At 39.7% G+C, this 127,840-nt stretch overlaps 10 protein-coding genes and 2 non-coding genes across 14 annotated transcripts; 10 read left to right on the forward strand and 2 right to left on the reverse strand.

Annotated features, from left to right (window-relative positions):
* The first annotated feature begins 492 nt into the window (after window positions 1–492).
* On the forward strand, window positions 493–2,185 carry tomm22 (translocase of outer mitochondrial membrane 22 homolog (yeast)). The gene is made up of 5 exons (XM_074663282.1): window positions 493–616; window positions 720–838; window positions 1,094–1,212; window positions 1,416–1,533; window positions 1,738–2,185. Exons 2-5 carry the CDS (start codon window positions 749–751, stop codon window positions 1,810–1,812), a joined length of 402 nt encoding a protein of 133 aa, XP_074519383.1. The 5' UTR covers window positions 493–616; window positions 720–748; the 3' UTR covers window positions 1,813–2,185.
* A 1,748-nt stretch (window positions 2,186–3,933) lies between these two features.
* Window positions 3,934–7,518, forward strand: dmc1 (DNA meiotic recombinase 1). Its single transcript, XM_074663558.1, has 13 exons — window positions 3,934–3,990; window positions 4,160–4,204; window positions 4,284–4,430; window positions 4,546–4,628; window positions 4,731–4,783; window positions 4,866–4,907; window positions 6,190–6,262; window positions 6,402–6,493; window positions 6,584–6,657; window positions 6,758–6,872; window positions 6,985–7,045; window positions 7,134–7,250; window positions 7,449–7,518. The coding sequence occupies exons 1-13, from the start codon at window positions 3,934–3,936 to the stop codon at window positions 7,516–7,518; spliced, it is 1,029 nt and encodes a 342-aa protein (XP_074519659.1).
* Window positions 7,519–10,068: 2,550 nt separating this feature from the next.
* On the forward strand, window positions 10,069–26,135 carry gspt1 (G1 to S phase transition 1). Its single transcript, XM_074663533.1, has 14 exons — window positions 10,069–10,526; window positions 10,812–10,856; window positions 15,122–15,391; window positions 15,485–15,518; window positions 15,703–15,780; window positions 15,925–16,105; window positions 16,210–16,364; window positions 16,547–16,687; window positions 19,464–19,557; window positions 22,768–22,848; window positions 22,966–23,139; window positions 24,901–24,990; window positions 25,093–25,261; window positions 25,446–26,135. The coding sequence occupies exons 1-14, from the start codon at window positions 10,331–10,333 to the stop codon at window positions 25,496–25,498; spliced, it is 1,761 nt and encodes a 586-aa protein (XP_074519634.1). The 5' UTR covers window positions 10,069–10,330; the 3' UTR covers window positions 25,499–26,135.
* A 286-nt stretch (window positions 26,136–26,421) lies between these two features.
* Window positions 26,422–29,511, forward strand: rsl1d1 (ribosomal L1 domain containing 1). Its single transcript, XM_074663326.1, has 9 exons — window positions 26,422–26,519; window positions 26,770–26,909; window positions 27,471–27,609; window positions 27,726–27,874; window positions 28,001–28,102; window positions 28,503–28,596; window positions 28,781–28,912; window positions 29,003–29,152; window positions 29,246–29,511. Exons 1-9 carry the CDS (start codon window positions 26,433–26,435, stop codon window positions 29,381–29,383), a joined length of 1,131 nt encoding a protein of 376 aa, XP_074519427.1. The 5' UTR covers window positions 26,422–26,432; the 3' UTR covers window positions 29,384–29,511.
* Window positions 27,143–27,274, forward strand: LOC141785679 (small nucleolar RNA SNORA55). Its single transcript, XR_012597553.1, has one exon. It is a non-coding gene; the product is annotated as a small nucleolar RNA SNORA55 (small nucleolar RNA).
* On the forward strand, window positions 28,275–28,406 carry LOC141785680 (small nucleolar RNA SNORA55). Its single transcript, XR_012597554.1, has one exon. It is a non-coding gene; the product is annotated as a small nucleolar RNA SNORA55 (small nucleolar RNA).
* A 2,166-nt stretch (window positions 29,512–31,677) lies between the features above and the next one.
* Window positions 31,678–32,596, forward strand: LOC141785521 (transmembrane protein 238-like). Its single transcript, XM_074663870.1, has one exon. It carries the CDS (start codon window positions 31,796–31,798, stop codon window positions 32,252–32,254), a length of 459 nt encoding a protein of 152 aa, XP_074519971.1. The 5' UTR covers window positions 31,678–31,795; the 3' UTR covers window positions 32,255–32,596.
* A 3,067-nt stretch (window positions 32,597–35,663) lies between these two features.
* Window positions 35,664–44,427, forward strand: get4 (guided entry of tail-anchored proteins factor 4). Its single transcript, XM_074663974.1, has 9 exons — window positions 35,664–35,893; window positions 36,935–37,013; window positions 37,158–37,239; window positions 37,475–37,624; window positions 39,104–39,242; window positions 39,672–39,812; window positions 39,903–39,978; window positions 42,117–42,189; window positions 42,380–44,427. The coding sequence occupies exons 1-9, from the start codon at window positions 35,754–35,756 to the stop codon at window positions 42,466–42,468; spliced, it is 969 nt and encodes a 322-aa protein (XP_074520075.1). The 5' UTR covers window positions 35,664–35,753; the 3' UTR covers window positions 42,469–44,427.
* A 2,203-nt stretch (window positions 44,428–46,630) lies between these two features.
* On the reverse strand, window positions 46,631–57,624 carry vps35l (VPS35 endosomal protein sorting factor like). Its single transcript, XM_074663902.1, has 30 exons — window positions 57,555–57,624; window positions 56,769–56,868; window positions 56,495–56,677; window positions 56,250–56,369; window positions 56,134–56,158; window positions 55,747–55,826; window positions 55,027–55,155; window positions 54,826–54,910; window positions 54,672–54,728; window positions 54,452–54,548; window positions 54,301–54,348; window positions 54,053–54,146; window positions 53,645–53,845; window positions 53,508–53,554; window positions 52,656–52,767; window positions 52,411–52,527; window positions 52,279–52,332; window positions 52,122–52,202; window positions 51,973–52,035; window positions 51,804–51,889; window positions 51,644–51,724; window positions 51,451–51,514; window positions 49,282–49,380; window positions 49,114–49,191; window positions 48,915–49,029; window positions 48,664–48,803; window positions 48,289–48,454; window positions 48,031–48,149; window positions 47,718–47,867; window positions 46,631–47,617 (listed from the first exon to the last, which is right to left on the reverse strand). The coding sequence occupies exons 1-30, from the start codon at window positions 57,569–57,571 to the stop codon at window positions 47,519–47,521; spliced, it is 2,907 nt and encodes a 968-aa protein (XP_074520003.1). The 5' UTR covers window positions 57,572–57,624; the 3' UTR covers window positions 46,631–47,518.
* A 425-nt stretch (window positions 57,625–58,049) lies between these two features.
* zdhhc16b (zDHHC palmitoyltransferase 16b) lies at window positions 58,050–69,262 on the forward strand. 3 transcript variants are annotated; one of them, XM_074662597.1, is made up of 11 exons: window positions 58,074–58,178; window positions 60,945–61,069; window positions 62,719–63,011; window positions 63,087–63,281; window positions 65,710–65,798; window positions 65,885–65,913; window positions 66,026–66,159; window positions 66,545–66,630; window positions 66,714–66,837; window positions 66,967–67,037; window positions 67,824–69,262. In XM_074662597.1, exons 3-11 carry the CDS (start codon window positions 62,751–62,753, stop codon window positions 67,924–67,926), a joined length of 1,092 nt encoding a protein of 363 aa, XP_074518698.1. In that variant the 5' UTR covers window positions 58,074–58,178; window positions 60,945–61,069; window positions 62,719–62,750; the 3' UTR covers window positions 67,927–69,262. The 3 variants fall into 3 exon arrangements, with proteins under 3 accessions (XP_074518696.1, XP_074518697.1, XP_074518698.1); XM_074662595.1 differs by lacking the exon at window positions 60,945–61,069 and having other exon boundaries at window positions 58,050–58,178; XM_074662596.1 differs by lacking the exon at window positions 60,945–61,069 and having other exon boundaries at window positions 58,061–58,178; window positions 62,723–63,011.
* A 113-nt stretch (window positions 69,263–69,375) lies between these two features.
* On the reverse strand, window positions 69,376–85,038 carry mms19 (MMS19 homolog, cytosolic iron-sulfur assembly component). Its single transcript, XM_074662593.1, has 31 exons — window positions 84,944–85,038; window positions 84,432–84,480; window positions 84,092–84,192; window positions 83,802–83,887; window positions 83,562–83,636; window positions 82,435–82,504; window positions 81,306–81,434; window positions 81,117–81,178; window positions 80,514–80,600; window positions 80,333–80,407; window positions 80,046–80,123; window positions 79,166–79,304; window positions 77,024–77,178; window positions 76,837–76,915; window positions 76,419–76,544; window positions 76,262–76,343; window positions 76,053–76,150; window positions 75,770–75,931; window positions 75,346–75,501; window positions 73,984–74,083; window positions 73,579–73,681; window positions 73,376–73,453; window positions 73,131–73,257; window positions 72,936–73,042; window positions 72,793–72,849; window positions 72,384–72,570; window positions 71,592–71,674; window positions 71,309–71,473; window positions 71,126–71,185; window positions 70,573–70,673; window positions 69,376–70,441 (listed from the first exon to the last, which is right to left on the reverse strand). Exons 1-31 carry the CDS (start codon window positions 85,029–85,031, stop codon window positions 70,411–70,413), a joined length of 3,096 nt encoding a protein of 1,031 aa, XP_074518694.1. The 5' UTR covers window positions 85,032–85,038; the 3' UTR covers window positions 69,376–70,410.
* Window positions 85,039–85,510: 472 nt separating this feature from the next.
* ubtd1b (ubiquitin domain containing 1b) lies at window positions 85,511–102,772 on the forward strand. The gene is made up of 4 exons (XM_074662598.1): window positions 85,511–86,312; window positions 99,156–99,383; window positions 101,428–101,585; window positions 101,687–102,772. Exons 1-4 carry the CDS (start codon window positions 86,231–86,233, stop codon window positions 101,957–101,959), a joined length of 741 nt encoding a protein of 246 aa, XP_074518699.1. The 5' UTR covers window positions 85,511–86,230; the 3' UTR covers window positions 101,960–102,772.
* The last annotated feature ends 25,068 nt before the right edge of the window (window positions 102,773–127,840 follow it).

Consider the following 127,840-nt stretch of genomic DNA (forward strand, 5'->3'; position numbering starts at 1 on the left):
ATAAAAAGGAATAAATATTAAGAGACTGCAGTCTCTTAATATTTATTCCTTTTTATTTAGCCATGGCTACTGACTCCACTGTTTAATATTTCTGTAGCCTATGTCATTACAATGGTGTACCACAGTGCTTCTAAGGAAAGAAAAACACCTAGAGGAAGCGCATGTGTCACAAAAAATACTTCAGGAAATGACCTATAAAAAAATTAATTAGATGCCAAAATATTTAGATAATATTATGCTTTATTGCTTTTTGGCTTAATGAATGCGACAAAATACTATAGACTGAAACAATTCAATCACGTTATTGATCCTTTTTTTTCAATTAGTACCAAGTTTTGAGATAAAACTTAAGTATCTCCAGTTATAATAAAGAGATTACGAACACTCGTATTGTATCAAATACAAATGTGGGAGACCAAACACTAGGTGGAGCTCCTTAATACAAAAAGCTAGTAAATTACTTTTTGACGCCGCATGCTGCTGTTTGACAGCCGCCACGGCAGAGGGTGCTGTGGTCTTTGGCAGAGTTCAAAATGACCTCTGCCCTTGTAATCCGTCACTTCCCTGACAAGCCTCACGCTTTCCCTCTGTGACCTCAGACTGTCGTTGAATCAATGTACGCTATCTAGCATTAGACATAAAGGTGCTCATCTAGAATTCCTTTATACACATTCTGCTGCTAATTTTCTTAACCACCTCCTTTTTGTCCACGCGCACAGCACAGAGACAAGAGGTTTAGCGAGGAGACATGGCTACAATCGAAGAGCTGTCCCCTGCTGCGGGCCCGGTGTCCACCCAGCCTCCTGCAGACGAGATTGACGACGATGAAGATGAAGATGTAAGTTGCCAGGTTTAGTGGAGAACCCTCGAACCAGCTTGAAAAACAAACTTCAAACCAATTGTCACGCTTTGTTTCCATATGTCAGCTGTAAGGCTAATCAAGGCTGGCTAACACTGCTAGCATAAGGCTAACTAAGCAGCGAGCTCGACAGCTGCCTGTTGTGACTCCTCCATCTGTCACCCTATACCTCTTGATTGAATATTCCCAGGTTTGTTGTTCAAATGTCAGGAGTTGTGTTTTGTCTCTTTTTAGCTTGACGAGACGCTGTTGGAGAGATTGTGGGGCCTGACAGAAATGTTTCCTGACACGGTTCGCACAGCTGCAGAGGTATCAGCACAATGCTCTGTGTCAATGGCGAAGAAATTTTACAGGTATGTGCCCTTAAGTTTGCTCACTGATATAAAGTATTGTAGTAACATGTGTCATTGTACAATAACACAACAAATTGGTTTTGATAGGGGTTAAATTGCAACCTGGCCTTTCCCAGAGCTAGACTGAAGATTTTATGACTGCACATTGTAAATTAGTGAAAGATTCTTAGCCAGAAACTAACCAGGTTGTTTACTTGTTCCAGTTTTTCCCGCTCCGCTCTCTGGGTGGGTACTACCTCCTTCATGATCTTAGTGCTACCTGTCGTGTTTGAAACAGAAAGACTACAGCTGGAGCAACAGCAGCTACAACAACAGAGACAGGTGAGTGTCCATCTGAAAGAGAAGTCATATAAGATGCATCCTGACAAACTGTCATATTGATAATGTAAGTTTTGACTTTTTGTTGTGGGTAAGAAGGGCGGATTAACCTCACTTTAGGATGAAGTCAGTATGAACACTATGGTATCATCCACGAAAAACATGTTCGTCCATCCATCCATCAATCAATAATTCTTTCCTCTCCAGATTTTGTTGGGGCCCAACACTGGAATGTCTGGGGGAATGCCAGGCATGATGCCTCCTGCTCCTGGCAAGATGTGAGAGACCGTAGGGAGCCAGCATGAACCCACAATCCAGTGCTCCAGATACAGCATGACTGGCCACAAAGAGAGACAGAGAGACCTTGGAGAAGAACGTTGAACTGCAGTTAAATGGGAAAAAGAAGAAACAGCCATATGTCAGTGACAAAAAAAAAGTTTGCCCTCTGCTGCACATTGGATTAACTTTGGGATTGGAAAAGGATGATGTGGTGATACTTCTCCCTCACTGTCTCTCTTTACTCAAACATCATGCAAAGACTTTTTCCCTGGAGCAATGCTTCTATTTTCTTTTCTTTTTTAAAAAATATATCAACATAATTAATGTGTTCCTTAGAGGATAGCAGGTACAGGAGGGTAAGATGAATGGGGAAAAATTAAGGTTACAAATTTATCTGTTAGAGGTCTGGTAAAGTATGTTGGTTTTGTCTTTCATTTGTTTGATGGTAATGCATTTTATACAGATTATTATATGAAAGAATGCCTGAAAGACAGGTTTAATGCATTGTAGAGGATACCATAGATAGAATTTGATCAAGTTGGAAAGGCTGATTAGGTCTCATCATCTGAATGACAGCCTTTGTAGTGCATTGTGCAATTCTGTCTTTCATACCATAACAGTCCCTCATTGTACTGTAGACAAATACTTGCAATGCCTCTTACTTCATGCAACACTTACCAGTTCTATTATATTTCACTGCTTTTACACAATGGACTAGTCATTTAGAGGTTATTTTTCTACCTTTCCATCGGTAGCATTGGGAATGCAATACGGCTTTATTGTTTAAAAAAGACACATCATATGTTTTAGGGAAAATTATGGCTGTGGTGGATGATTAAGTTCTGATGCTAAATGACATGTCCAGTCTTAAGAGAATGTTACTGTGACCACATAAAATCTTTTGTCCATGTTAAGTAAGCAAAACCATGTCTCTGTTCTGTGTCCAACATAACTGCTGCAATTAAAACACCATGTCAGTTACACAGCTAAGTGTTTACTTCCTCTGTTGTCTGTGATCTTCCATAAATTAACTGCAGTAAATGACACAAAAAGATAACATTGCTATAAAACATGAACAAGTAGACGTAAAACACACCTTGACATTTTTGTATCTCTTTGTAGCAATCACAACATTTGACTTGTCATAGCACAGGTGTCATAAAATGGTTAAGTATTGTGATTTCCCCGGTGAAAGGACCACTATATGTAAATGTCGCTGTACCAAGATTAATGTTAGTGCTCGAATCTACTTTATTTGTATCTCTGCAGGGACAAAAAGGTAATTTTCATTACTTTAACACACAACTATGTGAAGTGCACATGGCTTTGCAGGACCTCACCGTTAAATTTAAGCCATATTATCTACAGAGCACTTATTGATACAACATTGCAGTGAAGTCCTACTAAATACCCTTCTTATGCTAATGACCCCTGCTGCAATTAGTGATCTTACCCCTTGTTTTGTAGTCCAAGGGGTTGAAGAGAAAACGTTGGCGCCCCCTATCGATAAAGTGACATCTCTGATTCAAATAAGTTGTCTGCTGAGAGAAATTTCATCCAACCCTTTGTTTTTTAACAAATGAATCACTTAACATGCATATTTAATGTGGGAATGAAAGGAAGTGGACTGATCTTTTCACCTTTTGAATAGCAACTTAGATAGGCATCAATAATTACAATACATGAAATGTAAAGTACTGCATAAACATGTATTGTGTTCGACACTCCATGAGCCTTTTAACCGTAAACTGTCGGTATGATAAATGCTGACTGCACTTGAACGCATCAAAATTGACGAATTCCCGCCACTCCTAGCGCGCGAGCTAATTGCTCAAACTCAAACTAAACTGCGTAGTTTTAATTAAATTGGCTTTATTCATTCATTTTCAGTTGAGCTTAAGACAGCCTTATTGTTTAGCTTCAGTTTTTTAATAAGTAGTCTTATTCAGGTTGATATTGTCCGCCTGGAACAGCACAATATAGTAATGTGAATACACTAGCTTAATAGATAACTTGCATCTAGCCAGCTGAGCTAATTTTGACTCTACTAAACCTTTTCCCTGTTGTGAAATACAACCTGTAAGTTTATATTATTGTTAAAGTTTTTCCAACATCTCACTGAAAATGAAAGCATTAGAGGACCAGGTTGTTGAAGAAAGTGCTGGTTTTCAGGATGATGAGGTAAGATACACTTTACTGTACCTCTTAATAACATCCAAATGATTAAACAATGGCAATAAATAAGCTAACATTGCAATTAAAATAATGATTTAGGGATTAAGTATCAAATTGTTACTCAATTGCCTTATCTAGTTGGTTTTATTTTATGTTTTTTTTTTAAACCTAACAGGAGTCCTTCTTCCAAGACATTGACCTCCTACAGAAACACGGGATTGTGAGTAAACTGCTCTGCTCTAACATGTACCAAGTGTCCATCAGATCAATTTGAGCATCTCTCTAACCTGTGATCACAGAATGTGGCAGACATCAAAAAACTCAAGTCAGTGGGGATCTGCACTGTTAAGGGGATCCAGATGACTACTCGCAAGGCACTGTGCAACATCAAGGGCTTGTCTGAGGCAAAAGTGGAAAAAATCAAGGAGGCTGCTGGAAAAATGCTGGTAAATGGCATTTTGTGTTCTTAAAAAGATGTAACAGGGTTTGTTTGTTTTTCTTGTGATTTAAATCCTTTTGCTAAAAGTACAATTTAACAACAACTTTTCTTGCCACTTACAGAATGTTGGATTTCAGACTGCCTTTGAGTACAGCGCAAGGAGGAAGCAGGTTTTCCACATCACAACTGGGAGCCAAGAGTTTGAGTTAAGATCCATACCATATGATCTTAACAGATGATTCCATAGATTAGCAGCTTGGTGAAGAATCTGTTAAACTATTGAATTTGTTTGTGAATTGTTTTGCAGTAAACTTTTGGGTGGAGGCATAGAAAGTATGGCCATCACAGAGGCCTTTGGAGGTGAGATGTTTTACCTTTGTCAAGTTTAATCTAACTACCTCTTTGAGATACTACCTAACAGTGTTTTAACTTCATCCAACAGAGTTCCGCACTGGGAAAACGCAGCTGTCACACACACTCTGCGGTGAGTGAGTTACCTTTCAACTAGGCCTGTCACGATAATCAATAAATCAAATAACCGAACGATAAATAAAAACGTCCTCGGTAAGTTTGCCAGCCTCGATAAACTGACATGTGCATGCATGTTTGTTTTCCTCCTCTCTTTCGACCAAAGAGGCTGAATGAGAAGATGGCTCACTATGTCTATCTTTCCTAACATCAGAGCGCATAGGTTCTATAGCGGATTTAGCAGATTTATAGCGGAGTGAGCATCTGTAAAAAATGTGATCTTTGGGGTGAAGACAGGGCTGCTCGCGTTTACACACGGAGAGAGCTGAAGCGAGCGTCCTGAGGGGTAAGGAGGAAACACGCTAATATGAGTGATGGCACGAAAGAAACGGTTCTACGCCTGCCACAGTCCCAGTGTGGGAATATTTTGTTTTTTATCAGAATGAAAAAAGTGTAAGCTCATGAACACCAACGAGCTGATATGTCGCATTTGTTTGAAAATAGTGGCGACGAAGAAGAAGAAGGGGAGGTGCAGCAGAGCCTGTTGTTTGACAATCCGCTCTTACTGAGGCTTTTGGTCGGCAAAGTAAATAGAAATAAAAGCGCCAAATGGTGGGCGCTCAAAGACAGCTACATTGCCAAAAAAATGCAGCCCTTCAATACGGTTGAAAGCCAGAAATGTTAAAAATGTTTGACAGACAGTACGGATTGACTGGGAAAAAGTGCATGTTACGAACAGTTCAGGAACTGTATAAACTCCCTTTTATTTAGGCTATAGTTTTTATTATGGTTTTTTTTTTTTTTTTGAGTTTAGTTTTTTCTTTAGAGACAGGGTCTATGTTTTATTGTTTTTGATTAGTATTAATTATTTTCATTGACATGTATTTTTTTTCTAAAAGAGAGTCCATTTTATTTTCATTGTATTTTTTTTTCTCTTTCTTGTTTGTTAAATTTATTATATTTTTTGTTTAATTTATTTTATTTAAAAGATCCTGACCTTTTTATTACAGTTAAATACTCTTAAGAAATTAAAGTTTCTTGCTTTTGATATGGTGTACTCACTTTATTATCCCATTTATCATAATTACATCAATGAAAAAATGGAAAAAAAATCAAAATAATATCGACAATAATTGTTGTTTATCGGCAATAATATTTTGGAAAATTATCGCCTAGCAAAATTTGTTATCGTGACAGGCCTACTTTCAACACGACTGCTCTGATATGACTAACAATGAAATGCCATTCAAGTGTGCTTCTACAGTAGGTTCTTAAGTGATTTGATGCTGTTTGTGCAGTGACTGCTCAGCTGCCAGGAGAGGACGGCTACTCAGGAGGGAAAATCATCTTCATTGACACAGAGAACACTTTGTATCCTCACAATGTTAGGAGGAATCCAGTTTTGAATCTTGTTATGCAAGATAATTTTTAGTGGATGTACAGAGACTGTTTTCTATTTCAGCGGTTTTATCTTGTTAATGCTTCCTTGACTCACACATGCTTGTTCCAGCCGTCCAGACAGACTGAGAGACATCGCCGACAGGTTTAACGTGGACCACGATGCTGTGCTCGATAACGTGCTGTATGCCCGGGCTTACACCAGTATGAACAGCTGCATGAGAATCTGAAAAATGACTCACTAGAGGTCAAAATATCGTGTTATGATGAGGTTCTAATTTGCTGATCCTTTAGGTGAACATCAGATGGAGCTTTTGGACTTTGTAGCAGCTAAATTCCACGAGGAAGGAGGAGTGTTTAAGCTGCTGGTGAATAAAAGTAACTTTGTTGTTTTAGCTGTTGGAGAGCAAAGTGGTGGTAGTTTTCCTAACCTATCAGCTTCTCTCGTATCCTCCTTCATGTTACTAGATTATCGACTCCATCATGGCTCTGTTCAGAGTGGACTTCTCTGGTCGAGGCGAGCTGGCTGAGCGTCAGCAGAAACTGGCTCAGATGCTCTCCAGGCTGCAGAAGATCTCAGAAGGTCTGAACTGGAGTTATATAAACTTGAAGGCCACAAACATCCATTTATCTGCTCTTATGTGAACACATAATGTACGATAATAATGTAGGGACTTCTGTGTGTGACTTCTCAGAGTACAATGTAGCTGTGTTTCTCACCAACCAAATGACAGCAGATCCTGGAGCAGGAATGACGTAAGAGCTTTAAAATTCTCACGTTCTAATGTAGGAAAAAGAACTACCAAATATCTACAGTTTTGTGTTATTTCTGCTCTGTTTTAAGGTTTCAAGCAGATCCTAAGAAGCCGATTGGTGGTCATATTCTTGCCCATGCCTCCACTACTCGGATCAGCTTGAGGAAGGGCCGAGGAGAGATGAGAATAGCGAAGATATTTGACAGGTACCATTCATGAGAAGACCAGCTGAGTATGACAGTTTTAGTTTTGCTTCCTGTTGCTGGGCTGTACCATCAAACAAGCACCAATCAAGTTGTGCATACCATCATTTTCAGTTCCCAAATAAATTGAGAGTACTAACTACCATGTTACTAAGAGTCCCTCAGGTGACCAGGCTTTCTCTCATTTCTGTCACCCTGTAGTCCTGACATGCCGGAGAACGAGGCCACTTTTGCCATCTCTGCTGGAGGCGTCACTGATGCCAAAGAGTGAAGGATAAAGGAAGAGTTACGAATGCTTTCACAGTTCATAGTTCCTGACTATTTAAGATAATTTAAAACTAAATTATTTATTGACGTTTGTAACTTGATCTCTTTAAGTTTGAGAGTACTAAATGTTTTCATGTATCTATCGTTCCCATTCATCCATTAGTTGTAGTTTTGTGGTGGTTTTCAGTGTTTCTGAAAAAAAAAAAAAACGAATAAAAAATCGCCTAATAATATTAGCTTGTTACCTGTTATTTATAGTATCTGCCTGTGATATGGAAATTCATCAAAGTATCCACAGGTTCATTTAAAATTTCTGAATTTATCCATCCAAATAACTCTTAAGATTGAGATTTATTCACACAAATTCTAAGTATTGGATTCTTACAAGACAAAATCTAATGTTTAGTGTGGACTTGAAATGCAGAAAATGTAACATGCTCATGAACAATCTTAGATTTTGAATATTTTTCTCATAACCACTTAAATTAATGAAAATTACACCTTTATTCAGGTGCTTAAAAACTAATAAAAGGTAATCCCATCAAGACCAAAGACTACAAAATCATTTTCAATGCAGACTCCGGGAATGGCTGTATTTACTGTCTTTATTTACTAAAAAAAAAAATCACCTCAGAACTTTTGTAAACAACATTTCACTCCCCACCCAGGAAAAACGAAACACGTTTTCTGGACCGTACAGTCGTGGGTTTATGAAGCTGAAGTTAGTGTCACGTTCGTCGCGTACGATTCTGATGTTGGTGCTGGGAATTAAGTAATAAGTGCATTTTAATTAATGGATTGGGAATGTTACTGTTCTGACATTGTGTTTAAGGAGGTTGTAGAGTCTGTTGGATAATCTGGGCCAGATTTAAAAAGCATTGTGTCATTATTTGGTGGAGCAGATCACATTAAAAGAAGCAGACAAACTCCGTAATCCTTTATTAAACCAACTTCAACAGAATCAGAAAAAAATGCATAATAAGGCCTGGAATTCATACAGTTGAGTGGGTTGGCACAGGAAGTTGTAAACAAAAGGTGAAATAAGACTGACCTAAAGAAAGCCAAAATGCAGTGTTACTGTAGGCAGCTAAGAAGAGAAGAGTTCAGGTAAATCTACAGGATTTCAAAATTTCAGAACACTGGGGCCAAGTTGTGCTGAAGTTACTGACATCTCTAATGTGAAATTGGTTAATACTACATGACACTACAGGGCCATTAGCCAAGTTTTTTTTATTATTCTGGTTCCAATGTAGTGTAAAAGGTATATATATATATATATATACTGAACACCTCAAAAACAAAGGAAATGATTGTGGATTTCCGAAAGTCTGGGCTCTGCCATCAGCCAGTTAACATCCATGGGGTGGACGTGGAGGTGGTGTTAACCTACAAATATCTTGGTGTACATCTGGACAACAAGTTGGACTGGTCCCTTAATACAGATGCACTCTTTAAGAAGGGGCAGAGCCGTCTCTTTTTCTTAAGGAAGCTCAGATCAATTGATGTCTGTGGAAAGCTGCTGCAGATGTTTTATCAGTCCGTGGTAGCCAGTGCTTTGTTTTATGGTGCAGTCTGCTGGGGAAACAGTTTAAAGCAGAAGGACAAGAGGCGACTGGAAAAACTGGTGAAGAGAGCTAGCTCTGTGGTTGGATCCAGTTTGGACTCACTGGAGGCTGTGGTGGAAAGGTATACACAGAAGAAAGTGGAGGCCATCATCCGTCACTCTGATCACCCACTTCACAACATCATAGTCCAGAGGATCAGCAGCAGGGGACGCCTTACCTCTGTGCGCTGCAGGACCGAGAGGTTCCGAAGATCATTCCTCCCTGCAGCCATCAGAGTGTACAATTCTTTGCTTGGAAGAGTGCCCAAACAACTTGAATTTCCCTCCGGGGATTAATAAAGTCTGACTTATCTTATCTTATATATATATATATATATATATATATATATATATATATATATATATATATATATATATATATATATATATACAAGAGTCCTTTCTTGAATTGTTTAGAATTAAAATTTTACAATATAAAATAATGTGTGAAAGAGAGTCCTTGGACTCTAGTCCAGATTTACTTGTCTATGGTTTTGTGTCTATTCTTTTACAGCTGAGCAGATTTTAATTTAATTTTATTATTATTTTTTTATTCCAATAACGTACAAAAGGAGTGCTGGATGGAGCATTTTATAAAAAAAAGAATAATAAATAAATCCTCTATGAATATAAAAGAACAATACAACAAATAGGTTGAATTAAGGGTAAATAAAATACATTTGAAAAACAAATAAAATAAAATAAAGCAAGAGAAGGTGCCAGTGAAATCGGTGGTGAATTCTTTACAGTAATTGTTTACTTTTTGTGTTTTTGGTCCTTTCATTACTTTGATTGATTTTAAATACATTTTATGTTCATTTAGAAAATAAAAAAGTAGGGGGAGATCTCGAGTCCTGTTTTATGATTAAAAATATGGAAAGGCATACCTTTTTCATAACCTTCACCGTAGCAACCGAATCGGAAGCTATGAATGAGACGCTAACTTCACCATCGTCTGTGGTGTGGGCACGCCGTGCGTTGGCTCGTTGCTGGCCTCTGGCGGTCTTAGCAGGACGTACAACGGCTGTACGACACTTCTCGTCGGCTACGGGATCCATATGCTTCTGAAAGCAAGGCTTAACAAAGCAATGGGAACTTCGTCAAACGTGCTGCCAAGAGCCTAAAACCCACCAGCAACTAAACGATTTAGTGGAACCTTAGATATTTCCCAGCCTACCAGTTGTGGACAGCGTGTCAACTGTGAAAAGGAGCGATGGACTCGACAGACACAGCCCCGGATTCGTGGGAGCTAGAGGAGGATGCCGAGGCCCCGGCTGCCGCGGCGGGGCTCCCTACCGCGTTTGCCGCCCTTAATGTCAACGCCAAGCCGTTTGTCCCCAACGTCAACGCCCCGGTGTTTGTACCGAGCTTCCTCCAAGCCGACACCGTGGAAATGCCGGCTTCAGATGGTAAGTGAAAGCCAGGCAGCTGGCCAGAAGTTAGCTTCACTTGCTAGCATGCTTGCTAATCCAGCTAAGTTAGCCTTCCTGGCTTCAACTCGCTGAGTCCAGCCAGAGCCACAGTTATCTCGTTTCACTAACTAATCAACAAGTCGGCTTTTGTGTGATAATGTGTTTTGCGAGTGTAATAGCTGATTAGTGCTGCATTTAGCGTCAGTTTGACACAAACCGTGACCTTTCTTATCTAATAAATATTTATGAAAGTTTGACATGCGTTGTTTTCTCTCCTCAAAGGTGCCCCTGATGCAGTAGCCAGCATGGAGGTGGCAGAAACAGCCGGTATGCATCCGCTCTGTAGTCCAGTCACCGCATGGAAATGTTGTTTAATGACTAATCTGGATGTCGTACAAATCCTCCCACCAGACAGATGTGGTCACAGAACAAAGAGTAAACATTCAACTCTTAAGTTCGAGTTTCATGCAGATTCAGAAAGCAGTGATGCTCTCGTTTGGAGCCTTGTAGGTTCACTTACTGAGCCATATTTGGAATGCTGGCATCGGCAAACCCATGTGCACTGGCCTACGTAAAATATGATGCAACTACACTTGTCCACGCCTGAAATAGACATCACTGTGGCACACATTGATGTGTGTCAGGGCCTCAGTTTGCTTTGTGTCAGAGCTATTTGAAGTATTTGGTCAGCTTTGACTGACTGGCTGTTTGATTTCAGATTATTTCATCTCCCAGTTTAATTGGGGTGAAGTTAACCTTCAGTAACTGATAGTGGATTTTTATTTATTTAGATTGGGTGAAAAATGCATACAGGTTTAGCAGAGAGGGGGTAACAGTTGAACAGATTAACAGATGCAGTATGAGATAAGCAATGTCTGAAAGGTGAGATAACTGTTTCTTTAACCACAGACATGCCTGTACTTATACTTATCTCTTTAAATGGTCAAGAAATTATGTTTACAGCTTGATGTCACAGTTGACACAGCCTTTCTGGTTTGCCAGTAGCAGTATCCTGATGGTAACTTTTAAGCAACTACTGTTGAAAAGAGTATAAGCATTGTGAATGTCTACTGAGCTGTGTAATTCATAGTTACAGAAGTGGGAAGCTTAGTTTTGTGTTGCCATGGGAAGGCACTTTTTTTTCTGCAGGGTACACCAGGTTTCAGTGTAATCTTGTTAGAGGTTTTTGTTTGAACTGCACTTGCTGTCTTTGCAGAACACTGCATTGATTGTGTTTCTAACAAGGGAACAGGACTAATTAATGATAATTAATGATGAACTACAGACCACACACAGATTATCTGTGAGGGCGAATGAATTTTAAGAGCCGGAGCTTTCCCCAGAGTTCTTTATGTAACACTTTACGCTCATGGATGTAAGAAATGGTTTTAATGGTAGTTTGTACACCTGGTTATATAAATGCAAGAACAAATCTCCTGTTGTCACACAGTTGATTTAGATATTATTTGAATGCGAGATAAAGTATTACAAGTAGGGATGTTCTGATTGCTAGCATCGAATCAGGGCTGATTTTTGGCATTTTTAATTTACTGGTGATTGGCATTCAAGCCAATCTTCTCACCTGATCATTCACATTAGCCATTGATGCCGTTGAGCAAAAATTACTGCAGAGCGCTAATGCGTCAGTATAACCAAGCACTCTGACTTCACCAAACCTCGTAAGGTTGATGAGAGTAGGGATAGGAATTGAAAACCGCTTCCTGATGAGAGTCGATAAGAAATGTTTCAATCCATTGATATCGTTAGCCTTTGTGCTTGACGATTCCCTTATCAATTCTTAACATTGTGCTTGAGCTGCCGGGCCTTACGTCGACTAGTCTGCTGCAGCTATTTTAGCTTAGCAGTTAGATAACGTTTCCCAAGAAAACTCTGATTCAGGATTTTTCGCTTGAAGTTTTACTGAAGAACTGACTTCATAGAGAAATATACATTACTCTCTCTCAGGAGATTCATATTCAGTACATTCAAAATGGTAAAAATCACCTTATTTACCAAAATAACAAAATAGCGCAAGCTTGACGCTAATGTATATGGGAAACTGCATTGATATGCTAGCAGTTAGCATACATCAGTATAACTTCAGCTTCAGAATAAAATTTCAACTTTCATCACAGAAACATATCACATCAACTCTTCGTAAAAAATACGGAGAATTTCAAATGTCAAAAGCTAACAGGCTAACGAAAGGGTCATGGCTGACTTCATAAATACGGAAAGCTTCCAAACAACTTAAACAATTGCTATAACCACTTTGAGACACTAGATGGCCCCCTTGAGTTATTAATATATTAAAACACAGTATATTAACATCACACCTTGTGCAATTTTTACCTGTGTCTGTGTAATTATGCCCAGAAATATCCAGACTCAGGGACCAATTAAACTTTATTCACTTACAGTATAAACTCAATTAAATTTTGTTGACACAGAAAACCTATAAAGCTACTTTTTGTACCAAGAAAATTCAAAACAGGAATTGATAAGGGAATCAATAAAAAGTCAGATTGATTAGCAGAATCATTAAGGGCATCTGTATTGACAAAATCTTATCAATTCCCATCCCTAGATGAGTGAATAGTAAATCATGGCGTATGCTGATTCCCTAACTGTCGATTTTCAGATTCATGTCTTTTGAAGTTGCAATTTGATTTGTGGCAAGAGAAACATTTCACTGAAAGATGAAAAGCATGATAGTCAAATTAGTGTAATATCTACATTTGTGGTGCTGCACTCTTGCAGAAGAGTTGCATTCAGGGCAGCCTGGGATTTTAGTGTGTTGTATTATATGCACACAAGTTCAGGAGAGTTTGTAAAATGAGATGACTTTAACACCAATACTAGTTGGACTGAGTTAAATTGAAATAATACGCTGTTTTGACTATTATTATATTGCAGCTTATTATTGTTAAAACACAAATCAAAAAGCTGTGTAGCTTCATTTTCTTACCTCTTTTGAAAAAGTTAATCACAGCAAATCCAAGTATCTGATCAGGACCCTGTATCAGCAGATACTTAAAGGATAAGTCTGGTTAATACAGTTTTTACATTGTTTATAGAATGAAGTAGAACAAAATACTCACCCAGAAGGCTTTCCTGATCCAAGCAGTCCTTCGGGAGATATTTAGATCCAAAATCGTGCAGCGGACGTCCATAAAATGGGATCCATCGGGGCATAGACAGCACCGCTCCTAAAACTGCATTTACCGTCCAAAAACTCATGTTTTTCACCAATATTCCATCATGGTCCGCTCTGGGTTATTGCTCTGCTGCAGTCTGTGTCACTCCAGACAGCGCTGTGTGGCTGTAATGACCTCTGATCTGACGAAGACTTTGTTTACGTTTGCCTCCAAAGAAAGGAGTCAGCTCTCCAGAAAGTACTGCGCATGCAGGGAGGGGCAAACGTAAACAAAGTCGTCGTCAGATCAGAGGTCATTACAGCCACACAGCGCTGTCTGGAGTGACACAGACTGCAGCAGAGGACTAACCTGGAGCGGACCATGATGGAATATTGGTGAAAAACATGAGTTTTTGGACGATTAATGCAGTTTTAGGAGCGGCGCTGTCTATGCCCCGATGGATCCCATTATACGGACGTCCGCTGCACGATTTTGGATCTAAATATCTCCCGAAGCACTGCTTGGATCAGGAAAGCCTTCTGGGTGAATATTTTGTTCTACTTCATTCTATAAACAATATAAAAGCTCCATAAACCGAACTTATCCTTTGAAAATGAAAAATAGGGCTGAGGGGCAAAAAAAATGTTGATTTGAGACATCCCTGATTGCAAGTGTGGCATAAAAAAAATCAATACAGTGGGACTATTTCAGAAATAAGCCTCTGTTACCTTTATCAAAATAACATAAGTTTGTTGAAACATTACCAAAAAAATGCCACACAGTGAAATGAAAATGTATGGAATGAATATTTAACAATTAGACAGAAAGTTCTGTTTTTAACTCAAAAAGGTCAGTACTGGTGTTGGAGCATCTTTAAAAGACAAAAGTCGACCTTTGGATTTAAGATTTCTTGGGCAGCTGTCAGGACAACAAAATGATTCATTTCCCCTTTGAAGTTTTCTGATTTTGAGATCATAAATTTATCTTGTAAATGTGTAAATAATACGGCTGTGATGATGTGTTTCCCTCCCGATTCTTTTATAATTTTTGGGATGCCATTGGTTTTGAATTGCGGTTCTTCGATAGTTCTGATTTTTGTGATTTTTAGTTTGCTTCCTTAACCAGACCATGTGAAGCAGTTAAATGATGTTGATGATGTCTACAGACTATATCAGGAGCCATAATATCCCCTCAAAAATGCAAAAATATACCTGTGAGTCAGTTTTTAAGATTTATTTAGGGGATCTAAAATCTTTATTTTCTTCCTACTCAGCTTATAAACTAAGACTAGAATGAAGGAAAAAAATTGAACAAAAAAATCAAGATACTACGATAGATCGTTTTTTTTCTCCCACCCCTTTTAAATAATGGTAAAGATTGGTAGATAAAAATACACAGTTGCTTACCCTGAATGGACATTTACCCGTGTAACTGAGACAATGTGTGCGATTGCAGCTCCCGTAGAGAACGGAGGCACAGAGGCAGACATGACCACAGAGGAGGAGACGTGGGAGCAGAAGGAGGAGCCAGGGGGAGGCGGTGGAGGCGGAGGAGAAGGGAACCTGGAGTCAGGTGGAGCTTGCCAGGAGGGGGGTGCTGCAAGGAAGGAGGACGAGGAGATGATGGAGGAGGAAGAGGAGGAGATTCCCATTCCTAAAGTGGTGCCGGCACAACCTGATGCCCCCAAGAAAGAACACGTGAACGTGGTCTTCATCGGTCACGTTGGTAGGTTTCATTCACGTTAGAGAGTGTGTGGTTTTATCAAAGGCTGAGTTAAGTGTGTGATTCACTTCTGAATGTTTATGCTCGTCTTTGTAGATGCTGGAAAATCAACTATTGGAGGACAGATCATGTGAGTCATCAACTTTGAATCCTCTGTGTGTAACTGATGACAGGGCTTAAAGGCTGCTCATGAAATTCTAAGATCACGACAACACAAATTACTTTTAATTCGCATAAATGGGCCGTTGTAGATGTTAATTGAGATTCATTTAAATATCCCTGGTTTTGCTTTTTCTTTGTTTTTGCCTATCTAGGTATCTAACTGGAATGGTGGACAAGAGGACCCTGGAGAAGTATGAAAGAGAAGCAAAGGAAAAGAACAGGGAGACATGGTGAGATTCTGTCAGCAACAATCTAATAATTTGTAAATGTTTTTATAATAACAGGCTTGTTTGCGAATCATGTGCAGGACTGTTAGAGAGCTTTCATCAGGCTTTTATAAAACATAAATTAATAAACACACATGACTGCATCAGGTACCTGTCGTGGGCTCTGGACACAAACCAGGAGGAGAGAGACAAAGGAAAAACAGTGGAGGTCGGCAGAGCTTACTTTGAGACTGAGAAGAAACACTTCACCATCCTGGACGCCCCCGGACACAAGAGCTTTGTCCCAAACATGATTGGTGGAGCGTCACAAGCCGACCTGGCAGTGCTGGTGAGTTGGACAGCGACACATGACGCCTGTTGAGTTGACATGAATTAAACTTCAAGCACACTGACGCTCATCTTATTCTGCTCCCTCTCGTTGTGTTTCATCAGGTGATCTCAGCAAGAAAGGGTGAGTTTGAAACCGGCTTCGAGAAAGGTGGACAGACAAGGGAGCATGCAATGCTGGCTAAAACAGCCGGAGTCAAGCATCTCATTGTCCTGATCAACAAGATGGATGATCCCACTGTCAACTGGAGCCTAGAGAGGTAAATGTGACTTTTAAAAAACAGATAGAATGTGTTTCTGTTATCTCTTAAAGCTATAATAAAACTTTCCCTAACAAAGACGGGACACATAGCCACTGAATGAGCTTCACTGATTATGACCTTCTATTTTAGTCCTCCAGCATCCTTACTTCACCTTCTTTAATCCATGAAATCTAATGTAGGTATGAAGAGTGTAAGGAAAAGCTGGTGCCCTTCCTGAAGAAAGTGGGCTTCAACCCTAAGAAGGACATCCACTTTATGCCTTGCTCTGGACTTACTGGTGCCAACCTCAAGGACCCTGTACCTGAGTGCCCCTGGTACACGTAAGTTGGCTTTGCTGGATGGGTTTCCATGACACCACTTTGTTATAGGTTTTCAGGTCTACTTGGCAAATTATGCACACATTTATCATGCTCTGAGAGATTTTTACACAATTAAACTTTTTAATAACCATGAGTCACAAAAGTATTTAAATTGAGCTAAAGATCTCCTCAGCCACCACCCTGTGGACGAGGTGGTCAAGTATATCCACACGTTTTTATGGCCACTGATTGTTGTTCAAAATGTCAAACAGCCAAATCACACCAGATCCGTCTCCAGCACTGGATCTGACTGTGTGTTGACTCAAACTGGCTCACCTTCCTTTGGTTCCAGGAGTGTGTCAGATCCACCAGGTCAAAGCCCTCAGGATCAGATGTGCAAGACTTCTATTTTTAGTGGAGCAACAAAGCAATTTGCACATAGCTTAACAAGAAGTCGGGCACTGAAACAACATAAATACACCTGGCTGACTTTCAAAATAAAATACACCAGATTGTAATTCACTTAACAACTACTTCAGACTGTCATACTCAACAGAACCAGGCCCAATAAAGACAACATGAACTGGACAGCAGCAGGGCCCTGTTCTACGAAGCAGGATTACTGCCTAGCGAGGTAGCTTTGAGGATAGGTTCCGGATTCCCCGTTCAACGACACAGGATCACTCCTCAGTGAGGCGGGTCTCCATGGCAACATACGCTGAATGGCTAACCTGCTCCAGGGCAGGTTAGGTTCCAGATTGAACTCGTGGACTATAAAAACCCCGCTCACTGACCAATGAGCCCTCACGAAAAAATGGCTTGTCCGTTCTTAGAGGATCCCGTGGACATTGGAGCGCGCATTGTCCGAGGAGCACTCCTCGCGAGAGTTTTCAGGGACCGCACCGACCCACTCTCTTTTTCGGATGACCATCTTTATGAAAGTTACCGGTTTTCCAGGGAGGGGTTGGTAGTACATGACACTTTCTACAGTTAGTTAAAGGGAATGAAGAACTCTCATTGCCGTAATAAGATCTTCAATGCCAACACTTCTGTTCCATGACAATATTTTATTGCCCGTCTTAAAATTGTGACAGGAATTCATGTAGGGCTCATGTGGGCTACATATCACACAAAAAATGTAAACACGATAGGAATGAACAAATGAATAAAAAAAATGAATAAGAAATAAATTAGGTATGTTGCATGTTACAGTAAAAGTACATGGTGAACAGTGCTATTTCAGGATGATAATGGCACAAAAGATTATTTTTGCACTTCACTTACGCATATAGACTGTCAGCAATTTTCTGCCAGCACTCTTCCGTGCTTTAGCGGTGCTGCTTTTAACGTTAATTACATGTTTCACCTCGTCATACTTCCTCATGATCACCTCCTGCTCCTCCTGTGTGAAGTATGCGCTCCTTCTCTCTCCGACCTGCTCTGACGCTCCAGACTGCTCCATGTTCGCGATTTGCCAGATGCAGCGGGCTCCGCCTTATATGTGTGCACGCGCTCATTGCCAAGCTGGATCCACTTATGAGGTTGATAACCAGCGTTGTCAAACCGTGTAGTGAGACCGCCGGCTACCGCGCTCAGTTCAGCGAGGTAGCTCCAAGGCTATCTCGCTAGGCTGAACTTGCTTTGTATAACAGGGCCCTGGTGTGACAGACGACAGATCTTATGTTTTTTGCCTGGTTATGTGAAATCTTGCGAGGTGAAGTACGATCCTCTGAAGCCAGGAGGAGGAGCCAGTAATATTACTTTTAGGATACCTACTGTTTAAAACCTTTCTAGGTTCAATGCCCACCTTGTTTCCACTTCGGCCTCCAGCGACAATATGCTTCAAAACTCTGCATCAGAAACAGATGGGTGACATCACAGAGACTAAGTCTATTAAACAGTCTATGGTATTCACAGAGCCAGTTTTCGTTCCTTTCTGGTGGCTTCAGGGAAAGCAAATCTATCATTGTTTAGTTCAGAAATAATGTCATCCCAGCTAAAAGTCTTGACCATAATCAACGGTTTGAATAAGAATCAGAGCAAGAAGAAATGCTAACTTCAGTCAATTTAAAAATTGAGATCTGGCTCTGTTTTTAATTTGACTGTACTCATATTGCTGTCTTCAAGTCACCTGGCTTCTCACTGCGCTTTTACACTACACGTCAGATTCATCCATCCACACATGCTTTAAGAGAATGGGATTGGAAAAAAACAGCCTTCTGGTTGCAAAACGACAACTCAACCTGAGCCACAGCTGCCCTGCAAATTACTGTCACTACTTTACGATAATGCTAATTTTCTTTTACAATTTGGCTCAGATCTCATCAAAAATGATCCAAGAAGTGGGTCTGATTCATCGTAGTGCCCTTCTAGGTATTTGCTTTTTTTCGCATCTGAGACCCGTTGCCACTCAGTGAGGTGTTTTTTTTTTTTTTTTGTTAGATAAATCTTCAAACACCACATGTGTCTTTCTTCTCGATATATTCAGAAAGAATAAAGAAATGATGACCGTGGAAGGAGAAGCTCATGATGATGTCTTCATGTTGTACACGCCTGAGACTTTACTGAGAGGACAGCATGTAGTGACTTTGTTATGTTGTGTATTTGATTTGTGGATTTTACGTTGATTTGAAAGATTTTAAAGCATCTAGTATTAACTCAAAGTGAATGAGGCCTCCCTAGTTGGCTTTTCTCTTCTCTGTTATGGAGTTATTCAAGACATTAGAGGTATCTTCCAGGATGTTGATAAAACACTTGTGATGATGTGATTAAAATGGATCTTTCTGGTTGTTTTCAGGGGCTTGCCATTTATTCCCCATCTGGACAGTTTGCCAAACTTCACCAGATCCAGCGACGGACCCGTCAGACTACCTATCGTAGATAAGTACAAGGTGAGCAGCTGGAGGCCGTTGATTCATCTCTTTTCTGCTGAGAGAGAACAGAACCCAGTGGCAGAACGTCTACTTCGCTCCTCAGTTCTTGGCAGATGAGTGGGCGAAATATGTCTTTTGGTTTTTTTATGCTCGCTACGCCAAAAACTGTTTTCCTCCTGCTTCAGTTTGTCATTCTCCCTTCTCTTTGGTGATTTTCCAAAAGCACAGCAGCACGCTTAGACACACTGCAGCCTCTGAATAATCACTCCTCTTTAAGATAATTCAGCATCTTGGCACTCGCTGCTGTTGAGCTGTTGGAGGCAGTTCAACCCATAATGTAAGTGTTGGTGGAATCAACTTATTTTGGAGCTCAATCGGTGTCTTTGCAGAAATCTTCAGCTCTCTCCTTTCTTCACACGCTGTCTTCCTCCTCATCCTCTTATCTTTAAGTTGTTTAAATACCTCTTTCTCCTGTGATTGCGTAAGAGCTTTGTGTAGTGGTTCTGTGATTAAGTAGTCCCAACTGGTGTTCTCCAGATGTAAGGGGATTATGGGTCATTGAACTGGGTGCTGCATGCTAATGGCTCAGCCAAGACTGCAGATCTGAACCGCACTGTGCAGTACACACTGTAAATGTCAACACAATAACCACCCTTTTATTTTTACACTCACTGTCATGCATAGGTACTTCATTTAATTTCATGCCAGCAGAGAGAAATTATCTGAATCTCCACAAAATAATAAGGATACTCTGATAATTTCTGTGTTGTAACAATGCATTTTTGGAATAGATCTCATACTGTTCGACAGATCAGTCGGAGATGAAATACTGATTCTTTTTTTTTTTTTTTTTTTTTACTTTTTATTTTCAAGTCTTTTTCATTTTACAACAACAGAAAATGGCAAACAAATTAGAACAATACATAAGAAAACAAATAAAAAGAAAAGTGAGTGTGGGGGGATACTGTCATCTCATTTGTCCTCACAGGGGTCTCTGTCAGACTGTAGTACTTCATTTTGTCTCTTTTTTTCTCTTGTATTGAAATACTGATTCTTGGTGCAGACACCTACCAACCACTGTAGCAGCGTCCATGCCCGTAGATGCTGCCAGTTAGGCACCTGGAGGTACCAGAAAAGTGATTCTATTATTAGGGGAACATTTCATGTCCATGGGATATACTTATCAATTTTACGAAGTATTTATTTTAAGCAATGACCAATATTACAGTGGGTCATTTGGGTGATATTTCACTTTTATTTAATACAGGAAGTGAACAGAATCCATAATTTATTTAGCTAAAAAGGCAAATCATGTTTTGGAATTTGCAATTTTTGTGCTGTCTGATTTCTCAAAATTCAAGTTTACTCTTCAAAATTAACACTAGAATAATACATGTTTGGGTTTAGTATTTTCAGTATCATTTGTTTAAAATAATCATTTAAATATGACAAAGCTGTTTTAAAAACTATTTTCATAATTTATACGGAAAAAATAATTAATTTTGTGTGTGCCTGAGAACTCTGCGTCAACCGTGTTACCCATTGAAAAAAGGCCTAAAGATCAGCAAAGGTTTGCTCCAAAGTCACATGATTTAAATCAATTGAAGTCACATCCTTGTTAGTGGGAACCTCGAAGAAAGTGTTGCATATTTTAGCTCCTCTTAATCAATATTTTATCAGAATGATTGTCTGTACATGGGGCGCATTAATTGTTCATCAACTGTGTTACCAACATTTTCTGCTGTTCTCACTATAAATTTGGAAAAAAGAAAACTGAAGAAATGGCACAGAAATACGAGATGATTGAGGTCAGACGCTGCCATGTTCAAGGTCTGCAGTTAGCACAAGGGGAAAAAAATGTCAACCGTGTTACCCATCAAAAAATGTAGTGTTGTAGAGACATGTTTGGCCCGTTAACCATGCTACATTTAATTCTTTGAAATTTTGGCTTAACTGTTGATATAGGGACTTTTCTAGGGAGCAAAGTCTTGCATAGAAATGTTGAATAACTCTAAATTCAGTATAATTAAGTACATTCCAGGTGTATCATTTGCAATCAAATAGAATAGGAAACAAAAAATCCCATATTTTCTTTCACTTTTTATAAACCTGAAATGTTCCCCTTAATTGTAGAATCACTTGGAATCTCAAAACAAGAATCAGTAAAAACAGCAGAATAAGCTGTTTGGCATAGGCAGAATATGTTTGGCAAAATTTTCAGTATGTGGCAACCCACACACAGTGTTTCCCAACCCACAAATGCATGATCCTTACAAATGTAGCATCATAGAAAAAGGAAATAAACAGACTCCCAGTGGTATACAATTTATTGCGAAGAAGTATTGATACAACAAAGCAACATATACTAATTTCTTTACATTTTGTGCTAAGTAGCCTTTTAAATAAGCTCTACTTTTGAGAAATAAGCTGCCATTGGATAAAAATTAGGGTTAACACAGGCTTAAATGCTTCTTAGAATTTTCATTGACCATGAGAGCACATTTAATGCTTCTTAAAACACTTTGACATTAACTGTAGTTTGACTCCTCACATCACTGATGGAATAGTACATGACTAAAGCAGTATGCTTAAGCTTTATTCCCAAAGCTAGAAGAAGAAGTTGGAGTATGAACCTCCCTTTCTCTCCCTGTCTGCTAGCGCTAGCAGCCAGGGTGTTACACAGAAGCCTCAGTCTTCGCCAAAAGGTCACTGCTCACATTGATGGGTATTCATTCATTTATCATTGTGGTCACCTTTCACATGAGAGCCCTTTCCCCCTCCAGTTTAACACCTTTGCCAGAGTTAGCTTAGCTTAACTGCTGTAGATCAAATTTACAGTTTATATTTACGCTGGGGTCACCAGAGAGGCGTCCGTTTTCTCTTTGAAATTGGAGTATTTGCTAAAATAACAGACTATTCCTTGAAACTCTGTAGCTTCATATTTAAAAACACACAATGTAGTGTGTTTGAAGCACAAAGGGCTGATTTACAACACTGAAGCTTCAGACAACATCATGTAAAAACTTACTCTGTGTTCACAAGCTGCTTCTATGACTAAATCTCTTGACTAAAAAAACATCAATGGAGGTAGGACGGAGATTCACAGAGAAAAGATTGATGAACAATTAATATGATGATAAATCCCTGATCAACCTGTTGATCTTTTCCTATATGAAGGTCGTGAGTTGCATGCTTCAAATGTCACTGATGATGTGTTTGTGCCTGCAGGACATGGGGACGGTTATTCTTGGGAAGCTGGAGTCTGGATGCATCAGTAAAGCCCAGCAGCTGGTCATGATGCCAAACAGGGTGAGGACGGCTGAACCCTGGAACATCAGAGCCTCATTGTTGTGTGAAATGTACTGTTTAGAAAATCGCTGTGTTGAAACAGAAACGTGGTTTAATAGCTTTCTTCTTGTGTTACAGCACACAGTGGAGGTATTGAGCCTACTGAGCGATGATGTGGAGACAGACGATGCCGGTCCTGGGGAGAATCTGAAGTTGAGGCTGAAGGGCATCGAGGAGGAAGAAATCCTCCCTGGTTTTATCCTTTGCAGTCCTGACAACCTCTGCCACTCTGGTCGCACCTTTGACGCACAGGTAACGACAAGATACTGTGCGTCAAAGGCACAGACAGTGGATAATGATCCGTGGTATTTGGTGCTTTTTTTTTTTGCTTTAAAACGGTATACACTGCGAGATGAATGGACTGGTTTTGGCTGTGATAACCCCCTTTCCAACAAAAGCCAGCAAAGACTCCATCATCAGATAGTTCTGAATAATATCTTGCTTGATACTCTGTCGTGTGAGGTGTATTAAGAATGACTTTCCTTCCCCTGATCTGCTTGGATTGTTCTCAGCGCTCAGCCAATTGTCTCGCAGAACAGATCCCTTGCCAATCTGGAAGCAAGCTGACTTAAAAGAGGAAGCACAACTGATGCATTGATGGCAACAATAGTAAATACAAAGCATCAAATTAAAGACAGACTCAAAAATATAGAATCCATGTGTTAATCTGTGGCAACAAGCCAGGGTTCTCCAACTCCTACCCTGGAGGGCCCTGGAGGGCCGAGAGGCTGCAGGTTTTCTTTCCAACCAAAAACTCCACCTGCTGATTTCACTGATTACCTCACCTTCAAGTAGAGAGCAGGGACAAATCAGTGAAATCAGCTGGTGGAGATTTGGGTTGGAAAGAAAACCTGCAGCCTCTCGGCCCTCCAGGGTAGGAGTTGGAGATCCCTGAAATAAGCGGACAAGGAGAGGAGTTGTACAGAACTTGTTGTACCAGCAGGCCTGTGGTTTGCCGTGTTTGTTTACTCCAAAGTCCACTTTGACCACAAGAGATTTTGCAACATTTCCCGTTTTGAGATTTGGAAGTTGGGGAGTGATCATGCTAACAGCACACTACACACAACAAAATTAAGATCCAAAGATCTTTTAAGTTTGTGCCAGGATTTCTAAGGACTGTCGTGTGCAGAAAGATCTTCAGTAATGTCAGTTCTCTGTCTGTATTTTCATATTGAAGTATTACAGCAGGGGTCTCAAACCCGTGCCATAGAGGGCCAAGAGGCTGTAGGTTTTCTTTCCACCCAAAAACTCCACCTGCTGATTTCACTGATTAGTTCCTGCTCTCTTCATGAAAGTGGGGTAATCAGTGAAATCAGCTGGTGGAGTTTTTGGGTGGAAAGAAAACCTACAGCCTCTTGGCCAGGCATGGGCAAACTACAGCCCGGAGGCCACATGCGGCCCGTGAAACGTTTTAATCCGTGTTTTTCTGTAATTCCGTTTTTCCGTTTTGGTTTTAAAACAAAAAAACAAGTCCATTTTTTTTCGTTTTTGTGATTTTGTTTTGAAACAGAGTAACGAAAGAACGAACCATACACGGATTAAAAATCCCATGATAATTCAATTCTCTCATATTCTAATTTTAATTTCTTAACAAAATCAAGACAGCGAAAAAAAGACTGTTACTTGTTTTCTGATTTTTGATTTGAAAACGAGAAATTGAATAACAAGTCGTTATCCGTTTTCCGATTTTGGATTTTAAAACTGATATGGAATAAACGAATGATACCCTGATAGTTGCCAAAACACTCCATCCATCTGCTCCTGGTCCGACCCCTTTGTCAAAAGAACACATTGTGGCCCACGAATCCAAAAGTTTGCCCACCCCTGCTCTTTGCCCTCTATGGCACGAGTCTGAGATACCTGTATTCCAGGTAAGAATGTTATGTGAAGCTGCAATCCAAATACCAGCTCCCACCCCATTAACCTAGGCTGTGCTTTTTTTTATACTGTGATTAAATATAATTTCACATTAACTTACTTGACATGCTGATTGTATCTGCTTCTTTTCCTCAGATCGTCATTATTGAGCACAAATCAATCATTTGTCCTGGTTACAATGCAGTCCTTCATATCCACACCTGCATCGAAGAAGTGCAGATCACAGTAAGTTACTCCTGAGACAACTCAAGTTCGTTTTTTTTATATATTCTTTAAGCTCTGTTAGCAGTTTTGATTTGACATCACTTTCCTGCATCCTGTCTCTAGGCCTTAATCTGTCTGGTGGACAAGAAGACAGGGGACAAAAGTAAAACAAGACCACGCTTTGTGAAGCAGGATCAGGTGTGCATCGCCAGGCTTCGGGCAGCAGGAGTCATATGCTTAGAGACCTTCAAGGATTTCCCACAGATGGGACGATTTACGCTGCGAGACGAAGGTGGGAACACTGATGTGTTTGTAAAGTGTGCTTTTTATGTTTTTAAGGGCAGCTAATCAATCTGCATAGATTCCTAACAGCAACAGCTGCAGCAGAGATTCAAAACATTTCACTTCTTGGCCTTTGTGCATCTGTAGTAATCACAATTTTCTTCCTTACTCTCATTTTTGCGCTCTTTCATCAGGCAAAACCATTGCCATTGGCAAAGTGCTGAAGCTGGTGCCAGAAAAGGACTAAATGCAACTGTGGCAGCATGCATGGAGTTCTTCCAGACGTTACCAGAGGAGAAGCGCTGCTAGAGCCGACCCCAACAGCTACTCTCTCTTTACACACAACTATGCTGAGGAGAAGATCAACAAAGACGAGAATAAAATTGCATCAAATGAAGGAATCAAGACTGAATCAGTTTTTATGATGAACAACATGTAATGAGAGACCAAGTCCAGTGTGTCAGCTTTCTCATATTGAGAGCTCAGCTATGCCACTAATGTAGCTACATGTCCCCCTTCTGTACTCCCATGGCTAACTGCACTGTCGGCTGGCCACGCCATTTGTTTTCTGAATGGAGATGGATGCAGTGTTGAGAGATTTGGGGGAGGGAAAGAAAAATGTCATGCTAAAGACCAGTTTAAGCCTGTAATACTGATTTGCAATGTTCATCTCCCTTTTTAAGAGTGGGATTAAGAATCCAGTGAACATTTTATTTGGTTTTAAGGATTGCTGTACCAAAATTTTTAGTTTGGTCTCTCGCCACAAGAGCTGGTTGAATTGGATTGAGCTCACATACTTCTCTGATAAACCATGGTAAACACACTCACAAACAGACACACACAGCTGTTACGTAATATAAATGAAAATAAATGATCAAGCTGCAACAGAGAGGTGTGTTTGTTTCTCTTTCATAAGCACAGATGAATCTTAATCAGCCATAACAAACAATATTATGGTAGGTGTACTGATAAATGGGTTATTGAGAGATACGTTTCTAGTGGTTCTTTGTGATGTTTTGGCTGAAGTCCAGTCCAAAAAAAACTCTCACTCAAATATTACAAAGAGGAATTTGATATTAATCTTTTAACTTTATTTCAGCTAACCGTTATCTCTGGACTGTTCCTAGCGTCTCGTACAAATAAAGTTTCTTTTGTATCGTGTGCGTGTGACGCAGCTCACTATGTATACTGCGCATGCGTCGCTTCTGGAAACACGTGAAGCAGGCAGCATGGCGGAGAAAACGGAACTTGCATTAGACCGGGCACAGGTAAAACAATCTATTTGGTGCAAATTAGTGTAACTACTTATGCTTGAATGCCTTTAATTTATCATTAACATGACTTTTGTTATTTCAAACATTATTAAGAGTAGAAGGTCAGCGTTAAGTGGATAGTTTGCTCTGTTTAGCATCGATGCTATTTCAAAGTTGACTACAGTGCACGAGGGTTTGCATATTTGAAGATTTCAATCGCTGGTTCTACAAAACTCGTATAACTCTGGATTAATGTGTTTGACAGGTCAAGAAGGCGGTTCAAGCCCTCCAAGCTTTCTTGAAAACCAAATCCACCCCTGACTCCCTGTTCCTGGATGACACCCAGCCGATCAGCCTGCTCTTCACTCTATGGAAGGTCCCTAAAGTGGCACAGACCATCCGCATGTGAGTACATCGGGCGTAAGCATTGATCTGATTTGTGGCATAATCTGTAATATTTTCCTGAAGGTTATTTACTTGCTTTATTAAACTGACTTAATTGATTGTATTAGTCTTCACACCCAGACCCTTACCCCATGGCCAGCACTTGTACAGCTTTTAGGAAACATGTCAGCAATGTTGCTTCAAAAAGGCAGCAAACTAACCATTAGGATATTTTGTGTGTTGTGACATACATAGCACCTCTAAGCAACCCTGTCGATTCTGTTAAGTGTTTGATTTGGGCAACAGTTGGTGCTATAAAGATTCAATGTAAATCCAGATGGACCTCCTCTATCTATGGAGCCCGTCTCTACAACTTTGATACACTAATACTAACACACTTACATTTTGGTTTTACTGATGTTTGCAGCTTACAGATTCATGTGGTAATTTTGTTGTTGTAACATATTTGGTCCATATTGTAGCACGGCACGTGTCGCCCACTCTGGCATGATGGTAGATGAAGTGACTCCTAAAGGTTATTATTTAACTGACTTAATTGATGGTATTTGTCCTCACCCCCAGACCCTTACCCCATGGCCAGCGGACTGACACAGACGAGGTTTGTCTCTTCACAAGAGATGAGCCCAACATGACATCAGAGCAGACACAAAGATTTTATAAGAAACTTCTGGAGGTGAAGGAAGTTAAAAACGTCACAGAGGTAACTCAACACAATTAATTTGTGTGGCTGATGAACTTATAAAGCACTGAATCGCAGCTCAGTGGAAATAGAGATCCCAATTAATCCATTTATGTTTAACCCTGTTTCTGTTGCAGATAATTCCATACAAGGTCTTGAAGACTGAGTACAAACCATATGAGGCTAAACGTCGTCTGCTGGGGAACTTTGACATGTTCATTTCAGACGACCGCATCCGTCGTTTGCTGCCATCACACATTGGGAAGCATTTCTATGAGAGAAAGAAGTAAGAACCTGCCTTGAGCATCATCATCATCAATCAGTTTGCAACAAAGACGAGACGAGATCAGTTTGGCTAACCTAGCTACAGTCAAGTAGGATAACACAGATGTCACCATCTCTTCTTCATCAGGGAGCCCCTGTGTGTCAACCTGCAGAGCAAGCATCTGGCCAGAGACATCCAGAGAGTGATTCAGGGCACCAATTTAAAGGTTAACAACAAGGGCTGCTGCTGGTGAGATCAACTCTCCTGTCCCCTGTGTTCCAAATAACAAAACCTGTTACGGTCTCATTCAGCTGTCTGTAAACAAACACTTTTACAGCTTTTAGGAAACATGTCAGCAATGTTGCTTCAAAAAGGCAGCAAACTAACCATTAGGATGTTTTTGTGTGTTGTGACATGCATAGCACCTCTAAGCAACCCTGTCGATTCTGTTAAGTGTTTGATTTGGGCAACAGTTGGTGCTATAAAGATTCAATGTAAATCCAGATGGACCTCCTCTACCTGTGGAGCCTGTCTCTACAACCTTGATACACAAATACTAACACACTTACATTTTGGTTTCACTGATGTTTGCAGCTTTCAGATTCATGTGGAATTTTCGTCTTTGTAACATATTTGGTCCATATTGTAGCACAGCACGTGTCGCCCACTCTGGCATGACGGTAGATGAAGTGACAGAAAACATTGAGGCTACTGTCCAAACAGTTGTGGCTAAAATGCGTATGGTGAGTGCAGATTACTTGAAATCTTTACTCTTAGACAGTTAATGTTGTTAGTTCTGCCCTTTGCTATCAGCTTTCTTTGTCCTTTTAAGGCTTGAAAGTCTATTTTAACTTGTTTTAATTCAGACTGTCAAGAAAATGTAGTTAACTGTGCCCCATGTGTATTCTGTTTGCATTTCAACTACAGAAAGGACCAGTCATAAAGCTTATCCATTTAAAGAGTCAGTCATCAGTGGCTCTGCCCATCTACACCTCAGATCTGAGCCACTATGAAATGCTGCACTCGAAAGCGAAAAGTCCCAAGACCCCCAAGAAAAAGGTGAGGACAGATGCACATCTTGCCTGAGTTACAGGCAAACACGGGCAAAAAAAGTGATCTAGCAATTTATTTTAATTTTTTTTATTCCAGGGAGCAAAAAAACAGAAAAAGAACAAAACAGAAGACAAACAGCAAACAGATGTGACCACAGAGGGTGAGAAAAAGGTGGAGGAAGAGGACGAGGAAGAAATCCCACAGCTGGTACCCATAGCTACTCCCAGCAAGAAGCCCAAACTCGAGGTCAGTTATACTCCAAGCAGCTCGAAATACACATTGAAACTGATTAAAATATTGATGTCATTTTTAAATTAAAAATGTGTATATCTCTTGCAGACACCATCAAAAAAGAAGCAGAAGCAGCTGGAGAAAGCACCCAAATCTGCTGCTGCAAAGAAAGGAAAGAAATCACCGAGCAAAGTGACAGGTGGAAAGGCAGGAAAGACAAAAAGAAAAGTGCCTAAAGTGAAATGATGCGAATGACACCCTCTAAATGGACAATTTACACTTCACACAGTTCAGACTGTTCAAAGAATGCTTCATATACCCAGTCTGGTTTTGTCTCCTTTTTGTGTAAGAATTAAAAAAATCATAAAACCTTTTATTTCAACATTTTTTGTCTCTTATTGTCTTTCTGTTTTCTGTAAAACACATTCCTTTAAGTTAGAGACTGTTCGTAGATGAGATTGTGCTGTATCTTTGTATGAGTAACGTTAGCTGATGATGAACATGCAGGATCTTGAAGGTTGTCAGACTTCAGGGGTTGCAGACTTTTCATATCCTCACTGTCATACTTAGCTCTTAGTATGTATCAGATCAGAAAGATGCTTGAAATTGTCACTTGGTATGTGGCGTTGTATACGCCCTTTGTGTAACTTTTTGGATGGAAGGTGAACATTTTAGAAAAAAAATGTTGCTTAACCTTGAGCTTTAACCTTTTAAACCCCCAGTTTCTGGAGCCATGTCCACACGTAGCCGGGTATTTTCAAAAACGAGTACCCCATAATGGGCAGTGTTTTCCTGACGTAAAACCCATGCCAGCCAATCAGAATGAGCCCCTGTCATTGAACTGTGACGTTTGAGAACCGAAATCTCCGTTTACCGGCGTCTACACGAAACCACGAAACTGTAGTTTTCCAAAATCTTCACTTTGGCCGGAGTTTTCAGAAAACAGCGTTTTTCGTGACGTAAAGCTGCGGTTTCGCGTGGACGACAGGCGTAAAAGTATAAAAATATATGCTGTTTCCCAAATACCCGGCTACGTGTGGAAATGGCCTAAGATTATAAATTCTAGACAGACATTTCTCAAATATATGGATACACTTAGTTATTAGCAGTATAGGAATCACACTGGATATCTGGAAAATCTATAAATGAATGTTTAAATACATAAGTCAATGATTTATAATTGGTTTAGCATTGTCAAGCATTTTTTTAGACTTTCCTGCCAATAAAATTTAACATCTTTTCAAAAACCATGACCACATTGCTGAACAAAATATTAATAGAATGTGTTTTCATGCACCTTTAGTGTTCTGTTACCACCTGAACTACTCTAACCTTGAGAGCTGCTTGCTGTCAGAGCTGAGCATGTGTATCAAATGACAAGCCTTTTGTCAACGAGATAATGCCAAGGCTAGTACTCCACAGCTTAAGCTACTTCCATACAATAATGCTACATGGTCAGAGCTACATTCCCTATGAGGCTTTGCTCCTGAATGATACATTCTGCCTATTTTATGAAGAATGTAATAATAAATGACACACAGGAAACATGAACAGTCCTACATATTGATACAGTGTGTTCTGGAGGAATGAGATGAGCACAAAGTGGCCAGCCAATCAGAGGTGATGTTTTCAACAGGTGGGCTGGGTCTGTGTATTCATCTTACCTCTGTGTGTGGTGGGTTATATAGAATTACAGTGTGATCACAGGTTACCAAGCAGGAAGATGGATCATCACATACATTCTTTTATTTTTATGCTCAAACTCCTTCGAACTTCTGCTGTGAGTCGGTTAAATTAATGTGAAGAGGGAGGAGAGGAGCAGACAGGACAAGGGGAGAAAGCTGCGTATCTATAGATGTTCAGTACCTGACATTTTATTATTAATGAGGTAAAGACTCAGAAGGGAGACACGAAGGGATTACAGGTGTTTTTCTGTGGAGCCACTATGGGATCAGCTGGGGAATCCTCACCTGTAGAGGACTCTGGGAGTCAGAACCCGTGTAAGGACTGTCTCACAGAGATCCGTGGTCTGACCTACCTCCACAAGCCGATCATTGTGATGGTGATGGGATCTGCGATGTGTTCTGCAGGTGGGTTCCTCTTCCTGCTGCAGTCGTCGGGGGTGACTGAATCATCCCGCTCGGTGGCCTCAGCCTGCCTGTCTATAGGGCTGCTGTTTGTGGTGATGGGGCTGGTGTGGATCCCAGTTCTGAAGGAAAAGCAGAGGAGGAAACGGTACAGCCAGGGTATTTAAATAGAGGATGGAAATGATTCATTAGATTTATTCTTACATCAAATCAAACCAAAGGTACAACACATAGCCTCCACATACATCCACTTTTGAGCAAGCACTTGGCAACAATGGCTGATACACTGTTCCTTTGACATCTGATGGATTTTAAAGGCCTAAAAACAGGATAGAGAAACAAAAGTGAGAAATGGGAATAACGGACCAGGAGGTTTACACTTAAAGTTCCTTTTCTGGCACATCCAGTCACACAGCTGGGCGGTGTCTCATTGATTACAACTCTGTACTTTGACCCATGCCACTGCTGGTCGTTTCATGTGTTTCACTCTGTCAGTGAGGAGTACTCCTAACTTCTGCAGCTGCCAGCACATTGACTCGTTTCCTCATCTGGATTCACTTTGGGAATAGACATGTCAACATCTGTGCAGGTAGAGACAGTGAGGGAGATAAGCTATGGAGGAGTTGGTCGCTGTAAGTGTTCATTCTGGTTCGCAGTGGCCCACGACATACTTGGCGTCCTCATCATGATGGTGGGGGTGTTTGGAGGGCTGGTGATCCATGACTTGTTCATCTATGCGGGGGCTATCATCATCTTCCTCAGCCTGATCTGGTGGGTGTTCTGGTACTCGGGTAACATTGACGTGCCACCTGAGGACCTGGAGGACGACGTGGGGATGATGAAGTTGAAGAACAAGGGACTCAGCAAGGTGGTGAGGCGTGTGTCCGGGCGTCTCTCAAACAGGATCAGGAATTCTTTCCGAAAAAGTGGCAGCAACAGACCAGGAGGAGAAGTTTCCCTCTCTACTGTTTATGACAGCACCATCGCCTCTTCCTCAAAAGAAATCTACAGAGAGACCCTGTCAATATGAGCTCACACAACAACACAGACTGCATGCTTGAACAAAAGACACTGAACTTTGAGCTTCATATCTGCTCCCTCCACTAGAACATTTATTCATTTGGAATGGATTCTGTGTTAGCTTTGCTAACACGCTCCAGAAATGATTAGCCGACACTACGGACTGTTTGAGATAAGATCAACTAGATGTTATCTTCATGATAACATGTAAACTTTGCTCATAATAACTCAGTGTTTCACGTGTTTAAACCACAGTATCAAAAGAATTCATGTCTCCACTGCTCATGTTCGGTAGAGTGAAAGAAAATGTAGAGTATGAGTGGAAAATGACAGAGTTGTTAATAAGATTTCATCTGAATAGCATGTAACAAGCTAATTTATAGCCGACTGAGGCTTAATTTTTATTTATTTATTTTTAAATTTGTTTTATTTTAACTGAACAATGTCTAAACTTTCCAAGAAATATAAAGGAAAACATTAAACTAATTCTAATGTAGTTTGTTGTGTGTTTCAGTATATGTTGTAAATTGTGCTAGTGATGTTGAAGTAGAAATAAAACCTAATCTATACATAGAAATGTCTGCCTGTTTGGTAATTTGAACTTTTTGGTTTTAAATTAAAACAAAACAAAAAGTTGTTTTTCAAGAATGAAATCATGACTGTGTGTTTATGCATTTTGACCACATTTGTGTTATGCATTATGATTGGCTGATGGATATTTGTATTGTCACTAATAATGCTCCAATGTGACATTTTCAGATAGCATTCTCACAACATTTACTTATTGATGTCCTAAGAGTTTTACTTCCTCTACTAAAGATTTAACACATTTCTTTGTCTTCAGGGTAGGAAAGGGTATAAGTATTTTGAGAGTTTAATGTACTGCAATGCATTGCAAGCAGCAGTCTTTGCATCTTGGCTCATGTTGAGATGCAGAACAGCTGCAGAGTTTGTTGTTTCTGTGCCGTTTTTAGATGATGAAGAAAAAATGAAATCCCTATGAGTTTCTTTGTTAAGCTCTTATAGTTATTATATAATAATCTAAATCCAGGCCTCCATGTCTGATACCATTCACTAATGGATGAACATGACCACATCAAAACTCACCTCTAGAATTTTATTTACAAAGACAAGAGAAATACAAAGAGTCACTAATGGGTTTCTGCTCTTGAGGAATTCTGGTCACTCATTTTCGAAAACTTTTCCTGATTGTTTGAACAAAAAAGTTGCTCCATGCCCATTTAAAGCACTTCTTGGCACTACCCAGGTCACTCTTACCCTGTCGGAGTCTGAGGCTGACTGATTTGCTTTTGTCACTTTGCTTGCTAGGCGTCTAATTTCACTGAGATGGAAGAGTGCAAGCCCTCCCACATTTACACACTGGGTTTGTGATGTTCTTTATTTCTTGAAATTAGAAAAACTAAAGCACTCACTTAGAGGCTCCTCAAAGAATTTTTATGAGATTTTGAGCCCCTTTCTGAATTAAATTAAAGAAAAGATTTGGTTGTCTGCTGTCCTATAATCAGTGTGAATTATTATTTTATATTCATGTCTATCCATCCACCATACTATATCCTATGAATTATTATGCATCGGAAGACCCTGCTTGTATTTATTATTATTACAGTGCTGATATTACTATTGTTATTATTTTCATTTTATTTGGTCTGCTCATGTTTTTTTCTTCCATGTTGTTGAAGCTTATTTTTTGTTTATTTAAGTTTTGATTTTCCTTTTGTTATTTTTATTATCATCCTTTCTTTTCCCTTTACGTTATATATTTTGCTGTACAGAGTTTTTTTTTTTTTTTTTTTACTTTTTCTGTATACCTGTTATTTAAAAAGCTTCTACTAGACAAAGTTATTTTTAAAAAAGAGTCACTGAGGGGCGCCCTGATAGAGATCTTCATCATGTCTCAGTACCTAAATTCTTGGTATTCTATGAGCTGGGATATAAATAGTGTTTGACATAAGTACGATAAAAGATTACTACTTCAGATACAAATCTTAGGAAAGGAATATTTCACATGATCGGTTCCAAGTCATGTTATATGTATATGTATATATATTGAGACTAATTCATATGGTGCAAAACAGTGCTGCAGCAATGACAACAAAACAGACATGGTATATACTGACCTTTGCACAATGAATAACTTTGGCCACTCATCAAAAATGTGCTTTTGGAGGCACCCTCTAGGGTTCACTCTGCACCAATTTGCATCTCTCAAGTCTTCATCAGAGCTGTAGGGAAATTCTTACAGTTGGTAATTTTGAATATGTGATTAAATTAGGGGATAGATGCTGCTTGTGCTAAAAAATAAACAACTCAAGGAAATATGTGTGTATGAAATTTAACTTGAATTTTCCTTTAGGTTTGAAATCAATTGGCCTTTAGTAAAATATGTACATATCATTTTGGTAATTTTGGTGAGGTCATTTTTAACATGATTTGCTTTATTTCGAATTGGGTGTGAAACTGCACCATCTAGTGGTCTACAGAGTGACACATTTGACATTTCTCATGTGAAAGCTGGTGAAATATCCTTTGGCAAGTGTGTCAAGTTAATAGCTTGCAGAAACTGAAGCCACACCTGAAACTTTTAAATACTGATTGCATCTGACAAGCAGGTTATACAAGTGTTTTCAATTAACTTGCAAAATGAAAAAAAGTACTGTAAATGTTCCACTGTTGTTGGATGAATTTCATTTCGTCATATTCAGTCAGAGAGTTTCAACCAAATAAATCCACTTCCTTTTACCTCCACTTCTGACAATCAGAAGTCAGTTAAACAGATATTATTATCCAAACCATAAACTTTGATGACAAAGCTGTAAGTACCTACGTTTTAAATGGGCTTGTCTACATCTTTAATTTTCCTCTTCTCTCTTTCGTTCTAACATACAAAAAAAAAACAAAAAAAAAAACAAAACAGATTGACTAATATATTGTTATCAGAATAATTTTGATTGCAGATATGAGAACTGTTATCCTGTAAGATCTCTCAACACAGAAGTAAGATCAGGAGCAAGAGCAGCAGAGTACATGCAATACTTATAAATGTTTTCAGTTTGTATTTTGTATTTACGAAGTTAATGACTGACATCTGAAGTTTTATCAGAATATATATAGTCAGAGAGAAAAATAAATACTGAAAGTCAATTCTCACTCATTGCTGGCGTGAAATATAAACTGACTAAAATACTAGCCATTACCTTTGCCTCAGTTTCTGGAGATTTAACGGCTAACACTTGTAGGCCTGTAGTCAATCTATATCTAGAATTTATCCTATATATGGTCCCAATGCGAAGTGTTATGTTCGTTTTCACAATCTCTTTTTATTGCCTTGAGGGTGCGCAATTAGCCGCGAGGTTTCATGAACTTGACCACTGTTTCTTCATTACAACTACAACACCGGCTACGGCAAGCGAGGAGGGTCTGAATTGATTAAAGCTTTCCGGTTTACCACTGTCAACACTTGGCTCTAGCGCTGCTGCTGAGCAACGACGATGTCGGAGCAGGAGTCTCTGAGGCTCTCCAGTGCCAGAAACCGTGGAGGCGTACAGAGGGTGGAGGGCAAACTGCGAGCCAGCGTAGAAAAAGGGGATTACTATGAAGCACACCAGATGTACAGGACTTTATTTTTTAGGTAAGACCTCGATTTACGTTCGTAAGTGCAGATGTAATTGTCATATGGCTTTGGGGCCTGCCTGTTCCAGATCCTTCTGCTGTCAACCTTGCTTTTATGCCTGTCCTTTTATGATTGGGTGAATCTCACCGTAGACCCACCCACTCATGTGGGTCCGCGTGTTTGTTTGGACAGCTCAACTGTCAATCTTCTACAGTCACAAAATGGGACTGGTAACCACAGCCAGTGTGCTAGCTTCGTGTTAAGCAATACAACTAAATTTGATCAAAGCCGACTTAAGCTTAACTACAAATAAAAGAGGGACAGTCACACTGTATTTAAGATCATGACAAAGATATTTCACCCAATGGTTAAGAAATAAATACGGTGTATGTACGATATAACTTAGTTCAAGCGTTGTTGAAGGTGCCCAGCTGTGTTAGCATTCATACAGATAGCCACATACTGCATCGCTGCAGTCTGAAATATTGTGGATCGACGTGCTTAATTACATCATATATGTAATCACAAAACAAGGCTTGTGATTCTTGCGTGACCCGCTTCCAGATTGGAGAATCTGAGACACTTATTTCCAGGGGTGTTTACGTCAACGTACGTGTGTACATTTCATTGACATACACTCTGATGTTTGTCCTGTTTCAAGACATTGAAGCAGCGTGGATGCTGTTTTGTCTGATAAATGGAAAACTTTTCTGCCTTGAGCTTAGTTTGCTAAAGAAATTGATTGTTTTGAATCCATTTCAGCTGGAGCCAAAGCCCTAGTCAAAATCAAAGAGTTGTGTTCACCATCCTACTTCCTTCACTGGCTTCCTCTGAGTTGTAACGTTCATTACCACCCTCCCACAAGTGTTGTAACACACTTTGTACCTTGTGTTTAAATCTAGAGTCATATCTTGTGAAAAACTGAAAATCATGCAACGTATCTTGCTGCCCCAGAAAGAAATAGTAGTTTGCAGTGCAAACAAAGCCTGTGTCAGTCTTGGTAAGCAGGTAATATCACATCATGTCATGTCTAATGTTGACACTCCTGTCATCCATCAGGTACATGTCACAGGCAAAACATGCTGAGGCCAGGGAGCTGATGTACAATGGTGCTCTACTCTTCTTTAGCTATAATCAGGTAGGTCTGAAAAATCAAGATTTATGCCTTTTAAGGTTTGTTAATACAAGACATAGGTATGTAATGTGGAGTGTAAATGTACTTGTGTTAATATTTTTTATACAGATCTGAGAAACTTTAAGTCTGTTGTGTTTATTTCGCTAGCAAAACAGTGCAGCAGACCTGTCCATGCTGGTTCTGGAGGTGTTGGAGAAATCTGAGACAAAAGTTGAAGATGATATATTAGGTGAGTGACATATTTATGTTTTTAAGAGACACCAGTTTATGCACAGTAGATCGTGTGTTGATCTCTGTGTGCACAACCAATACAGATGAGATCTGCCTTCATACTGTTCTGATCTGACCTTTTAGGACTTCTCCCCTTCAAAGAGTCGCATACTTTAGGATTAAATTGTTAACAAAAAAGAATCATTCTGTGGTGTTAATGGTACCGTGTGTGTCTGTACATGTGTGTTGAGCAGAAAGCCTGGCAAAGTTGTTCAGCCGGATGGACCAGAACTCCCCAGAGAGAGTAGCATTTGTGTCCAGAGCACTGAAATGGTCCACAGGAGGATCCAGCAAGTTGGGCCACCCTAAACTACACCAACTGCTGGCTGTCACCTTGTGGAAAGGTAATCTATTCATCACTGAGTTCATGAGAGGCAGAGGACAATAAATACTGTCGCACATTGAGATACGTATATGATTTTACAATGTAAACAGTTAAGGGGGTGTATCACACTATTGTTAAGACTGCATGCTTCATGAAAGTGTTCAGTCTCTCAGATAACCTCAGATTTGACATGCACCAATGGGTCAGCTGGTTGATCTGGTTGACCGATTTCCTTAATTTTGGGGGATCGGTGATTGGCCCATCCTTACATATGAAACTGATCTCATATTTTTCCGGGAAGGTCTGACAGCCAGCTATTGTTGCTTTTTGCTCTGAGATCTAAAACTCAGGACACTTTATTGGTTGTTTAATTAGAAAATAAAAACATAAAGACTTTATTGTTTCACAGGAATTGTTCGAGGATTTTCAATAAAATAAGATTGGAACTTTGAAGGTATATGCTGTCAGTTCTAAAAAATAAAAAAATAAAAATTGGTATCAGCCCAAATTGGTACCTCAGATGTTCTAGTTTCAGCATCAACTGTAAAAATGTCTCCATAAAACAGAACTTACTTAAGTTTAAACCCAATATCAGTTTCTTTAGGTCAGTTAGGTCATTAGAATTGCCCACAAGAAGTTAGAAATGTCAGAGTAATCATAGAAACTACAAAGAAGTGCAAATAAATAATATTAAATACAAGTTATATTAAACTAACAAAAATTAGTTACCTAAGAAGCTCAGGTTAGTTAGATGAGCTTTGTACCAAAGCAGTGGTGTCACTTAATCAGGGTAAAATCAGGGTCAGCCTGAACCGTGTGGTTGGAAATATCCTGATGCATCTTAATCTCCATACTGCATTTTCAAACACACAATTCTGTTCTAAAACACACACTTCTGAACTTACACTCACTATTTTGAGTGCACAAGTGTGTGTACACTGTCAGTATGGAAAAACATAGTGCATTTTGATCTCTCTGCTGGCGCACTCGAAACGTTTAAAAAAGTTGAGTGAGTGAATAGGAATACCAAAGTTGACAGAACAAATTGTTATGGTAGAGAACTATGAAAGATATTAGAATATTTTTTGAAAAATGAACGTTTCTGCAAATATGGCTGCTGCACAAAAGAATTATAATCAAGTTTAATTAAAAATGTATTTAGTACTATTTTGACTACTTGATGCCTGTTTATTTGTCAAGCCATCTTCTTATGCAAGACATCTTAAATTATAACTTTATTAATAACCTGACTCGAGCTGTGTCAGGCCAGTCTTTGCTTGATAAACAGATGAAGGAGGGAGCATTTTACAGCTGCTTTAAATCCTAAACTTACAGAGCAGGTCTGTGTGCAGCATGCATTGTTCGCTGCTGATGTCACCAGGTTAGAGAGTGATACCTGTCTGTTACAGAAAACAGCCCAACATACCTCACAGACTCATGGATCCCACTTGACTTTATTTATTTATTTAAAATATCATTGTTTTTTTTTTTGGTCCAGAGCAAAACTACAGTGAGTCTCGTTACCATTTCCTGCATTCATCTGATGGGGAGGGCTGTGCACAGATGCTGGTAGAGTATTCGGCCTCTCGAGGCTTCCGCAGCGAGGTCGACATGTTTGTGGCGCAGGCCGTCCTACAGTAAGTATTGTCACTGTCATTTTTTGAACACAAGTATTACTTTCTTTCTAATATCTTTACCCTTTAAATCACCAGCTATGCTCTGCTGAGCCTCTTCTAATGTGTAAATAAGTGCAGTGGCAGTTTTTTAAGGTTTAATATATGCTGTATAAATATTTGATTGGATTTGAAGTGTAACTGGTGCAGTTTCTGTATGTAGTGCCTGCTCTGATAATGTAGCCTCCTCCTCCAGCCTGTTAGCCTGCTGTCCTATCAGTTTTCTGTCTGCACAGCAACTTTTCATCGTCTCTAATGTTTGTTTGGTTATTTCCTCCCTCTTTCCTCTCATCATGTGGCTCACACTATCTGTCTTGTTTCTTTCTCATCCTCTCTATCCTCCGGCTCTTTTCTATTTCTGTCCCTCCCTCCTGCAAAACCTCCACCCTCCAGGTTTCTCTGCTTAAAGAACAAAAACAGCGCTTCCGTGGTGTTCAGCACATACACAGAGAAACACCCGTCCATAGAGAAGGGCCCTCCCTTCGTCCAGCCTCTACTTAACTTTATCTGGTTTCTGCTGCTGGCAGTGGATGGGTGAGAAAAATTTTACTCTCAAATTTGTTCCAGCCTCATCTTATAAAATTCTCCGTGAGTAATCAGGCTGTTTCTTTGTGATTTCCTCAGGGGTAAATTAACAGTTTTCACAGTGTTATGTGAGCAATATCAACCTTCCCTGAAGAGGGATCCCATGTATAATGAGGTGAGTGCAAACGCTCAGAGGTTTCTTTCCATCAGTTATTTATTACCTCTGGTCATGTGACTGCAGCTGCATTACACTGGATGCACCATGTACGATATCCTTACATTATTCAATAAACTAAAGTTAAAACAGCAGGTTGGCCTAATTTTAACTCATTGGCTGCCAGATGATTCAGAGCAGAGATTAGACATGCGCTGATCGATTGGTGCCGAATTCCAAATTTTGGGGGATTGGTGATCGGCCCATCTTTATATGAAACTGATCTTATATATCTCTGGGAAGGCCTGACAGTCAGTCATTGTTGCTTTTTGCTCTGTGACCTAAAACTCAGGACACTTTATTGGTTGTTTTAGTTAAAGCATAAAGATTATATTGTTTCACAGGTATTTTTCAATGATTTTCAATCACATAAGATTGCAACATTGAAGGTATATGCTGTCAGTTATAAAAATTAAAAATTGGCAGGTCTGTTTTTTTTTTTAAGGTCAGTGATTGGCCAGAAAATTTTGATCAGTGCACCACAATTTCGAACAGTCTTTCAAGACCCACAGAATATTTTGTTCTGTGACTTTGTTACACCGGAACTACAACAAAGGAATAGACTCTCTTTTTCCAACCTTGAGCAATTTTTTAGCAATCAGCAGAAGAACATAGGCTGGTTTACATGTTTTTGACCAAAAAAACTGAGAAAAAAACATCTGTTCGCATGATCACGACACTCTTTCTGTCTGATCCACCTCGACACACACTCTATTTGAGTGTAAGATGCTTGAACTTCTCCGACTTACGTTTTGCCATTGTCTTGCTGTCATCTGGTATTTTCTTTTCATAATCTATATTGATCTCATTCAAAGAGAGCACTGCTGCCACCTACAGGGGTCAGTTCATCAGTAGGGATGCACCGATCCAGCTTTTTTGGTCCAGATACTGATATCTGGGCTTTGGGTATCAACCACTATGGATCCTGATCAGATACCAGTGTTAAATAATAACCTGCATGCTCTACTGTGGGGTAAAACTGGTAATGTTTTGAGCAAAAGACAAAAATGAGAACATATGGAATTACTGAAGTTAATATTTATTCAAACTACAAGTGTTAAATGTTTAACAGCAGTTACAGAAATGACTATTTGGTTGTAAAATTTTATACCTTTCATACTAAATCATAGTTTAGCCTTAGTGTCAGGTTTGGACCGATCATTTCCCACCTTTACCCGATCCAGCTTTTAGGGGCTTGATCGGCGCTGATAACCGATACCAGGATTGGATCGGTGCATCCCTATTCATCCGTACACTAGTTTACAAGCCTGATATTGATGGACAAGCTACGCCAGACCGTCCCCCACCTGCCTTGTTGAGAAACATAATTGACGTCTATAGACATCATTAGCACTAGACGGTTGTAATCAAATTGACTTCTATCCACGTCACAGCAGCCAATGAGTTAAAAATCTTTTTATCAAGGTCATTGAATCTAAATGCAGACATTGCAGCAGTTTCATTTAGAGCCCAACCGATATGGGATTTTTGGGGCCGATGCCGATACCGATACTGGGGGCAAAAAAAAGCCGATATCTGATTTATCGGCCGATATCCGATATATCGACCAATATCTGATCTATCTGCTGATATATATAATAAATTAATTGATATACACAGGATATATACTGTATATGAACACAAATTATAATACCCATTTGATTCAAGACAGAGACAGAACTATTGAATTAAAACAAGGAACTTAAATTATAAAACTGTCAACATAAGAACTGTAGTTTAAACCAATGATAAATAAGAACGAGCTGTAAACACAATAATAAATAAAGAAGTCAATGTAAACACAGTTAGTCAAAAAAAAAATCAAATTGTAAACACACAATGAGCAACTTACACAACATTAAAATGTTGTTAGATAATGGTGGATGGAGGGGCCAGGCACTCAGGCAGCGTGCTGCCCAACACACAGGAACAGGAGCGACAGAATCTCAGCAGAGCAAACATTTTTATAATCGGCTACATTTTGGCTGATGTTGATTAATCGGTGACAGGCATAATCGGCCCTAAGTCGGGCTCTAGTCTCATTCACTCTCATGCTTTTCTTTCTGTTTCCCTCACACACCCTCCCGGTTCTCTTGCAGTATCTGGACAGAATAGGACAGCTTTTCTTTGGCGTTCCGCCGAAACAGTCTCCATCATACGGTGGACTGCTAGGTGAGTGGGAAAAGACTTTGACACTAGATACAGTGAAGTATCGAGAAGCATCAGAGTTTGGTTATTTCAACATTTTTGCTTAAAGAAGATTTCCATATTCAATAAGTATGTTTCCCAAAATTCTTGTTTGAAATGCTAAAAGTAGCATCACAAAATGTAAGAATATTGATCTGTGTGTCTGATTCTCCAGGGAACCTCCTGAACAGCCTGATGGGTTCGGGGGAGGACGACGAGGCTGAAGAAGCCCAGGAGGACAGCAGCCCGATAGAGCTGGACTGAGCCTGCCACAGCCTGACAAAGAGAACAAATGAACACAAAAAAAAAAGAAAAAAAGAGGAAGATCACTTTGCCTCCGTCCTTTACCTCCACAACCAGGGTGGGGCGAGGGGCCGGCCTGTTTTCAGAGGCGTGCTGATTCCAAAAAAACCCTCCCTCCCTCTCATCCAGTCAAAAATCAAAGCAAGTATGAGGCCACAAAACCCCTCTGTTCAGCACTGCCGGGACTGACTGCGCCAAACTGCAAACTCTCTTTGTTAACCCATTGTAAGATTGTATTTTATTTTAATCATTATTTTTGTTAGTTTGGGACTCTTGCTCTTTGTTTAGGGTGTATGCATTTTAAACACAAGGTGCCCTCTCCCTGTGAAAGCCTGCTCCAGAGGAGGGAGCAGTTTGAGAGTCCAGAGGAGGGGGCAGCACCACATACAAACACCCCTCTCTATAATATGGTTTATTACTTCATTATAGAGAGGGTTCAGTCAACTCACTACGTTTATCCAAGTGTTTTTGTTTGCCAGGCAGCAACAAGGAGCTGCTTGTTTCAGCAGCTTTAAGTTCCTTTACAGACCTCTTCTTTGAATAGCAAATCAAATATTTTCTTGTCGTCAAGGCAACTTTTTTTATTTAATGCTCTCATTTGTCCTCAAACTGAGCGGACAAAACCAGAACAGAAGTGTACGTCGAAATCTGAGGTGAATATCATCCAAATGAACTCAGTGTGTCCTTCAGGTTCATCTACTGCAGACATCATCTGTCTGGCTACATTCAGCTCCATTGTGCACTTGCTGAACTTACATCTCAGAGAGGAATTTTTGTTTTTGCATTCTATTGTTACAGCTGCCAAGTCACAAGTAATAATTTGCAGTGAGGAGTTTAAAGCGCTTATTATTTGGATTTCACTGGATGTGGATTGCTGTCTGCGTGTCACTGTGAAAAAATAAAAAGTCAAATGTTGAGGTTCCCTTCGAAGTTTGTGAAGAGACACTGTGAAAACCCGTCTGTCGAAATCAGTCTTGCTTTTCATGTTATGAAGTGTTAACATCGAAACTTAAAAATCCTGCGTCACTTTTCACTCCTGTTGATCAGTTCCTCTTGGAGATGAATCAATAAGCAAGCATCAGTTCAGCCAGTGCTCAATCAGAGGCGTGAATCACACGACGGCTCCTGTTAATCAGGGTTAACACCATTGGCCCACAGAGAACATGCACAATCGTACAAATGCTCAATCCTTTGGATTCTCCTTTCAGATGTTTCAGTCGACTTGTTTTTTGTCCTCGCAGTGACGTGATCAGGTTTGACAGTCTCTTGTTACTTTTATTTTCAGACTAAGCTCCAATAAATTTGAAACTGTGCAACAAATAGAAATTAAATTCTAGGAAGGTAGAGGTCTTCTAGCGTAACTTAATTATTAATAACTTCTATGTCATTATCCGTTAAGAACAATGGATCACTACATGGATTATACTTAATGAGGAGAAATGTGAAGCTGAAAACTGAGTAGTGAAACTGGTTATTGAGATCGTAATAACTACTTGTTTTGTAAACTAGATGTTCTGACTGCATATAAGTTTTTCAGTAACCCAGCTTGAACTGTTTCCACCTGGACAGACTTTTAAAACAAGAGGAGCTACTGTGGTCTGAAAGTGAAAATCCAGGCGATGCAGACTGTTACTTTTACAATCATGTTAACAAAACCACAAAAGTCTTATTATTCACTCTGTTGAGTCATCATGATTTAACTTGAATCCAAAAAAACAACCTTTTTTGCTCTCCTGAAGGTCAGAAAGTAGTGGTCTCCTTTACCTGGCAGTGAAAAGGTGTGTGACCAAAGGCCCGTCCGTGTCAGACAACATCATCATAGCTGCTTGTTTTTTGATATTTTTCCTTTGAGAACTAAACAAGAGTGTTTGCCTTTACGATGACTCACTAATTGATTAAATAAACTACAACTGAGAAGAGTTTGAGAATGTCTTGAAACAAATCTTGTCCTGTCTTTTTTGTTGTTGCATTGGATGTGCACTCACTGAGCACTTAGTCGGGTACGCCTGTTCAACTGCTCGTTGCTGCAAATCAGCCAATCACATGAAAGCAATTTATACATGTAGGCACCGTGAAGACAAGCTGCTGAATTCAAATAGAGCATCAGAACGAGAAAGAAAAGTGATTTAAGTGACTCATCTGTGGACTCACAGAGCTGAAATTATCTCAGACTGGTTTCTTCAACATGACAATGAGTTCCCTGTACTCAAATGTCCTCCACAGTCCCCAGATCTCAATCCAATAGAGCACCTTTGGGATGTGGAGGAACGGGAGATTCTCATCATGGATGTTCAGCCGACAATTATACAGCAACTGTGTGATGCTATCATGTCAATATGGAGCAAACTCTCAGAGGAATGTTTCCAGCAGCATGTTAAATCTATGTCACAAAGAACCAAGGCGGTTCCGATGGCAAAAGGGGGTCAAACCTGGTATGAGCTAGAAGTCCTTTATGAAGTGGCCAGTGAGTGTGTGTGTGGAGTACAAGGGAAGAAACAGAAATGTTTATTTTCAATGCCAAATTAACAAACACAAAAATAACCTCCTGAAACCCAAGATTTGTCTGATGTGCATTTTTTTATTTCTCCTTGCTATTTTTCGGCTAAGTGAGACCTCATGATTATTTAGACTAAAGTTGGTCTTTTTACAGGAAGTTATTGGTTCTTATAGTCAAGTTATCAGTAGTGTTATTATGCATAAATACAATGGTTTCATTCAGAAAATGGGTGTCAGAAATGTTGTAAAATGACATGGGCAGTAGGGATAGGTACTGAATTAGGTACTTTTATAGGAACTGACCGAGTTCTGTCAAAAGTACCAGGTACCGATTCATGTAAAACCAATAGGTACCATGTTTAGGTACCTTAGTACATCCTTGTGACTGTGAGGGAGTGGAAGAGTAGGCAATTATCCATTCTGGACATGTACACAGCATTGTAAGATTATATACTGAAGAATGAATTATAAAAAAACATATTTTATTAGAATAGAAAGGAATTGAGTAGAATAGCATAGAACTTTATTGTCATTGTAATAAGTACAATGAAATTCACAAAAGTCACAGCAGCAATCAAGAAAACAAAAGTAAGAAAGTGTATAGAAAGTGCAAAAAGGTCCACAAGAAAATAGATGATGACAGTTTGTCCATCATTCTCCAGTTCAGCCAGCCTCCACCTCCACAGGGTCCAGGACTGAGCTTCTTCAGTCATGCTCCATCTCTGTCTCCTGTATCCTGTCTGCTCACAGCAGGTGAAGTTCCTCCAACATGGCATTGGTGTCTGATGTTAGCTCCGTTAGCCATATCTGTGAATAGCATGATGCTACTTTGCCTTGCGGTATTCCCTCTGTTGCTGGGTTAGCACACTTAGTTTGTTCATCTTATTTGTGATAGATCCTACGTTCCCAATAACGATGGATGGACAGACAGGTCCATGTCGACACTTCTTAGCTCACACCTGAGAACCAGCACATCGTCCTCACCTCCTTCTCCTCACCTTGTGGGGAACATCAGGCCTTGCACCAGTTAGCATTGACATGCTACAGGCTGCTAACAGCTGAGTTTACATGTAAACAATGCAGCCAAATACTAAATACTAAACAAACTGATATTTTTAACCACATAAACATAAAAAAGTACCAAAAATTGGTACAGTTGAATACTGGTACCAATCGTCAGGTATCAAGCATCGGTACCGTATCGCTTCAAATGTGAAAGATACCTTCCCCTAATGGGCAGTGTCCCTAAATGGGGCAAAGAACGCAGAGTTTAAAAAGCGAAAATGAATCATGAGTCTGAGAGGCAGAAATGTAATGTCCACACACGTGTATGCAGGGTCTTTTAATAATGCTTGAATAAAGGCAGGAGGAAAACCTGGGTACTCAACTTGAAAAGAAAAGTTTAAATGCCTTTTTTTTCTAGCACATTCTACTTGATGAACATAAATAAAAGAGGTTTGTTCCTACATGTTAAGAAAGGCTGGATGCTGGAATGTGTAAGAGTAAACCTTTTCATACCTTCCTCTTCAGTAATAACACTCATTCAACAAACACTCCATGACCTATACTGTAGGGACTCTCAGAGTGAGAAATCAAACCCATGATGAGCTTTTCATACAAAGCAGCATGTTTATTTCTGTTATCAAAGCATGTAAAAACACTCTGATAAATTCTGCTGAAGGTTTGCTTGATAGTCAGATACACTGTACAACACAGCACAATGTGGAATGTTAGTTCACTGCTTAATACATGTATCAGAAACGCAAGAGCAACTTCTATCAGCAGCAGTTAGTGACAGACAAATGTATAAGCAAAGTCATTCAGGTTATTGTTGTTTTAGTTTTTCACTCTGAATCATGGATCATACACTGAAATATCATAACTTATTTTTACTTAAAGGGGGGTATTGTGCTTTCTCATATTGTAAACATGGAGAGATCATCATTAGATCTTCACAAGACTTGTGAAAATGATGAGGTTATCACAATGAACCACTGAGAGGTTAGGCCTCAAACACCATAGCCTGCCTACAGTCCTGCTCTGACCAATCAGAAGGGTGGGAATTTCAAGCAGGGAGCCTTAAAGAGACAGCAGCTAAAAAAAGGTTCAAACAGTGGCTGAAATAAGGGTTTTCTAAAACACCAGTGTAAGAAATAGGGTTATTTTTTAAGCTGTAAATTATGTTAGCCTACTACAGTGGTACAAGAGGGATAGTATAAAGCCTAAAGGAAAGCACAATACCCCCTCTTAAGTGGCTCTAAATGCTGACACTAAAAAGGGGCAATGAACACACCATTTGAGTTTAACTGTTTGCTGTTTTAAGGCGTTGAAATGTGATGAAGAAAACACTTTTGGCACTTCACTTGTGTAGCTTCACTCTATTTCAAATTGAGCCTTGTCTACTAACACCGCTCTAATGTTCAATATGTGTCACTACACAGATGGATACACTAAGGCGTTTCTTCCTCTTCTCTGTACCAATCATCTTTTTTATTTACAACAAACAGAGTGATGTTCACGTGCGGGACTGTAGCACCAGCCTTTGGACTGTGTCTGTCAGATGCGTCATGTCGGGCTGCTGAGCCTGGTGTTTGATGTACTCAAGAGTTCGAACCTGCAGCAGAGAGAAGAGACAGGAAGTCACTCAGGCTCAGTTTCTTTTTTTTTTTTTTTTAACTAAGGATGAGACTGTGTATGTTTCTGTGTGATCTCACTGAGACACGCGTCTCGCAGTATCCGTGTTTGTGGCTGAGGTTCCACAGGTTGACGGACAGCTGGCTCAGCTTGTTGTTCCTAAGATCACCGTGAGCCAGCAGAACACTGAACAGGGAGAAGGCCAGCGCGCTTTGACGCCGAGTGCTTGGCTGTAAGGGGACAACATTTCAGCGTCATGTTACTCACAACACAACTTAGACTGTTTCTATTTATTTTTTTGGTTATGACCAAAAACATTTTTTGGTTGCTTGTACCTGTGCTTTTATTGAAGAAATTAAAAATAAAAGAAGCAAACAAGCATTTCTTTCTCACCTCATCACGGCCGAGGGTCTTCAGGTGATCCAGGATTTGTCCAATCAGAGTCTCGCACAGCTTGTTGATCTCTGACAGAAACTTGGGATCACCTCCATAAAGTGTTTCATTGGAGTCCACTGAGATCAGAAAAGAGGAGAAAGCCCGTGCAAGTTTTCTTTCACAGTTTTTTCACTTTAATCTTTATAAACAACAACAAACAATCTGTATCTTCAGACTTCATTAGGTGAGATGAAGTGTTTGTAGGTGTGTGGGTACCTTTGGGGACAGAGTAGAGGTAGGTTTCCTGGCTCATGGCGGCCAACAGGGGCAAAGCGCTGACATAAACCCGCACTTTGGCGTCACTGTTGTCCTCCCAGGTGTAATCCTGGACCATGTTGAGCAGACCTCGAACCAGGTACAACACACCATGCTCTGGATGGTCCTGCAAATACACACACACACACACACACACACACACACACACACACACACACACACACACACACACACACACACACACACACACACACACACACACACACACACACACACACACACACACACACACACTTAGATGTAGCCTTCTGTTGCTCTGTTTCATCTACATTTGACTTTGAGCACACATCAGAGGAGGAGGATGCTTAGTCCTACCGGTACGACCAACAACGTAGACAGGAAGTTGTTGATGAAGTCCAACAGGAAGCTTTCAGAAGAGCGCAGCTTCCCCTCCACGCTGATGGAGCGAGGAACCTCGGGGAGAACACTGACTGCTGCTTTTAGGAAAGCATCCGCTGTACGTGTGGAAAGAGATTAAAAAATTAAAGGGAAGAAATGAAGAAAGAGTGAAAAGTTGGAGATAAAAAGTTCATGTCATGTCTCAGCTGACTACATCTTCATCCCACCTTGTGAGAGACACTGGTTGGCGAGAGCGACCTGCCCTGACAGAAGATAGAGGCTGAGACGGCTGAAGATGCTGCTGAGGGATGGGATGGTGATGAAGCTGTAGGCAGCGCACGCCTAGAAGAAAGAAAAGATCAAATAAAAGCAACACAGAGTGTATGGTGGCCTGGAGGGGTCAGATTTAGAGTCTTTTTCACTCACCCTGACAAAGGCTGCCGTTTTTCTGGAGTGACTCCCTTTCATCACCCGACTGGTCTCCATGGCCAGCTGGTTCACCGTCTGAAAATGACACGGTGTGTGTTTAAGAGGGCGTGTGTGGCAAAATATGAGGATTATATGAAAGTGATACACAAACAGAATTTCACTGACGTGAATGAGCTGCACAAGCACTGACTCCAGGTTACAGAAAGTGGCTCTGGCCTCCACACAGAAGCTCAGCTGCTGCTCAAAGTCACGACCAAAAGAAACCTGAACACGTTAAGAAAAGAAACACAATCAATTCATGTAAGAAGGGACAAAACTGCTCTTCTTTTACTTAACAAATACATCTCACACATTGATCCTCTTTTGCTTTTAACTTTTCACAATCTGGCACTCTGTCACCTCTGATGGTTTGTTCAAGTTTATACATTATTCAAAACTCTGTATCTGGAGAGCCAAACGTGCGCCTAGACACAGCTGAAAGTTAGAGATAGGAAATCTTCAAGAACACAGTGTACTGGCACAATCAGATAGCTCCCTGACGACAAAGATAGTCTGACCTTTGAAAATATCGACATACATTTAAACCTCATGTTGTATTATTAGAAGCAGGTTTTAGTGATATAACTGTGTTATGCATAACTTCAATGTTTTTTGAATAAAGAAAAGGAAGTGTCCACTCAATATTCATTTTTGATTTCCTCAGTAACTATACATTAAGTTGATTTTTTTTCATCAGAGTGAAGATTTTGTTTATTTAATCAGTTTTGTGGACCAAAAACAGCATCAGTTTGACTTAGTGGTTGAACCATAGACTGTGTATAATATGGAAACAGTCTCTGTGACATCACGTGTTTCTGATAAAGACGTTTGAAGCCTCTCCTAGACGGGGTCCATATTGGAAAAGCTGAACTCAAATTAGCTTTGACCAATTTAGGTTGAGGTTCAGAGGCATGTCTTCAGCAGATAACAACATGGTGCCTGACTCTCAGTCAAACATGAGTATAAGAACTTGTTTCCAGACTCAAACTGTTTTTAACAGGGCTGTGAATGTGTTTATACAGTTTTATTTCTTAGTTTCTTAGTGCGACAAAAGTGCTACAAGTTATTTAGCTGCAGGTGCTGCCATTAAGTGCAAGATTTTTTTCTTTTTTTTTCTTTCTTTATTTTAATAATGTAGAATAATCTAGCCAAAAGAACCCACAATTAATTGCTGCAACAATATAATTCAACCTTCAACAACATTCAGTAATAAGTAGAGGTGCACAATTTTCACTAATCTTTAAAAAGCCTGACCTGCCAATACCGAATTTTTTTATTTTATTTTATAACTGACAGCATATACCTTCAATGTTCCGATCTTATTTTGTGAAAATCATTGGAAAATACCTGTGAAACAATAAAATCTTTTGTGTCCTGAGTTTTAGGTCTCAGAGCAAAAAGCAACAATGGCTGGCTGTCAGACCCTCCTGGAGGAATATAAGATCAGTTTCATACCTAAGGATGGGCCGATCACCAATCACTCATCACTGATCACTGATCACCAATCCCCCAAATTTAAGGAAATCAGCACAGATCGATCGGTGCATGTCTAGTAGTTGGTGCAGAAAATTCACTAAGAGCTGAGTTTTAAACCTTCTAGATCATTCTACCCGTGAGGACAAAGAAGAGAAGGCTCAGATTAAGGGCCTAAGTGTTCCCTGAACAGATCAGTCTTCAGACATGTCTTAAAGTAGAAAGGGACTCTGTGGATCATATAGAGTTAGGTAATTTATTTCACCATTTGGGAACAACAGAGGAGAAGAGTCTGGCTAGTGATTTGGAGCCGCGCTGGGGTGGGAGCACCAGATGCCTTTCGTGGTGGGCAAGAATATGTTTGCTATATACACTATTTTTTGGGGGGCTTGGTGTATCTGTGGTTTCTAGTGTTTTTAAAGCCAGTCTTCCAGTCCAAACTGTGAAGAACTGCAGTTTTTGGCACCTCTGCATGGGCTTCATACTTTTGAACCGAGGTTTGCAGCTTACATCTCAAACTGTATTCTTATCTACAGTTCTGTTCTTTTAATAAAAGCAAAAAAGGTAAGTGCTATTCAAGGTCTAAAATATCAATAATCACAATCTTTTTTAATCAATCACTCGCTGTTCATTTCAGCACACTTTAATAAAACCATCTCAGTGTCTTCTTGTTTTCTACTGCTTGCATGCTGGAAAACTGAAAAAAACTATTGTGCTAATAAGAGGGTCATCACTTTGAAAAATAATTCAGTTGTTAGCTCAACAATGTTATGCTCTTTTTTGCTACAGCTGCTGCTGATGATAAAGTCTGAGGCGTCTCACCATGCGGATGAAGCCGATGATCAGCAGTGCCAGGGATCGCTTCTCATCCTCCAGCGTGAGAGCGCTACAAAACAGAGCAGACAAGTCATTGACTGATGACTGTCACCAATTTCATCAATTTACCCAACTCTCTCAAAAAGCACAACAAATTATGAAAGTAATTACTGCCTACAACACACACACATGCACATACTTGACAGAGTCGTGCATTGTCTTGCAGATGTGCAGCATGGCATTAAGGATGACGGGGTCTCTGGTTGGCTCCACTTGATGTCTGCAGGAGACAAATTATGTCAACAAGACATTTCAGTTCTGTACTTTTTCTTTCTGAGGTAGATCTAGTTGTTTCTTACTTGATGAAGACTTCCATGATAGATCTGCAGACCTCCACCCTCACACTGTCTTTCTGGAACATGTCCAAGAACGGCAGGAAGCGCTCCTGTGAAACAAAAACATTTGGGTAAACCAGGTAACAACTTCAGACTTCAAGTGTCGCCTCTTTTTGATGCTGTGTTTGCTCACCATAGAGAAGAGGACGGAGAAGTCGTGGAAGTAAGTGAGGATCTTCCTGATCACTGACTGCAGCTGCACGAAGACGAAAACAAAGTTAGTCACCACAGAGCGGCCAGCAGGAGGATGTTCCTGATGCTGTGAGCCAATGAGACGCTGACCTGGGAGTAAGCGTCCTCAAACGCCCGGTCAGGGGTCATGTGTTTGATGATGTCAGCCAGAACAGTGTTGACCTCACGTTTCTATCAGGAGGACAATAAGAGACAAACTGTAAATTCCTTTCATCAAAACACATCAAATCTCCTCAGGTTTACTCACGGTGAAGTGTCGGCAGGTGAACTCCACCCAGATCTCAGCACAGTTGATGTAATCCTTTAATAGACACACAGATCATGAGAATATTTCAAAGCAAGTTCATATGAGTGAGTAAAGGCTTTAACCTGACTGTACCTGGGGACTGCGGACTTTAGTGATGACTTTCCAGGCCTCATTCAAGATGGTCAGCCTCTCAGACTCAGGAGGGTCGGCACAGGCCAGACTACGACCCAGAGACCCAAACAATAAATGCTGAACAGGAGAAGAAAGTTGGGTAGAGGTAAAAAGTCAGCTAAAAATTAACTACTGCAGTAAAAATGTCTACTTAAGTAAAGCAACGAAGTATTTCTACTTAATTACTTGACACCTCTGCTTCTGACCTTTGGGAATCCCGCCTCATCGCAGTCTTTGATCATACTGATGAAATCTGTGGCTCTGGCTGCAACAAACTCCGGCCTGAACGCCCTCATGACAGAATTCAGCAGCAGGGCACTGCAAGAAACATGAGCAAATGTGATTTTTGGAGCTGAAATCATCAAGTAATATTTTTTCTGCAACACTTCTTTAGAGACAAAACAAAACAATGAACAAGAACATAAAGTGAAATTATTGCATTTGGAAACTCAATCAGCAGAACAGACTGCATCTTTCAACCCCTTACTGTCACCCTGCTACAGGAAACCTGGCTGTGATATTTGACACGTCTTTCAGATTTCACAAACAGATAAATTCAGTTGTAAAGATGAGCTGTTTTTGTCTTATTTTCTTATTTATGAAATGTCTTTTTTAGACTTAATTTGAGCCACATTCACCTGACCGGCCCAGGAAAATGTCTTGTTTTAAGTTATTTGAATACAAAAATGAGGTCTGAATTGTTTTTGAACAAGTAAAAAAAAAATCTTGAATAAGAAAAAAGTTACTAGTATTAAGAAATTATTCTAGTTTTAAGCATTTTTTTCTTGTTCCATTGGCAGATTTTGTTTCAGACATTCTTCTGGACTGATCAGTTAAATGTGGCTCATTTTAAGTATAATCAGACAATTTTTACTCAAAATGAGACAAAAAACTTGATAAGATTTCAGATTTTTGGAGTGTACACAAACTTTGACTTGAGAAACAATGTTTTGATACAGTATCTCTAACCTGTGTGAAATTAATATGTGTACTCTTATTTGACTTTGGAGAAAAAAAACTACACACATGAATTTCCCTTCTTTATAAAAGTCACTCACTTGTTCCCCAGCTTTTTGCACCGCTCCATCATCTCTGTCAGCAAAGCCTTCAATAGAAACACAAACAAACAGCGGTATTTATTGACTGAGCCTGTTTTCTTGCTGATATTTCATCAGAAATGTGTGTGACTGCTTGCCTCTGGAGCTCTGTAGGCAATGCACTGCAGGATCCAGTTGATGGCGGGTGAGTAAAGTGTCAAGTACTCTGGGACCTCCACTCTCTGCTGGACCAGCTGGTTCTGCACGCTCTCCCCGCTGATCTGCCGGAAGGTTCCCAGTAGGTCGAAGAAGTTGCGGTTCAGGCTGTCTTTAAGCTGGGGGGCCACTTCCATGCCCACCTGTAGTGAGGAAACACTGAGCATTCAGAGACAGGTCTCCTCTTTCTCCAAAAGCAGTTACAGCAATGCCAGGAAGTAAAGGTTTTCGTGGTAATAAATTCAGAAAAGATATCAGTTATGGGTAAAATTCAACACTTTGTGGCCGTTTTAGGATCTCAAAAAGCAAAACAAAAGTGGGATAAGTGGTTTAAAGATGTTTCGTCTCACCCTGCAGAGGTAAGCTCTGGTGTATGCTGCAACCAGAGGGTCTCCAATCCCTCTGATCATTGCTGTCAACCGAGGGAGCGTCTCCTGAATCCCGCTGTGAGGGGCAAAAACAAAGTGTTCTGTGGATTTTAAGGATGTATTTTTTGGATATACCAGGAGCCTAATCCAGGTTTGAAAAGAAAATGTATCAAAAACAAACATTTATATTAAGACAAAGAAAAACCGAAAGAAAAAAGTCTGAAACATACGATTTGTTCAGGAAGCGGTTGCACTTGAGAATGGCAGCCTCGACATATCTGTTCACAGAGGTCAAAGAGTCAAACTATTGATCTCATACGACTCATGGCGTCATGAAAACCACATCAACACCACATGAATAAAGCTGCTGCTAAAGGATACAGTCGAGGAAGAAGCTCTCTGATGGAGGCGATCTTGAAGAACCAGTTGAGGCACGTTTCCTTGGCTGTGTCATTGACATCGTCCACTGTGAATGACTCTAAAGAGGGACACCCAGCGGACACATCATAAACATTGAATAGCTGATAAACAAGACACAGGAGGAGGATAACGGCGCCAGCACTGACAAATCAAAGAGGTTGGATGAGTAACATAGATGTACCTGGTAGAGGTCTTGGGTCTGAACACATGGTCCAGATTCTGTCGTACACAAGCCGACCTACCAGAAAGTAAAACATGAATCAGAAAGCCATTTTCCTTTTGACTTTATATTTTTTCCTTAAATGAAAAGAGAGAAATCAAACTTCTTCGAGTACCAAAAGTGTCCAGGATATCTGTGATGAGAACAAACTTGCTTGGGTAGAACTGGATCACAGAAGTGTCGGACAGAAGCTTGGAGCACTGGAACACAGATCAGAGATCAGCACTTCAGCTTTCACACATGACACCAGAGTTCCTTAGATATTCTTCACTGTGTGTGTGCGTGAGTGTGTGTTTTTTGTTTTTAAACTGAATACCTGGATGACGATCTTCAGGGCTTTCACTTTCTGGTCGGAGGCCCAGGCTTCCTTCAGGGACTGGTTTAGCTCCTCGATGCGGTTTGCATAATCCTGCTGGGAGAGGTTGAGCAGCTCTCTCTGGGAACCCTGAACACAGACACACAGACAAACAGACAAACAGACAAACAGACAAACAAGGGAAGTCTGATTACTTGATACTCAACATAGAGTCACTCTGGACAGATTTTGTGTTTCAATACCAGATGATTTCTAAATAAATGCTCGATTTTGCTAAACCTTTGAATAGGGATGGGTACCGAATTAGGTCCAAAGTAGTATCCACTGGTTTATGTAAAATCAAAAGGTACCATGTTTAGGGACCTAAACACATCCTTGTGACTGAGAGGTAGTAAGAGAGTAGGTAACTTTCCATGCTGGACATGAACACAACATTACAAAGTTATATACTGAAGAATAAATATGTTAAATTAAAAAAAAAACATTTCATTATTGAACAAATTGATATTTTTTACCACACAAACACAGAAAAGTAACGAAAATTGGTACTGTTAAGTTCTGATACCAATTGCCAGGAACTGGGCATCAGTACCATATCGTTTCAAATGTGAAGGGTGCACATCCCTACCTCTGAACCTGTGATAATTCCACACATCATTCTACAATGAACAGGAGCACACATGGAGACATATAGATTTATCCCATTAGATAAAAACATACTTCCTCAAGATCATCCAGCTCCTCCAGGCGAGTTCGAACTTTCTCTGAAACAGCTGACGATCCTGGACTTGGAGCTTTACCTGCAGCGACAACAGAGGTACCTTGTTAGCTTTTTGTCATAGTTAAAACAATAATGACAAGGATATAAATATAAAACTAATAATATTAAGAAGAAGTGTGAAAAAAATGTAGATGACATCAAATACACGGTTAAAATAAAAACAGAAAAATTGGACTTTAAGAGAACTGAGTGATCATACACTTGTTTCACATGTGTCACTGAGAGAAGTACCCTCTTATGATCACATCATCACGTGTTTTTAAAAAAATTTTTTTTTAATTCACTCATTTTTAGACATTACGTTAAATGAGGGACACTGGTCTTACCTTTGTCAGAGCCCATGAAAAGATTCTATGAAGGGATCAAAGAAAACGGTATTAAAGCATGGTTGTGCTGCTTAAAGACTCTACTTTAACATCACACTTAGGAAACAATGACTCACAATTGAGAGTTTCTCAGTGGTGGTGAATCTTGCCAAAATCTCCCCCCGTTTTGCCGACCAAGGCTCAAAGTCCAGGCCCACTGCTTCTTCGTTCTTCTCCTTCCTCTTCCTCCCCAAGTCCTGGAAGCACAACAACTCCTTAAGAACAAATCAGGAAACTTCTCTTGTTCTCACTTCTTGTGTTTGGTTTCTTTTCAAGGTAAAAAAAAACAAACTCCCCCATTAATTACAGGAGTTGTACTGACCCCCGTAGAGGCACTGTGTGTCATGGTTGGGGCCTCACTAGCTGAGGCCGCAGCAAACATGGAGAGGGGATCTGTGCCATCCAGCATGGAGCTGAGGGGGTCTGCTGGTGCAGAGGAGGAGGACGAGGAGGATGAGGAAGTGCTGCCTTTTCGAGCACCACGGCGAGTCTTTGTGTCTGTCACCTGAGAGAGGAGAGTCAGAGCAGTTGGAGAGGATGTTGTAATGAAGTGTGACAGTGTTGGGACTAATAGGTCATAACTGCAGATGGTGTACCATGATGGGCTTGAGAGGATGGTAGTCTCCAAACTCAACCAGTGCAGCTTCTGGACGACATCTCTGCAGCTCTGCTTCATAGTTGCGCAGCTGGGAGCGCCTTTTTACAGAGACAAGAGACAAGACCAGATTCACCTGTTTCATTTAAGATCATCCAAATATTCAAGTTTTAGTCTAAAACTAAAAATGTAATCTGTTTCTACAGATGGAAGGAGCATACAGCTGGTTTATTTTCTTATATTAGACCTGGTGCTGACAATATTTTTGACATTGTCTTGTTTTTGTTTTTTAAACACTGATTAGGTCCCATCAGGATCTGAGATGTTGCCAAACCTAGACAGAAGTCAGTGGTGCATAGAATCCATAGACTGCCAAGGTATAAGACTTTGGATTGCGCTTGAAACATATAAAGTAAAAGGTTTGGCTGATAGATTTAAACAAGGTTGTAGCATTACCTCTTAAAGCGACTGCGCAGCTTTGTTAACATTTTATTCTACAATAAAATATCTGCAAATCAAAGTGCTACAACACATGTACCAAACCTGACGCATCCTTGTTATAGGCTATAACCAAACTCATTACCACAGAGGGCCTTAGGTTGACAACAAACAACACTTGCTGCACACAACACTAGTTGTCATGTTGAAAATTTGCAGGACAGTTAACATTTCTTCAAAGCGCCATCGCGATTTAGGTAAAGCATGCTTATTCACCAAATCCAAACAATATCGACAAACAATTGACTTCATAAACTTGAGTATTTGGACTGAGAAAGAGGCATCTTACCACTGCACCACAGCCATTTTCCACAATCACATGACTTGCTTGCTTCACGACACTTGCATTCCACTTCCTGGTTACGACAATTTGAGGCAAACGCTGTTTATTTATTTCATGTCAGGTTAGAAGTCTAATATTAACTATTTTAATCGTATGCTTTACATTGCAATAGAGTAACACTTGGTTGTTTCACCAGATGTAACAACGACAATTTGAGAAAAGAGACATTTTGTTGAACCGTTATGGCAATAGACAACTTCATTTCCCAGAATACATTGGGCGCAATAAGGACATGGAAGAAGAGGTCCCACTTTGATACTCTTTATAGACAACTAAAGCTAAAGGGAAAAAAGAAAACTTGTAAAAAATGAACCGTGCAAACTTGCCAGGGCTGAGACAGTAATTCACCTTCACTGCTATCTGGACCAGCGGCCATTTTTTTCGATCAGAAATCATAGTTTTTAAACTACTGCTGAATAATACCTCTGTTTAATATATGATCTTTGCGGACGCCTCAGTTCATGCAGCGGGTCTGCAACAGGCAGTCAGCGGAGACCTTTGCTAACACGGTAGCCGAACATGACCTGACCGTAGTGTTCTAGGTTTTCCCAACCCCATTCACCTGACCAGGTACAGTACATCGATGTAAGACTCGAACCTTGCTGGTTTTTCTGTATTTATCTAAGATTTGTCTTAACATGTTGAGGATGACTGGAGGCAGCTAGCGGTTAGCTCAGGTGAAAGCATGACATACTGTAGCTCATTAATGGGAGAATTCTTCATCTGTTGGTTGAAAAGATCAGATATTTAGTTATAAGACCAGATAGCTTGATCGTGTCGGCCATAAGAGCCGTCTAAAGGTGAACGTTTGTTATATATTTTATAATAGTTGTCTCAAAAAACGTACACAGAGAGGTGTATGCTGTGCGAACATGGTAAACAGAAACACAACACATTTCACAAAACGTGTTATAACAGGCTAATAGTAACTTCTGTCGCAGGAAAACGTTATTCTGACTTTTATTGTAGATTTTTTTTTTATCTTAGTTAATCTCAAAGATTTTTAATATTTCAACATTTGTTAATTAATTTCCTTTAGCGTAATTTATTAGTTTAGGTGATGCACTACGTGACTAATAGGGTTGGAAAAAGCAGTCACAGTAATATCCCAGTAATATATTTGGGTCTCAACAATTATAATAAAAATCAGTTAAAGAAAAATATTTAACATTTAAAATGTAATTATTAAGTTGTTAAAGGGTCAGTAAATAGTTAAAATAAACGCAAAATAAATCCTTGTTATATTTTTTTTATTGAATGAAATATATTCTAATAAACAGTTATAATAACTATTTAACTTAGGAAAAGAAATTTCACATGTTAGAGGCCAAAAAACACTTTTTTTTAAAAGTCAGTGGAATACCAAGTAAATATTCTGTACATAATTTTCTCTTTAACTGGTCAAACAGTTTATAAGTTGTTAACATTTCTATGCTGTTATCAGTGTTTTTTTTAATGTAAATATTTTAAGGGAAAAAATCACATTCCCTTTATGCCTAAAGTGGCATCACTTTGTGTCAAGACCACACTTTTTACACAGGGTACTGTAGCAATAGAACAGTAGTAAACAGTGAAAATGGCTGTGGAGCTGTTTACAGTTTTTTTCCTATGACCTGTTAAAGTTTACCTCATATGCAGTAGGTATGTTTACACAGTAAATAACAGTAGAAGAAATACCTTGGGGGAGTAGGGTGTCTGTTGGACTGTTTAAGTATATACATTTTATTTTAACATGTAATATCATGAGTATAAAATGGAAAGCTCATTAGATATCAGCATTTAAGAACCAAATGAACAAAAAGAAGCAAAAACCTACCAAAAATGTATCTTGTACAAAAAAGAAGGGCTTTGGTCGATATAAAATGTACCTGCAATCTTTTCATCTACAGCTGAGGAATAAACATAACCCAAGGAGAGGTAAACGATCACATATAAACAGCCTTTAGTTCAGGTCTAAAGTCTGTCTGAGGGTTAACAGATGCATCACCTTCTCAAGCAGAGACAGCAGGGCGTAGTAAAGCTTATTACATTGGGACACACAGGATGTGAAGTGATCTGTATGTCTTGTAAAACCAGATTTAGGACAGCTGGTTGCCATAGAGACTGGGCTGCCCTGCTTGTGCCACTCTCTCATGTTCTTTCTGGCTCTGCCAGGTACAGAACATAGATCTAGATTTGCATTTGAAGCTCCTCTCAACTGAGTGGACAGATTTAATGAATTTCAGGCTAGCGACCTCAAAAATGACAAAAACAAGTGATTCAATGTTTTGAATGATCAAGTGAAACAGAAACATACAATTCCAAGTCTAAATGTTATGACAGTTGGGATTTTTAATCCTGCATTTTTATGTCAGTCTTAGTTTCTCATTTCCCGCATTTCACTCTTGGTATTTCAATCAGACCGAATCAGTGTAACCTTTGAAGAGGTAGTAGTGTCACTTTTCCTCAAGACATGTTAAACCAATAAATACATGTCCACTGAAACCAAAGCAGGTGGGAAAACTTGAGCTAACACATTATTTTACTCCCTGCATGTGTTAAAAATGCCTTGAAACCGAAAAAAGTTCAATTAGCTGCCCCATTTTTCTTTAACTGAGATAAATTCTGACTTTAAAGCTAAAGTTTTCCAACATAGATGTTAGTTGTTTTCTATTTTGTTTGTGGATGAAAGAAGTTGTGTCTTCCAGATTGGAAGATAAATGTGTGTGGATCAGACTGCAGGCTGCTCAGCCTGCCTAAAAATAAGAAATCAGTGAGATTTGTTCCTGGCCAAAAATGGCATGAACACAAATTTTCAACTAACAGAAACAGGCGGACAAATACTTCTTGGCTGCAATAGAGGAGAAAGACTCAACCTGACAGACACATCACTCATACAAACAACACTACAGGAGTTGGTTACACGGTCAAGGAAGGGTTGTGGCTGCGGCCATAACACATCTGCAATGACAAGTTGCAGTTGATCAATCAATCAATCAATCACGTTTATTTATATAGCACATTTAAAAACAACCAAGGTTGACCAAAGTGCTGCACATGAAGTAGATTTTGCTGTAGATCAAATGTGTGCTCGAGATTTGGAAGTGGTATAGCAGCATTGGTGTTAATGACAGTATAATCAGAATAGTTATGCAAAGCAAAGTAGGGATGCACCGATATGAAAATTTTGGCCGGTATTTGAAAAAAAAAAAAAAAAAAAATCGGAAACAGTAGTTGAGAGAGAAAGAGCAGTGCAATCGTGAGAAAAAAACATCATGGAGAGGATCAAGGGGTGGAGTGCCCGGGATGAATGTAATCTAAAAAAGTATGTTCTGTCTGTTTCTGTATCAAAAACAGGAAGAGAGACATAAAAGAAGAGAGTCCACTCTTCGTAGGCATCCCTAAAGCAAAGTTCGGGGTCGTCACTCAAAGGCAATTAAAATGAATGGTAAATAACAGTGGGCCTGGAACCAAACCTTGAGGTACGCCCTTGTGGTTTTTATACCTCCCAATCAGCACCTTTCAGCTGTACACCCTATGCTCCAGAAGTGAGATGATAACAAACCAACTTATGTGCAAGAAAGTTATTTTACTGATGTTACAGAATTAATGTGGTAATTATTAATGAATGTGTTTGGTTGCTTCTTTTGAAACCAAATGGAAAAGCTACCAAAATCATCACGTAGGACCTAGACCAGGGGTCTGCAACCTCTACTTTCAAAAGAGCAATTTTGCCTCAGCTCACCTTGATGAACGTCATTCAAGAGCCGCAAAATATACTTCATCTTCACAATAAAGACAAAAAAAGTGTATAACATTCTAGGCAAAGTAAAAAATTAGTGAATAATTATCTAAACAAGATTTGGAAAAAAAGATAAATGAAATAAAAAAAATGTGCAAAAAAACGTGCAAAAAATTTGAAATGTAAAAAATTGCAATAAAAAAATGGCTGAACCTAAATTATGCAATTTCTAAATTTTGCTTTATTTTTTCAAAAAAATTGTAAAAAAATTCTAAAAACTGCAAACTAAGTAAAAAAAAAAAAAAGGGATTTAAATACAAACTTCAAAAATTTGCAGAATCCCCCCCTTTTCAAAATGTGAAAGAAATGTAAAAAAAATGAAATTAAAGAAATGTCAAAAAATGACAAAAAATGTAGAAGCTTTATTGCAAGAGGTTTTACATATTTTGTACAACACAATGTTAAACTGTGAATTGTTTTGTGTCTGTGTTGTTATCATTTATACCATCTTGAAGAAAAATTTGTAAAACAAAATAGTCTATTTATTATATTTATAAAGCTACAAGGAGCCACTGCAAAGGAGTCAAAGAGCCACATGAGGCTTCAGAGCCGCAGGTTGCAAACCCCTGACCTAGACAGACAGGACATTTATTTCTGCCGGATCAGCCTTTAAACTTTGGGTCTTTGAATTTGTGCTGAAAATAACTTTTGAATGGTCAGCGGTGATCAGTGTGACCTTTTTAGCTGCAACCAACTGTAAAGAAAGAACTAGGGTTGCCAGTCCTAACTGTCAGCTGAAGGTCCTGGATCAGCATCTCGCATTATTAATGACACTCTATTAGGGAGTACCTGCCTTATCTGTGTAACCAATACTCACTTTCATGAAATGACCCCCCGATCAGGTAACCACTTTATTTCCTTCTTAAGATATTCATCCCTTTGCATTTCCCTCTTACAGGGTTACCAGAGCAAGCTTCTAAGAGGTGTTTGGCCTGGAGATCTGGATTTGCTCTGAATTATTAACAGGAGAAGTTTATTTGTAGGACCTGATGGGGGCAGCTCATTACCTGATTGCACCTCTTCTTAGATGGACATGTGTCAAACGGAGGATGCTGCCCTCAGACTTCATGATTGGTTGTTCCTTGACTCTGTCCTCAAGTCCCTCATGCTTCATTCTGCCTCCCGTCTTGTAAAGTAGACCTCGATGTCGTCCTGTTAGATGACTGGCTTAGAAGCTCTGAAACTCTAGGGTCAACCTGAGGAGCAGGGCAGACATGACGACGGAGAACTCAGCAGTTTTGAGGCTGCGCTACGAGGAGCTGCTGTTTTTCGCTGCCTGTGTGTGTAACTGCTGGGGTCTGTGTCTGTGCGTTTGTGTGTGTCTTGAAGGCAGAGTGTGTAGGAGAGGAGGCGGCGCTGGCATGCGTTTGGGCAGCAGCTGGAGGTGGCAGCTCTCCCGGGCCATGCGACTGACGCTGCGCTGGTGCCGTCCACATAGAGGGGGCCGAGGCGGGGGATCCAAACCCTGGATGAGTAGCCAGATTCTGGATCTGTGGAACTACAGTAAGCTTCTGCTCAAGTCCCTGTACTTCAACAGCCTCACTAACTCGGACACGCTGCTGGACTGTGCGTTTGAACCTGTTTACTGGATTGTGGACAATGTGACTCGCTGGTTTGGAGTGGTGAGTTTCTGGTTTCTCTTCTGGATCCTTTTTTCCCCACTTCAAGTTCCTCACCCTCTGTTTCTCCTCCTTCAGGTTTTTGTCACTCTAGTCATTCTGCTAACAACCTCAGTTGTGGTCATCGTCTACCTGTTTGTCCTACCCACGATCCTCAACACTTACCCTCTGCACTGGATTGTTTGGCATCTCGGCTGTGGTCACTGGCTTCTTATCATGGTGGTCTTCCATTACTACAAGGCCACCACCACCTCTCCAGGACACCCGCCTAAGGTAACCAACTCCTCTGAGTAGTTTTTGATGATTAACACCTCACCTCAGGTTAAGGACATTAAAGGAGTGCTGGTTCACTTCCTCATCAGACATTAGTCCATAAAAATCTGAGTCAGCACAGACCTGTGCGTGATAAGAGTTCCTATTGTGAAAGACAAGAATTTAGAAAATCCTGCGACAATTTAAAAAAAATTAAAATGGGTAAAAAAAATCCAGTAAAATTGCAGGGAAAATTTTCTAGTTTTAATCCTTGACACAATCACTCTAACTTAAAAAAAGTCCTGTTTAGTTTCTTGTCAGTGGTTGTTTGTGGTCGTTCATCTTCTGTTACATCATGACTGATTTTTAGTACACTTAGTACAGAGCTTTTGGTCAACCCACTAAAGTATCCCATATAACAAAAAAATTAAACCTGATGCAACAACTTTTAAAAACTACAGATGCACGACCTGCTCCTGCTGTCTGGTATTATCCTGATACAAACTCAAAAAGCCAGATGGGCAGCAAAGGAGCGATCCATCGGACAGATCCAAAGAACTCATCCATGCAACTCAAGCAAGAAAAGCTGTAAGATTGGACCAAAGTGTCCCAATTTTTATCCAGTGTAAACCCTAATTTCTAATGTCCTTTTGGCAGTTAATTTTTGATACGCTCTCTAAAATTACAGGCAGAGATTTGGAGCTATCTGCAGTCCTGGCTCTGTTTGTTGTAATGACACAAACTCTAAGGTTGGGAAGCTTTAAGCAAAACTGTCTGTTCTTTGCAACACCTGTAGCCAGAAGACAAATTTTGATGAGATGGAAAGACAGCAGCTCACCATCATTTACACAGTGGATAGTGAAGAGAAACGCTCTATTTTAACAAACTGGAGAAGATAAGGTCTACTGTCAGGAGGTCAGGTGACAAATCATGTTGAATGAATGAGTGACCTGTAATATCCTAACGTTAAACATTGTTAAATTTTCTACCCATTGGTTTGTGTATTACTTCACCTCCGTCATGTATTCCTAGGTAACTGCTGGTGACCAAGGTGATGGAGTGTGTTACTATAGACCTCAAATGGCTTATTCAATGCTATACCAGACTTTATTTGTCCACTGTGATTTAATTAAAATTTTTTATAATTATTATCTTTACTATTTTTAATTTTGCTGTTGTGAATTTGTCTTCTTATTTGTTTATTATGCTCTTTGATATTTAGTGGCCTCTAGGGCTGGGTATTGCTAAGAACCTCACAGTTTGATTCGGTTTCGATTCTTTAGGTTGCAATATTGATTTAAATGCTTTGATTATCGATTTTCATTCCCCATGTGAACATATGTGATAAGTCACCTCACCTTTTGTAGCAATAAAACTACCCAAATGTCAGACTTTAAAGCTGTAGGAGCTAGCTGTATGCTTCTGCTGCTGCTTTGGCTGCCATTTGTTTGTTGTCGTCTCTCGTGGCCCTTGTGCACACAATGCAAATAACACGCACGCTCCCCCCATTTGCCTGGAGGTGAATCGATTCAGAGACAATATTTCGATCCATTGATTCATACATATTCTTACCCAGCCCTAGTGGCCTTCTCAGTGTTACTGTGGGTGAGGTGGGAGTCAGGGGAATCTAATGTCATGTATTGTATTCAACTATAAAAATCAAAAATGAACTTTGTAAAAAAAAAAGAAAGAAAAGGAAAGCCATAAGATGTCTGAATCTCTTCTTCTTATCAAAGAATAAAGATTGTTAAATTATTATTGGTATCAGATCAGATCAGTATTGACATTGGCCGATAACAAAACCCAATATCAGGTACTTGGACTTAAAAAGTTGGCTTGGTGCATCCCTATCAAAACCAAACTAACTAATAAACAAACTAAAAAAAAGTATAAACTAAACTGAACTCCAAACTAGAATAAAGATATATTCACCTGGAATTAAAAAAACAAAAAACAAAGTCAAACTAACTTAACTACATTGGATTTTTTTTTATTAAAGATTTTATTCAAAGCAAAATTGAAACATGTTTTGCAACTAGACATGGTTAAAATTGTTTTTCAGAAAATAAAAAGAATAAAGTAAATAGGTATAAGACGTGGTTGTCTAAACATTCTTATAGAGTGAGGTGCCAATAGAAAGTTCAAAGCTTGGCAGAGCCATTGTGAGTAAAAACAGTCTGTCAGGACTGGTAAACAAATAGGGTTGGTGTTGTTTACCCATATGTACATGTTTCTGTCACCGCCCACAAAGATAAAAGTGAAAAATCTAAATCTGCACATGTATAACAGAGAACAGAAATCCTCCTCCAAAGTTAAAGACATTCACAAAGATATAAAGGCTCATATTCTTCATTGTGCAGTGAAACTATTTCAATCCATGTTTCAAAAATCCTCAGTCTGATAGTCACAAAAAATTGCTAACACTGACCTTCGTTTTTTTGTCTTTCAGGATAAGCTTCAAATCCCCTCTGTGTCAATCTGTAAGAAATGTATCTCTCCAAAACCAGCGAGGACACACCACTGTAGCATCTGCAGCATGTGAGAGAATCAAACCTTTTTTTTGATGAAGAGATTCCGATGTTTTTTCCCTCTTTTTAACAAATTCCCTTTGCTTTTTTCTAAAGGTGTGTGTTGAAGATGGACCACCACTGTCGTATCCTTTTGAAAAAACGAAACAAAAAAAAAAGACTACTTGACTTCATAAATTCTGATGTTTTTAGTTCTTTCTTGTAATATTTCTACTTTTGACCTGAACACACCTCCAGCCTGGTTGAACAACTGTGTGGGCCACTTCAACCACCGCTACTTCTTCTCCTTCTGCCTCTACATGACCCTGGGCTGCGTCTACTGCAGCATCAGCAGCAGGGACCTGTTTCTGGAGGCGTACAGTGCCATAGAGGTACCACTCTTGACCTGCCGTAACCACTTACTGAAAAGCCATCTTGGTGACGTGGTGTTTTGCACAGTGGCACCTGCCAGAGGGTAGTAAGAAGGCACAAGCGGGGCTCAGATGGCAAATGACAAGTGAAAGAGGAGACGTGTAAGGGATCTTTGCTTTCTGCCCTCATACAGTCTCCTCTGATCCTGGATGATCTTATCTCATAGTTGACCGTGCACCAGCTGGTGGAAAACTTCAGGCCCTTCAAACTAATTGATGTTCTGGATCAGCAGAATCACTGTTTTCAGCTTTCTCATTTTCAAGGCAGCCTTTGAAATCTGAAAGTGAAAGTACGTCAAGTTTTGAGCCAAAATGACTGTGCGCCTGTTTATTTCTGTCCCCTCAGAGATACTATCAGACCCCACCTCCTGATGAGGACTACACAGAAACCACTGCTCACAAGAGCATCATCTTCCTCTGGGTGCTGACCAGGTAAAGAACACACTCAGTAAGTAGTTACTGCCCAGTTAAAAGTTGACTCCATCATACAGACGTGTTTTGCTCCTCTCCTGCAGCTCGGTGGCTGTAGCTCTTGGAGGACTTACACTATGGCACAGCATCCTCATCAGCAGGGGAGAGACCAGCATTGAGCGCCACATCAATCGCAAAGAGACCAAAAGACTGAAAGAGAAGGGAAAGGTACGCACATTTTCTTGAAGACACTGCAAGTCCCATCATCAACATGCATGAATGCATTTTTTATTCAATGAAGCAAATAGCTGTTGGAAAATTAAAGTGTTATTTGGATTTTCTTTTCTTGATATGCAGGTTTTCAAAAATCCATTCCATCACGGGAAAATAAACAACTGGAAAATACTGCTTGGTGTGGAAAAAAGAAGGTGAGTCAATAAAATCTCAAAAGTTGTCACACTAGGCAATTTAATAGAACTAAAGCAACCAAAAACAATGGGTTAGCAATAGTTATTACTGTGCTGACCTGAATGCAGGACGACCCCGATTTCAAGATGACCCCTCTTTTCAGGCCCAGTCACAAGAAGAACACCCTGATAACCTAAATTATCTTAAAAAAAAAAAAATTATTGAAACTTCATTTTTATTGGTATCTGGTGTTAGCTCCGTTAGCCATGTCTGTGAATAGCATAAATAGCCTTCTGGTGTTCCTTCTGTTGCTGGGTTAGCAGGGCTAGCTTGTCCATCTTATTGGAGATAAATTATCTTACGTTCCCAATAACAATGAATGGAAGGACAGGTTGATGTCATCACTTCTTAACTCACACCTGAGAACCAGCACTTCATCCTCACCTCCTTCTCCTCACTTTGTGGGGAAACATCAGGCCTTGCACCAGTTAGCATTGATAAGCTACGGGCTACTAACACCAGATTTCCCATGTCAACAATGCAGCCATGGTTACATGTAGGATCTCCAGACAAACACAGAAGAAAAAGTAGTAAAAATATCACTTAAGACAAAACCAGTTTGGTGTCCATGACCAACAAATGAACCACACAAAGTAATGATCGACTCCAAAGGCAAAGATCACGAAAAAGAGATCACTCTAAGCTCCAACAAAACCACTTCATTCAGAATTACAGGATGTCAGATGTTTAAGACGTCTCATTTTGTGTCGGCAGTAATTCAGGTCTTTTTCTCTTCTGTTCCTTAGTCACTGGTTCACTCGGGTCCTGATGCCTTCCAGCCACCTCCCAAATGGAGACGGCATCGTGTGGGAATGCAACTTCAACAGAAAGGACCCCATGGCCATCTGACCCTCACCTTTTACTTCAGACTGTAAACAGCTATGTGTACAACACTTCACCTGCATTGAAACTACAAAGGGAGGGAAAGGAGCTTTACGTCATCTTTTTGTCTGCTGCTACAAACAGTGATGTGGAGAGCTGTAGAGTAGTGGGTAAAAGGAGTTTATCTCCTTTGGCTTTTCCACATCAGCATCAGAGATTTATGATTCCCCGTCTGTCTCCAGGTCTTGTTGTAGACTTTACCACCAGCGGACGTCACTCTTTGACTACAACACTGTTGACTAATTTCTTTCATAAATAATGCTGCTGGCCAGCACTGTGTTAAGCTCAAACCTGTTCCATGCATTTCTCGCAGAGACTTGAGGCTTTTAGGATTTTCATTTCCTGAACCAACACTACGGTAAGATCAGCAGTCTGAGATTACAGCCTCGCAAGGTGCTACGTGTTGCATATCCCATTATCAAACTGCTACACAGCTTATTCTGGTGAGGGACAGACATGATTATACTTGAAATGAAAATGTGCTTGCTCATTCTTCAGCATAAGAGCCAAAAAGTTTGCACACACACCCTCCTTTATTTTGAACCAGCTCCAAATCTGAGCTCTCAGCTGTTGTCATGGTTCATTGTTGAAAAAAATCAGGACGTGTTGATATTTGACCATTCTGATGAGCCTCGACTGTCTGCTCCTTTAGCAGGTCTGTGCTATCGACTGTAAAGTTTATCTGTGATGTCTGTCTCGTTTTGTGAAACATATCCAAGGGTTTCTCCACATGATGGAAGTGAGTGTCCAAACATTTCTTATATTTTGTTTTTTAATTGTCCTGTGGTAATTTTAATCTGTCTTTTGAAAAAACATCTCAAGGTTTAAAACTCTGCATGTTAACCCTCTCATTTCTTTGCTGCTGTTTTGTGAAGGCTGTGCTGCCAGGACTAAAAAGAACCACTTTAGACTGAGGTTCTGGTGTGAAGAGTGTAAAACAAAGAGCTTTATTTAACATCCTGAAGACATGACTTGAACCAGTGCGTACTCAACAACCCTTCATAGATTTCATCGTACCATCTTTTCAGTGATGAGAAATAACTGTGTGCCTTGTTGGGTCGTCCTGCTTTTTGAAAAGGGGCACTTCAGTGAAGTGAATCAGGCACCGAGAGATGGAATTCAAGGATTTTAATCCTCTTTGATATTTTCCACCAAAATGTTCAACCAGTGACTTAATAATGAGTTTTTTTGATCTGTAGTTGCCATAGGAACGTGACATACAGCTGCGATATCATTTGTAACTGACGGGAGCTGTGCTCCAGTTTTTCATTTCTTGTTTTTTATAATAAAACCTTTAATATATCAGTGGCTTTCACTTGTGGAACAAAGAAAACAGCTTTTTGTTTAATTAAAAAGAGAATTTTATTGACATATTAAGTTAGACATTTTGGATGTTGTCTTTTTCCTTGGCATGTGTGGATAAGCAGTTACCTCTGTTAAATGGTCATATCTTCATGTTTTTTTGTGAACATATAATCTTCATTCAGCATAGACACTTAATGATGCAAAACAAATCATAAAAGCTGTCAGTGGAGGTGAAGGGAATATAGAAGTGCTTGACTCATTTGACACTGAAACATACAAACGCTCACACACAGAGTGAGACGAATCAAACACCCTGCTGCACACACTCACACAGACAGGAAGTAAAGACTGTCATCGCCTTGTCAGTGCTGCTGCTCTCATTCACTGCAAGTCCACATGTTGATTGATGCTGGAGTGGAGATCTCTGATACATCCTGCAGCGCAAGTTTCCAGAAAATTCATGAAATTAAAATCAAAAGGAAGGAAGTGTTGCTACCTCAGCACAGGCGTGATAAAACCAGCAGCTAATGTATGTACAGTGTTCACGCTCTTGTTCATAAATAGACATTTAACGGACGCAATTAGAAATTTTCATTAGGCTTTAAGTTCTGTTATTACCTCAACAATCATTTTCTGTGTGATCTTTGTCAATTCTCTGGAGACGACAGATGAGGCGCTAAAAAATGAACTTTGGACTCCTCCGACTGTTTGTGATTTTAACTAACACATAAATCACGTTTTAAAATATGATCAAGAAAAGCCGAAGTGCATCTCCAATGACACATTTCATCTTCTGCAAAGACGAGCGATCCCGTCATAAATAAGGCATAACAAGACAAACTGCTCATCTTCCTTCCTTTAACTTAGATAATGCTCCACAGTGAGTCCATCAGCTGTTTGTGCGTTTTTAAGGTCAGTTACACACAGGGAAAGAAATCATCAAAAGGGAGAAAGATGTGAGTAGAAAGATGGAAAGAAGAGCACCAAAAGAGAAGAGGGAGAGTGCTGCTGCTGCTGCTGCTGCTGCTGCTGCTGCTGCTGCTGCTGCTGCTGCGTGGGCTGCACAGCTTTGATCCTTGGTTTGATCCTCGAGTTCGACACTCCCACATCTGTGTCCATCCAGCTCAAGAGAGGATGAAGAATCAATCACCTTCCCCCCGGACTTCCTACCAGGAACCTAGAAGAGAAATGACAAGTGTGAAGCATGTTCATGTGATATTTTAAAAGAAAAAAAAGATTCTGAAGGGTAAATGTGTCTCTACATTTTTAAAGTAAAATAACAATCAATTAACAGTGTCTATAACTTACCACTCTCCTCTCGCCTGCACAGCCTCCTTCCTCACCAGCCTCTTTTTGTCATCTAGAGGTCGAGCCAGCGCTCGCAGCACTCTGGCCCTGAACGGCAAAATCTGCAACAGGAAGAAACTCTGTTATAAATCTTTTGAATGTTTGTTTCACATAAAAAGTGACTATGACCCTTGATTGTTTGATTGAAAATGTTTAATTTAAAAAATGTAAAAGAAAATGATAGGCAAGAAAAAAACCCTGTCAGACAAAAAGAAGTTGGAACGTAGAAACTTTGCAATTTGAAAATCAAAGATATGGATTTTAATTTGATAGCTCAATATGCAGAACACACTCAGATTTTATTGCAATTGAGCTCTTTCTTAATTTATCTGTAATTGCAATTTACTTTTAAAGCTTTCAGGACTCAATTTTTGCTAACTTAAGATGGAAAGAGTCAGATCTAAAGACTGTATTCACACCATCTTAAAAAAAAGAAATAAAAAGAAACATTTAAGTCTGTTTCTGTAGGATCAAGATAAAACAGTTTCAGAATGGACAAAAGTCAAAGTTGTACCTCGTGTTCAGGGAAGTGGGAGACGGCATGGATACATCGTAATGAGGCGATTCTAACACTCTGAAAGAAACAAAGATAACGATGGTTAGATCTGTGACTTGGCAACATATTCCAGCCTAAAACATTAAACTCTGAAATGAAGCAGTTGTTAAAAGTCTGGGTAAGGCAGGAGCTCTCACTCACCATGGCAGGACTGGAGTTCAGAGCCAGGAGCCTGTTGATCAAAGCCTCGAGCTGCTGGATGAGAGCAGGTGGAGGGTCAGCGAGAACTGGCTCCAGACAGGACAGAGTGGACAGCTGGACCCCCTGGTCAGGACACGACAAGGCCTCCAACAGCAGAGACAGCAGCTGGAAGGACGATTAGAAACAAATTTAAATGTTTTTAAAGACCAAAACATGAAGTAGCTTCATTACATGTAGAGATATTTAAAAAATTAACTTGCAGTAAAACAGGAAGTTTACTCACTGCAGGGAGTTCAGAGATTTGGACCTGCTTGGGCAGGTTGTTGACAATGTTAGACAGAGCCTTCAGGTAGTTTGGCTTCTTCTCTGTGGGGAGAGACATGAATAACAAAATCAAAACTTAGACATTCAGAAAAATTAAAATAAAGAGCAAAGAAAAAGTAAAAAATCTCAAGAACAACAGCTACATTTAACTTTTTTTTTTTGGACACGAGGAAAAATTTCACTCGCTTTTTTTATGCACTAATCACCCAAGTATCAGACAAACCAACTGAGCCTATTTGTTATTTTGGTCTTAAAAAAGTCAAAAGTTATTCCCAGAAAGCTTATCTTCTTATCTTACAGGAACCAAATTTAAATTTACTGAAGTTTTTCCACTTGACCAAATTGTTGAAAAACAAACAAGAAGCGCATGCATTAGTGTTGCTTGTGATTGGACCATGAGGATTCCTCTGTAGTACCCTGAATATCCCTGTGAAGCTTGTCTTTTCAATGAGCTGTTTTCTCACAAGCCCAAATGGTTAAAGAGTTACAGTAATTTAAAGAGCAATTTGGGAATTAAAACACCAGCGCACCAATATTTTTTGAAGTTTAAAGTTAGATAGAATAGACTAATTTTCAAAAACAATAAACTCCTCTATAACTTTAGTGTGGTCTTTTAATGATGCATAATAATATTTCTATACCCTGTCATTATTTATGTTAATGAAAGAAGTATTCAAGACGGTCAGAAATGTTTAAATTCAAAACTGTTAAAAGTTCACAAGAAAACTCAGAGGAGCTGTAAGTGTAATACCCTGTGGCGCAGCGTTGAAGCCCTGGACGAGCTTGGCTGAATTTTCACTGAAAAAGCGTTGGCGGTACATGATGCGAACATCAGCGTGGCAGCTGCGGTTCAGGACGTCAGCAGAGTCACTCATCAGCAGCGAAAAGCTGTCTGCTGCCATCGGACCCAGGTCAGGATCATCAAGCAGAGAGAAGAGCTTTAAACACACAGAGAGAAGAAAATCTGTTAGCTAACCATTGTGTTTCCATACACTATATCCATTTACATTTTTTTTCCCCTTGTTTAAAGATTTTTTTTGGCCATTTTTTTTTCATTTTTTGGTTGAAGCAGCTTATCAGAAAGAGGAAAGTGGGCTGCAGAAAGTGAGCAGAATATAAAGATCTTAAAGTAGATTCTTTACGAATCTGTGTGTTGTTACCTTGTCAGTCATTGGTGTAGACAGGGGGTGGTATCTGAGAAGCAGAGCCTTAGCAACCTGAGGACCAAAGCAGTTTTACTGAGTCGTCACTGATGTTGACTGAATGGAAGATCATACGTGGTTTAGAAATCATCAAATCTTACCCAGATCATGAGAGTGAAGGCCTGGCTGCGTGTGGATGAAGTTAAAGAGTCCAGTTCGCTGCACACTCTCTTCATCGTCCTCTGTATGTGGCTGTTGAGATCATCCCCTGAAGAAGAGACCAACAAAGTTGATGACTGAAGCTCTCAGTTAGAGAATAAAAACTTATCATTCAACAGTTTAAAGATGAAACTGACCCTGCGGCCTCTTATTGACCAGGCCGGCGAAGCACTTTGCAGCTGAAGTGTATGAGAGAGGGTGGCTGCAGGTGCAGCTCATCTCCTCCAGCTCAGACAGCAGCTGCTCTATCTGAGGCACCTCCACCTGCGTGACACAGACAAAACACAGGAGAGCATTTCAGTAACGGCAGGAAACACTTTTTTTTTTTTTAAACAAGAAAGAGTTTGTGAAAGTTGATTTATTTGTTGTGGCTGAGACTTACACCTCGAGGTAACGAACACACACATCCCATGAGCAGACAGACCAGCTGAGACTGGCTCCATGAGTCCCCTGGTTGCTTCTGAGAAAAAAACAAAAAACAAATCAATACGTTTTTTCCAAGGCTGCAACTTTACAAACTAAGAATATTTGTTATAATCGTATAAATCCAAGCACTCATTAAGACAAATTCACATGTATAGATACCTTAAGCAATTGGATGTGTGAAGGGAAGGAGTTGTTTGGCAAAGCGGAAACATCACCATTCAAAAAAAGAGCGACAGCCTTCGATGCTGTCTGTTCTGCCAACCTGTAGACACAAAGCACACCCAGCAGAAAACCACACAACCCTCATGAAAAGTAATCTGACAACAGTGTGTGAAAGAGAAATCAGAGGCACTCACAAAGACAGAGTGAGTCAGACAGGAAGTTGCAGCACATTCAGCATGTTTATAGCAAAAACAACGCTTCAGGATGGGGTTAAAATTTAACCCCAATTTTACCTACTTTTTACATACAATCAGATTACTGTTACTTTATTGGTTCGATTTTTACTTCATGACATGAGTTCAAGGTTGAACAGAGAAGGGATGAATCAGAGTTTGTACTGACGGAGGCTGTAGTCGGGCACATGAAGTGCTGATGACAGGGACCATGGCAGACAAGACCGACTGTTGGAGGAGAGGACTGCAATGACCGGGGGATCCCTCCCCTACAGAAACAAGGAAAACAAATCAAACTTTAGTCTTTTTAAACTGACAAACACGTCATACACACCTGTGATATGCCTGTATATAACTACAAAGCAAAACCAGAAATCTGACTAACTGCTTTCGCTTTATTTCTAGTGTTTTCTAATTAGACTTAATATGGGCTTTATTGAGTTTACAAGTTTAGAAAAATAACATTTAATCAGAATTAAAAACAAGACTTGATTTTTTTGTAAAAGGTAAATAAAACTGCCAATGATGTAATAAAATAAAATCTTTTAATTTCTTGTATAATACCATTGTCTTCATTACAAGATATTTGACAAATTCTTTTCTTAACCTTTTTGCTGATTTTTTTTTATCTCTACAGGCAATTCACGCATCCATTTTATCTCTTAATATCATGAAACAAGACATTTTTCCAGACTTTTTAGGTGAATGTGGCTCACATTAAGTCTAGCAAGTTAAGTCTTTACTAAAGATAAAACTTAAAAGGTAGAGTTTGCAGAATTTTCCTAAAAAACTAAAATGTGTGTCAGTGTCTGCGTCTGCCTCGAACCCTCTCCTCTACCTGTATGATGAGGTTTTGGCTGTTTCGGGATGTTTCTCGACAGAGAGTAGGTGTGATTGCCTCAGCCAATCAATCAGCGTTCAAGTGACTTTGTGTGTTGATTAGCGAGTGGAAGAAGCTATCCCGAGCAGCTATGTTAGTCAATGTAGCACGGAACAAGAAAAACAACCAAAGTGAAATGAAACGCTAAACAGATAAAGCTTGTTTTTACTGAGTAAGGGTGAAGCTTGGCTGGACTTTCACTCACTTTGGAGCACTTGGAGAGCGCCACAGGACGAAGAGTGATGAGAGCTAGCTTTCTGATAACCAGGTATGTGTTCAATAAGCCAGCGATTAGCTTGCACTAACTTACAAAGCCAAGTGCAGGGCTCTCCAATGTAGAAACACAATGCTACAGGTGTTTGCTAGGCTAGTGAATAGTAGTCAATAGTAGCAGAGGCCAAATGGTGATGCATAAAGTTTAATTTAAAAAAGAAATATTGGTTTATAATACATGTGGTTTACAAATGAAATTAATTCCACAGAAAGCGTCTATGGGCTGAATATTCAATATGTTCCTCTAAGTTTACCTCACACATACACCAGCAAAATTTAAAAACGAGGCAGTGGGGGTATGACTGTTGGTTCTGTGAATTAAAATCAGGCAGATATTAGTTACGTAGGGAAAAAAAAAAAGAGTATTCATCTTCTCACCCTGCAGAGCTGCCTGGAGTGACAGCGACAGCAGGCGTGGGATGATGAGTTCATGGAAGCACCGCCCCGTCTCCTCGGTGTCCTTGACCTGCTCGGCGATTCTCTGGAGGCTGCTGCAGGCCAGCACCACCTCTTCCACTGAGAAGCCAACAGAGCCTGGAGAGAGAAAAGATTACACTGACTTTCTTAAGAATCTGTTTTTGCCTGTTTCGATTTGTTAGAAGCCCGAGACAATACCAGTGAATCTGGGAAACTGAGAGTAAAACATGTTTTTTCAGATCACACATATGCCATAAAAAGAGAAGTTTCTTCACGACAGATTATAAACAACTATTAAATTTGAAAGATCATTGACTTTTTTCTGTTTGTTAAAAAAATAAGTCTGTACTTAAAGTCTGAAACCATCTCTATGGACAGATTATACCTGTGTGTGCTGAGCTGAGGACCTCTAAGAGGACAGGTGTGCTCTCCTGGACAACACTGGCCTGGCAGGACACTGCAGCCAGCGCAGATAAACACCTCTTGCGCATTGCATGATGGGATTGCTGCTCGGATGCTGCTTTGTTGTTATCTTGATCCACAGGATCTTATTGAGGGGGAGGAAAAGTGCAGAGTTCATGATAAAATGTAAGAAAACAACAGAATGTCTTCACATTTTTTAACATTCTCACCAGTGTTTTATTTTCAGGGAATGATTTTTCACATACCAAAAAACATCTCCTTTTTTATTCTTGGGATCAGTTTGGTGATGAAGGCTTGTGGGTGCAGTGCAGCCAAGGCTCCTGCACACTCCACCACAGCAAGACTGAAGGCAGGAAAACAACCACAAAGAGTCAAAATCAAGCCTTAGCTATTAATTAAAAACAAAACAAAACATCTTGATTTTTTATTTTGTGCTAAACAGAGAAAAACTGACCTGACTCTGTCGTCGTCCTCCGTCAGCAGCAGTCTGGTCAGGTGATCCACAGCCAGCTCAATGTCAGAGTCCGTCAGCAGACCTAGAGGAGACAGGAGGCTTGTTATGCCGTGTTAAACTCAGTAAACTGTGAGTGTACGAGTCTGTTGACAGTCACCTGCTTGTTGTGCCAGAGAGGTGAGCAGAGAGGTGGCTGTGATCTGCAGGCTGGCGTTACTCTCTGCTAACGCTGAAAAGACCATGCTGCACAGGGACGGACGAAAGGCGACAAACACGCTCTCTTCTGGTGTGGTTGAAGGAAACACGAAGAAACAAATTAATTGAATAAAAACTTAAATAAACCCACAAACTAACAATGTGTTAATGAATGAAGATGGTTTTAAGAGACTCTCTGGTACCAGTGATGACGTTAAACAGGTGAGCTCATTAATCTCGATATAATTACATCAACAAAACACAAAGCGATAAGCAAACATAAAATATTTAGTGTAAATTTGTAATATTTCATAATGTAAGACACAGCTACAAGAAGACTTTGGTGCCACAGGGAGAAGCTGAGTTTAACAAACACTTGCCTTTTTCTGCAGATTGGCTGCTTTTCACTGACTGGATGAATCGCTGCACAACCTCCAGTAACGTCCGCCTGTGAGAACACTGACCACAAAGACCAGACATGTTTGACAGATTCATAATGTGTTACAGATGTTACAAAGCCACCATCATTTAAATGCTCTGAGCACATTTCTCTGTTTCTTCCTCTACCTGTGTCCTGCTGTTGTACTGCTCCAGAAGAGAAGGCATGACTGCCGCTGTAACGATGTGGCTTGCCCTGTTGGAGGCGCTGCAGGCGGCCTGCAGCAGCTTGGCGCTGGGCCACACCAGCTTCAGGTCCGGCTCACACAGGTGATGTTTGCAGTCTGGAACAACATTACACAGTTAATGAAACACACAAAAGCACCAGAGCAGTTTATGGCAGATTCTGGGATTTCTTAAACTATCTTTTAAATTGTTTTTGTCATAAAATATCAAATTCTTTACAAATAAACCTTCAGCCAAACTGTCCTCTTAATGTCTAAATGACTGACTTGAGAGGTTCTTACACTGACTTGTATCAGGGTATATGCTAAATAGGGATATCCCGATATTACATTTTCACTTCCGATACGATACCGATTCTGCAGCATTGAGTATTGGCCGATACCGATATTAATCTGATACGATATTAAACATGCATACTTTTATTACTTATTTTGTAGTATGTCTGTCATGTTAGAAAAGGCTTAATTAAGTGATATTCAAACAAAGAACAGTAATCAGCAACAGTAGGTATGAGGAAAAACTGTCCCATTTATTATTAACCAATGGGTAACAAAAATTTTAACCATAAGCATAGAAAATACTAGTAATTGAATAAATTAAAGAATAAATTCGAAGACCCAGAAAATAACCTGAATAAATCAAATAAAAACAGCAGAAGCGGGGTCTGGAATGGATTGCTTATATCGGAGATTTTAGATGCATTCCGATACGATACCGATATTTGTTTTTTTGCTGATATCGGACCGATATCCGATATCAATATCGGACTGGGACACCTCTAAAGCTAAAATCCTCAGGTTGATTTCAATACCTTTTTGAGACTTTTCAAAAACCTTTCAAAAAGTTTTCAGACCTCATAATGACTTTAAGATGTTGCTGGCAACCCATCTTTAATAGTTGTAGACTGCATTTTATATAAATGATGTAAGCTGAGAAGGAATAAATATTGAAAGAATAAATGAAACTAAAGGCAGGTTTATTGACACTCAATCTAGATGGACTTGCATGGTTGCATGGTGTCTGAAATCCTGCATGTGTAGCTTGCCAAGCAACAACAACTTACAACTTTCACTTTTACACAAAGTTAAGTTTATGTTGTATTTAATTTCTCGAACTGAGTTGTATTCAATTTTTGAGTTTAGTTAATGTTGTTTTTACAAACTGTATTATTGTATCATATTGTAACTACAGTCTTAATGTATATATTTTATTTTATTCTTTTTTATTTCTGTATTTTTCTATTGACTCCATCAATTGCTGCCATTAACACAACAATTTCCCAGTTTGGGATCAATAAAGTAATTCTATTCAATTCTATTCTATTCAATTCTATTCTATTCAATTCTATTCTATTCAATTCTATTCTACAACTTCCAGGCCGAATGTTTAACGATAGTCGCAAGTAGGAAAACAAATATTCATGGATATTTTTGGGGTCAAAGCTTGAAAACCTATAAAATGAAATACCTTATTAAACCACAATTAAGACTTCTTGATACTTTTCAGGGGCCTTAATTTTCCAAAAACTGATTTATCAACTTTTAATACTTTTAAGGACACCCTGTTGTATGTAGATGATGATAAAATTCTAATTTGCACTGCAAAAAACTGAAATCTTATCAAGTGTTTTTGTCTTATTTTCAAAAGAAAATGTCTTTTTAAACTTAATATGAGCCAAATTCACCCGACCAGTCCAGAAATATGTCTTGTTTCGGATTGTTTCAAGACAATAATGAGATATGAATTGCTGTAACAAGTAAAAAAAAAATCTGCCGATGGAATAAGAAAATTTTATTAGAAAATTTGCTTAGACTAAGGTCTTTATACAAGAAACTTTTCTCTTGTTCCATTGGTGGATTTTTAAACCTTTATTAAACAATTCAGACCTCATTTTTGTCTTTAAATAACTTGAAATAAGACATTTCTCTGGACTGGTCAGGTGAATGTGGCTCAAATTAAATCTAAAAAGACATTTTCTACTGGAAATAAGACACACAAATAAGATACAGTTCTTATACATGCTACAGCTTTTTCATCCTTCTCATTAACTGCACATCCGTAAAGCAGGATTTTTCAGCCTTTAACCTTTGAAAATGAGATCCAGGAAAGTGCAGAGGGAGTCTTCAGAGTCTGAGTTCAGGACAGATCGAGACAGACAGGAAGTGATTGCGGTTAAAGCGGCGAGGCCGGCAGATTCAATCTTCTCACTCGACGTCTGAAACACCTGCAGAGAAACAAAAAGAAGGAAGTACGCTTCATGATGCATCATTTGTATTTTCTAATGTGTTCCCAGTGCCTGAGGGTCAATAAACCATGAAAAAATTCCTCCACTTTTAGTGAAGAATCACAAGAAAACACTGCTGATAATTGGCAAATTCCAGACTTCCATTCCATATTACCAAACTTTGCTTGGAGTTACTTTCTTTGGATTCTATGAACTATAATTTCACCTTTGATGGCACATTTATCAGTTATAGTAACATTTTTAAAATGTATTTTCAGGCCCATTGCCTCCGTTTGACAGGTCAGCTGAAGATTTACAGGAAGTGTGGGGAGCAGAGAGTGTGGGATGCAGCAAAAAGATTGAGGCTGTTAGTCTAACCAGCACCTTAACAAGTTCTGCAGCCTCTGTACGTGGGACGCGTCAACCACAAAGTTTCTGACTCATGTTTGTTTTTCTTGAATTTCAGGTGAACTTGTTTACAGCACAAGAAAACAGTTTACTTTTGACGATGTGAATGTAGAGTCTGAGATGCTCATGTGTTCAAGGACTGGAGGGAGCAGAAAAAGTGATTTCAGAGTCAGAATCAAAAATAATTATTATAATTAAAATAATAAGAGCCTAGAAGAGGGATTTTAGTCATGGCAACTTAGTGTCAGCAGCAAACTAAATCTTCAGAGTTGATGAATATTTTGGTGACCTCATAAACACTTATCAATCAAAATTACAATCTAGTGTTTTTACCTCCCTGCGCAGTGACGCCCACAGTCCCTCCAGGAACTCTGCCAGGTCCTTGTGTTCATATTGTGACACACTAGCAGCCTGAAAAACACACAGCACCTTGCATCACCTTCGGAAGTTACACACAGCCCCTATCTGCGCCTGTGGAGTTTGTAATGATTGACTGAAAAGCTTTAAAATAACAGTGATATATAACACACGCTTACAGCCGCAGAGAACATGAGAACTTTGGAGCCAAATATTGAATCATCAGAGAAAACCAGAGATACTTGTTGGAAAACAGTTCTCACCAGAGTCTGTAGCGAGTCCAACTTTGCGCTCTGAACATCCGAGTCCAGCTTCTCGATGATGAGCGGTAACAGAAACTGGAGAGTGAGAACATCAATACATCATTAACTTCAAAACAATCATGTTTTTTAAAATCTTTTCTGCTGCAAAACAGCAAATACAAGTGAAAACTCAAAATCCTACCTCAGCAAATTTTGGCGTGCCAGTGAGGACATTTCTCAGCGTCTGGATGAGTTCCTCTCGGGTGATGCCGTGTGGGTCATTGGGAGGCTGAGAGACAGTTGTGAGGGATAAGGGATACGTAAGAAGAGACAAACATGCATTATATTGTCACATGTGAAGGAGCCTTTGCAACAGACACAACTCTCATGATTTTGCTCTTTTTAGATGAAAATTAAAAAAAACTAATTTGGTTGTTGTGATTTAATTTTTTCCTGAAGTTTTCCTTGCACTGCATAAATGTAGCCACACTTTTCTTCTAAATAATCCATCCTTTCATCAGAATATTACACCAAAAATTACACAAACGACTGTGCCATCTGCCTGCATCGTATTTCAAAAAGTTTCATTTTCATCATCTCAAGGGATGTTCAGTCCCTCTCCTGCTTTGCTCCTGAGCTGTACTCCTCTGTCATGTAATGGGGAAACATTCGTGAGCACATGAGGAGGCAGACTCCTGTTATTGTTCATTGAGGTCACAGGAAGTCAGTGATGACATTTCTGTCTGCTGCCCTCTCTGCTTTCGTCAGTTCTCAGACACCAGCAGCTGAGTAAACAGGGACTTACGGGGGAGAAGTCGATGGGAAAATAGCAGGACGTCACCTCGAACAGCTCCTCTGTGAATTTACCTGAGGCAACCGACAGGAAATTAAGAGGAGGGGAAATAAAGGCGTGTTTGAACCACAGAATATTCAGCAAATAAAAAGACACTAAGTGCATGAACATGGTGTCTGTGCTTTCTGTGTAAGCTCTTACCTAGATCATAACCTCTTTGGATGATGTTGTTGGCGATCTGGAAGGCTAACAGGAGGTTTCGAGGATCTCTTTCGCCATCCATCGACTGGACAAAACCAAACACAAAGTCTGCCCCCAAACCCTTCAGCTCTGTGGAAATGTCAAACAGGGACACTAGGTTTGTTCACTGCTTTGTAGGGAGTGTTGCAGGTTATTTAGAGGGAGAAAGTACAACATCATTTAAATCTTACACTGGATACCTCATCAAGTGTAAACACTGGGTATTTCTTTTCTTGTGTGACATTTACTAAAAAAAGAAATGTGTCACCAGCAAAAAGCAGACATTATGTCTAAGGGGATTCACCAGCCACCAAGAGCCATAATTTTCATATAAATGATCAGTCTTAAAGTAACCACTAGATCTACAGAGGGCCATTGTTTCCACACAGCCGCTAGGGGAGACCGGGTATGGTTGTATCACGTTTTGCTTCAGCACCTCCAACTGAGTCGGAGTTTTCAAACTTTAATGCAAAGTTCAAACCTCTGCAAAAATATCACAAACCTCACCCTGTGATTTCAAATTATTCTGATCTAAGTCAAATGATTTTATCTGAAATAGTACAAGTACTAAACAAAATACAGTCTTGGACTAAAAATTAACTTCTTTCCTCAAAATCATTTTTTTCTCTATAGAATCTGCACCTGTTTCCAGCCCTGACTATCAACATGTGTGATCAGGGTGGAAGTGAAGTGATCATATGACTTCTATCTTATCCCTGATTGGTGGATGGTGGTGTTAAAACTCTCCCCATGTTACAACCATACCTGGTCTCCCCTACCTCTTCTACAAAACAAAGAGAAAGAGGTGTGAGCACATAACTACTGCAATTTCACCTCTGTATTTGTATTAGCCATGATTTGTCTGTGCAATTTTTTTCAACTTCCACAGGGCTGTTAAGAGGCCTTAAGATATGACTACAGGGTATTTTTAATGAACTGCTGAGATTTCAACTCTCTATCTCTCTGTTGTTTTGCATCATCTGTGTCTTCAGTACAAATCCCTTCTCTTCCAGTCAAACTTAGTCATTATCAGGAACTGTGGGTACTTCACTTTTCTCTCTGAGTCAGCATCAGCCCTGCTCTTTCTTACCAGCCTCTCTGCTCTCCATGAGGTTGATGAGCATGTTGTAGACGCATGCTCTCTCTGTCAGCATCAATGACTGGAAAAAAAAAAAACAGACATCAGCTTTTTAGCAAGCAAAACTTCTATAAGAGAGGTACAGTGTGTCTAGATCAAGGAGGAAACAGGAAGTGTGTGTGGTTAAATGAGCACAGTTGCGGGTTTGCACATATCAGAGGATGAGATGGTTTGATACATCCTGTAAGTTAATAACACACTGCTGATTACTTTAAAGTCTTCCCAGGGACAGCGGATAAATATAAATCAAGTTAAGTAATGTTTTTCAACTTTTATGAGTTTAAATAAAAAGTTAGTTCTACTTAATGCAATATATCTTTAGGATAAAAGTTAAGTCTATAGCTAAATGTGTCCCTGACTCTAACCCTTATACTCATCTTACATGGGTATATTATTATAAACTGATATTGTTTTTTGGATGATACAGATAAAAATGATTGGCAGTTGAACCTGAAATTTATATCCAAACACTTTGTGTCAAAATTTAAAATTTTGACTAATTACAAACTCCATTACAAGTTTTTTTAATTATTTTTTTTATACATGTGCCCTAACTAAATGTTTAAAAAATGAAGCTTTCAACATCAGAACAGAACAGAAACTAACAGTTGCACTTTCAATTAAGTTATATTTCATAGTCCTAAGACTTCTGACCGATCAGAAAAACAGATTTGTGGAAGAGTAACACGCATGGTGCTTTTTGACCAGAAGTGCCAAAAGCTTTAAGTCCCAAGAACTTCTCCCCAAGGCCCATTATTTTTTTATAGTTCCACTGAAGATTATGCAAATTGAGACAGTAATTAAACTAATTACACTAATTTAAAATGTTTAGCATTGCAGGCCCTGCCCCTGGAATTCATGGACCTTTAAAATGTACTATTCCTGAGCAGGAACTTGCCAGTGGGAAGATTAATCACCCCAAAACTAATTTTAGACCCTGGTTCCTGCAGTCAGAAAGCACCTAGAGTGGTCAGCGAAATCAGATCCAGAGTAAAAGACGGACTGGCAGCAATGCAGCGCTCTGTTTAATCCACTCATTATTTGGCCATTAGTGAAATAATGTTCTGGTACACTCTCACCTGAACGTGGACATCCTGAAACAGCGATCTCAGCATCGACACTGCGGAGCCGGGGGGCAACACTGTGCATTTTGTCTGGTGAGAAAAAAAAGATAAATAAATAAATGTATAATAATCATTTGTGTCATAACTATCATGTCTGTAATTGCTCAAAATGAGTCCCAAATCTGCCAAAAGAAAAACTATCTTGCTCACTTTGCAGTTTGATATTTTATCAAAGGGGTTTCCACAGTCACTCACCAGTGCTCTGAGGCCTTGGAGAACAGGGGGTGTAATAACGTAATGATCCTTCAGACGGTTTTCATAGAAGGCAAGGAGAACTTCAACTGTGGACAAAAGGCAAAAAACATGCTGATGGAATATGACTATATGTACATCATGAATTTTAACACTACTGTATCCGTCTCTATTTCTTTCTTTTCTATTATTTAACAAAAAATAGTGTTTTGCAAATATATGCCCCTTAGGTATTGTGTTCTCAGAGTTGAGAAACAGTCAAATTCTTGAAATCAAACAAAGTGACATTTTACCTTCTCTTTCAGTTAGACCCTCATAGCACTCATGTAGAACTTCAGATAGGAGCTGGACTCCTCTTGCTCTTGTGTGAGGCTGAGAGCTGGTCAGACTGAGTCTGCAGCAGGGAAATGAAGAGCATTTTAATCATCATTAATAACTTATCTGACATACTCTGACTTCAGCTGATGCTAATCTGATGAATCTGTCTGTGAGGAACACCATAAGTTTTCTGGTGTGACAAATCTCTGAGTGACGTGTGAGTGTGTTGTGTAACGTATCACAAACTTTACAAAATCATGCATTTGAGTTATGTACGTATCTGCTGTGAACATACTTAAAATGCTGATATCTTACCCCAAAGCTTCCACTAGCTGCAGGATTGTAAACTGCCCATCTCTTAGACCTGAACAGAAAGAAAAGTGAATTGTAGACATAAGGCCACCTAGATGATGGCTAATATAATTTATAAACGTAACCAAACTATCTCAAAGAGTTTACTACAGATTAACGAGGAGCAGTTCAAAGGTACAGAGTTCATTGACAGGATGCTACTAAGGACACTAACACAGCAGCTAGCTAATAGCACGAATATTGACATGATAAATTAAATGACAACACCACCAAAAGCCAAAGACACATTACATGTGCTGATCTGCATAAAAATTGACGGAATAGCGTTACAAATCGTGTCCGTTCCCTATCTTTAGGCTGTAGCATCACCCAGGATGTTGTGGTGCTAAGTTAGCTAGTTAACCATCATGCTGTGTTGCGCATCCCTGAAGCTAAAGCTCAGAGGACTCAACAGCGAGCTCTTGGTTACAAACTTTTCTGAGAAGATATTAAGAAAAATATCTAGTCTCATTTACCAGTTGCAGTGTCTTTGGCTTTACTGTCCTGTAGTCCCGAGACATATTCCTCAACGAGAGACAGCAGCAAGGCACTGTCCGCAGCCATCGTGCCACTGTTACTCAATAGCACGCATGCGCGAAAAGTTAAGAGTAAAACACAGAGTGGTTATCTTTAAGCAGATGTTTATAATGTTTGGGAGATGACAGAATGAAAAAAAATCGTCTCGGTAGTGTGTATGCGCGTGTTTATGATATTTGTGAATTATTACCGAAAGTCAGAGTGCAAATCACATTTGACCGGAGTTTTCGGTGTTGCCTTCAGGGGCTGTCCGATTTCCTAAAAACTAGAAAGAGTTAAACCAGGGAGAAAAGAAAATATCTGTGCTAAACGGAAATTTGTGTCTTCTTTCTCAAAGACCTTTCACGTGATGTTAAGAATTGCATTGAAAACATGTACGTGAAAAACTTTGTGATACCTTATCATGTGGAGTCAATTTGCAATTTCACCCATTCACAATTACTGGTCTTCCAGACGTAAGAGAATTTAACACCTGCCTTCTCGCTTACGCGCAGGCGTAAAAAAAGTTCGGTGGCGCTAGCTCTGCTGCTACTCACCTTTTTTTTTTTTACCAGCAAAGAGGGAAGTAACGTCTTGGGGATTTAAAACACGGCAGTTTAAGAACATTGTCAAAGAATGGAGCTGTTGTCTCAATGACTGCTGGAGACTGAATTTATCAACTGCATCTGGAAGAAACTCAATGCCAGGGAAATGTCCACGAGTGCGCAGAAGTTTGTGTTTATTGATGAGGTAGCTAGCTGGTTGGCCCTGTTAGCCCGTTAGCGAGGTAGGTGCGCTGCGTTTAGGTTGCTGAACACCAACATTTGCTACTGTAGTGAAGCCCAACCTAACAGACTATTGAGAGGGTTGATCATTTGGTGATAAGAACTTGACGTCCTGGAAGTTTGGCAGATGTCACGATGGTTCGCTGACCTGGCTACCAAAACTCTTGAAGCGTTTGAACGGGCCACACGCTTTGAATCTTGTAGGGTTAATGAGAGCTGATATACACGCTGTAAAAACGCTATAATACGGTCTTTCAGGTAGAGATCAGCTCAGCGACTTCAGACACCTACGAACAATCTGAAGGTCCCCCCGTGTAGCTCTACGGATGATCAATCAGGTCCACCAGACTTACAACGGACTAGCGACCTTCATTCACATCGGACTTAGTTTACCATCCTCGTCAGAAATGGCCCCCCTGTTCAGCTAGTACGACTTGTGGACACAGCAGCAGCCCTTTAACTATGGGAGGATGTGTGGGGAGATACTTGGACGGCTGGGAGGACACACAGAGCAGAGGCTCATCCAGGAACGGAGGACGAGGAGGTAAGTTACTGACATGTTTTATGTGTGGATCTCAGATGCAGAACTGTATGGTGTTCAATTTAAAACTTTACCAATTAAAATGTATTGTTTTTAGTGTTAAGCTGTTTCACTGCACATGCATACATCCCTAGCACCTACTCACCAAATACACATTGAAGCACACACTGTCGTAAAAAAGCATCCAAGTAAGTGACCACTTTTGGTGGTTTTCACCTCCCTGCACACCTTTGTTTTTCTTTTCACTGCTTAACTTGCAAACTGGCACATCGCTTTGCAGAGATTCATTTGCATTCACAGTGCACTAAGAACCTTATCTGCACAAATCTGGTATATCCACATGCTTGGATATGTAAACAAAAGTTGAACTGATTGAATAGATTTATATAGCATTTATATTGCAACCATAAGTTGTTGTACCTGTAATTGGAAACCATAACCACCAATAAAGCAGAGACAGTCAGGTATGATGTTGTCCCTTTATGGTTTTTTGATAGCAGGTCTGTCTGATAGCTGGAGTCATATTCTTAGTTGCAAGTGTAAATGTACTGCACTTTCAACTACTTTCAGCCTCCATCTACTAACCTGTGCAGAGCCTCTCTCTGTCTATATTTTTCTGTGTGTGTGTGTGTGTTTGTGTGATGTTTGCAGACAATACACCGGTCAACTGCTGATGCAATTCCTTTGTTTGTTAGTTTTTATTTATTTATTTATTTTTTATTTTTTTAAGCACCTGGGCGCATTCTGCTATCTAAAACTTATTTTCAATACCAACCACTGCAAAATGCACCTTCTTTATGACCTAATTTTCCTGCGTTTACCCCAGTGCAGCTTAAAGGGGACATATCATGCTGATCCCTGGTTGAATACTTACATATAATATAATAAATTTGAAAACAAGACCTTTCACCCCCTGAATTTTAAAAAAAAATGAGATACTGTATTTTTTCTGATATTCTAGAGCGAGATTTGATGCCTCTGAAAATAGGTCAGTGCCATTTGGCCGTGAGATTTCGACCTTCGTGACGACACAAGGATCCTTTCTTTTTATTTAATCTGATAAAGCAGCTCCTCCTCTGTGATGTCAGTTAGTCACACAACTGCCACCGAGGGATACACCCACAAAGAGCCCAGTATAAAAGTATAAACTGTACATGTTACAGGTTTGACTCACCACACTGAAGCGTCCTGAGATGATCTGTGTTGAGGTGGATTTTCCTCCTCCTGAGCTGCAGAACTGTCCGGGTCTGACTCGGGGTCCAATACAAAAGGACGTATCCTACACTCTGCCATTTTATTAGTACTATCAATGCCTTACGGTGAAGTTTGGGCAAACAGCAAACTCGCTCAGTCTGCTCCATTCAATATGGTGATTTTGTAAATACTGCCATGCTGCAAAAACCGCCCACTGGCTCTACCCCCTCCGCCCCTCTGATAGAACTGACCAATCAGAGCACAAAGGGCTGTGACGCTGCGAGGTTACTGGAGGTCATTCTCCAAACGGAGCGTTTCAACGAGATCTTCAGAATGGCCTAAAATGAGGATATTGAGAACGCTATTGTGGGGCAATGAAGGAACTAAATGACTTGTACTGAGGGCAGAAATGCTTTACAGGCATCCTAGTCTGGCATAGTGAAAAGGAGAAACAAGCATTATATGTCCACTTTAAAGGAGGAGTTAGGGTTGACAAGAATCACTGATATGGAGGTCACATGATCCCAAAAGTTGTTTCGAATGTGTCCCGCTCATATAAGGATTTTTAGGTCATGTCCATAAAAAACGTACTTTCCAGGAAGATAACATTTCTGTTAAGATAAACAGTGGCAAACTCCAACATTTTGCCCTTAACACTCGTCTCTGATAAGTGATAAAATGTGGATTGCTGCTTCAGCACTCAACAAGAATAAATGCTACATTTACTACCAGACTAAACAATGCTGCTTCACAGATGAGTTGGCAGACATTCTGCATAGTTTCAACACAAGATAAGTAAGTCAGCAATATTTTATGTTTTTAGTTTTTAGAAGCTTTGTGTTGTAGTACAGACATGTCTGACTTTTATTGGAAATAACGGTCATGGATGTTGTTTTAAACTAAGAATGGGAAACAGGCTTTGGACACCTGAGATGTGACGAAATCACAGCAGAGGTCAATGACTTGGTCACCCCTACCAGACAGTTACACAAAAGCACCCCATTTCATTGCATTACTTTCACACTCACCATTTCCAAAGCAGTGAAGTTTCCTTTTATGTGACTGTTATGGAATCTAAATGTCTGTAGAGCATTTGCATGCAGGTTTTGTCCTCTTTGTTTCCTCTGACCCTGCTAATGGAAAGTTTTTCAGCCTTTCTTTCATTTCCAGCAGTGTCTGGTGTAAATCACAAAGTAAAGACAGAGCATTCACATCCCGCTTTGCGCAGTAGCTTTAGGAAAGTTTAGGTTGCCTTTCTTTTTCAGGCTTCGCCATGTGGACGCATTCCAAAATGAACATCTGATGTAGATTTTACAAACAGATTATGACCTTTTTTAAATTACTCATCTTTCTCTGTAAACTGTCAGTGATGCCAAGATTTGAAACTAAAGGCCCTGACAGCAAAGGTTTCCAGGTTTTTGGCACTGGCTTGTGGCAATTCCTCCCCCAAGATTCATAAGACACTCATAACTCCACAAGGCTTCTATCAAAACGAACAAGTCTCATCATGTCTGCATCACTGACAGACTTTTTCGATGAGATTGAGTCTACCCTGCCTGACACACCCAGACAGAAAGACAAGTAAGAAGAGGAGGTCGGGTATGAAAGAATGCTTTTGAGGTGTAACTTAATTTTACATTATTGGATAACATCTTTTAGTTCTTAATTCTCCCCAAAAAGGTTCAAACTGTTTACAAAGCTTTCATAATTTTCTTCATCTGCTTTACTTCAGAATTCCCTTAAAACATAAATATACAGCAGTCAAACGATGTAACAGGGCTTTCCCAAGTTTCCAACTTCCTGTATGGCAAATATAGACAGCTGTGCATTCTCTTCTCTCAGCTTCATTAAATGAACGTCTTCGTACAGATCCAAACCTGCAGAGTTGGTGCTGGCTTGAAAAAAGCGTGACAGAGCTGAAACATAACTCTGTAGCTGTACTCATCATTTCACTCATGTTTATCTCACAAATAAAGTGTTAAGGGATCAACTTAATTTGAAGACAAACTGTTTTTATTGTATGATCTGGGAAGTTATAGCCGGTTTATCTCAGCAAGTTAAACTAGTATTGATAGAAATCAAGAAACCGTGTGTGGATGATATACAGAGCTTAACATTCTATGATTAAAAAAAGATCTTATACATGTGTCATAACCAAGTCCTCCATGGCAGCAGTTGATCTACGCTGGGGTGTTGCAGACATTGAAAATTGCTGACAACAAAAATTGCTGCTGTTATTGTTGTAAGGTAAATTTTGAAACCAACAAAAAATGTGTATATTTGACTTAAAGTTTATTTTTATGATGCCTTTAATTTCTGCAGGTTCTAAACAAGCCGTAAATATGCAACTCTGCTGCTTCAACAGCAGCTGGTGCATCAAAGTGTTTGTCAGTCCCATTTTCCTTGGTTTCTAAAACGGCTTTTTAGAAAAAAAAAGGAAAAAAGGGTTATTGCTAAATGTATTTTTTTTTTCAAACAAGCATAAAAAACAACACAGCTCTGTGTTTACTAGAGCAGTAGGTCATCTATAGATACTTATGTTAAAAGACTGAAAATACAGTCAGTTCATATAGTTGTGGCTTAACAATCCATCCGTGTTTTGTAAACAAACCATTTTTCCCATTTTTTCAGTATTGCAAAACTTTTCTTCTCCAAGTTTTAGTGACATAGTCATTGTTTCCCTGTTTGCAGTTTTAGAAAATGTATGTCTAATTAGTCTTTTTTGGAGGATTGGGTTGTAACCATTTTTTGTGTTACAGCTTTTTTACCTAACCTGACACGCCAGACGAACAGTTTCATATATCCGCCACAGAACTATTTCACTAGTCCATCTGGGTAGCAGCTCTTCCGATTTGTTTTAAAAAAATCCGCAGCTGGTGATTGGACGACCGTTCTGATTAACATACTCACCACCGACCAATCCACATCAAGCAACGGTATGACGTAGCTTATGTGAGCTGATGCTACTGAATCATGAGAAACAGCCGTGAAAAAGGTGTTAGATGACAGCTTCTGTTTTTATAAATTTAACTTAAGAATCAAAGGAACGCTGACAAGTACGAAAGTCTGCTGACGTCACGTCTGCTCCCACAGCTCCCGCCTCTCTTCTCTGATTGGGCCGGTCAGAATTTAGCCGAGTGAAATCGTTGGTCAATGGAGCCTGGCAAGATGGACCTGCAGGAGTTCAGAAACTGAATCAGGCAGGTCTGTCTGCTCTGCAAGGTTACTTTTTACCAGCTGATACTAAAATCTTTAACAAGTATTTATCCTTCTTTGACAGGTGGGAAGCAATGTTACCCAAGGTAGATTGTGGAAGCAGTTAGTTGAAAAGTAGGTAAAAAAATTAGCAATAATCAAAGACTGTATAATATACGGATGTAGTCTCTGTGACATCACCCATCTGTTTCTGATACAGAGTTTTTAAGTCTTCTATCGTCAGCAAAAGCCGTATTAGTGTTGCATAATGAAACCTGCAGACTTCAGTAGAGTAGGAAAGTGACTAAATCTTTCGTGTTAGGGACTATTTTTTTCTCACAGAAGAATAACAACTGGAAATAGTGAGATGTATTCCATCACAGCACATATGACTCTGAGCAGAAAGCTTATTTTCATACAAAGTGATTGATTTGAAGGGATCATTTATATGCTCTGCAAACAAATCAGAGAGTGGCCTTTTTAAAGCTGCACTGTCATGAACTTTGTGTAGGTGCTGAAGGGAAAAAACAGGATTTAGCATTCAAAACACTGCATTTGTTACACAAAACATGCAAAGACCAGGAGTCGATCTTGGGACAGGTGTGATGAGAATGTTTTTCACAATCAATTCACTCATTTTTCAAAAACTGTTTAACTTTCTCATCCCAGCTTCACAAAACGAAGACGAATTTGTTGCTTTTTCTTATCAGTTTTGACACTAGAAGAGGACTTTTTGGGGTTTGGCTGCTGTGCAACGGCTACAAAAAGATAAAGAGGAGGGTCTGTCTGTTCACTATTACAGAGAAATTACAGAGCAGTCTCCTAAAGGTTAACAACTATTTGTCTTCACTGAAGCATTTTTGCCATGTTGTCAGAAACCAGTCACAGAATATGTTTCTTCTCATCTGAGGAAGTTTTCAAAAGCAACACTACAGTTTGTACCAAAGACTTTTCTTGGAACTGAAGCTACGTTATCTGTTGCATGACAAGATAACCATTAACAAGGATAAGACCTCCTGTGTTGGGTTGTACTTCTTTACTTTGAATTAATACAAAGCAGCAGCAATGGTGTTGAAAGCCAAAGCTAAGAAGTTCAGTTCCTCAAGCATCCACTTGAAGCTGGTCACAAAAATCCAGGAGCCACAGACGCACCCGATCAAAGCTGTTATTGAAGCAGCTAAAAGCCCACCACAATTCAGAATTTTCACTACATGCGAGATGAATTAAAAGTAAGTTTGAGTTGGTGTTTGTAAAACATCAACTGCCAAAGATAGACTGTGGTAAACACAGTCATGTGTGATTTCAGCCTGTATCCACTCTGAGAGTATACTTCCCTTTTGTTGATGTGCTCCAGACAATGTTCTCTGATGTGTTCTTTAAAGAGGAACACTGAAAACACCCAAAATTTATGACTGCCTCATGTGACAGGAATGTTGGAGCCTGATCAGTGTCTTCATTATTTGTTGCAGCTGAACATGCTCTTCCTGGAAGCAGGTCACCTATGTCTGTAGGGTGTGTTCTTTTGTTTGTGTCTGAGAAGTCTTCTTTATGATGCACTTTTTCAGGGTCATGTATACAGCACAGTATAAAGTCGTCTCAGCACTGCTTTTTATGAGCCCAGCTAGAGGAAAACACCCACGTATTGCTTCATGTGTCAGCAATGCAGTGCTTCACGTCTGTCCAGTGTTTTCATATATCATACAGTGAATTTACTTTAAATGTAGAGCTCTGCTCACTTTTTGCTCCTTGTCTGTTTCTCAAATAACTGTCTTCCACTGACTTATTGTCGGCTGTGACCTTGACATGTCTTTTTGACTCAATGTGTCACAAAGAGATAACCATTCTTTGCTGTGCTCCTCACAAGAGAGGTACGAAAAGGCCTTAGTTAAAATTCACCATGATTACACAATCTTTAAAATTTCACAACAGATTGTGCAATAAGTAGGAAGTATATAGTGAGATGTAGCAGTCATTTGTGTTAAAGTCAGTGAATCAAACTGTGTGATCTGTTAACTGTAATTTTCCTAATTCATGATAGTAAATGCAAAGCAGAATGAAAAATTCCACTACAAACAAAATGCAAGGATACTAGGTAGATTGTTTTTTTGTTGTAACCACAGACTGTATATAGAGTGGACAGCGTGGCTCGCCATTTACCATTGTACGGTTTTGAAGCCAAAATTCCACCGTCACAGGCGCAGAGAGTCTAATCATTTTTTGACTCTACCTCCTGAAATATTTTACAATACCCCAAAAAAGTACTCAAAAATGGCAGCTGTCAATCATCATTAAACATGATGCTAAACCTTGTTTTTACCCTCTTATAACTACTGAAAACGAAACTTTTCAGAAAAAGAGGACCTGAATACAAGCCAGCCGAATGATATCTTCAAATCACCACAACAATAAGACGTGGGAAACATTTTTACGAGGTGTATTAATTTTTTAAAGTTTGACCACAGCCCATCTGGAATGACTGGAGAGACAGATTTTTTGACCTATGCAGCCAGCCACTAGGGGGAGCAGTTTCTGTGGCCACCTCTCTTCAAGCCAAGCAAGATGACATCCATTTTTTTTACATTCTATGGTTGTAACTAAGCTCCTCCGCAATAAATCTTATACCAGCGGAAAACCTGTTCAGTTCCTTCTTGAATGGTTCCACATTTGTAAGCAGGGAAGCACCGACCCAACTTTTTAAGTCCTGATCATAGACTGTATAAAACATGGACGTAGTCTCCGACGTCACCTGTCTGTTTCTGAAACGGAAAATGAAGCACATTGGCTATAGCAGCCATATTGGTAGTGGCAAGGGCTTCGTACTACCATAGGGTGCCTGTCGGTCACGTGACCCTCAGCTGTGCCTCTTATTGGGGAGCTCGTGATCTCAGTGGGTGCTGGTAGTCAAATTAGCGACTCAGACAGGAGATGTTTTTTGAACCAGGCTGTAAATAGGTTAATTTCTGCTTTGAAAACAGTTTTTTTTTGGCTTGGTGTGTATGTGACTTTCTGTAGTTCCAGAGCCAGCCTCAAGTGGACACTCAAGAAACAGCAGATTTTAGCACTTCCGCATTGTCTCATATTCGACCAGAGGTTGCCGCTTGGTCCTGATACTAGGATGGGTACTGAATTAATTACTTTTATAGGTACCATCCGAATTCTGTTAAAAGTACCGGATACCAATTCACATATAATCAAAAGGTACCATGTTTAGGTATCTAAACACATCCTTATGACTGTGAGGGAGTGGAAGAGTAGGCGATTTTCTATGCTGGACATAAACACAGCATTCCAAGGTTATATATTGAAGAATAGATATGTTGAATTGAAAATAATTTACATTTTATTATTCAACAAAGTAATATTTTTTACCATAGAAAAGGAGAAAAGTACCAAAATTGGTGCCGATGAGTACCGATGAGTACCGATGAGTACCGATGAGTACCGATACCGATTGCCAGGTACCGGGAATCAGTCTTTTTTTATGTGAAAGGGACCCATCCCTACCTGATACCAATACAATACCAATCTGGTACCAGTATCAATTTAATATTTTCTATCAGAATTATAATTACATGTAAACATTTAGCAGGTTGCTTTCAGAGTCCTCCAAACTGCTGAGCCTCTTGAGTTACCATCCTTACCAACAATGCTCCAACCTACTAGTGATGATGAAATGATGTATGCAGAACAGCATAGATTCAGGTTTAAAAGATCTGCATCAATTATTTTGAGCCTCTGTTGGGTCGATACTTGATACCAGGATCAGATGAGTTCATCTTTAAATACAACCCTGTGTTACTCTTCTATGAGTGACTTGTGTGCTTGGATTTATTAAGAAATAAAGTTGACTGAATAAAGTACCCTTACCATATTTTGATGGCAGGCTGCACCTTGTGTTGTGATGTGTGATTTGAAAAGCCACATACTTTCCCCAGGCCAGTGACATATTGGTATAAATTAATAAAAGACACAAATAAACATGTTTCTGATTAACACCACAGATTAATTGAAGCACCAACTAAATGCTGGTCAGCTTATCTTGCAGAGATTGATAATAGCAGGAAACAGGCTCTGTGTCAAACTCTGTGCAGAGGTAACACCAACCACCTGGCTGTTATTTGTTCACATGGCAATGGGAAGACCTCTACTTGACCAGTTCTGGGTTTTAGGAGAATATTTTACAGTAATATCAGAAATGTGATTGTTTGTGCTCGCCAGTGACCACTTTGAAACGCATTCACCAATTTACCAAAACATCAATATAGCTTAACTGCAACCAACTGACGTCCCATTTATCAAATTAGGCAGTGTCTTGTGTGCGGGAAATTAAGAAAAAGTCAAAATGGAAGGTCAGAATAAGAAGTCGTAGTGTCCAGAGGTTGGATATCTGCTGTGAGAGAATGAATCATTTTTGCCTCTGTAGCCACGGACATTATTGTGAAAGAGGAACAAGTATATTTCAAGGGATTGCATCACAGATGTTTGCTGGCACAGCTGAGCCGAGGGGACATGTTTTAGATACTGTTACAGATGCACTTCAGGTTTCCCCCCTTACACAAATGAGCAGCACACACACACAAAACACCACCTGGCTCTTTGTAAACAGGAAGTAGCATGTTTTCCATGGACTTAGTCACAACTTGTCTATAATTGTACCTTGGTGTCAGCGTTTTATTTTGCATTTTTCTCATGGATGCATTTAAAAGTAACACAAAGTGCCTTTTAGAGCGGCCATTGTTTGTTGCTTTTTTCTTCAACAAATAAGGATAAGACCTTTGATGTTTTCGTCCCATTGTCTGTACTTTCCATATCAGATGATTTTATCCTGGTCTAAATTTCTGGCATATAAATCAGCCAATCTAATAAAGTACTCTTTCCACTTGAACATCCGTGTCCACTTCTAGTTATGTTAGGCTGCATCGAGGAAGCCCCTTTGCTCTACTTAAGGAGTTCCTCCCCTTCAAGTGCTAATCCTACACCACTTCTCGTCCTCCAAATCACTCCTCCTAAGCTCTTGCACTATAAATAATTAGTTTGAAAGAAATGCAACCCTGTGGATGTTTGCTGTCTCCTCTCATGCTGCACTTCATTTCCATCAGTGGTTGGTATCCCTGCCTGACAGGGGCGCGGAAATGTAAGCTTAGAGTGGTTCTGAACTTTTTTACCAAGTACTTAGGAATCCTATGGTAGCATAAAATAAGATGGCAGGCTGTTGGGAACGGTTAAGAATCAACTTTTGTTTCATAAGGCTCAAATGTAGTAAAAAGGTAAATAGTGGTGCACATGGCAAGAAAAGAAGAAGAAATGTAATGTATTAGTAGTCTTTAAAAATGCCTTTTTTTTTTTTTTTTTTTTTTACCCAGTTCGGTGTGTGTGACCCTCATGTCTCAGCTAACTCGGGCGCTCTCCTAGCCCAGGTGTGCCTTGTATTAATATTGAATGGTGGGAAACACAGGTAAAGTTACAAGACAGATTTAGGCCACACATGCGTCATGCATATTGCAAACTCTAAATGACCTCCTAATTTTAGATCGGGATAACAGGATGGTGCAGGGTGGGATTTCTATGACGGGTGACAGCTAGAGTTTCATTCTGCTGACTGATCTGTTAATAAGTTGTAGGGGGGGTGAACTGAAAATATGAGCTGTATTAAAAATTGATGCTACAGTCTTCTGACAGACAGTAAGATGACAGACAGAGGAAATTAATTTATTGATAGCACTAAAAATGCGCAGCTCTTTATTATTTTGAGTATTAAAATCACCGAAAGCACAATGTAGAAAAAAAGCTAGGTCATGATTCCCATATTCCTTTTCAACATCAAATATTTGAATACCTGGCACACCTTGTTGGAGTTGGCCTCAGACAACTGTGTCACTTTTAGGACCTCAGAGACTTGCAAACTGCATTTAATGACAAACTTAGAATGCAGTTAAAGGTATAATTGGTAGTTAGATTAGATACACTTTTTGTTTTACTGGTTAAAATGATCTATATGTACTGATGGCAAGCAATACATGATGTGTTCTTAAATGAGGGCGAATAATATCAGCTATCTACAGCAGGAAAAAACCCAGGAAAACATCAGCCAATTACATCGATTAGGATCCAATCTGTTAAACCAATCAAATCCCGTCCTGTAGTTTTGCCCTCCTCCTGCATGTACATCCAGGGGCGTAGCTACAATTAGGCAAACACAGGCAGTTGCCTGGGGCCCCAAGATTCCCAGGGGCCCCCAAAGTATCTCTTAAAAACTGATTTATGAAGTTCTCTTCAATTGAAAGCATTTATTTTTTATAAATCTTACTTCACATGCTTCAAAATACATCAAAAGGCTTAATCTTTAATGATGGTTTTTGGTACTCCCCCTCCCTTCTTATTCAATGGGCTATTCCATGTTACAACACATCGGAAAATTTGATTCAGGAAGAAAGTGGTAAAAAACACTTTTTTCCCATTTTTTTCTTATTTTCAACCAAGTCGGAAATAAAAACAATGTTGCTCTGAGATCTGAGATAAACATGTAAGACTTTTAGGATTTTAAGAATTTTATGTAGCCCAGGAAACAGGATAATTTTCTCAAAATCAAACTTTTTGAGTTGGTGATAAACCTTATCGTACAAAATATCTTTTTTGGATACATAACTCACTGGACAGGGGGTCAAATAAAAAAAAACATTAACTTCAAAATAATAGTACCAAAAAGTATGGTAACTGTAAATATCACCTCTTTCAGTAGATTTTTTTCCAGTTTTATGTTGTGCTTGATATTTACATATTTTTTCTTTACTAAATTATTTTTTGAATATTTACCTATTGTAATGATTTTCACTTCATACTTTCTTGTTTTTGTTACTCTGTAAATTCCCCACTGTGGGACAAATAAGCTGTCAATTGACCATAAAAGATTTCAAATCCAGGACACAGTGGACTAAATTATGTATTCACTTTTTTCAAAGTCAAACTAAAGTACAGAACTTGAGGAAATGCATTCAGTTGTGTTAAGTTACCATGTACAAGATTAGCACTGTCTCATGCCTTGATTCTCAGAAAGAGACAGTGGACCCAGGGAAGGCCAGTGGGGGCTAGGAGGAGTCCTGACAAGATGCTACATTCGAAATCATGCTAGTTTTTCAGGACTGCTAACCCTGCCTTTAATATTGTTGGAGCACTTTGGCTGACACCATTTGGGTTTTACCAACCAGTCAGTTAGTGTGACATTAATCTATGAATCAACAAGCTGTTGCTATTCTGTGCTTATGAATTACTTAAGTTTGTAGTTTTCAAGGCATAAAAAAATTGTCTGGGGCCATATAAGAAGAACTGAACTTAACCCATCTAGACCAGATGCAACGTGTCAGTATTTTCAGTCTGTGTCGTCCATCTCAGTCGTGACAAAGCCAGTCATAAAAAGAAACGAAAGCAACACAAGCATCCTTCATGAGTATTTTCATTACTCGCAGCTCAATTTGTGAGTCACAGCTTGAATATGATGACACTGTTTGAAATAACCTACAAGTCGCATCCGGCCTTAAAGGTAACTTAAATGTTGCATTCAGTTTAAATGACTTGGTCTTGTGAGGACTTCCCAGGTGATTTTGAAATCAGGGATAGACCGATGATATTCAGCGTCGCATTTTAAGGCACATTGGCCTTTTTTTTAATCCAATGACTGATAATAATACAATTTAAACCTGTGTCATTTTGGCTCTGATGCAGCCACCCTCCTCTGTCCAGAGTCACTTCTTTGTCTCCAGCAGTGTCCCATCCACAGTACCACACCTTAAGTAACTTAAAATAAGAATAAGTCCTCCAGCAGCTGCTGTGAAAGATGAAAGATGAAAGAACATTTTAGTTGTATTGAAATTTTGGAAAACTTTATATAAACTGTAGAAACGTTTCGGGAGTATTTGTTTTTGTTTTTATTTAACTTTATGAGGCATTTAAGGGAAGTTAAGTGTTGGAATTTTTTTTTTACAAAGGAAATAGTGTTGAATAGAAAATACCTTGCAGAGATACAGAGTTGATTCTGGGTATTTTTAGGCATCTGTGAGCTGAATTTTCCTCACAATGCCAGCGTGTTGCTGACATGTCTGTCTAAGCTTGGTGCAGCAAAATTTTAAGTAAGAAAACTGAAACATTTCTGTAAGTATAAATAACAGAAGAACGACAACACAACTTGACATTAAAGCAAATTTCAAATTTTGATTATTGTTGTTGTATGGTAGTCCATCCCTGTGTTTTTAAAACATGAAATCGTGGCCCACCATCTGTTGTTTCTATAGTTTGTAACGTGTGAACTAAGATACAGCTTTCCAGTTCCTGTGATCAAATGTTTCAAAAGTGGCTTAAAAGCACCTTTTGTTCCAAGTCTCGCACCCTTTGGTGTTGTTGTCTTTTTGAAGAAACCATTTCTACTCCAGTCTTATCTTCCCCGTCTCCTCCCTCTCACAACAGGACGTAACGAGCCCTTGAAGAAAGATCGTCCCAAGTGGAAGAGTGACTATCCGATGACAGAAGGCCAGCTGCGGAGCAAGCGGGACGAGTTCTGGGACACAGCCCCGGCCTTTGAGGGCCGCAAGGAGATCTGGGACGCCCTGAAAGCTGCAGCTGTGGCTCTAGAGTGTAATGACCATGAGCTGGCCCAGGCCATAGTGGATGGAGCCAGCATCACATTACCACATGGTGAGAGCAGAAAACTGCAACATACATGCACAAAACACACTCAGAAACTCAGAATGCACAGAACAACCATAGGTTTCTAGATCTAAATTTCATGTTATGACATTTTATATCTATCTGTTACTTGCCTTCAGACATTGACACTTTTTCCACTTTACCTGTGCATTTTTATTACTGGATGCTCTGATCTTAATTTTTTCAAGTTGGAGCAATAATGCTGCTTGCAGTTGCAGGCATTATCTAGCTTGATTTTCTTCCCAGAGTTAGCTTGGCTCTGCCCTTGCAGAGACATGACCACCACCCAGATACAGGATGAATAAGGACTTTTAACTCCGATTGACTGTCCCATGCTACACCCAGCATCTCTTCTTATCACAGCGTTTTAATTTTTATTTTACCCTTAAAAAGATACTTTTGCCAGTTTTATCCCTTAACCCTTTCTGTACAAGTGACACATTTAGTCACAATTTGACAAATAACGTCCTGAACCTCTTCATGTATCATGTATCATCTTGTTCTTAAACAACTGGGTCACAGCAGCAGGTAGCTGTGGATCAAGGGTTCGATCCCAGCTCCTGTAGTCTCATGAAAGTGTCCTTGAGCAAGACACTGAAGCCCAAATTGCTGATGGTCAGTGGTCATACTCTGTGCCTGACATCAATCTTTCTTTTGGCCTTTGAAAGAGACACTTAATTTTTATATTTCAAGGATGTTTTGATGATGTAGGCAGCATGCCAAGTGTTTTTTTTTTTCTTTTTCCTATTTGGGTTCACACCATGATAATGCTGCATTCAAAGTCAACTCTGAAATTTGATATTTCTTACCTGGTCACGACAGTAGACAGCAATGGATGTGAGTGTATTGGGCCTGATTTAACCATAAATTTATGTCAAGTGGCATGCTGTATGAAATGGTTACGCGGGCCGTACTTGGCCCACAGGTTGTGAGTTTGAGACCCCTGTTTTAAATGGACAAAGGCATTGAGGGGACATCGGCGAACTTTTTAATCATTTTCTTAATCTTACCACATAGATAAAAGGTTACAAAATGCTTTTAAACCCCATGTCTTTGTCTCATCTTGGTAAATATGGTGTGCCCCAGGGATCAATTCTGGGACCCTTTTTTTTTCTCAAAAAAAAAAATCAAAAAAAAGAATATATATATATATATATATATATATATATATATATATATATATATATATATATATATATATATATATATATATATATATATATATATATATTGGTGTTTGTTTGAGTCACACAATATTAAGACATGGAGTTTTAAATGGTGTTCAGCCAGTGTATTCTGCCTGTAAAGCCTTTGACCTCCAGACTTCAAGGGACTACAAAAAAATGGCTGTTGTTGAAGAATTAACTTCAGCTGAATGCTACAAAAACAAAATCCTGCCATCTGCTGGATGGATCAAAGCAAGCCCATTGCATGAAACCACAACATTTGATTTCACAGCATTTTTTTTTTAAACTTTAAAAGACACAGCCATGATTTACGTGCTTTTATTCCATCACTGTTAAATTACCGTAACAACATGCAGCAGATCTAACCAGACCACTGTGATCAAATTAAGCCTTTTTTAGCATCTTTACACCTGCTGTCTGCATGTTTTTAGATTTATTTCACTCTTAACTCCCAAGCACTCAGTGGTCTCTTCCTCAGCTTTATCTCTGACCTTTTCATTGTAACACTCCAGTTTGCTCTTTACAATACTCGGGCAAAGGTCTTTTGTTTGTTCCAGACACTTGTTTAAAAACAAGACAGAGTGTCCTCAGTCTGAGCCCTGAGGATCTGGAAGATCTATCTATGGATTATATCAGATTCTCATTTAAGCTGCTCCTTAATACAAATTTTAATCAGGGAGCCTTTCCTGGTTTGTTTAATTCACAATGTCCTCTTGTGTTCACTTCCTGTTTGGTGAAGATGAAACAAGACAGCTGTTTCTATTTTGCTGCCTTGGTGTTAATTTTTGAAAAGAGCTCTAAAAGTAAAGATTACTGATGTTTTTTCCTCATACATTGTTCTCCAGGTACTCTGGCGGAGTGCTATGATGAACTGGGGAACCGCTACCAGCTTCCTGTTTACTGCCTGGCTCCACCCGTCAACCTCATCTCAGAGCGCAGTGACGAGGATCCCAGTGACAGCCCTGAACCACCTGTGGCACCCAAGAAGGAGTTCCAGCTTAAGGTACTAAAACAAGTGTTGCAAATGATTTGTTCTTTTGTTATCATAATGCTTTATATCATATAACACAGGTCTGTATGTTTTTCTTCTCCTGCTCCTTCAAGGTTCGGCTCTCCACAGGCAAAGACCTGCGCCTCAGCGCCAGCATGGCCGACACCATCGGGCAGCTGAAGAAGCAGCTTCAGGCTCAGGAAGACATCGATGCCACCTATCAGCGCTGGTTCTTCTCTGGGAAGCTGCTGACCGACAAGACGCGGCTACAAGACACTAAGATCCAGAAGGACTTTGTCATCCAGGTCATCGTCAACCCACAAGCCCTCCAGTCCCCTAAGCCATCACCCATCTCCACCACTGCCTCCACGCCTGCCTCTGAATAGCTGAGGACACTGAACGGATGAGCAGTGGGCTTTAGACGCAAAAAGACCAGAGGTGCCTCCTCGTGCTGGATGATTTTTTTTTTTTTTTTTTTCTACAGCTACTGTTATTGAAATCAAACTGAAAAGGTACGAAACTCATCTGGAATTTACATGAGGGAGGACTACCGCATGACATTCATGTGAGTCTGCTGAGTCTGTTCTGTCAGTGAACCTCGTCACCACACTAACTGTGAAGAAGCCGTCCTCTCTTGGTTCCCATCCATCTCCAACAGGAACAGAACTTCTCCTGAAGGTGTGTAGCCTTCCGACCACAAACACAACGTGCACATCGTGCTGCACATGCTGACTCTGCCTCTGATCCTGTGTCTGCACTGATGCTTAGTGCCAATGGAGGAGGGGGTGCAGAGGTGTTTGTGTCAGTTCTGAAGCACATTACTACTATGATGCCCATTGACTCTGCACTGCAGTCCTTTTCTTCACAGACACAAGAGAGGAGCGCAGAGTGTGATACTGAACTGTTTCTTCTCTCTTTTATCAAGAAAATAATGTAAACTGAGCTTTTTTGCACATTTGAATATGACTATACTTTTGTGGTAGTTTGTGTGCCTTCGACAAGACAAAACAAAAAGGGTTAATGTCCTGAAAGACACTAGTTTTACTGCTAGACTAAAACTTCTGTAATTTACTATTCAGGAACTTTTAGATCAATCCAAGCTATTATTGCTGCCTTTTTAAAAAAACTTCAACAATCTTGCAGAGGAAGCGTTTGTTGTTGTGTGGATGCCTGTTAAAGTGTGTACGTGCGTGTGTGTGTGTGAAAAAGGAACGTATATCTGACCTGTATGATACATTTCAGTTTGACGTAGCTTACCAAGACAAGACTGTTCCTTCAGTTGTAGTTCTGAACACAATCATATCACAGTATCTAGGGAAATGCAAAAGTAATAGTATCTAAGAGCTGCATTTTGACCACTTAATGAGCCCCAGGACCACTAGGGGGCAGCAACACAGCTCCAGTAAAGCCAATTCAGAAGTTTGGGGCTTGGTGTCCTTTTCATCTCTGAATGTAAATCCAGCATCGACTCACATTTTGTGTTTATGTGATCCAGAGAGATCTGTCACATTTGTTCAGATAATGCTTGACTCTCTACACCAGCAGACGACTGTGTTCAGCGATGAGCGTGCTTGTTTTACACAAGATTAGTGAAAGCTGTTGGATGTGAGGAGCGGTGATTGAAAACAATGAGCTGCAGATTTAACTTGTGGATCAGTCGAAGGAAGAAGGCGGTTTAAGTGGAAAAAGAGCCCACTTTGTGTATGTGACGTATGTATGTAACATTGCATCTTGGGAAATGTAGGAGCCATTATTTACAGCTTATTCTTAAGTAAGGGATTGAAAGTCAGGTTATCTGAGCCTCTGCAGGGTCTGATTCAGTCACTGTAAACAAGAACACTGCGCTTTTATGCTGTAGGAGATTTGTCCTCAGGTGTAGTTTTCATACAGGTAAGAGGCTCAGTTAAAAAAGTAAAAAATATACCTTTAACAAGACAAAAGCCACAATCATTTTTGCACAATTCTCAGTTCTGTGTACAGCTGTATAGTTGCAGTGGCTCTCCTGGATAGTTGTTGTGTAACAAGGAAGTTTTGAGTTTAGAAAAAGCCTCTAGCTTTGTCACCAACCACAGCAGCTGCCGGAGGACTGAGACATGCCGACCACAGCCAAAATTGCCCAGAATTTATGGTGGCTGAATATACCATCAGGGCAAGACAGTCTGAGTGCTGCAAACAGTGGTTAAACACATGCTGTACTGCATCTTTAAGACTCCACTTCAGCATCATGTGTGATGTACCATAATTCTTAACATTAAAACTCCCACAGCTGCATTTTCTTCCTTGCTCTCATCAGTCACTTTGACACGTACGAAATCATACCCATTCCTCTGCCTGAGACAATGACATCAAATTTGAATCTGAGATGTTTCACAACCACAGTCCCAATGTATGGAAACAAAGAGCCTGTGGTATGTTGAGGGTTAAATCAGTAAGAGCATAGCTTAAGTGCAAAATATAACCACTGCTGATGATAACTGTCACTTCCTTCTTTATGTGGTTAACATTTCCATGTTTAAATTTTTGTTTTTTACATATCTGGTGTTTTCGGTTGCTCCTGATCCACATAGAAAAAAATGATCCAACTTACGCAACTTTAACTAACATATCTTTAAGCCTCGGCTGTATCCAGTACTACTATGCAGCTTGTCACGACCCAACATGCTGAACTAATATAATGAACATTATCTTTACTTTCAAATTAGCATGCTAACACTGACTCTGTGACAACCTTAGCATATTAGCGTTAGCATTCACTGCACTGGAGGCTGAAGTTTCCGAATGTGTCTCTATCTGTGAAAAATTATGCAACAAAACTCAAGTTTTCTCAATTTCAGGTCGTGTTGGTTTCAGATTTGAGGTGAGAATTTATCTCAAAGTTGTCTTGCGCTAGCTCAGTGTGCATTGTCTTCTTTCACCGCCCCAGTCACTCTATGTCACAGCTGATTATTGAGGGAATAAAATGGAACCTACCTGAGCCACAGCTCATTATATCAAGAGAATGTTTTATTTTGTATAAGGTTTTCAGTTGTTTGTTTCTTCTCCATCCAGTTTCAGTCGGTCACAGTCACCCTTTCCGGTTATTTCTGGGCCTTTATTGCTTTTCTGTGGTTCTTCTGGGGATACTTCAAATCATTGTATGCAAACTTGAATAAGCCTTTTTCTTTGTATGTGCAATACAATAGACATAGACCTCATATCATGTTTGTTTTGTTCCTCTGACTTTACAGTTTTCATAAAGCACCAGCTATGAGTGTTGTCAAGCCACAGGTGAAAGCCTGCTACTTCTGATGCCTGTGTCAGATAATCAGCTGTTTCAGATGTTTATGTGTGTCACTTTGAAAATGTATTTTATGCTGTCATCTGATCTTTACATTGACTCTCACCTTTCACAGAGTAATTATCTACACATTAAAATGCCTACGTATATTTTATCTCAGTGTCCATTTGGCTTTGTGGTGTGTCATTTGGAGGTGTCATTATTTGACAACTTCATCAGTATTGTCTCCTGTCACAGGACAGGCTCAAGGAACTTCAAGGTCCCATAAATTGGCACCGTAAACAAACTTAAAGAGGGGGTAGGTGCCATTTTTAAAGGATTTATACTGTTCTGATGGAACCCCTTACAGCTTAAATCAATTAATTAGAATGAGAAAAATCAAAGTTTCTCATTCTAGTGTTTTTCAAAACACTAATTTCAGCCTCTGTCAGAAACACCTCTTTTCAGCTGCTGTCTCTTTAAGAACCCCTGCTCCACTAACCCCCCTTCCTTTGATTTGCCAAACCTCTGGAGGACTCTTTATCTGGTACTTTCTTGATGACATAAAAATGATCTAGCCTTAGCAACTGGCTAGCCTACTGCAGCAATTTAGAATAATTGATGATTAATAAGTAATGAAAAATCCTTCTTCACATCGAGAGGTTTAAAAGTTTTTATGATGTGGGTACCTGATTTATTTGACTGGCTGGGCTAAACAGGCTAGCCATTAGCTAAGGCTGAATTGCTCCAATGTTGACCATGATGTGGAGGTCAAACACTGTACATTTAACAAACAAACCAGAAGTGATGAAAACTTTTTCAATTAAGATAAAAGTTTGAAGTAGCATACCACCATGGGGACCAGCACTTTTAGCTATGCAACATGCTGTCGAGCTGTTTTAGTCTGGCATGTCTTGGGCCTGTGTTTCCCAAAGTTTTTTTTTTCTTCCTGTGTCCCACTTTCTTTTTAGGTACAAGCCGTGACAACCCAATCCAGTGTACATCTTTTGTAATAGCTGACAAACGTGTGAGACATGTCTGATGAATGCATCACAACTCAGCACACATTTGATTGGGCTTATGCTTTTGAAAATATTTCAAAGAATGGAATATGTGCATTTAACAGGTCCCTGATTTAATGTCATACCTCTACCAAAACAGTGAACTTATTTTACGTGGAGCCTACGTTAAAACTTACAAAACAAAGTGCCTAAGAACGGGGGATTTAACAAATCAGCTTTCTTGTCTCATTCTAAGAGAAATGCAGACACTCAGCATTCAGCATGAAAAACAACATTGTTGTCAAGTTCATAACTTTTACTTGCTTGTGAATAGGGATGGGTTCCTTTCACATTTGAACCGATGCCCGGTACCTGGCGATCAGTACCGGTACTCAACGGTACCAATTTTCGGTACTTTTTTGTGTTTTTGTGGTAAAAAAGTAAAAAATTTCAATTTAACACATTTATTATTCCTCAGTATATAAACTTGCAATGCTGTGTTAATGCCCAGTATGGAAAATTACCTATTCTTCCACTCTTTCACAGTCATAAGGATGCATTTAGGTACCTAAACATGGTACCTTTTGGTTTTACATGAATCAGTGCCCTGTACTTTTGACAGAATTCGGTCAGTACCTATAAAAGTACCTAATTTGGTACCCATCCCTACTCGTGAATAAATTAGGCTTGTTCAGCATAATAATAATAATAATAATAATAATAATAATAATAATAATAATAATAATAATAATAATAATAATAATAATAAATATAAATATAAATATAAATAAATTAATTAATAAATGAAAATTATTCAACATCAGGTCTATTCCGCATCAAATTACTATTAGTCGATTTTGGATTATATTTATGTTTGAAGGCCATATGCTGAGCTGGGCTCTGCCGTCTTGAAAAGTGAAGCCAAAACACAGACATGATAACATCCATTTTTAACTAAAAATACAGAATAAAAGTGCATTAGTCGATAAGACACTGGTTTTGAGGCCTCACAGAGGGAAAAAGGTTAAATAGTCTTCCTGTATGAGGACTTCCTTTGTGTTCAACACCGTGCAGTTCCTATGCAGCCATGTAGCTCCAGGACCATCTGTTTTTACCATCCTGTTACCACTGTAGCTGAGCTCTGTGGTCTTTTCTTATCATTTAAAACAGGCAGCTATAAAGTTTGTATGCATGGTTATGATCTAATGAAGTTTTTTTTAATCAAAAGTTGAGAAAAAGCTGAACTTAAAATTAAATCAATCATATTTCATTGATTAATGACTGAGAGCAACAATAAAACAGGACACAAGATGGAAAAATCCTGTTGGTTTAGCTTGTTTCCATCACAAGATGGCGCTCTGCTCATGTACAAACATGAGTGAATCAAGGCGTCCTGTATCCTGGCAGGAATAAATGCACAGAGATGGAACACACACACACACACACACACACACACACACACACACACACACACACACACACACACACACACACACACACACACACACACACACACACACACACACACACACACACACACACAGCTATGTTTTTCACAGAGTCTAATATAAACAGACATGAATCAGATGATTCACAGTATATGAGTTCCTTGAAAGCAGGACTCAAAAACCTCAGAGTGAAAAATAAGCCATGGAAAAGTTTTCATCCTGCATGTGGAAAAGATGGATTTTCATCTTGGGGCTTAAAGAGTGAAATGCTGACCTTTGAGTGGATTTTAACACCTTAAAAATGCAACATTTCAGAATTAAAATCAGAGCTTTATTCACAAATTTTCTTGATGGTTTTATATCTGAGATGTCAGCCACCTGTCAGTCAAAAAGCACTTTTTTTCTAGAAACTTCTCTCAGTTATTTTACAGTATCTGCAGGGGGCTCTCTTCCCTCCTTAAGAAATGTTACTTCATCTGGATTGTGTTCAGTTTGAGTGGTTGGAAGACTTTATTTCTCAAAGTATTTGACCCCCTCTGTTTGAAAATGAAATGTCACACTTGTTTTTCCCCATAACAAGATCTTGATTTCATTTGTTTCTGTTGTGCACAGATTTTGTCGGGTATTTTTTTTGAGTAAGTCTAAACGGGAATTTCTGAACTATGCCCAGTCATTAACATCATCCTTGAAAAGAAGGGAGGAAACTTTACTTGCAGTGCAACTCTGTCCCAGTCTCTGCAAATACAGTCAACACAGGGTCTCAGGAGGGTTGTGGTACACCGGCCTGGAAAAAGCCCCTATTGATGGTGGAATTTAACAGGGAGAGCTGTGTTTGTGGTCTCCCAGCAAGGCAGCCTTCTTCTAAACTCTGTCCTTTTACTGACAGAGACGGGATAACACTGACAACACACACAATATGACACAACACTATCTCCTTGTTCAATTTTCTTGCTTTCTCATTTCTGTGTGCTTTAAGTCCTCCTAGGTAGACATGATATGTTTCAGACTAATCCCCTTCAGTGAACTACAAACTCCAGACTGAAATTTAAGGGATTACTTTAAAGTCCATTGCTAAAGTGCACCAACTGGTGCAGTAAAGCGAAGATTTACCCCCTTTTCAATCATGTAAAGTAGTTCAGCCCTGGTGGGACCTCTCCTGCTTTTTATCCCCTCTGTCCATTAAAAACTAAAAAGACAAATAAAAGAAAAATATCTTAAATAAATAAATAAATAAATAAATTGATTAATAAAAAAAGAGCGAGACAGAGACAGAGAAACCCAGCAATGACAGTGAACCACAAAGTGAACCTTTAACAGCGCTGCACGTTCTGCCCAAATAAAATCCTTCTGTCAGTATGATGTCAAGTCTCCTCCTCAGGATGTGGAGAATGAAAAAAACAGAAAGAGTAAAATAACTTTCAAAGAAAGCTGAACTCATCAGAAAATCTCCTGCATCCTCACCCCCTCCGGACATAAGAACTATGTTTGCTGCAAAGCTGGAAAGTCCAAACTTAAAGGCTGTTATTAAACCTCTGCTGCTTTTTACTCCACATGAGCACTAGCTTTAGTGCTAAAGCTAGTGCTACAGCTGTTTCCAGATGGGCGTTTGCCAGTTCACACAGTTTGCAAACTGTAAAAATGACAACCTTGGGTTCACTTTAAATGTCATCACAATTTGCATCTTGTTTAACACAAGATTTCTTAAAGTGAAGTGACCAAATACCAGCTCTTTTGCACCTTTTTCTCTGAATTTCTGTGATTTTTAGTATTTGTCCTTTGGTTCTTTTGATCCCATAGACTTTATAAAACATGGATGTACCCCCCTGACGTCACCCGTCTGTTCCTGAAATGAAAAATGAAGCAGATCGGCTATCACAGCCATATTGGTAGTGGTAAGGGCTTCGTGTACAGCTATAGGGCGCCTGTCGGTCACATGACCCTGAGCTGTGCCTCTGATTGGACAACCTCCTAATCTTAACTGCCCCTCTTAACTGCCAAGTTAGAAAAAAGTTCACCCCGTACAGTGTGTGCAGATAGTAAAATTAGTGCCTCAGACAAGAGAAGTTTTTTGATCCAGGCTGTAAAAATGTTAATTTCTGCTTTGAAAATGGCTTTTTTTTTGGCTTGGTGTGTACGTGACTTCTGGTACTTCCAGAGCCAGCCTCAAGCAAACACTGGAGAAACAGCAGATTTTAGAACTTTCACATTGTCTCATATTCTTAGACCAGAGGTTGCTGCTTGGTCCTGATACTAGGATGGGTATTGAATTAGGTACTTTTATAGGTACCGACTGAATTCTGTCAAAAGTACCGGGTACTGATTGAGTAGAAGAGTAGGCGATTTTCCATGCTGGACATGAACACAGCATTACAAGGTTATATACTGAAGAATAAATATGATGAATTGAAAATAATTTAAATTTTATTATTAAACAAACTGATATTTTTTACCATAGAAAAGGAGAAAAGTACCGAAAATTAGTACAGATGAGTACCGCATTGTCTCATTTTCTTAGATCAGAGGTTGCTGCTTGTTTGATCCTTTACTTTTGCATACTGACATTGACAACTTCACAAGAGACATGTTGGAGTACTGCTCTATCCTAGAGGTTATTCAATGGGCTAAGACGAATGGAGGCCAAAGCTGACTGGCCAAAAACTGCAGTTCCTACCATGACCACTTGAGGTTATGTCCGAAAGTAAGTCACTCCCAACAGAGGTCCATTAATATGCATGAACTTCTGTTAGAATTTATCACACCATCTTTGTCAACATAACGTGGAATGATTGTTTATGTGAGTTACTGTTTTCAATAAAATCATTGCTTCAGATATAGCTTCAGCACTCCATAGCACTGACTCCTTAAAACACAAAGTCATCACCAACTGGTTTGTGAACAAGGATCTTAAAGCTAACCAGGGTCAGAAATTCCACCCACACCAAATTTTTAGTGATCTAGAAACAGGCACATAAGAGGAGCTGAAGAGGCTTTAGCCTTCTTGCAAACAACCACAACACCTCGCTATGATGGAAAAGATGTTGATGTACTAAAAACTCAGACAGAACCTCAGTGTTTGACAGGCTTGCAGCCCCTTCCCACTCCTACACAGACAAACGTACACTTCAGCTAGCTTAACTTTAAGTGCACGTAAGTTAGCATTAAGTGCATGCATGTTCAACTAGCTTGGCATAAACAAACAAAAAAACATCTTAGACAAGGCACACAATTCTAGCATGTTTAAATGTTTTTCAATAAATACATATTTATAAATGACAGAAGCACACATAAAATGAATAAATTCATGCACAGATGGAACAATGTAAAAATTTAAAGGATGGACGCCCACCTCTCTCCAAGAAGAACATATAAACAAGGAGAAGGAAGGGAGCAAACCAAACAACAAAGAAGAAACTGACAGGAAGAAGAGGTTGCACAAAAATACCTGACATTAACAAAGAGGCTGTACATATTAAATACAAACACATGGGTAAAATTTTGTAATAACAACATGGTAATGACTAATAGTGTGAGCACATGATATATTTTAACCCTGTTACATTCTTTTATGCCCAGGACCACCATGTTTAAATCTAATAGTGAGGGAAATTCTTGTACCATGCTGACAAGTCTTGTCAGTTTTCATCACATAAAATCTCAGTGGCTGAAACACTTTGATAAACTATAAGAAAAATGAGCTGAATGATTACTCACTAGCTAATTAATGTAGCCTCAACCATTTAGCTTCTGCCAAACACTGATTTTTTTTATAGCTTTTCTGTCTTTTCTCTTTGTTTGGTAAACATTTCTGAGAAATGTTCACCAAATTATAGTCACTGCTATTGGGGAATTTCCCCAAAACACCAAAATAAAGGAAGTTAGCTCACTCAGAAAACCTGCTTGTGTAAATATACTATGCTGATGTTCATCTTTATTCTTACTCTGTATCACGTCTAAATTTACTGCTTATTTGACTTTCAAGGATTTTGCCCGTACTGCCCTGATCATGAATATTCTCCCTTGTAAATATTTTGACATCAACTCAGGGCATTGTGGGACTTTTAGATGTAAACTAATTGGTTGTGACAGACAGATAGAACTTAAACACCTGATGATGGCTTTTCTTAATGGAACTTCTTTTTCCAAACATACTTTTCCCTCATCATAGCAGCGACCAGTTCCAAATGGGAAAATTTTACTTCTGTCTTGTTGCTGTTTTCACTTTTCTTCACACTTACGTGTTCCATAGAAACTTCTGAAGCCGTGTTATTGTCTCGTGTTTTAACAAACCCCCAAATAATTCTGCTGATCTCTTATGGTGTAATGTGTGCTGGATGTTACTGAACCTACAGTAATCCTTTGGGCTGTTTGCGAGAAATGGAGGTCGTTCATGAGTCATCAGGATGTTTATGAAAGAAGAGATTGTGTGTATGTGTGCAAGTGTGTGTGTGTATGGGACTAAAACAGATGAATGTTATGCAAAGCAGATTTTTGTCAAGAATAACAGAGGCCTTAACCAGAATAGACAGACTAGAGTTGTCTTGTAGGTGTGTATGGTTTTGTGTTCACATGCACGCGTGTGCATGCAGGGCTAGTTATGGTGGCTCTGAAGCTAATCCCTGAACTCCTGCTTTCTCCAGACGCTCATCCACTTACCTAAAGCTCAAACTGGCGTACACCTAAACCTCAGCTAATACTGTGGTGTGTGTGTATGTGTGTGCGGAAGATATGTAATAGCCTCTCTTGTAAACTGAAACTGCGAACCTGGTCACCCCATGGCCTGACAAACCACGTCACAGAGCCCAGTGGGAGGAGAGCCAATGGAAGGTTACAAGACGGGGCAGGTATCCAAGGATTTGCATGGCGGGAAGGTGTGTGTGGGTGTGTGACGGCCAAAAGGTCACAAGGTTGATCAGGCAGCCAACCTGCTGTCTGTGTTAACTTACAGTGTAGAGCAGGTGTTATAGAGTTGGAGTAGAGCGCTCTTCTTGCTGGCATGTGTTACAGGTCTAGATGTATGTCAGCAATTCAGTAATGAGGTTTCATAGTGATCCTCCCAGTCTGTAAACAAAAGTGTAAACACACCTCTGTTACATGTAAACATTACATAGAACTATTTTTGATACACAACCCTAGACTCATGGATGGAGTTTTGAGACCTATCTTCAGTGGGTGCCATATTGGAAATGCTGACTCGACCAGACTTTGGTCTAGCAGGTGTGAGGCAAAGGAGCTGAGGCGGGCTTGGAGCCTCGCTGCTAATAGCTAAAAGATACCATCCAGCCAGTCAAGTCACCTTTGCCTCTGATTATGTAAAACTTATAAAATCTTCTAAATCTCCCCCCCTCTTCAGTCTGTGCCATGAGAGAAATTAGCTTTTTAGACTGAAGTTGTTTTTTTAAAAAAGCTGTAAATATGTTAAATTTTGCTGTAAGAATTTTTTTTCTCATAAGTGTATAGGTAGTTTTCAGCAAAGTTTTTATCGTCAGCATAAAGTTATGAAATAACAAAACTAGAGGTGAAAAAATTAGGTACTTTTATAGGTACCGACCATATCTGTCTAAGTACCAAGTACCATTTCACGTAAAATCAAAAGGTACCGTGTTTAGGTACCTATAGGCATCCTTGTGACTGTGAGGGAGTGGAAGAGAAGGAGTTTTTTCATAATGGGCATGACCACAGCATTGCAAGGTTATACATTGAAGAATAAATATGTTAAATTAAAAAAATTTGTAGATTTTATCGTAAAAAAAAAATATATATATTTTTACCACATAAACACAAAAAAGTAACGAAAATTGTTACCATTGAGTACCGGTACTGATTGCTAGGTACCGGGCATCGGTACCATGTCGTCTTAAATGTGAAAGGTACCCATCCCTTCTGCCCATGTCATCTGTCCTAGTTACATTTTGAAAATAGTATGATGTTTTGAATTTTTTATCACTGACATTTTTGAATTGACAACTACCCCATATAAAAAAGACTAAAACTAATTTAAGACTAAGTGTTAAAAAAACAAAACAAACAAACAAAAGAAAAGCCTCTAAGGCTCTAAAAACTAGTTGGAAATTAATTTCTAGTCCGAAGGAAATAATTATAAAAAATAAAGAAACATGCTTAACTATACTAACCTTGGTCTCCAGTATTTCTAAAAACGGCCTCAAGTGGACACTTAAAGAACTGCAGTTTTTCACATTTTGCGACTGCCTCACTGTGGAACTTGTTGTTTTGCAAACGTGGGCTCAACAACAGTGTCTTCTGCCAGGGTGTCTATTATTGCTCTTTTGTTTTTGAAGATGTAACTGAAAAAGTGACTGAGAGCAGTGCTCAATGTTTGATATTCCAAGGGGCCTCAGAGGAGACGCACGCGAGCTAAAGCTTGAATCGACATCTGTCCAGGATGACATCCAGAAAACTGCATGAGATACTAAATGGACTTTGACTGTTGATTAATGACCCACTAGTTAATTATAAAATTAGCCTCAGAAGTGATTCAACCATTCGGACCTAGAGTTTGGTGATTTGTGTCTGATCAGTTGTGGTGTTGTTGACTTTGGACTGGAGATTCAGTGTAAGGACTTGGGCAAATGGCTAAAGGGGGCTGGATGTTGGTGAGTGAGGCTTTCATCAAAACCCAATTAGGATCAACCTGTGTACAGGATCAGTACACTTCCCCATCTGCCAGAAGTAAGATAACACGTCTAACCAGCTGTCTGACACCAATAACTGTCAAGATCCACTGCAAAGCTCATCAAGTGTACCAGACAAAGATGCTCACACACAGACATGCAAACGCACACTTTACTACCCCTGCATGTGAGTCAATCACATTAAATTCCCTGGAACCAAAGTAACCTTCTCCTCATTCTCCGGTCCTGACCTGCAACCAGCCGGGGGGCTTCTTGGTCTTCATCCTAATAAACAAACTGTCTGTAGGCTTTAACTGTACCCAGCTGTAGCTTATAAGTCTCTCTCGATGCTCTACAAGATATCACACACTGGTTTAGCTCCACCAGAGGAGATTTGTTTCCACATGTAGGGAAAATTTAAGGAAGAGGTTGCCAGGAGATCAGAGATGTGTCCTTAAACTGGAGAGGTGAAGGTTTGAGTCAATCATGTGGGTATGTTTGCATGTAGTCCTGTACTCTAGCAAGTAATGGTGTTTATATTCAGGGCTTGTCAACACTGAATGTGCTTTTTTTTCCATTGCAAGTTGCATTCACCAATTCACACCAAATTCACACTGTTGGTAGAGACTGTCCACTCCTAGCCACATCCTCCACACTTCAACATCACTCCTGTTCTATTTTTACAAAGATAGCTGTTAAGCAACTATCAGCTGGCTTATGTCACTTAAAGACTTAAATTGGTCAATACCATGGAAGAGTAAGTCAGACAAAAAAAAAAAAAAAAAAAAAAAAAAATCCCAATGGTTCATAGTTTACAGGAAACTCTTGTGGACAGTTCCTCTTCTGAAAGTTCCTGAGAATATTTGGTTAGACAGCTGTATGCACATTATGTGAACAACAAATCAACTACCCCTTAGGTCCTAAAATGAGCTGTTGTTAGGGAAAAAGTTGAAGCTTTGCGATCATGGGGAGGCAGGAAACATTTGGCCCTTAGACCAGCAAAAACTTCTCTTTGCCTTCTGTATTTATGCCCATGTGGAAAGATGTTGATCATTCCTGCTGATCAGGAATTGTTTCAGTGAATATCATATTCATATTTGCAACAACAGAACTCGTATGATGGGTATTCTTGGTTTTTAGGGACACAATGAGAGGACAGGGGTCAAATGTGCAGCCTCAAGCCAAGTGGTTTTCAGGTAGAAAGACTGAAATCTGCCACCTAGAGGGCACCACACCCAGAGCCAGGTGCACCTGGCTCTGGGTGTGCCATGCCTAAGCACGATTGCCCCCCTGCAGCGCTGTTCCCCAGCTGTAGAGTACGGCCAGCGGTCACACTTCCCCAATATGAACCAGACTTTAGCGGGTATCAGACACGCGCAAAGCCCACCTTCGTTATCGTGAAGCATTTGTTTACATGAAGCGTGATCTCATCAGAGTCAGCACAACGAGACACAGAGAGCACTGCTACAACTTTAGAGACTTTTGGACTTATAATAAGTCATTTTTGCCTGACACAGCCCTCTAACAACCCTGCTTTGTTTAAAATGATTGTCGAGAGATGCTCTCGCGGTGAAAAATGTAAATAAAACATGGGAAAAACAAAAGGGAAATCTCTTAAAGAGAAAAGCACTGATTCTGTCAACGCTTGGAACAATTTTTCTCTCCATAAGCTGGAATACTGCTTGTACAAGTTGAAGAATTTGCATGTGAGTGCTGCGTGAGCGCTTACAAAAAATAATTTGTGTGCATGGCTGTTTGATTCTTTTTTTTCTGTGCTGGCTCTTCTACAACATCCTGCATGGATCTCCTTCTTCCTTGGGTAAACACGGCCTCAAGACTGATCTGTTCTTCGTTATTCTGACAGACACTTGTATTAGTCTGAACATGCAGGGCAGCCATGGAGAGCAAACACAGCAACAACAACAAATATGATTATTCAAATTGATGGATGGAATGGCAGCATGTTATTTCAGCATGGTCTACATGCAGGGAGCACAATAGAAAATCAGTCCATCATATTAAACATGTCTGATTTTCTTTTTAAATGTGTTGTGTAAAGTGATTTCACAGATGTAATGTTTGTATGGTACATTTCTATGCTGATGACTCTAGCTGGCTCAGCCATCTTTAATGTAAAAGCAAGAATCAATCATAAGAAAAACAACAACTTTGATTTATGTGTTTACTTTTCTCTCCCTCTTTTTCTGTCTTGTACGTTTCAGTTTGTGCTCTCTTATTATGATAATGATGCAGTTTATAATTCTGGTTTATAAAAGTGCCATGTAAATAAAGCTTTTATTATTGTGGTGTGAGGACATGTATAAAGAAAACTAAGTCACCCCAAGCTTCCTGTCAGCCAACCAGACAAGGATGGCTGTAGTTATTTTCTTCCTCAAATAAATCAGTTGGTTTTGACATAAAAAGGGCAATTCCTCCTTTAATTGATGCTAACACACACACATGGATAAACACACACACAAAAACATACACAGAAGCATAATTGCTGCTGGCCTACATAATGTGCCGTCCAAACCGCATGACTTGTCGGGATAGTGGAAAAAGGACAATTTATGTCACTAGTTTTTGTCCTATCAGGTTGCAGCAATGTTTGTTTTCTCTCTGTGGCCGGTGATGACAGCTGACATCTCCAAGGGAAAATTTGCGCTCATCAATTTTAATTTAATTTGGTTTCCCAGTCATGCTGGGTTATGATGGTTACACTGGAAGGCTTAAGGTTAAAAAAGAGTTGGAGTGAGATTACAGCTCTGGGATGCTGCCTGAGTTTCTTGAGTTGATTTTCTAACTTCTGATGTAAAATAAAGACACATTTCACACATAACCCAACCTTTCCGCACTATTGTTATTATGTTGTTTCTCAGTAAGATTTTTATACTGCCTGAAGCCGAACTGGTCCTGTTTTTTTTCCTGTGTTGAAAACTACAGATTCCAGGAACCTGTTGAATGATTTGATAACATATGATGACTAAAGGACATCAAGCTACAAAGTGATCACTGAACAAAGGAGTCACCAAATAATTGAAACCAAAAATTGGTTATTGGCCTTGTCAGAGGTTATAGCCGTCAACACATTTGTTTTTGTTCCTTAATCTGTGTAAGAAAAAAAAAAAAGTTGTTTAATTACTTTATAAGACTGTTAATCTGTTGATGCAGACTGACCATTAGAAATGCATTTGTGGAAATGTTTTTAATTGGACTGTCTACAGGGATTTATTGATAATTAAAAACAACAACAACTTTAAAATGTGACTTGGATATATATATATATATAAATATATATATATATATATATATAAATAAATAAATATATATATATATATATATATATATATATATATATATATATATATATATATATATATATATATATATATATATATATATATATATATATATATATATATATATATATATAAGGGTGCATATATGTTTATGTATATAAATGTATATATATATATATATATATATATATATATATATATATATATATATAAGCACTTTTGGGGTCACCTTGTGTCTTGTAAAGAGCTCTGCAAATAAAAAAGTTGATTGAATGAACATTGTGATGACGACGACGAAGATGACGACGACGACGAAGACGAAGACGACGAAGACGAAGACGAAGACGAAGACGAAGACGAAGACGAAGACGACGACGACGATGATGATGATGATTATAATTATCATTATTATTATTTTTTTTTTTAACGTTTTTCTAACTAACCCTCATATCATCTAAATAATTGTTTTGCTAACTTTTGGGCAGATTAAATTGGTTCCACTTGTGAATATTAAGACTTTTATCTTAAATGTTTTGTTCCATTTTTTCTGTTTTGTTTTGTTTTTGTCTGTTTTTGGATTAGCTTATTAGTGTATCCCCACAGCAGGGGGTCACTGGTCTCTGGGACTCCAACTCTAGGGGTCTGGAGCTGAAAACTTGTAGTCCGATGTTGGGACTTACATCATTTTCCAAGTGGTCATACCTTACAAGCATTTTTGCCTCAGTCTGTGTAATGTAGTCAAAAACATCCAGTTCTCTCTCTTTGTGTCTCTTTAAATCTGAAAACTGCTGTAACTAGTAACATGAAAACATGTAGAGGTGCAGCTTTGCAATAATTTGCACTCTTCATGGTTAAAAGCTGAGGAGTCCAGACGTGTCTAACTTTCTAGCAGCACGATATTAGATGATATTAGCAGAGGATATTCTAACATTTCTTCCCTGTGATGGAAGAAATGGTTTCAAAAACAAAAAAGAAACCAAAAACGGGTTAAAAATGGGTTATAAACCAGGGTTCTTTTATTACATCAGTGCTGGACACAGCAGCTTAATGCCTGCTGAAATTCATGAGGCACAAAGTTCTCCTCCATTTAATCTCTGTGAGAAAGAAATAAGCATTTTAATAGGATTGATTTAAAGCAGGCCTGTAATACAGACTCAAAACCTGGAAAAGAAAACAAGCACATGAGCACATCTGTGGCGTGAGAATCAATTCAAGGGAAGAAAAACTGAAATGATTTTAAATAAAAGTCAGTGCTATGTGTGTGTGTGTGTCCTGAGGATGACGAGCCTTACATGTAAATGTGAATCTGGTTTCTGGTTCTCTAGTTACACCATACTCTCCTTTTTTTTTTTTTTTTTTTCTTAAAACAGCGTCTTTACCACTGAAGGTGATACAGTAGCTCAAATACTCTGAGAGGCTGATACCTTGGTCCAGCTCGCTGGACTTGCACAATGGATCAGGTTTGTGTTTGAGCAAGTGAAATAAATGAGTACAACATAAAAGACGATTTTTTATACCATTGAAACCAAAATAAACACAAGTATTTCTGCTCAAACGTCAACAAACACCAAGCTTATCTCTGTTTTCTGCTTGTTTTTAAAGTTTCATGTACATGTGTGTCTTGGAGCACGCTGTGATCCCTGCTTACCTCTTGTTCTTACGCACCTTCCACCCAGGGGGTTACAGGAAAAAATAAATGCTTTGAGGGAACAGTAACGCTGACTTAAGTCAGTCTAGCTCAAGTTAAAATGAATCTGGATGAAATTCAAGTTCGCCTCGCTGATTCAGCTGATCAAATATGTGCTTGGTGCGCTGCTCCAGACAAGATATCAGGAGCTTCTGTGCTGTAACGCTGGAGATCTGAGATGCCAAAAGCCATGACATGACAGATAAGATTCAAAAGTTAGGGGCTGAAAATGTTGGACGGTGCGTGCTTCGCTGTGCTGAAGGGAGGAGAAAAGAGGAGGAGGAGTGGAGTGAAGGAGGGGAGCCTGTGCCACACAAGTTGCCCCTGGGGCCTGAGTGGTCGTGTTGGCTTTGGCAGGAAGAGGGAGGAAGAAGAGAGGAGGGGGAAGACTGTATGTGTGTGTGCGTGTGTGTGTGTATGTGTGTGTATATGTGTGTAGGGGGGCTGTTGGAGTCAGCTCCAGCATGGTGCCACGTTTGCATCACGGAACTGTAATTCCTTTCTGTGCTGAGAGAAGCAGAGCTGGCACTGTGGCAGCATAACTTTTTTAACCCTTTATTGCCCCTGACTTTAAAGCCCAGAGAAACTCAGAACTCTGGAAGATGAATGCTGGAAACTCCTGATTTCTTTCTCTCAAAGTCATCAGTGAATGTGACAATAGTGTAGTGTAGGAAAAACCTAGAAAAACTACACGAGGCCTCAGCCAGGCTCTGTTCTCTTTTCTTTATTTACTCCTTCCCTGGTTTTTGTCTCTATCCACTGCTTTGCAGAAGATTTTGAAACCATTAATGATTCTATCCAAGCTCTGCTGAACTGGCTCTGAGATGTTTAGTCATGCATGGAGTTTAACTTCCTGAATCTCAATGAACAGAGAACTGAAAACACTTTTTTGGAAAACCTGAACATCTGGATAGCATTGAAAGCATTCTCAGATTCCTTAAGTGGTTCCTCTGCTCTTTCACATTTGACAGTCAGGTCAAGCTTCTTCTCTGAATCTGAATCACTTGCTGATTCTGATCCCTCAGGAGGAAAGAGCATGGGGGTGCTGGAACATCTGAAGCCCTGTGAAGCTGTCGACTTATTCTCTAGGCCATGACACAGCCAGTGCATCTTTGAAACCAGGAAAATTCAGTGACATCAACGTTTAAAGCCCCCCACGCAGACACACGTCAGACCTATGTGTGTAATTGTAGCCTGAGTTACTTGTTTGTCTTATTTATTAAGGTTTGGACTTTCTTGTAGATGATGCATGCAATATGAGGGTAATAAACTTTTAAACACAACTGAAAAATTACAAATTGATCAGTAATTTATGGTTTTGTTTTCTGAATGAGGCATTTTGTCAGCTACTTATTTGTGGCACCAGAGGTTGTTAAAATGACAATAAATCATAAATGCATCATTAAAACATGAAAGTTTCAAACACAAACCAAAAACAAACTAACACAGCTCATTGAAAAAAAATTGCATCCAATATAGAAAATGATTAAATACAAACATTTGTGGAGACACGTTTCTAGCAACCCAGGGGAATTCTGATTCTGTATCAAATTACAAGGCTGTGGACTTTAAACCATGTTCAGTTGGTACTAAGGGGCCCAAAGTGAGCCAAGAAAATATCCCCCACACCATTACACCAGCAGCAGCAGCCTGAACCATTGATACAAGGCAGGATGGATCCATGCTTTCATGTTGTTGACGCCAAATTCTGACCCTACCATCTGAATGTGGAGCAGAAATCCAGACTCATCAGACCAGGCAACGTTTTTCCAATCTTCTATTGTCCAGTTTTGGTGTAGCCTCAGTTTCCTGTTCTTAGCTGACAGGAGGGTCACCCGGTGTGGTCTTCTGCTGCTGTAGCCCATCTGCCTCAAGGTTGGACGTGTTGTGTGTTCAGAGATGCTCTTCTGCAGACCTCGGTTGTAACCAGTGGCTATTTGAGTTACTGTTGTCTTTCTATCAGCTCCAACCAGTCTGTCCATTCTCCTCTGACCTCTGGCATCAACAAGGCATTTTGGCCCACAGAACTGCTGCTCACTGGATATCTTCTCTTTTTGGGACCATTCTCTGTAAACCCTAGAGATGGTTAATGGTTAAAGTCCCAGTAGATCAGAAGTTTCTGAAATACTCAGACCAGCCCTTCTGGCACCAACAACCACCGTTCAAAGTCCCTTAAATCACCTTTCTTCTCCATTCTGATGCTCGGTTTGAACTGTAGCAGATTGTCTTGACCATGTCTACATGCCTAAATGCATTGAGTTGCTGCCATGTGATTGGCTGATTAGAAATTTGACTAGCAGCAACCAGAGGGCTTGGTTTGATTTTTAAAAGGCGTTTTCAATAGCTAAAGGAAGCTGTGTTAAAAAATCAAGACAAAAAATGTTATAAATGGGTAATTTTGGGATCATACAAGACTTAAAAAACACACCACTCCATTTTTCCTGACCTACCACCTCTGCAGTTGAAGCAAGGTTAGTTTTACTGACAACTTTTACTAGGTTCTAAACAGGGACTGATTATTTTGTTTAATTTAGGGGCAAGAAAACAAGTTTATTATCACCTTATAAAGCTGATTTGGCAAACCTGTTACCAAATGGTTTCCTATTTATGCACAGCAGACTCAGGGCAGCATACGCTTTCATTCAGAACAGAGTTTTTGTTTGTCAGATGGATTGGACTCCAACATTTTTCTTTTTTTATTTTACCACCAAGCCCTCCTTTGGTGACATTTAGATACTCAATAACTTTTAACTGTACTTACAAACTTTTTCAGTTAACATGCACTGTAAGGGATTGATTAATTACAGGATTAATCGTGAAGATTTTTGTTTCACCTCTAACAACATTGTCACACAATTCCAAACTCATTTGGCCCTGGTCCCTGCACATTGCTGTAAGCTCCTTTCTCCACCAAAATGTGCATCAGTTCCCATGTAAGACTGACAAATGAGGGCCAAAGGGAGGACAAAGTGCTTTGGTCGTTATAGCTAAAATTTTCCATACAACTAAAGGTGCTGTTTGAGTGATGTTCAACCAGAGACGGGGGCTGCCTCCACAACAACATACAACTCACAATATTCTAACCACAACATGTTCAAACACTGCATAAGTCACTGACAGTTCCTCCTGTAACAGCAGAGTAATACTTGTCTGCTCCACTTCATATGACTTAATCAGTCATGTATTTTCAGTTTGAGTTACAACAGCAAAGCTCGTTCAAGGAGTCTAAATACAGAGTAGAGACATCAAATTTGATAAGAAAGTGTCTTTAGACTAGTGACACTATCTGTCCATGCAGCAGGTTAGTTAAAGTTAAGTAGAAATCTTAAATAAGAATGTCAGATCTTGAAATAAATGGACTTTGAGAAGTATCCCCAAGTCTTAAAATAGATAATAAACTTTCTAGCCCTCATATCTGTGAAGGTGTCCTAGTTCTGTCTGCCTCGACCTGTCTTTGACCTATCTTTAATCTGTCTTCGACCTGTATTTCACCTATCTTTGACCTATCTTTGACCTGTCTTCGACCTATCTTTGACCTATCTTCGACCTGTCTTTGACCTATCTTTGACCTGTCTTTAACCTGTCTTCGACCTATCTTTGACCTATCTTCGACCTGTCTTTGACCTATCTTTGACCTGTCTTTGACCTGTCTTTGACCTATTTTCGACCTGTCTTTCACCTGTTTTTGATCTGTCTTCCACCTGGCTTTGACCTATCTTTGACCTGTCTTCAACCTATCTTTGACCTGTTTTTGATCTGTCTTCAACCTGTCTTGGACCCTTCTTTGACCTATTTTTGACCTGTCTTCAACCTTTCTTTGACCTGTCTTTGACCTGTTTTTGATCTGTCTTCCACCTGTCTTTGACCTATCTTTGATCTGTCTTCCACCTGTCTTTGACCTATCTTTGACCTGTCTTCTACCTGTCTTTGACCTGTTTTTGACCTGTTTTTGATCTGTCTTTGACATATCTAAGGGTGTTTTCCCACTAGGGGCCCCGTTCCGGATCCGGGTGCACTTGAGCCCAAAGTCCGGTTCGTTTTGGTAGTGTGAATACAAACAAACCGCGCCCGGGCACTGGGCCCGAGCCCACTTGGGAAGGTGGTCTCTAGCGCGATTGAAGAGGACTCCGTCACGGTTCGGTTGAGATGTGAGTGCAAGCGCGCCGAGATACGGGACAGAAAGTTGCCGCTGCTCTGTGACGTCACGGCTGAATGACTCTGCGCTTTAAAAATTGGAGCGGGGATGAAACAAAGGTCTTACTCGAAATTTGGGCTGATGAGGATATACAAAGACAATTTGACTGTACACACAAAAATTTAGAAATTTTTGGCTTAATTTCTCAAAAATTATTTTCCTATGGATATAGGACCACCGTGATAAGGTACAAAAAAACAGTATCACTGAGCGCGGGATACGCTACGTAAGTCCGGCAGCTCAAGAGATGAAAAGGAGAAGTTTATTTGGTATGATGCTGTTGACAATATAACTGGCCATAAACCAACAAGTCAGCCAAACGTAGGCTACTGGAGTCGGAAACACTTTCCCCACCGCCATTTGATCCGGACAGCGCTGATCCGGCCCGTAGACAGAATTTCGCTCCAATTCTTCCTGTCATTTAAGCCTGGCTCACACTACATGATTTAAAAAAATCTTATAAGATTCTGAAATCGGGCTGTATCTCACACATAAGGAGAATCTCCACAGATCATCTTCTCTTAAATCTTACGCACACACTACAAGATTTGAAAATACTGCGCTAGAGGATTTCAACAAGATTATTCGACCAGAGAGAGTGACGGACCACATGTGCTCAGTTGTTTGATCTGAGGTTTTTAGCGCACTGGTGGGACAGGAGGAGAGAGAAGAGAAGCTGTCTGCAGCGGTGCCTTTCATCCATTACGCGCACGCAGAGGGACAGAGGTGAAACTGTTGCTGTATCAGCCAATGATTGCATGATCTCACACCCATCACTGATAAAACACCAATTTGCTCGATTTAACCCAGATCCGGGGAAGAAATCTGGTCTGGGACTAAAATCAGCCCCGATGTTCGGGCAAGATTATCTTCTAGTGTGAGCTGTTGACAGATGAATCTTTAGCCTCACGATCGTCTCACAGACTCGTCGGAGCCGCCCCGATAATTTTCAAACATGTTTGATATTTATCTGGATGATTACAACATTCATTCTCGCTGAGGATGACAACAGACAATCAGAAAGAGCCCCAGAGACCAAACAAGTGAAACTGAAAGGCTCCGGGTCAGCTGACTGCGCTCTCCACTGGCCCACTCCAGCCAGTTCAATAATACCTTTAAAAATAACACATAACCACGCCATTTTTATACAGTAGCAAACTGTTGTTTTATCAGTGATTGGTGTGACATCATGCCATTATTGGCTGATACAGCAACAGTTTCACCTCTGTCCCTCTGCGTGCACGTAATGGATGAAAGGCACCGCTGCAGACAGCTCCGCTTCTCTCTCCTCCTGTCCCACCAGTGATTTAAGAGGGTCCAGCCGATGCCGTCTCAAACACGATAAAAAAACACACTCGAAGGAAAATGAAGACGAGAAGAGAGAGCAAGACGTAAAAATTGGTTGTTTAAAAATGGTTACCATGGTAGCCTCTTCTTCGTTATCCTCCGTAGCAGGTTTTGGTAACCAGTTATGTACATATCGCCCCCTGATGTTTAGAACGGAGTAAATACTCAAGTGGGCCCGGGCACGGTTTGATGTTGAAAGTGTGAATGTAAGCCAGCGGGGGGAGGGGGAGGGGGGCGAACCGTGCTGGAGCGCGGTTTGAAACAAGTGGGCCTAATGTGAATGTGCCCTTAGACCTATCTTAGACCTATCTTTGACCTATCTTTGACCTATCTTTGATCTGTCTTTGACCTGTCTTCTGCCTTTTTCCTCTTTGGATTCTAACAGACTGAACCTTATTTTACTCTTGCGGCCTCCTGGAGGACGTTCTCTGTCTTTCACCCACTGTTGCCTTGTTTTAAAATGTTAACTAATTTTTCTGTTAAAAGCAACAGATGTTTTTTTTTTTTTTTTTTTGTGTGTGTAGCGTTTCGGTTGGAACACCAACCACTACAGTCTCTGGTGATGGGATCAAGAGCATAATCCTGTTGATATCAGGAAAAAGACAGGGGAAACCCTGCACAGGTTGCAGAAAACCTATGATCTGTGGGAGGAAGCTGGAGAAGTACCTGCACAGGATGAACCACAAACTCTACAAAGTGAGGCAATAATCAAACTAGAAAAGCTCTCACAGAGCGCAGACCTCCACCAGTAATCCTACTTTAACGTTATACTCCCTTTCAGCAGACTGTCTGCTATAACTTGGTGTTAGTTGCAGGTTTGTGCGCTATTTTTTTTCCTGGCAGTGTTTTAAATGATGATGACTCAGTACATATTTCATATTCTGGATCTTAGTATCCAGAATATTGCCAGGATCTGGATCGTACTTTTACATCCGTCAGAAATTATGGTGACCTTGTCTTGTATTGTTTTGTAAAGCAATCCGACCATTTATCAGGGAGTTATATACACATATGGTGAAAACAGCCTTATCTCAAAATAAAATGTTTAAAAGTGGTATTATTGAAAGACATAAACACCATTGTAATCACTGTGACACTTTCTTTTACTGGATCAAAACACAATCATAACCTTAGGAAAATGTTGAATGTCAGGAGCTAAATTAGCATTACGAGTTTTTTTTCCCCCTCTGTTTAAGAGCGGATAGAGAACCAGGAATGACAAATTTGGTCTTTTAAAGTCGGCTTAAACTGCAAAAAAAGAAAAGCAAAACCACCACAGTGCTTACAGGACAGCTTTCCATCTTTCCAGCCTGCTGTTTGCACTCATACCAGTTACCCTGGAAACATGGGGCATCAAAACACAGGCACAATGACAAATACCAGTGTGTGTGTGTGTGTGTGTGTGTGTGTGTGTGTGTGTGTGTGTGTGTGTGTGTGTGTGTGTGTGTGTGTGTGTGTGTGTGTGTGTGTTGGGTCAGCGAGGTTCAGTCTGGGCGGTAATGTGAGACCAAGATGAAACAGTCAGCCATCAGCACATTCCTATGGGCCTCGGTTTTCTTCAGTTTGGAGGGAGCAAAAAAAGTGAGACAGGGTAAAGAAAGAAAGACAGAAAGAAAAAAAAGAGCCTGAGCTCAAGACAGAAAAAAAAGAAAAGAGAAGGTATAGAAGACAAAGAGCGTAAAAAAGACAAGACAAAAAGGAAAGGAATATTACAGGGAAAGAAAACCAGGCAGCAGTAAACATGTCAGTGACAATAAATGATGCCGTTACCTCCTCAACCGTTCAGTAACCATCATAATCATACAGCAATAACTTCTCTACCTCTCATTATAACAGCGTGCCACAGCCTGTGTTTTGTTGCAGTCTTTATATAATAATATGCTCTAAATAGGCTTAACACAGATCTGCCTGCAGCTTCGCCTGCTCCATGACCAGTGGTTAACACAGGAATCTGCTTCCCACAAATATTGTCTGAATATCTGTGAACCAGACAAGCAGCAGAGAGCTAGCTCCAAGTGATTGTTGTGATGTGGCTGCAGACTCATTTAATGATAGCCAGACTTTGGCTTGTTGAAACAAATTAGACTAAAGAGAAGTCTGAAAATTCACAGCCTGCCATTCATGTTGGCTGACAGTTAAAGGATCGGACTCCGAGCACACACAATTTTTTTTTTTTTTTTTTTAAGTTTAATATACATCCAGGCATGCTGCAAAGTTTTACTTGTAAATATCCTTTGGTACCACTTAGAAACCCAATCATCATGGGGATTTATGCTTAGTATGCTCCATAACTTTTTGTCTTTCACTTTGTGATTTTAATGCTGCTCAGCATATCAGTTCAACATCATTTAAGTTGCTAAAGAAAAAAAGCAACGTTTTTATCAGTTTGGCAAAGTTAATTCCCTTGACCTAAAATCAGACCTTATGTCCAATTTTTATACCACTGTGGTATTTGAGTCCCAGTTGGTCCCTTGTGAGTCTGAGTCACCCAATGACAAATCTAAAGTCTAACTAGGCTCCTTGTGACTGAGGATTTAAAAGAAAGAGTGTGGGTTCACTTTAAAATAGTCACTGAGTGATTTTAGACTGAGTGTGGCTGACACTAATTATTCACTATCTTCTGTAATGAAGTTACAGCACCGTGTGTAATGTGTGGATATGAACCACAGAAACACCAACAGACCACTAGCAACCTGAATTTACTGTTACCTTTTTGCTAACATTGCCATTAGCAGAAAGCTAACGGTAATATTGTCAATCTTGCACTTCACAGAAGCATCGCAGTTGCTTTCTAGACACAAGTTCCTTTAACCCAATGTTCTCCAAACCCAGTCTTCCATCAGCCCTGTGTCCTCAAAGTCCACAATCCCTAAACCCAGTGTTTTCTCAGTCCCCTCAGGAACAGGGTCTTGAGGGTCATCATTTTTCTATTAAGATCTTAAAGATGGGGTGTTGTGCTCCATAATATAGAGGGATTATTTGTTTAATAACAACGCCGGATGCCCGCGCAACTTGGGTGCACAAGCACTGTTGAGTATCATGGTTTTTCAACTACCAAAAACCGCGATTTTTAAACTCAATATCGTCACTTATAGGGATGGTAAACGGCTCCCAGGTTTGTGAAATAGCAGAAAGTGGACAGAACAGATCAGAAAGTGGACAGATATTTGGTGGACAGACGTTTTTAGCAGAGAATCCGATGTGTACCCAGAGAGCAATTGAAACACACAACTGTCACTCGATGCACATGACTACATTATCCGTGGAAACTTACCAGACTATGACATACCAGGATGTAATAGTGTGTCAACAAATCAGAAACCCTCCCAGACCAAAAAGAGCACACATACTGCTGAATCTGAGACCTGGTTCATAGTAAAAGAACCAGAAAACCACGTTCAGAGT

The sequence above is a fragment of the Halichoeres trimaculatus genome, unplaced genomic scaffold (assembly GCF_033239565.1).
Source record: "Halichoeres trimaculatus isolate MK-OKI-2021-1 unplaced genomic scaffold, fHalTri1.1 fHalTri1_scaffold_23, whole genome shotgun sequence".
In the NCBI taxonomy this organism is placed as follows: Eukaryota; Metazoa; Chordata; class Actinopteri; order Labriformes; family Labridae; genus Halichoeres; species Halichoeres trimaculatus.

Coding starts and splice junctions, on each gene's coding strand:
- tomm22 (XM_074663282.1), top strand. CDS start 749: ATGGCTACAATCGAAGAGCTGTCCCCTGCTGCGGGCCCGGTGTCCACC. Junction 839..1,093: donor ACGACGATGAAGATGAAGAT/GTAAGTTGCCAG, acceptor GTCTCTTTTTAG/CTTGACGAGACGCTGTTGGA. Junction 1,534..1,737: donor AGCTACAACAACAGAGACAG/GTGAGTGTCCAT, acceptor TTTCCTCTCCAG/ATTTTGTTGGGGCCCAACAC.
- dmc1 (XM_074663558.1), top strand. CDS start 3,934: ATGAAAGCATTAGAGGACCAGGTTGTTGAAGAAAGTGCTGGTTTTCAG. Junction 4,431..4,545: donor AGGCTGCTGGAAAAATGCTG/GTAAATGGCATT, acceptor TGCCACTTACAG/AATGTTGGATTTCAGACTGC. Junction 4,908..6,189: donor GCTGTCACACACACTCTGCG/GTGAGTGAGTTA, acceptor CTGTTTGTGCAG/TGACTGCTCAGCTGCCAGGA.
- gspt1 (XM_074663533.1), top strand. CDS start 10,331: ATGGACTCGACAGACACAGCCCCGGATTCGTGGGAGCTAGAGGAGGAT. Junction 10,857..15,121: donor GGAGGTGGCAGAAACAGCCG/GTATGCATCCGC, acceptor GTGCGATTGCAG/CTCCCGTAGAGAACGGAGGC. Junction 16,106..16,209: donor AAGCCGACCTGGCAGTGCTG/GTGAGTTGGACA, acceptor GTGTTTCATCAG/GTGATCTCAGCAAGAAAGGG.
- rsl1d1 (XM_074663326.1), top strand. CDS start 26,433: ATGTATACTGCGCATGCGTCGCTTCTGGAAACACGTGAAGCAGGCAGC. Junction 28,103..28,502: donor AACAACAAGGGCTGCTGCTG/GTGAGATCAACT, acceptor TCCATATTGTAG/CACAGCACGTGTCGCCCACT. Junction 29,153..29,245: donor GCAAGAAGCCCAAACTCGAG/GTCAGTTATACT, acceptor TATCTCTTGCAG/ACACCATCAAAAAAGAAGCA.
- LOC141785521 (XM_074663870.1), top strand. CDS start 31,796: ATGTCAACATCTGTGCAGGTAGAGACAGTGAGGGAGATAAGCTATGGA.
- get4 (XM_074663974.1), top strand. CDS start 35,754: ATGTCGGAGCAGGAGTCTCTGAGGCTCTCCAGTGCCAGAAACCGTGGA. Junction 35,894..36,934: donor TACAGGACTTTATTTTTTAG/GTAAGACCTCGA, acceptor GTCATCCATCAG/GTACATGTCACAGGCAAAAC. Junction 42,190..42,379: donor ATCATACGGTGGACTGCTAG/GTGAGTGGGAAA, acceptor CTGATTCTCCAG/GGAACCTCCTGAACAGCCTG.
- vps35l (XM_074663902.1), bottom strand. Junction 52,528..52,655: donor ATGAGGCGGGATTCCCAAAG/GTCAGAAGCAGA, acceptor TCTCCTGTTCAG/CATTTATTGTTTGGGTCTCT. Junction 49,381..51,450: donor TCATCGGCTTCATCCGCATG/GTGAGACGCCTC, acceptor TAACGTGTTCAG/GTTTCTTTTGGTCGTGACTT.
- zdhhc16b (XM_074662595.1), top strand. CDS start 62,751: ATGCGTTTGGGCAGCAGCTGGAGGTGGCAGCTCTCCCGGGCCATGCGA. Junction 63,012..63,086: donor TGACTCGCTGGTTTGGAGTG/GTGAGTTTCTGG, acceptor CTCCTCCTTCAG/GTTTTTGTCACTCTAGTCAT. Junction 65,914..66,025: donor GAAGATGGACCACCACTGTC/GTATCCTTTTGA, acceptor ACACACCTCCAG/CCTGGTTGAACAACTGTGTG.
- mms19 (XM_074662593.1), bottom strand. CDS start 85,031: ATGGCTGCGGACAGTGCCTTGCTGCTGTCTCTCGTTGAGGAATATGTC. Junction 76,916..77,023: donor AGTACAACAGCAGGACACAG/GTAGAGGAAGAA, acceptor CTTTGTGGTCAG/TGTTCTCACAGGCGGACGTT. Junction 70,442..70,572: donor GTGCAGGCGAGAGGAGAGTG/GTAAGTTATAGA, acceptor TTTCTCTTCTAG/GTTCCTGGTAGGAAGTCCGG.
- ubtd1b (XM_074662598.1), top strand. CDS start 86,231: ATGGGAGGATGTGTGGGGAGATACTTGGACGGCTGGGAGGACACACAG. Junction 86,313..99,155: donor CAGGAACGGAGGACGAGGAG/GTAAGTTACTGA, acceptor CTCTCACAACAG/GACGTAACGAGCCCTTGAAG. Junction 99,384..101,427: donor CAGCATCACATTACCACATG/GTGAGAGCAGAA, acceptor ATTGTTCTCCAG/GTACTCTGGCGGAGTGCTAT.